Raw genomic sequence first — 144,179 nt, forward strand, 5'->3', positions numbered from 1 at the left:
TCTCACCCTCGACTTTACGCGTCCATCTTGCCCGGTCGCAACTTGCTTCTCTTCTCAACCCCTTGGTGTATTTTCCTCTTCTTTTCTTAAGACACAAGCTCGTTTATACTTGCTGATTTGCATACATGCTTTAACGGCTTCTGCTAATATTTTGCCAGCCAGTTTGCCTTCGACTGCTGCTGTTAATATGTTAACACGCGCCCATATGCGCTCTGTTAGACATTCGCCGAGCTGGCTTTTAAGATGAATTGTACACCTTCTCCAAGTAACAATACGAAGATAGATACTCAACCAGACTAGATGAATTCTTGTCTTGGGATAGAGTAAGACTAAGAGACTACAAGAAAAATATGCAATAACATATTTAAATGATTAACTGGGGAGAATAAGTTTATGTTCTTTTTTTTTACTAACCCAGTATTTGACAGGTACAGAAGACCATTCAGATATCTATGTATCTTATACAGAGATGAGGCGTTAGCCTCAGGAAAGGAGTCCACTTGATTTCTGAAAACTTCGACTGAGGTAAAATGAAACAAAAACACGAAGGAAAAAATACTCTGAAGGAATGTGATTAATTATGTTATATATCTCCTGCAGCCGATCGTGAAATATGTTTTAAAGTCTATATAATTTCTAAAAATCAACCTTTGTCATTTCTCTTGTTAGCGATAATAAAACTACACATCTGGTTATAAAAATATTTTGTTTATTCAAACTAATCTTTTTTTTGTTTTGAAATCACTATATTGGGTACAATATAATAATCTCTGACAGTTTTGACCTTAATCACGACGTGCGGGGCGGGTTGATGTGTAAAGAAAAAGGTGTCGCTTCTCTTCTTTCGGGGTCATTTCCCCTCTCTCTGTTGTTTGAAATCTCTTTTATTGGCTCAGATCACGTCAACATTCCAATATGCATTGTCTTGAAAATGTAGGTCAATCTCGCTGACCCAATCTCTACGTCCCACATTTTGACCTCTTTTGACGTCATTCCCAGAGATCTTTATTATCCAACAATTATTGTGTTTTATTCACGGAGACGTGTTGAATATTACCTTGCTTTTTTTTTTCAGAGTGCATTTTGAGACCAACTACATTGCTATCATTGCATGTTGCGTCGACAAACATTCCCGGTGGTGTTGCTTCAAGTGCTTAGAACGTGTTGGTAGTTCCATTTGGAATTCTCCTGCTATATTAGATAAAATATTGTCTTTTGGATTTTTTATGAGTGTTGCTTTCTCTTATTTGGTGTTGATTGATTTGTATATAATCAATTTCTACATCGCCAGAATCCAATCTTCACACGAGCATATAAAGCGACTGGTGTATGAGCTTTCTATAATAGACTTTGACCTCATTAGCATTAGCGAAGTTTGAATCAAACGTAGTTTTAGGCAAATAGTGTCGTCCACCCACATATTCTAGCGTGGCGATTATGGAACAACTGTCTGAATGACAGACACCAACAAAGCAAGATTCCTAGGAACTTTGGTGGCACGACTCAATATAGCAAAAGGGTTGACGATAGAGTAGAGGGTGATAAGAATTCTTAGGTTAAAAAACAGACTGTTATTAGTACTTAAAGAATGGAACAAATAATGCAAGAACTCTACTTTAAGACAATTGGAAGGATGAGGTGTTCAGAATAAACTTTGACCTCATTGGAAGCGAAATCAGAATAATAAGAGAAAGCTTCATACCCTAAACAAAATTAGACACATCTTATATTGCAAACCTAGAGACACCGGTCGCCGTAGCGTTGGTGTTGTGACAAACAAAAACATCGCAATGGTACAGCCCCAAAAGAGAGTCTGATAGCGATACCCAAATAACTATAAAAATCAGTTGCTGGCATCATATCAGCATTATACGGGCATGCCTCCAACCAACCACCTATATAGTCGAAGCCACTTTTGAGGAAATGGACGAGCTTATAATAAACAACGAATGACATTTTCCTTAGCCTATAAAAAGTGTAGTATCTGTACTAGTGCTATACTTTATTCTATCCTCGATTAGTGAATGAAAAATCCTTCCATACTGAGTCCATTTTTATTCTTGTTCCCGTCCACAGTGCCACTGTCTGGGTAGGAGAATTATCATAACATTAAAAACTGACCCTGTGCCTAACTTTTCCCCCATGGGGAAGAAAATAAATAGAAACAAAAGCTATGGTTGCTTTAATGCTAAAGTTTGGAGAGAACAATCAAGTTGATCAAGCACTGGTAATTTTGATCTCGGAAAACGCAATAACAAAGGGGATGGTCTTACTAATTTCTGTAAGAGACATCAGCGGAAGAAGATCATTAAAATCATCTTTAAGAAAAAGCTTAGCAGACTTGGGTTAAATCAAATAAAACCACAAAGAACGTATATTTTTATCTACAAAGCAAAAAAGCACCCACAAATAATATAAGTTTGTAATGAAGATGATATTATGTTATATATGGCACGCATTTAATCTTGTGACATCTCTAAATAATAATTGGACGTTCCTATTTTGAAAATAAATAAATAATATTTATAATTCTTTTTCTATCCTTTGCAAATGATTCAAATTTTAGTATGTTATTATGGATGATAACGACTACCAGTTGTCAAACTTTCAGCTTTTCACAGTTGTTATTTCTAACAAATATTAGGTTCTAAAATTTTGTCCCTTAGTTTTGAACGCAACTGTAGATGCGTATACTGGTTCTGCCATTTGTGAGCACTTAATAAATAACCGTGTCTGTGCCTTCAACATCAATATCGACTTGTTCTCCGTTTTAGGCAGGTAACACTCTTGAATTCATTTGACAATTTTAGAAACTATCTGTATCAAGTCGTTTGGAACTACTCTTTTCAAACAAAGAGAAAATCTTTTAGGACTTAATGGAGTTTCTATCTAATTCTTAACCTGCCTTTTCCCACTCATATATCAATCGCATATATTTTTTCTTAATTGTTATTAACCTCGATTTTTGCACTATTGAGTAAGGTTCGAAACTGGTCAACTAGCTTTTCACATTTATTTTTTAATTCATTATGATTAATAAATTCGATCTGTACGTAGCTATTATTAAATTTTGTACCCTTATATATATATATATATATATATATATATATATATATATATATATGTCTCAATTCTAGCTGATGTCACCCAGGTCATATTTATTTTTCAAAGTTTTGAAATCACTATATTGGGTACAATATAATAATCAATAGAGAATTGGCCCTATAATGATAAGTACGAAATCTGCATACATTAAAATAACATCTTCAAGCATATTTTACGACTGGGCAACGTCGGGCGGCGTGCTAGTTAATGAAATAAAAACTGATGCATACTGAACGAGAAAGCACATTCATTTCTATAACCATTTTTTAGAATTCAAACAGAGACGATTTTCGTATTTTGTTCTACAAGGGAAATCGTTCTAACCCTTTACAAACCAGTGGGGGCACGTGCTTAAGTGTATGTATTAAAAAAAATAGTTTATTATTCTTATTTTAGTTTTGTTTTGCTTTTTGGCGTAACGAGTAAATGACGTAGATTATGTTGACTTAAATTTGGACAGTATTTTCATAATACTATCTTCGTTGTCCCTTCTTGTTGCAGATTGAAAAGAACAGCACGTTCGAAAGGTCAGCCCTCCCCCCTTTTTTGACAAGGAAGTAGATCCACATCTTCAACGGGATAGCACTTACATTGATAGAAAGTAAAAAGCAATGGTCTATTTATTTATGTCCTTGTGTGTAGACAAATTATCATATTTGCGTGTCCCAACTTAATTTTTTCATTTTTATTTATTTTTTATCATTATTTCTTTTCAGACCAACTTTCGTCATCAGCTGCAAACCTTCGACTTTTCATCATCCAGTTTCCCAGTCGAGTGCTTTTTATTTCTTTTTCTGATTTTTGTCTTTCAAAAAAAAAATTCCTTTTGTTCTTATTAAGATTTTGAAAAAAAAAAAAAAAAAAAACTAAAACAAACTCTCGACTTTATTATGGTAAAAAGAATGAAGAAGATACGACAAAAAGAAGCCTCCGTCCGTTAAAACGTCCTGATGTCAAGACATGAACCGCAAATGTCAAACGAAATGAGAGCGAGAGAGAGAGAGAGAGAGAGAGAGAGAGAGAGAGAGAGGAGGGGTCTAAACTACATCTGCATAGAAAACAAGGGTTGAGAGCAATTTGGGTCAAGCATTGGCTTTTGTGTCGCCGTTCCAATCTCTTGTCACTCAAGCGCTGGAACGGGCTCGCCATGTTTAACGCTTAACGACAACATGTGAAAATTTGTTACACTCAGCACCTGTGAACCAACTTCAAAAATGTTTCACGCGCACGAATTTAAGCAAATGTCCGTGTTTATTTAACAAGAGTCTCTGTTTTTCCTTTAACAACTACAAAAAGAACTTTTTAACCACCGATTGCCATAAAAATTACCTCCTAAATGAGAGCTCATGCTTTGCTTCAAACTCCTTGTTTTAACATTCACAGGCCACACAGACGAGAACAAATACATTGCATACATTGCCAAAGCTGCTGTAAAGAAACTGAGCATCATACTAAAGAAATACTCACACCAGAGAGTATTCTATATCTTTACAAAACCCCAGTTCGCCTTCGGTAGCTCCAGATATATCCAAGGCTTTTGACCGGGTATGGCATAAGGGTCTCCTCAGGAAAATTAAATCATACGGTATCACTGGTAGAATACTTAACATAATTAAATCCTTCTTAGATAAGAGAAAAATCCAGGTTGTCCTCGACGGTCGTACATCTAAACAGTGTGATATAAATGCGGGAGTGCATCAGGGGTCTATCCTTGGACCTCTATTGTTCCTAATATTTATTCATGACCTCCCCGACAAAACTGCCTCTGAGATGGGTATATATGCTGATGACACCACACTCTATAACAGGCATGACAGGAAAACAAATGAACACATAACTAAAGAAATGGCAAAAACACTAGAGGATGACCTCCAATCTGTAGTCAGATGGGGAGAAAAATGGATGGTCACATTCAATGCTGCCAAGACTAAACTGGGTTCCTTCAATAATTACAAGAAACCTTCTCTGCCACCAATAGTAATGGCCAGTGACTCCCTGTCTGAGAGTACATATTTCAAACTGCTTGGCCTAACGTTCACAGGAAACATGAGTTGGAACAATTATATTGAAAACATTGTCAGGGCCGCTGAAGAAGGTAGGCTCTCTCTACCGTGCTAGAAACTACAGACACCTGAAAGTATCCTGTACCTCTATAAGGCCACCATTCGCCTATGTATGGAGTATTGTTGTCACATTTGGGCTGGTGCATCTGCTGCTAGTCTCTCGCTCCTAGACAAGGTTAAAAAAAGAGTCGCCAATCTGATAGGCCCTGATCTGGCATATAAGCTTCAGCCTCTGTCCCATCGACGAAACGTTGCACCCCTCTCCCTGTTCTACAAGTATTTTAATGGTGAATGCTCTGACGAACTGCAGACACTTTGCCCCCACGTCGTAGACACCCTCGACAAATCCGACAGTCAGCTAAATCCCACCCCCACACAGTAGAGATCCCTAGATGTAAAAGATCTTTCTACTCCAGTAGTTTCTTCCCCAGAACCGCTAGACTCTGGAATTCCATTCCAGGTCCCTGTTTCCCTAACTGTACTGACATACAGAAGTTCAAGTGTAACGTGAACCGACATCTTGCTGCACAAATCCCAACATAGTACCCCAGTAGTTGTTGCCCCTGATAGTAGCCCCCTACACCAAAGTGGCAATGTGCCTTTTTTCGGGTGAAAATGTAAAAAATGTAAAAAAAAAAAAAAATTGTTGTCACATTTGAGCTGGTACATTTACAACCAGTCTCTCATTTTTAGGCAGAGTCCAAAATAGAGTCTCAAATACACCCCACACTATCGGCTGAGCTCTAACCACTGTCCCATCGTTGCAATATTGTATAGCTGTGTCTGTTTTACAATATTTTAATGGAATGTATTCTGATGAACGCATAGAACTTGTGTCCCTTGAGATATAGACTTCCGACTAACCGGACAAGCAGCAAAATCCCACCTCTTTATTATTGATGTCACTAGATATCGGGAAATCTTCTACTCTAAAAGTTTCTTCCCTAGGATTGCTTGACTTTGAAAATTTCTTCATGTTTCCTGCTTCCTTGACTGTGCTAATTAGCAGAAGTTAAAATGTAATTTTAACAAATATCTCGCTGTTTAGGTTCCCACAGTTTCCTGTTAGACACGATCACAAATAGTGTCTCCTTACGTCCAATTGGCAATATACCTTGTTTGAAGTGAAAAAGAATTCTAAAAAGGCCATAGGCATTTCGAGGTTAAATCAGCCGTATACTCCCATCGTAAAATGCCGGGAAATGTGTGTCCCATTCCTCTGGTTTTGTGCAAAAAGCTTTAAATCTCTCATCAGTATAACATCCCGACAATCAGCTCAAGATCACAGTGTAATATCTGTTCAGATACTTCACTTCACCTTTGTTTTGTACTCAGTTAATGAAGAAGAACTCTTTCATGACCGAGACGATTTTTGTTCCTATCCAGAGTGCTCATTTTGGGGAGTTGGATTTCCCCACATTAAAAATCAACCTTGTGTCTATCTCTGCCATCGTGGGGAGGCAAGTAAATAGGAAAATCAGCTAATTGGCATAACACATCCTAATTATCCTGTTAATAATGTAAACATAGTCTTCAAAATTTGATCTGTATACAGACTATCACTGGCACTGAGCACTCTCTACTTATAATAAAAGCAACTAATACAATCAAACACACACACACACACACACACACACACACATATATATATAAAGAGAGAGATTAATTTGTTATAAATCAATATTAATTATTTTTACGAATAGACACTACTGTTTCAAAATTACGCACTCATCAGTGTAGGATGTGATATTTACTGCAGGTCAAAGGATTCCAACTCAGTCACAAAGTAGCCTCTGACTCTGTAATCCAGTATTTAATCTTCAGGCCACCAAGAATTATCACAGGGAAGGAAAGAAAATTAGGTTGTATGTATAAAATCTAGAAAGAGAGATAGATAGATAGAGAGAGAGAGGGGGAAAAGAGAGAGGGAGAGAGGAGGATAGACAGAGACACAGAGAGAGAACGTGTGTGTATATGTGTATGTGGGAGAGAGAGAGACAGAGGATAGACAGAGACACAGAGAGAGAATGTGTGTGTATATGTGTATGTGGGGGGAGAGAGAGAGAGAGAGAGAGAGAGAGAGAGAGAATAAACCCGTGATTTCATATCGAAATTGTTTGCAATCACCAGTATTCGTCGAGAAGCATTAAATTGCAAAATTAGTATATTTTGAAAAAGAAATCGGTTGAGATGAACTTAAATTTATAAAGGCATCATCCGATCGACCGTATCGTTAGTACAGATAGTAGCGGATACCGCTGGAGATCTAAAGGTTTGGGGTTCGATTAAAGCTGATGTCATCCAAGTAATCTTTTTAACTTCTGAAATCACAACTATATAATAACAGTCAATTGAGAATCGATTCTCTAATAATAAATACGAAATATGCATACATTAAAATATCGTATTTTCATGACTGGGAAGCCGGATAGCCTGCTAGTATATATATATATATATATATATATATATATATATATATATATACTAGCTGTACCCGGCCACGCGTTGCTGTGGCTCAGTTTGTTAAAATGGAACACATGTGAAAGTAGAGAAAAGTTTGATTCTTTTTTTCAAGAGAATGTACAAATTATTTTTTTTTAACAGATCTTAAGAAAATAAACAGAAAAATACTTCCATCATTAATTATGCAAAAAAATAAATAAAATGTTGATTTAGTGTTTCAATATGCTTATAAATTACGATAAAACTTGCTGAGTATGCACTGTTTTACGGTTGTTGTAAAAATGGAACGGAAACTTAAATTTCGCTTCATTTTAATCTTTCTTAATTTTTTAATTGTGCCCCCCCAAACGAATATAATCAAAACTGTAACATTCAACAATTGTACTTTATGTATATAAAACACAAAATGGGTGTTTGTATTACTGTACACATAGATTCGAAAAAGTTGTCAAAAAACAAATATATAACAAATAAATGTTATCAAAGGCAAGATAAGTTACTTTTCTGCCAAACTGGATATATTTTTTGTGTTTTTATTCAATGTAACATATTTATTCAGCTCGAAAAACATACAGTGTTTACCGATGTATTCGAAAATTCAAGATGGCGTCTCACACCCTCTTTAATACCGTAAGTATGGAAAAAGGTGTTATAAATAAAAAAAACTATACAAAATACTATTAAAAACCCGCCGAATATATGTCAACCTATGTCACGGTAACATATATTGAGCGAGTTTTGAACAGTATTTTATCCGGTTTTTTATTTATAACATCTTTTCCCACACTTACCGTGTTAAAGAGAGAATCAGACGCCATCTTGAATGTTCCAATACATCGGTAAACACTGTATGGTTTTCGAGCTGAATAAACATGTTACATTGAATAAAAACACGAAAAATATATCCAATTTGGTAGAAAAGTAACTTATCTTGCCTTTGATAACATTTATTTGTTATATATTTCTTTTTGGACAACTTTTTCGAATCTATGTGTACAGTAATACAAATCCCACAAAATATTTATTAAAAAAAAAATTTTTCTTTTTAAAAGTTAATAACGAAAGGGAAATAATTCCATTTTTAAACGAAAAAGTCAGTTTACCTAACTTACTGTATTAATGCTATTTTTTTAAAGCAAGAAAAAAAAAGGTAAATATCCAGATACGCTACTACAGAACACCGACCACTCTAATTTGTTTTTTTATAGGTAATTGAGGTCGCTGACAACGAATCTGATAGTCAAACTTGGGGCAAATTTACCGTTTGCATGGTATTTACCCCTGAACCCACGAACTTCTTTCCACCATTTTGCAGCATCCGTTTATGCTACGCGCATGCACGCTGTAGCATAAACGACGGCTTTACCAAGCAAACTATGTTGGAGGGAGGGGATTTTTTTTCCAGGACATAGAATTTTCTAATTTTCAAAAATACATTATAGCGCTTTTTGGGTCGAAAATTTAAAATTAGCTGAAAAAGAAATAAAATAAGAAAAGGAAAGCACACCAAGTTGGAGTAGGGGGGGTAATTTATCTGGGTTTTTTTTTTTACCTGGAACATCGAATTTTCAAATTTTCCGTAAGTAACGCACCGACATTTACCAATTAGAACACCATTTAACATTTTCCGAAGATTTTACTTTGTACATTGGGGGCGCGAGCGGGGGGGGGGAGGGGGGAGCGGATGTGATGTTGGCGCGCGCGCGCCCCAACATCACATCCCCCCCAACAAATTAGAGTGGTCGGTGTTCTATAGTAGCGTATCTGGATATTTACCAAAAAAAAAAATATTTAGGTTTGGCTATAAATTCCTAAACTCATTTCATCCTAAATAATTTAGGTGACTGAAATAGGAATATAATTGAATCTTTAATTTCCTGAATAGTATCCGATAATTCATTTTTCTTCGAGTTATATCGAATACATTAATACGGACTTTAGGGGCTTTTTTCGTAATGTTACTGTAAAAATTATTTTTTATTGTTACAAATTACGATGCTTTAAAAAAAGCAAAAATAAATTCTTGCGTTTTTTATTTACTACTGAAAACGATAACTTTAGTAAAGGTATTTTTTGTTAAAACAAAATAAAACATTTTAACCAAGAGTTAAGTAAAAATAATTAGTTCATTATATTCTGCGATCATTATTTGAAAAATACTGCAATTTTCATTAAAATTCGTTAATTTCCTGATTTTTGGTGAATTTTTAAGTAAAGGGAGGAATCAAAATGTGTATACACTTTGAGCGTCGGCATTCATTTTTCGACCACGTGTGGTTAATTTAAATTAAAGTTCAATCACATGGTTACATTATCAATAAACCCATTGAAAAGTTACCGATATTGTAAACACATTCTGTTTGCATTAAGCCTGTCGTGTTTTTTTAGTGATGCAATGTTGTCAACTGAGATTTAAAAAAAACCCTCGAGATCAGGAGAAAGAAATGTCCAGAAAATCGCTAGCCAGTTTGGCAGAAAAATAACTTATCTTGCCTTTGATAACATTTATTTGTTATATATTTGTTTTTTGACAACTTTTTCGAATCTATGTGTACAGTAATACAAACCCGTGTACAGTAATACAAACCCCTTCGGGGAGATTGGAATGCCCCCCCCACCGAAAATGTACTTGGAAAAATCGATTTTATAGTGAGATTTAAGGAATGGTTAGTCGAAAAAAAGGTGAAAAACAAAACAAATAATCAATAAATAATTGTTACCAAAGGCAATAACTGCTACTTTTTTTTACTTACATGAATGAGTTTATTTTATGTTTTAAAGTATTTTCAAGCAATCTAATGCGGGTGTCTGGGTGCCAAATATCTCCAGATTTTCTAGAATTTCCCGCTAGATTGTAAACGAAATCTCCAGATCTAACAGGAAAACCGCTAAATTGTAACACTGGTCACGTGACAGGAAGTGGTAATAAATAAGTGTCCCTAAATAAAAAAAATGGCCTCTTGGTACAAAGAAATCCAGCTATTTATCATAGAAAAATTAAGTATAATGTTATAATTAAAAAGAAATATATAAAAACACACATGGATATAGTAAACATATTATTCCAAAACGTGGAAGCCATCCGTCCAGTGGTTTTTTAGACAATTAACTCCGAACGAACCAACATTTACATTTTTATATATATAGATATATTATAAATAATTATTTTTTATAGCTAGAGACTCGAGAGTTTTATGCTTTCACAACCATCAGTGCAAGAATTGACGATTGCCACTGATCGAAGGGTTCGAACCCCGCCACGATACCACCTTTGACTTCATTATCAAGGAACGTTACGCCTAGGCCATCATCAACCGCCACGAGAATTAAGAGAAATTTAACACACACACACACACACACACACACACACACACACACGCGCATATATGGTTCGACAACTTACGGTCATTCGAATAAGATTATGAAATCAAACCAAACTAAGGCTTTATGCTATGTCATTAAATTTAAAACAAAAACAAATGTTAACTTTTTAAGAATAAGTTTTGTTCGATTATAAAATCGCTACATATCTTAATACACGGAAATATTGTCATTGGCTGCTGAGGAATGAATAAGTCATGCGTAAAATATTTCGATTAGACAAAATCATTATTTATGTACCATTTATCATTTTCTTTAGTCTCATTCTATTTTTGTTGCGCTGTTTAATTCAGGCTCCTTCAGTCTTTGACAGACTATCGATACCCACGAAGGATTGCCTGCGCGTGCAATTTTTGTGGCATGAGGTGCTCAATCGCCAACCAGACTTCTCCTGAGACGACATTGTTAAATACCAGTGACAAGTAAAGTACAGGACGACTGGAAACAAATGCCGAGATAAGCGGAGAGCACATACAGCACCTGGAATTCCCAAATAGTCACCCATCTGGTACTAACCAGGCTCAACGTTGCTCAACTTCAGTAATCTGACAAGAACCGGTGTATCAACGCGATTATGCCGCTGTTTAATTGCAATACTGTTAAATGCATTTAATCATTAAGTAATTAAAATTTCACCAAACTTTCTTTCTGTAATTTGATTTAAACGAACATGTTATTATCGTTTATTAGTAACGGGTAGCTTTAAACTGACAAAAAAGTTATAGCCTGTTGACTTATAATTAGTGCTTTATGCTAAATTGATGGTTGAATATGGTGAAATTTATGTTCGTTTTTCTATTAAATACTAATCATTATTAATCTCTAACTGGGCATTGAATGGATACCATAATACTTGGTTCGCTGCACCTTATCATAACAAAGGCCCATAAAAATTTGAGACGGATCGAAACATTAATTTTCGTAGAGTAAATGTGGTATTGTTTTGACTGGAACTTATGCATCAAACTATGCATCAAAGGGATACCATAATATTTAGTTCGCTTCACCTAATCATGACAAAGGTCTATACACAATTTTAGTCAGATCGGCTGAATAATTTCCGAAAAATAAATCGTCAGCATCAGACAAAGCAAATCTCTTTGCCAAGAACTTTGCAGCTAATTCTACCCTTCACGACCAAGGCCGCCAACCCCCAGTATTCCCTTGTATATCAGAAAACATGCTAAGTGACATACAAATATCTGTACGCGATGTTGCCAAGCTAATCAAAAACCTTGATTCCAGTAAAGCAACTGGCTCTGACGGCATTCCAGTCATAGTGCCCAAAAGGCTTCAACCGGAACTAGCGCACACATTTACCAAATTATTTAAGCATTGTCTTAAGGAGAAATGCTTCCCAACACCTTGGAAAATCTCATCAGTATGCTCTGTATTTAAGAACTCAGGTAATCGCTCATCTCCCTCTCAGTACAGACCAATAAGTCTACTATGCATCATGAGTAAGCTGCTGGAATCTGTGCTAAACAAGGAAGTAGTCAACCATCTCAGCAAAAATAACCTTCTTAGTGTCATGCAATATGGTTTCCGTTCTGCTAGATTTACAGCAGACGTGCTTACAGTTATATCTCATACAATTGGCGAATCCCTCGAAGGATGCTTCATCTCTAGGGCAATTGCTCTTGACATATCAAAGGCCTTTGATAAGGTATGGCATAAAGGTTTACTTCACAAGATCTCTAGCCATGGTATAACTGGAAATGTCTTCTCAACTATTAAATCATTTCTCTCTGATAGGTTCTTAAGAGTAGTGGTTGATGGGCAGAAATCAGAGGCTTTCAGTATTAATGCTGGAGTCCCTCAGGCGTCCATCCTGGGTCCAACTCTCTTCCTGATCTACATCAATGATCTTCCAGACCACATCCTTAGATCATTCGTAGACATTTATGCTGACGACACGACCATCTATGGAAGCACTTCGAAGACCGTAGACGACCAAGTTCTCTCTCTCCTCTGATCTTGAGCACGTGGTACAATGGAGAAAGAAGTGTCTGATTACTTTTAATGCATCTAAAACCAAGCTTCTATCTTTACATAATCACCGCTCTGCTGCCCAGCTGCCATCAATTGAAATGAATAGTTCTCGTCTTGGGGAGGCTTCATGTTTTGACAAGCTTCTGGTCTTGATCTTTACCCCCGATCTGAAATGGAACACGTATATCAAATCAATTGCCAAAGTCGCTGGAAACATGGTGGGATCCTTCTACCGCTCCAGTAGATATCTCACTCCTGATGCAATGTTCTATCTATATAAAAGCCAGGTTCGGCCAACGATGGAGTACTGTTGTCACATCTGGGCAGGAGCTGCTAGAAGCAGCTTATCCTGTCTTGACAGAGTTCAAAATAGACTTTGTAGCTTAGTGGGGGTGTCCTTTACTCTTCTCTGCGACCTATTTCCTACAGAAGAGACGTAGTGAGCCTGTCCCTGCTTTATCGTTATTTTTATGGCAGGTGCTCATCTGAACTTTGATCTCTGGTCCCCCTCGCCAGACTTTCACGAAAAACACTCGTCTTCCCAGAACCACTACCAACAATTACCCACACTCTTTATCCGTGCCTACACCTAAACGTAGATTCCATGAACAGGGCTTCTTTCTTAGAACTGCTCGCTTGTGGAACTCTATTCCGTTTGCCTGCTTGTCAGCTGACTACAATCTGATTGTCTTCAAGTCCAACGTGAACAAGTTCTTATTGAACCGTCCTCCTAAGTAATCCAAGTTACAAAATTCCCACTAACGTTTACTACGCTAAAATCACAATGACTAATGTATACCTATTAACCCTTATCCTCGAGTGGCCTCTGGGCCTTGATAAGCGGTGACCCCCATGTAAAAAAATAAAATAAAATAAATGGAAAGGATATTCAGACATTCGGACGAAAAGAAATATAATAGATATATGGTTGTATCCCATAAAATAACGAGCCCATGATTTACTGTCTTGATTCGTCAAAGTTCCGATTTTGTTATGTTTATTTTATCTATCTATCGAGCGATCTATCTATCTATCTATCTATCTATCTATCTATCTATCTATCTAAGTATATATGTATACATATGTATATAATTCATAAATTAAAGTTTACAAAATGAATAATTTTGAAAATTTGAATTGGGTATATGAATATTGATATTAATATCACAAAACACTCCTAATCATATGAAAATAATCAATATTCGATTTAATAGAAGATGAGAAAATAAATAAAAATTTTGTAAAGTACAATTTACATTTATTGTTCGACACAATGAATACAAGTTGAAAGTTGTGTCGAATAATGCATATATATATATATATATATGCAACCAGTGAAAGAAAAATGAGATAAAATAAATTCCAGAATAAAAGCAAAATCTATAGCTACTTATGATTTTAGTACGCTATATACAAAAATTCCGCACGAAAAACTTATAAAAGAATTAAATGATACTGTAGATTTAGCTTTTGAAGGTGAAAAAGGTAAATATATAGACTTTTCAAACTCTAAAGCTTTCTGGTGTAAAAATAAAAATATCAAAACGAGTGTTTCTAAAGGTATTTTAAAAATACTTGTAAGTCATCTTATTAAAGAATGTTATTTTCAAATAGGAAATAAAATATTACTCCAAACGATAGGTATCCCAATGGGATTGGATCCTGTACCATTTTGGGCAAATTTGTATTTACATAGACTCGAATATATATATATATGTCATCACTATTAAAAACTGATATATCTAAAACATATTACTTTCATGGGCGTAGGAGATTTATAGATGACCTTATATGTATAAACGATAATGATGAATTCGAAAAAAATAAACATCTTATATATCAAAACGAATTAAAATTGAATTGTGAACATAGAGGACAACAGGCTACATTTCTGGATTTAGATATAAAAATTGAGGACGGAATTTTTCTTTATAAAATATTTGATAAAAGAAACGCTTTCCCCTTTAAAATAGTACGTATGCCGCATAAAGATAGCACCTGCCCTGTTTTTATGTTTTATGGAACCATTATATCAGAGTTTTTGAGAATAGCTCGCGTTACTTCAAAATTAACAGATTTTATACCACCAGTTTCTAGTTTAGTAATAAGGATGATAAAACAAGGTGGGGATAAAACTAAAATATTTAAACAGTTAAATAAAGCATTTCTTCGTTATCCTGATGCTTTTGAATCGTATAAAATTAGCCAGAATATATTAATAAAGTAAATCCAAAACTATATTAGCAATGTATATAATGTATTTATAATTACATATAATAAATTTAAAAAAAAATGCATATATCTATAAATATTTTTAACTTTTATATATTTAATTTTAAATAAATAAGAATGTAAATATACAAAATACTAATCATAGTGGGGGTGATAAGTAGTTAAATGAATTAATCCTAATCTTATAAATACAAGACTGATAAATTAAAAAATATATCCATTTTTAATTTGGAAATGGATGAATCACACAGGTAAGAAATTTATTTTTATAGCATGAAAAGGTTAGTAATTGCAATTAAGAATAGGAAATTGGATCATGTCTTCTTCCTAAGATTAAGGGTGGTGGTGTTTGATCAACACTGCTGGGGAGCCATGATGTAATATACTGTTTTGTTTTTAAATCCCCGAAACAGTGTTTCATGGTAAACAACTGATGCTCCCTTAAAAAATAAATTATTAGTACTATAGTAAATTCGAGAGCGAGTTGATGCAGTGATTGCAGGTGATTAAATGACTTACTGACTAGATCGTTTTCTAACGAATGATAAAAAATATTTTTTGTACAGTTAAAACTGTACAAAAAATATTTTTTATCATTCGTTAGAAAACCATCTAGTTAAAAACTTCAAAGACCACACACACACACACATACACGCACACACACACATACACACACACACACATATATATATATATATATATATATAACTACTTCATTTACTCACATAAATTAATATACGAAAGTATAAATTAATGCGTAAACTTTAAGTATTTACTTCAACAGTGCTCAATACGTAGGTAGAGCAAGTTAGTAAGTTATAAAATATATATGGCGATTAAGCTACACTGAATTTATGTATTAAAATTCATGGACATCCCCTGTTTATAAGCTATGTGAAAAAGAAATTCAAAACATGACGGTTAAAAGTTCAGGCTTATGCATTATTTTTATTTTTTAAATGTTTATTTAAAATTTCTAATTTTCGACTTATTAAAAGCCTTCATTAAAAAGATTTGTACAAGGCTATTTTCGACAACTAGTGACTGTGTCAAAACTCTATCATGGCTAGTAATAAAGAAGTATCGTCTAAACCTTCCTGATGAAGGCTTTGGTATGATGAAGGCTTTAAGTCAAAAATTAGAAATTTTAAATAGATATTTATTTAAAAAATAAAAATACTGTAGGAATCTGGTCTTTTAACCGTCACATTTTGAACACGAACACACACACGCACACGCACACACGCACACACACACATATATATATACATATATATATACATATACACACATATGTGTGTGTGTGTGCGCGCACGCGTGTGTGTGTAATGGTTGAATAGATTGGTTTCCTAGATGTAAATCCAATGAAACCCGCGTGATTATTAAAGAGTGATGAATGGAGGACAGAGCAGCTATATAGTATGTTTATTATACAAACATTATTGGTTACATATTTGCATACATGTTTCAGTGAAATCTCAGACCACGTCATCAGACCAAAAAAAGGTACGATATGTACCTATTTACTATGCCTCCCCACGGGACAGAGTTAGACACAAGGGTCGTTTGTTAACGTGGAGAAAAGGTACAAAAATAAAAAAATTGTCTCAGTCATGAAGGACTGCTCCTCCACTGAAAGAGAACAAGAAATGGAAGTGCAGCATCTGAAGAACAGATACTACACTTTGATCTTGCGCCCCTTTTTTTTTGTTTTTGGTCGGATAATGGGAGCTCTTTGAATTGAGATTCTACTGAAACATGTACGCATATGTGTAACACATAATGTTTATATGATAAATAAATAAATAATGATGTTTGTATAATAATAAATATATATATATATATATAATTGCGCTTTTAAAAGTATTTTTAATTAGTTTATTTTAGTATCTTTTATAAAATACTCACAGCTTATATATATATATATATATATATATATATATATATATATATATATATATATATATATTAGTATTGGAACCATTAATCGAAATCGGAATCGGGAATCGGAAAAATCGGAACATTTGGAGATCTCGGAATCGGAAAAATCGGAACATTTGGAGATCTCGGAATCGGAAAAATCGGAACATTTGGAGATCTCGGAATCGGAAAAAGCGGTGTCTATTTTCCGATGGCAAAACAATTCGTTTGATTGTCTTTTTTATTTGATTTTATTTAAAGCAAAATCTTACATTCCTGGTAATAATGATAAAATAATAAATATTTATTAATTTTAAAGCTAAAATATATAAATCATCCTCCATAAGTGTAATTTTACGTTAATGAAAATATCTACTCATTAGAAATGTGTTTGTTACGGAAATCGAGGGAAATAATAACACTATAGTAAAATATTTAACGATTTATAAAGAATCGGAATCGGTAATTGTATCGGAAACAGGAATTTAGTACGCAATCGGTAATTACATCAGAACCGGGAAAAATATTGGTATCATCCCATTACACACACACATATATATATATATATATATATATATATATATATATATATATATATATATAGTCATCCACATACAATACTGTTCCGCTGTTTCACAGCTCATCAGTGCGGCTAGACAGGAAACTACCTTAATCCAGGATTGAACCCCAACTGTGTGTGCGACAGTCAAGTCTCCTAACCACTACTCTCTCGGCGGCTGCTGTGTGAGTCATGAGTTTAACGATGTTTTGACATGGTCCGAAATACCTAAGCTCGATTTGTTTACACAAAGAGCATCGCTTTATAGGCTAATGATAATTCGTGTATCACTTCTCAATATGCTCAACTCAAGATGAGGAGCATTATAGTCATCCACATACAGTACTGATTCGCTGTTTCACAGCCCATCAGCGCGGCTAGACAGTTTACTACCTCAATAGCTGTGAGTTTTTTTTTATAGAATAAAATAATTAAAAATACTTTTAAAAGCACAATTTAAATTTCTAGGAATACTAACCAAATTCAACATATCACAGACTTAGCACTATTTCCTGATAAAAAATCCGCAGTTACAAAAGAGGATTCCGCAAAGTACTGGTAGAAAAATAGAAACCTTTAATTATTAAAGAGAAAACAGGGACCATCAGCTGTTTACCATTTAAATTGTTTTGGAGATTTGTAGAACTAGACTCTTATTTTATACATGGGTCTGCAGTGGAAACTCCCACCTCACAATCAGAAATGTAGAGAGAATTTGCCAATATAATAAATATTGTTGTTGTTGATTTTTTTTTTTAGCGATAATGAAATATTCGGTATTAGCATCTCCAACCTAAGAAATATCGCCCTTATTTTCAGGGCGTAAACAAATATATATATATATATATATATATATATATATATATATATATATATATATATATATATATATATATATATATATACACACACATATACATACGTGTATATATTATTTATTTTGATATTACTTTTAAAAACAGTAGAGTACTGTTTTAAAAAGTATATATATATATATATATATATATATATATATATATATATATATATATATATATATATATATATCCCACAGGCTCAACAATGAACTTCTGTCATATATTGAAATAGTAATTCAATAAGTAGGTCGTATATACTGGTTTCATGCCTTTGAATAAAAAGCAGACTTGGTGAAGAGCGGCGGAGTGTCAGGTTATACGATGAAACGTCCGAAATTCTTTTGTGTTCGTTCTTTGTTTTCCCTGCCTACAATAAAGGCACGTGTCGCAGATAAAGCGTTTGCTTTTATGGCGCGCAGGGTCTCACAGTCCGATAACACCAAACAAGCTGAACCCCGCCCCCTTTTAAGCCTCACATTTTACTGGGGGTCCCATTATTCAAATTGGTCCATGCCCAGTAATTATAATGATCAACGCCAAAAAAAAGCCTCTTCTACTGGCGTTTGGCACACCTCTGCATAACAAGGCAGAGGTCTTCGAAGCATTTGGGTCTTATGTTCTACCTTGGTGCCATCTATTGCACACGTGCCGACAATTTTACCGAGGAATAAGGGGGAAGAAAAGCCTTTGAAGTCTTACTTTTCAAAGCTAAGTCAATCCGATCAAATCGGTCATACAATAAGGTCACAAAAAATCAAGCTGGTGGTTATTGGTTACCTCCCCTGGTAGTTGAGCTCGTTTGCATAGAAGAGAATAAAGTTACGGAAGGGTTAAGTTGATTGGTCTGATTAGTTTACGGCAAATAAGCACTTTTGGGGATATTTAATGCTGAAACCCAATACCTATTGTAAATCATTAATTGTATGCACTTAATTGAACACAAGTTTTTGGTTTACATTATCTAGAGAGAAATGGCGGCTTTATTGCTGTTCGCGCAGAGATCAAAGTGTAATATCTGTTCTGTTTTCGGTTTAAGCACTTTATATTTTTGTTCGATCCGAAGTGCCTCTTTTTAAGGAGTTTGGTATCTCCTGTCTCACATAAAAACCGAACTTGTATCCAAGTTCGCTCTCAAAGGAAAGCAAGTAAAGTGGGGCCACAAGAGACCAGATATAATTAAAGCATTAAATTGGCTAAATAGTTTGCTAGAGACCGCAAAGATCAAATCTTTTGAAATTTTACCCGTTGGAAGCCAATGAGACGCCATTATTTATTGATTAGCCTAGTTTTTCTATTCTACCGCATATCAGCCGTTTTTTTTTACTGCTAAAAAAATGCTTATTTTCAACGATTCATTATTTCGCTATTTTCCCCCGCATATCAACCCTCTTCATGCTCTTTAATGTTAAAATCCAACATTTCCTATGTGAATAATTCAAACATTAACTTGGTTTATTTTTACGTTTTATCAACCTGTCGTGGGTTAATTAACGCTGAAAGATTATACATATCTATCTATCTATCTATCTATCTATCTATCTATCTATAAAAGTGAAATTGTCTGCCTGTGTATGTGTAAGTGCGTGTGTACATTTCCGTACCAAACTACTCTATCAATTTTCAGTCTACGGACTTGAGATTTGGCGTAAGGGGTATTGAGATTTGGGAAAATATTTTAATCGCTTTTCAGCTAGAAATTTGGCTGTCAAGGAGTCAAAGTTCGACGATTTGACCTTTAAAACTCTACCAAACTCTTCCGCCAATTTTGGGTCTAAACACTTGAAATTTTAGATGTAGGTTACTTGGACATGGATCAAACTTTTTAATTTGATGTGAGCCCAAAACAATAAATGTTAAGGGGTCAAAATTGGGATCAAAGTTAAAAAAAATTGATCTCTGCGGTCCTACCAAATTACTCAACCAATTTTTAGTCTAAACATTTGAAATTTTACATAAAGTCTATTCCAACATAGGGCAAGCGTTTTAATCAGTTTTTGGCAGAAAATATGGCTTCAAAGGTGGCAAAGTTCAAAAGATTTGAACTTTGCGGTCTCTAGCAAACTATTCAGCCAATTTTGGGTCTAAAAATTTGAAATTTTACATAAAGGGTATTCAGATACGCAGCAAGCTTTTTAATCAGTTTTTGAGCGAAAATTTGGCTGCCAAGAGGTCAAAGTTGATAGAGTTGATCTTTTCAGACTCTACCAAACTCCTTCGCCAATTTTGGGTCTAAACACTTGAAATTTGAGATGTAGGTTACCTGGACATGAGTCAAACTTCTTAATATATATATATATATATATATATATATATATATATATATGCACATAAAGTTATGAACAGTACGTAGCGCCCGAGCAAAACCAGGCGGAACTGCTAATTATAAACACTTTTAGGTCGACTTCATTTGTCTGTTTTGCGGCGGCTTTACTGTCTATGAAATGGCAGTTTTACTGTCTATAAAATGGTGGCTTTACTGTCTATGAAATGGCGGCTTTACTGTCTATAAAATGGCGGCTTTACTGTCTATAAAATGGCGGCTTTACTGTCTATAAAATGGCGGCTTTACTGTCTATAAAATGGTGGCTTTACTGTCTATAAAATGGCGGCTTTACTGTCTATAAAATGGCGGCTTTACTGTCTATAAAATGGCGGCTTTACTGTCTATAAAATGGCGGCTTTACTGTCTATAATATGGCGGCTTTACTGTCTGAACTTAACGCTGGGATGAAAGTGTAATATTTGAGCAATTTTTATTTTTGTCCCATTTGAGGTTCTCTTTTTGGGAGTTTGATATACAACGCCCAACTGACATTGTATTTTCATGGCAGGTAATCAACTGAGTTTTTATCCAGGTTTCTATGCATTCACAGCAGAAACTCGTCTCCTACAGCAACTGCTAACAATTTATTTTATCTATCCATGCCTAAAACACAACGTAAATTCCATGAGTAAAGTGTCTTTGCTAGAACCATTCGCCCATGGAACACAATACCACAGAACTGCTTCCCAGCTGACATGACCGTTTCAAGATTAATGTGAACCAAATTCTGTTGAGCCGTCCTATTTAATAAGTAAATGATGTCCAAGTTCTACCATTACTTATAATCACGGTGTTATCTGACCAATCACCTGACCAATCACCTGACCAATCATTAACCTTTGGCCTGAAGTGACCTCCCCCTTAGTGAAAACGTCTGCCCTCATATGAAGGCAAGTATGTAAGGACCCAAAGAGCCAGATATGATTCAAGCAAAAATAAACGATCCGCATGGTGCCTTTATGGTTACTTAATGATTAGTTTTTCTATTTTACGGCATATCCACCATTGTTGTTTATTGCATGTCAAAACGCAATGCTTTTCGTAAATGATTTATTTTTATGTTTTCCGGCGTATCAACCCTTTTTCTGTTTATTTAATACTCAAACGAAGTGTAAACGATTAATTATTGTGCATCAATACTTTTATGACTCGACTGAGCTCCAAACAATGAAGTGCATACTTTTTATTATTACTCTGCAGAATCTTTCATGTTTTATATATTTGGCTTATAATGAGGCTCCAGCAAGTGTAAAAAATAACAAACACAAAAGAAAAGTTTCTATTAACTGATACAGGACTATATCGCGTACTTAAAAAGAATCGGACTAATTAAAACAAAGCATCGTGTGACCAGTCGACTCATACAGACCCGATGTGATTCCTGCCCAATGCCTTAAGTGTCAAAGTGGAGAAATTGAACCGAGTGTAGGTAACTATGACTCCCTCTATCTCTCTGTTTTCCTTCTGGTCTTATATGGTCGTTGAACGGCTGTGTATGTCGCCCGCAAATTGTATAGTTCTCGAAAGTGTGTATATATATCAGAGAACGTTAGTATCTCCATTGTATCTGCACATTGGTCTGAGAGTTATAACATTCGATAGTTGACAGGCAGGCTGATACTCGTGTCTCGTAGTAAGAAATATTACGATTTTGAAGTGGACGAAAAACTGCCGGCATACCCGTTCTTCACACTTTCTGTCCCTGATCAGAGTGATGCCAATGTTTATCTCTTTCCCACGGCGGGAGGATATAACACAAGGCCGGTGAAGCCCATAAAAGAACGGCCCGTAAAAAAAAATCCAACCCTTTGAGGTCCCCTAGCGCAGCTTTGCGACTTTTAGTTTCGGGGGAGATAGAGTTTGAAAATATGGAGACAGACAGGCAGACATATAGGCTTTTATATATTAAAAGAAAAATACTTTTTCAAATAGTAAAGGTCATGTTTTAATGACGTCTCTTCGTCAACGCTTCGAAAAAGAAGAAAATATATTCCAGGACAACCATTCGTGAGAATATATGTGTGAAGCCACTGCTCAACCTATATACTCAACAAATATTTGATCTACAGACTTGGAATTTGATATATAGGGTATATAGACGTGGAAATTTTTTTAATCGGTTTTCATCCGGAAAAAAGGCTGCAAAAGGTCAAAATTGAGAAATTGTTGCTTGAGGGGAAATCATTGGATTTTTATCTGTTTGTCAACTGCTTTACGAGGTTTGAAAACACGGCAAGCTAGTCTAATGGTTATCGTACTTGATTCAGAGCCTGTAGGTTTTGGGTTCGATCTCAGCTCGAGAATTTTTTTTTCTTTGCTTACAAGAAGTGAACTATTTAGAAAAAAAAATATAATACTCGCATGCATCTCAGTTTCTTTTTATTTCTTAGTTCAATTTTCTAAAAAGGTTTTTAATATTCCATTTAATACCGGATAACACCTGGTACATCTTCTAGTCTATATATCTATAAAAGTGAGAATGTGTGTGTGATAGAGGGCACTTCTCAACCTATATACTCAAGTAATTTTTATCTATAGGCTTGAAATTTGGTATGTAGAGGATTGAGACATGTGAAAAACCGTTTTAAACGATTTTTATTCTGAAAAAAGGGGTTGGTAAGGGGTCAAAATTGAAAAATTGTTACGTGGGAGGGGGTCGTCGGATTTTTATCTGTTTGTCAACTGCTTCACGAATACGCATGCGCGGCGGGAAAATATAGCAGCTTTTTATGTTAAGAATAAGTAGGTTTAGAAAACACAATTTGCACATTGTATCAAGCTGGACTAATGGTTATCGTACTTGATATATGGTCTTTAGGTTTTGGTTTCGATCTCGGCTCGAGCATGTTTGTTTTTTTTTACAAAACGTGAACTGTTTAGAAAAAAAAATAATACTTGCATGCGCATGTATCAGTTTCTTTCCGTTTTTTTACTTCTATATTATTTTAAAGAATTTAACGTTACGTTTAATACCTACGGTATTTCTATTTTTTATAAATAAGAATTTTGCATTAATAAAATAAAATATTTATGCGTATTTTACGACTGGGCAACGCCGGGCGACCTGCTAGTGTAGCTATAAAAGTGAGAATGTGTGTGTATGTGTTGGACACTTCTCAGTCTATATATTCAACGAATTTTTGATCTACAAACTTGAAACTGTGTATATAGGATATTCAGACATGTGGAAATTTTTTTTATCGGTTTTCATCCGGAAAAAAGGGCTTCTAAGGGGTTAAAATGGAAAATTTAGTACGTAAGAGTCATCGAATTTTTATCTGTTTGCTAACTGTTTCACGAATGTGCATGCGTGAATGGTTCACATTACAAATTACTAATGTTGCGAATAAGTAGGTTTGAAAACACTTCGTAAAGATCGTGTTAAGCTGGCTTAATTTGTTATCATACTTGACTCACTGTCTTTAGGTTTGGGTTTCGATCTCAGCTCGAGTATTTTTTTTTTTACAAGAAGTGAACTGTTTAGAAAAAAAAACATAATACTTGCATGCACATGTTTCATATTCTGTATTAATTAATTAATATATATATATATATATATATATATATATATAGTAGAAATGGTAATTAATAAAAACCTGAAGAAAGTGCTCAATAGTGTTGCAGAGCAATTATGCGTTTTATTTTTTATTATCGTTTTTTTCCTGTTCAGTTACATTTTTGTTTCAGCTACACGACCGGTTTTTGGCCGTTATGTAGCCTCCTCAGACTTTACAGAAAAGTTCGTTTATGGTGGAATTTTCAAAACGTGACAGTTAAAAGATCAGATGCCTGCAGTATTTTATGAGAGGCTGTATTTAGCCTCTCTGTAGTAGATGGTGATCTATACATGACAAAAAGTCACAACTTTCACCTGATAATATGAATGGATATTGAGTGATTGGTGAGGGTGCTTCTTCAGAAAACGTTTTACTTATTGTTTTAGCATAAAATGTTTTATGTAAAAAGAAAACAAACATTTAAAATATATATAATCTATACATCTATCTACTACTATTATATAAAAAACTTTTGTGTGTATATGTGTGTGTGAGTTCGTTACCTATGGACTCCTAAACGGCTTGGCCGATTAAAAAAATCACTCAAATGTACTTTATGTGCCTGACAGTGTTCTTAGATAGGTTTTGTATCGGTATATATCTTCGATAAGTATTGATAATCGATAATCGAAAAAATCCGATGAAAGAAGGAACAGGCAATTTTGACTAACGTTAACTCCTTGTACAGCCTAACATCACAAGTGCATTTGAGAAGTTTTATAACTGCACAAGCATAAAGGTCCGGCATATAAAATCAACGGTAGGTCCTTTGATATAACAACGACGTGTTAGAAATAAATATTTCTCTTTAGAGAAAATTCATGATACTTAACTGTTGCATTTTAAACTTTAATTCAAGCCATTATATAAGAAATAATTTTATAAAATGAACAGTAGGTTCTCTACAGTGCAATGTTAACTGCAATGTATTGTGGACTAAGTCACTGCGGGGAATCATGTAAAGCTTCCTTCCAGTGCACCGTAATTAATCGATGTGATTGTAAAATGATCGATTTCACCGATTTCGATGACAATAAAATATGGAACGGTGAAACATTCGTTGATCCTCATTTAATCCCGGGCAACGTCGGATCTCCAAGTACTCTAACTACTGGGTCACGGGTCCTTTCTGCCCCTAAGGACCCATGGAGCAGTGGTTAGATTACTTGGAAAAATCAATTGAAAAATGATATTCTCCTGAAGTTGAAGGTTCAATTCTCAGTATAGGCAATCGAAAAATATAATTGCGAATTACTTAGGAGCTCAATCCAGTTTTTTTTTTTTTTAAATTAGCGAAGTTGTTCTTGTTGTAAAATCTAGCAGTTACTATGTCATATAGTCATAAATGCGACAAAATCTCTATCCTTCACGGGTATTGTCGTTTTTGTTGTTGTTGTTGTTGTTGTTGTTGTTGTTGTTGTTGTTGTTCAGGATCATCTACAAACATATGCTTCGACAGGGAGAACGTGGCAATATCGTGGGAGAACATCAACAGGAAGTTGCACTGTTTCAATTAACGGATAACTGCAGTATATATATATATATATATAACAGTGACGTACATAGATGTCATCAGCCACAGAGTTCTTGGCATTAGTAGTGCCATATTGGATGAGGATATGTATTGCAAGGAACAACATGTTTTGTTAGTATTGCTGTGTACATATGTTAGTTTACCTTGTTTTTGTTAGTATTGCGATTTGGACGTATGTTAGTTTACCTTGTTTTTGTTAGTTTTGCTATTTGTACGTATGTTAGTTTACCTTGTTTTTGTTAGTATTGCTGTGTACATATGTTAGTTTACCTTGTTTTTGTTAGTATTGCTATGTGTACGTATGTTAGTTTACCTTGTTTTTGTTAGTATTGCTGTGTACATATGTTAGTTTACCTTGTTCTTGTTAGTATTGCGATTTGTACGTATGTTAGTTTACCTTGTTCTTGTTAGTATTGCTATTTGTACGTATGTTAGTTTATCTTGTTTTTGTTAGTATTGCTATGTGTACGTATGTTAGTTTATCTTGTTTTTGTTAGTATTGCAATTTGTATGTATATTAGTTTATCTTGTTTTTGTTAGTATTGCTATGTGCACGTATGTTAGTTTATCTTGTTTTTGTTAGTATTGCTATGTGTACGTATGTTAGTTTATCTTGTTTTTGTTAGTATTGCTATGTGCACGTATGTTAGTTTATCTTGTTTTTGTTAGTATTGCTATGTGTACGTATGTTAGTTTACCTTGTTTTTGTTAGTATTGCAATTTGTATGTATATTAGTTTATCTTGTTTTTGTTAGTATTGCTATGTGTACGTATGTTAGTTTACCTTGTTTTTGTTAGTATTGCTATGTGTACGTATGTTAGTTTATCTTGTTTTTGTTAGTATTGCTATGTGCAGGTATGTTAGTTTATCTTGTTTTTGTTAGTATTGCTATGTGTACGTATGTTAGTTTATCTTGTTTTTGTTAGTATTGCTATGTGCACGTATGTTAGTTTATCTTGTTTTTGTTAGTATTGCTATGTGTACGTATGTTAGTTTATCTTGTTTTTGTTAGTAGTGCTATGTGCACGTATGTTAGTTTATCTTGTTTTTGTTAGTATTGCTATGTGTACGTATGTTAGTTTACCTTGTTTTTGTTAGTATTGCAATTTGTATGTATATTAGTTTATCTTGTTTTTGTTAGTATTGCTATGTGTACGTATGTTAGTTTACCTTGTTTTTGTTAGTATTGCTATGTGTACGTATGTTAGTTTACCTTGTTTTTGTTAGTATTGCTATGTGCACGTATGTTAGTTTACCTTGTTTTTGTTAGTATTGCTATGTGTACGTATGTTAGTTTACCTTGTTTTTGTTAGTATTGCTATTTGTACGTATGTTAGTTTACCTTGTTTTTGTTAGTATTGCTATGTGTACGTATGTTACTTTACCTTGTTTTTGTTAGTATTGCTATGTGTACGTATGTTAGTTTACCTTGTTTTTGTTAGTATTGCTATGTGTACGTATGTTAGTTTACCTTGTTTTTGTTAGTATTGCTATGTGTACGTATGTTAGTTTTCCTTGTTTTTGTTAGTATTGCTATGTGTACGTATGTTAGTTTATCTTGTTTTTGTTAGTATTGCTATGTGTACGTATGTTAGTTTACCTTGTTTTTGTTAGTATTGCTATGTGTACGTATGTTAGTTTATCTTGTTTTTGTTAGTATTGAAATTTGTACATATATTAGTTCATCTTGTTTTTGCTAGTATTGCTATGTGTACGTATGTTAGTTTATCTTGTTTTTGTTAGTATTGCTATGTGTACGTATGTTAGTTTACCTTGTTTTTGTTAGTATTGCTATGTGTACGTATGTTAGTTTATCTTGTTTTTGTTAGTATTGATATGTGTACGTATATTAGTTAACCTTGTTTTTGTTAGTATTGAAATTTGTATGTATGTTAGTTCATCTTGTTTTTGTTAGTATTGCTATGTGTTCGTATGTTAGTTTACCTTGTTTTTGTTAGTATTGCTATGTGTACGTATGTTAGTTTACCTTGTTTTTGTTAGTATTACTATGTTTGCGTATGTTAGTTTACCTTGCTTTTGTTAGTGCGTGTATAGAAGGGCGTCGCAATTCGCGTTACTGTCGCTAGTGTGTAAGAATGCATGCGGCAGATGAAGAAAGCTGGTATGCGAGTCATTGAAGGTTCCTTTCTTGCTTTCTTCTCTTGACCCAATACACTGGGTGGAAGGATTTTTTTTTCTTCGGTACAGTCGGTTGGATAAATCTCTCCAACTTTTGGTTCTTTGTTTCCTCGTTTTATAGAAGAAGATACTTATAGCTAACACGTTTCTGTGAAAACGTACTTACATTAGGAAGTGATGTGGTGAGCGAATGTAAACGAAACCAAGTAAAAACGCTATTCGAACTGTTTGCTTTTTAACGTTCATTCGATTCGGTTACTTCAGAAGAATACAAGAAAAATTCTCGAACCGGCTTATACGATTCCATAGTCTGATTCATATCCATTGCGTCACTAATTTGAGAAAATAATTTGATGACTGAACAACGATGTTATCATTTATAGGATTAAAATTGATATGATTACAATGATAGCCATAAAAATCATTTAAGAAATAAAAATGATGACACCATCCTATGCAATTAAATGATCATATAAGGTCACGGAAGAACAACAAAATATTTTGCAAACAATCTTAAAGCAATAAATTTACATGGGCGTGTAGCATATAAGGTTATAAAAGGTCGTATAAGCCACATTGATGACGCGATAATGGCGCCATCCATTTATATAAATGGATATTTTGGTAGAAAATCTATGAAATTATTCTATTAGACTAATAATATTTTTCCTGGCTTTAAAAAAATTGTTTCCGATTTATTTCCATAATATTTGACACCATCCCACCCTACCTCACCTCTCTATTCTCTGTCAACACAATGAACACGCTCAGTTATGGTGGTGGTGGGAGGTGTTTACTTTCGCTTTCCTTTAATCATCTTTAAAATAAATCTTCCATTTTTTTTATTTGTCGATGTGGATATTTTAATAACTTTTGTTATTTTTTTATTTTTATGAATTCTGCTATTTTTCTTGCAATATTTCTAGTAGAATTTTGTTTTCAATTATTGTTTTGCTTTACTATTCCTTGTCAGTTTATCATTTGTCATTTTTATACTTGTCATTTTTATATATGTAATTTTAATATTTGTCATTTTTATATATGTCATTTTAATATTTTTCATTTTTTATATTTGTCATTTTTATATATGTAATTTTAATATTTGTCATTTTTTATATTTGTCATTTTTATATATGTAAGTTTTATATTTGTCATTTTTATATATGTCATTTTAATATTTGTCATTTTTTATATTCGTCATTTTTATATATGTCATTTTAATATTTGTCATTTTTTATATTTGTCATTTTTATATATGTAATTTTAATATTTGTCATTTTTTATATTTGTCATTTTTATATATGTAATTTTTATATTTGTCATTTTTATATATGTCATTTTAATATTTGTCATTTTTTATATTTGTCATTTTTATATATGTTATTTTAATATTTGTCATTTTTTATATTTGTCATTTTTATATATGTAATTTTAATATTTGTCATTTTTTAAATTTGTGCAAATATTTTTGTTTTTATGTAAATTTAAGGTATGTTTATATTTTTATAAGTTTTTTCCGTTTTGCGTGTCTTTTTTGTTTATATTTTGTTAATTTTTCTCTTTATTTTTTATAATTTTTATTTTATTTTTCAATATTTTATTTTATTCTCGTTTATATATATATATTTGTGATTTTTTTCTTTAATAATTTTTGTATTTAAAATTTTTGTTTATTTTCAAATTTGTATTTTTAATTTTGTTTTATATTTTGTGAATTCTTTTTTTTTATTTTTTTATTTTTTTTATTTCGAATTTATTTTCAATTTAGTATTTTTGTTTTCTTTCGTAACATTTTTTGTCAAATTGTTTTTTATCAATTTTTCTGTTTTTTTTTCTAAATTTAGTTTTTACTTTAAGTTTTTATTTATGTTATTGGTAAGAGGAGCACAGATAGACTAAATTCATTTTTTTTTCTCTCTTTCTATTTTGTTTATGTTGTAATGTTTTGTTCCTCAACCGGTCCGCTTTAATGGTGATCACGTGTGTGGCATCGGTTTCTTTCTAAACATTAAAATAAGTAAATAAATATAATAAAAGACCCGAGAGAAAATGAAAAGGTGGAAAAAAATAAGGAAAAGAAAGAGAAAAAGAACATAAAGGATGAGACAAAAAAAAAAGAAGCGAAAAAAAAGAGGAAAATAAAAAGAGAATAAACGAAGCGTTTAAACGGCGTTTCGAACGAGTGTAACTGTATCCCTCAGCGTTGATTATGATGGGCCCCCGTCAGTCGCCCTGTGAGTGGCGCTAATCACAGGTCTATAGAGGGGCACGTGCCAGGGAGATGGGACGAAAACTGATCCCCGCTCCTTCACTCTCTCTTCCCCTTTTTTTCTCTCTCTCTACTTTCATATTTCAAAGTTCTTTCTATCTTTGTTTTTCTATTTACTTAATTTTTGTCAATGGAAATTTCTCCGCCGAAGTGGCGTTGATGGCCGTGTTTGTCGTGGTAGTATTTTAACGTCACAGGGCGTGGACTTTTTTGTCGTCGTGAATTTAGTTGAAATGTGGATGTGGGAAGTAAAAGAGAAAACGAGAGTTCACATATATAAAGAAAGAAAGAAAGAAAGAAAAAAAGAAAGAAAAAGAAAGAAAAACGAAAGAAAGAAAGAAAAAAGAAAAAGAAAGAGAAAAAGAAAGAAAGAAAAAATAAAGTAGAAAGGAGAAAGAAAATGAAAAGAAAGACGGGAAGTAAAAGAAGGAAAGAAAAAAAGGAAAAGAAAAGAAAAAAAGGTGAGAAAATGGGCGGAAGGAAAAAAGGGAAATGAAAAGAAAGAAGCGATCAAATGTAAAAAAGGAAAAATTAAAAGAAATAAAAGCAATAAATGAAAAAAAAAACGAAGTTAATAATATGAAAGAAAGGCAAAAGATAAAGAAGAATGATTGGGGGAAATAAATTTTAATAGCAGAATAGAAGAATAGAAGAATAGATGAATAGAAGAATGAGATGGATATTGAAACTGAAAGAAAAAAAGGAAATTTATAATAGACATTTTAAAAATATCGGCCAGAAACAAAATTAATCAAAATAATAGGGTAAAATCCAAAGGAGAATGAAAAATAAATTGAGAAGTGAAAAATGCAAAAAAAAAAAAAGAACTGAAAACAATGGGGAACGACAGAAATGGGAGTTGAATGAAAAGGAAGACATTTAAAAACGAAAAATATAAAGGATAACGAGGAAAGAAAAATTAGAATAAAAGCAGAAGAGATAATGAAAGAAAAGGAAAGAAAAAATACGAACAAAAGAAAATGAGAAATAAAATAAAATTTGGAAACAAAGCAAAAAAAAAAAAACCCCCAAAAAACAGAAGAAGATAACCTGCAAGGAAAATAAAAATAAAAAGTAAAATCGGAAAGAAAAAAAGAGGGATGAAAGAGGGAATTTAGAACTAAATTAAAGTGAAATAAACAAAACAAAAAAAAACAGAAAAAAAAAAATAAACTGGGAGAATAAGAAAAGGCAGAAAAAAAAAATAAAAGCAAAAATTGGAAAAAACAAATAAAAATATAAAAAATGGAAAAACATAAAAATAACAGGAAAAGAAAGAAAAAAAATGAGAGAGAAAAAAAGAAAAATGTGAAGGAAAGATCACAAGAAAGGAAATGAGAAAGGAAACAAAGCAAAAATAGGTGCTAAAAAGGAAAATAATCGGAAAGAAAAACTAATAGAAAAATGACAGTCGTGGTAGAAAGTGGAAATAAAACAATGAAATGGAACAAATGAAGACATTTTTTTTAAAATAGAAAAAAGTGAAAATCATAAAAGGAATTAATGAAGAAAAATGAAAGAAGAAAAAATATTATTGAAATGTATTGCGAAAGTCAAAAATGAAAAAAATAAAAGAATGATTAAATTTAATGACAGAAACCGAAACAATAATTCAAATAAAAACTAACAAAGATGAAAAATATGAACATAAAAAAGAAAAAGAAAACAGAATAAATTGAAATGAAAAATGAATGAAATAAAAATATAAAAGTGAAATTTAAATATAAATATATGAAAAAGAAAATAAAAATAAAAAAGACTGAAAAAGAGAAAAATTAGAAATAAAATAAAAAGTAAATAAACAAAATAAACGCCAGATAAACTGAAGGAAAAATGGAAATATATGTAAAGAAACGAAAAATGAAAAAAAAAGGAAAAATAAAATAAAAGAGAAGGAAAGAAAAAATATAACAGATAATATTAAAATAGCGGAGAGAAATATTATGCAAAATTAAAAGCAATGCAAGAAAAAATTAAAATACGAGACTGAAAAATAAAGCTTTAAAAAAATAAGAATAAAAATCGAAAATAATGAAACAATAAACATTCAATAAAAAAGTTGAAACGATGTAAAAAAGATGAAAAATAAAACTTCAAAGATAAGAATAAAATAAAAAAATGAAACAATAAATATTAAAAGAAGTACAAAAATAAGAATGAAAATAAAAAAACGAAAAATAAATAGTACAAAAAAGTTGAAACGATGTAAAAAAGATGAAAAATACAAATTCAAATATGAGAATAAAGAAATGAAAAAATAAATATTTAAAAAAAGTTGAAACGACGTAACAAAGATGAAAAATAAAACTTCAAAAATAATCTAGTGCAGAGAGTGATCATCTGCGCTATTTTTTAAATCGTATTTCCAAGTTTAATTAAAGTTTTATATATTTTTTTTATTCAATTGTAAGGTTGAAGTATAGAATCGGTACAAAACACCCTCCCCAATGTTAAGAATGGCTTTTTAAATAATAACGTTATTATTTACGTCCGGATCACTCTCTGCACTAGTACCCGATGTTGTACGCAGTTCGACTGTCCCCCCCCAAATCTTATTGGGGATTTTTTTTTTTTTAATTACCATATTTTTCATGCACATGCTCAAAAAATATTTCTAAATTATCTAATATTTTTTCCACTTTCATGTTATAAGCCTCATTGACAGGAGACCATTTCATTTCTCCTACTGATCTCGATATGTATTTCAAAAAATCATATAATAAATAATTCGCAAAGTTCAAGCCAAAATAAAAAATATCTATCCCCCCCCTCAAAAAAAAAAAGCCAAAATAAAAAGGCCATAATAAATAAGAAACTACTTTAAAATTCGAAAATAATGAAACAATAAATATTTAAAAAAAGTTGATACGATGCAAAAAAGATGAAAAATAAAGCTTGAAAGATGAGAATAAGAATAAAATAATGAAACAATAAATATTAAATAAATTGTTGAAACGATATAAAAAAGACGAAAACTAAAACTTCAAAGATAAGAATAAAAATAAAAAATGAAACAATAACGTTGAAAAGACGTACAATAGATACAAAATAATACTTCAAAGATGAGAATAATACCCAAAAAATGAAACAATAACGATTAAAAAAAAGTTTAAGTCATGTAAAAAAGATGAAAAATAAAACTTCAAAGATGAGACCAAAAATAAAAAAAAACGAAAAAAAATATTACAAAATAGTTGAAACGATATCAAAAAGATGAAAAATAAATCTTCAAAGATAAGAATAAAAATAAAAAATAATGAAAAAGTAAATATTCATTAAAGGCTTTAGAAACAGAATAAAAATAAAAAATGAATCAATAAATATTTTTAAAAAGTGTAAAAAATCGAAGAAAGAACGAAAGAAATAAAAATGTAAAAAGAATAAAAATTATGAATAAAAAATTGAAGAAAGACTGAAAAAATATAAAACTGTAAAAAGCATAAAAATTATAAATGTAAAACATTGAAGAAATGAGGGCATCGTGTGAAATTGTGAGGCTTGAGTTGCGCAATCCTCAACCACACCTTTCTTGAATCAGCACTGCTTGAATCCAGTGGCAAGGAGAAATGTTAGCCGACTTGAAACAATATCGAGATAAGGCGAAGAAACAGCACCTGAAATTCCTAAATGGTTACCCATTTTCGTACTGACCAGGTTCAACGTTGCTTAGCTTCGGTGATCAAACATGAGCTGCGTGTCAAGCTGGCCTAATGGTTATCTTACTTGACCCTTTTTCTTTACGTTTTGGTTTCGCTCTGAGCTCAATGATTTTTTTAATTACAAGAAGTGAACTAAAAAGAAAACATAATAATAGCAATGTCTCAGTTTTTGTATGAACTAAAATATAATATTTATGCCTATTTTACGACCGGGCAACGCTGGACGGCCTGCTAGTATACTCAATTTTTTATGTCAACGTTTTTGCTACTGTTATTCTTATCCCAAACAAGTCACGGTGTCACTTGGACGCAAGGAGCTACTATTTGGAACAATATTCACAGAGACAGTAATTAGGGAGTTGAGCAGCTAGACGTCTGTTCACATTCCGTTTAAATTTGTGCATGCTAGCACAGTCAGAGAAGCAGGAGACTAGAAGCGAATTAAAGTCTAGCAGTTGAAGGTAAAAGTATAAGTCTTCCGCCATCTAAGAACCTCTATAGTGAAAGACTACGACTTTTTTTGCCTGTATGGTATGTCGTGGGTATTTAGGTCGATGGGACACAAGTACTACAAGTTAATCGTAACTTAGATATTAGATGTCATGGAAATAATTCAAGCACCTGACAAAGAATAATTGGTCGTGGCAAGTTGGGGGTTATGTAGGGTTTATACGTTGGATTAAACCGAACGTTAATGACGAAGGTTCATCTGCAGGTGTGAAGATATGGAACATGCAAAACGGCAATTTGATTGGAATTAACGACATCTCTAAAGTTGGTGATTTTCAAGAATAGCCAACAAAAAGGGGATACAAATAAATACACAACAAATAAATGTTACCATGAGCCAGCTAAATTATTTTTCTACCTCCATGCACAAGCTCTTTTGCGTTTTAACTTATTTTAAAGTGTTTTTTACTTAAAAATGAAGGAAATGTAAAGTCTGTCAATTTATAACAAAAACAAAATGGTAGTCTCATAGAGCCATACTTGAGAAACAATAATCGCTCATAAATCAAGAATTAATCAAAATACTGATAGAAATCTATCCGAAAATGTCACCAATCGCGTGATATTGTGATGTTCTAAAATACCAGTATTTTGTTTAATTTTCGATTTTTGAGCGATTATTGAGGCTCAACTGTGTTTTTGTTGCTCTTTTTGTGAATGTTATTATTGTTATAATCATTATTATCATTGTTATAATCATTATGATTGTTGTTGCTTTTCCGTATTATTGTTATTGTTTTTGCTGTCGTTGCTCTATTTCTTGCAATCATTATTATTATTGTTATTATTATTATCTATATATTATTACACGTGTCGCCTCGGCCATTATTATGCTGACCATCCCTTATAAGGAAAGTGGAATATTCCAAATGGCTAATAAACATTTCAGTTTAATGAAACAAATATATATCGGTGTCGCTGATAGGAAAAACCTAACCACATTCTGATTGGATGATGAAACCTCTAGCTATATTCTGATTGGATAAAATAAATATTTCTTACAATGGAAACTAAAAAAAAATCATGGCGGTTTAAAATTTCTGTTCAAATGTATCTCCTGGTTTAAATACTTAAATAATGTACTTATTTACGTTTATTCATAAGTTCAGAAATAACACTCAGATTGTTTATATGAGGGTTCTATTGTGTAAATTTAAAATGAACGTAATAGATTCTTTGTAAGAATACGAAGTGTGCTATTTTTGATTGAATTTTCGGCCCTCTTGCAGTTTAGATAGGCAAATACCTAGTTGAACATAGTTGAGGTTACACCACCTGTTATTTAATTGGCTGTTGAAAATGAAGTAATTATTGCAAAACAATTGTTTTTTAAATTAAATTACTGTTAAAGAATTTAATTATTAATTAAATATTAATTATTTTTTTGAAAAATATAATTATTGTAAAAGAATTTAATTGTTTTTTAATTATTAATTACTTAATTATTATTATTATTATGAAAAATATAATTATTGTAAAAGTATCCCTTCTCGGTCAAAGAACTTATGCAGACTTTTTGTTTACAAGTTTAGTTCAATTCAAAAAAAGTTTTGGGGAAAAATTCAATGTTGCTTTGATCCAGAAAATGTTTAATTTAAATTATTAATTTGTTCGAACAAAAAAAAAAAACAATTTTACTTTGGAAAAATACAATATTGTTTTCCTTATAAAATTATTAAAATTATATTTTCTTATGCAGACTTTTAAATAAATGTTTTTACAATTATATTTTGATATATTTTTATACAATAAATGTTTTGGTTTTCAAATATTTTTCTGTTCGGAAGAAAATCGAGTCAGGTATTTCCTCGCATATTAATATGTATCCGAGACCAATATTTATATTTATTTGTTTGTTTCTGTATTCTATAAAACTCATGTAATAAAAAATTTAATGTTTAAGAAAAATCATTTCATAAAAAATGTTTGGTTTTCAATGTTGTTTCAATTTAATTTTGTTATGTCAATTTCAATATTGTTTCATTTTAATTTGAAATTATTCTACAATAATTACCTCAATTTCCATAGCCAATCAAATGACATTCTTACAAGCGATGTACCACGAAATATGTCCCACCATATTCCTTATATTTTTTGGTTTATCTAAAATGCTAGGGGGACGGATTTTCAAGTTAAATTCAATTTTTACGGCAACTTTTGTTTCTTAAATTGTTAGGTGAAAGTACAGAATTATTATTTCCGAGTTATATTGAATTCATTAAAACGAACTTTAAAGGCTTTTTTTCGTAATGTGCCTGAAATAGTAAAATATTAAAAAAGATAGAATTTCTGGTACTTGTACATATATGTTAGAGCGCTATTTTTAAAATAGTATTTTCGAGTTAAATTCAATTTTTACGATATATTTGTTTCTTAAATTGTAAAGTGAAAGTACAAAAAAGTTATAAAACACACCCCTTCCCATGTTAAGAATAGCTTTCCAAATAATAACGTTATTATTTCAGCGCAGTAACATAAGTGCATAAAATTTGTTATTGTTAACATCTACTATGCTTTATTTCAATAATAAAAAAGTAAAAATAAATTCATGCGTTTTTCTTAGTACTTTTGTCAAGGTATTTTTTGTTTACATAAACAATAATTCTAACTAAGATTGAAAAATTATATTCCGTGATCATTAATTAATAAATACCGAAAATTTCATTAAAATTAGTGGATTTCCTGAATTTTGGTGAATTTTTAAGTTAAGGGGAAGGGTCAAAATGTTTATAAATTTTGGGGATCGGCCATTCATTTTGCATGAATCTAAGGTTCCCTATGTTAAGAATGGGCTTCTAATTAATAACGTAATTATTTCAGCACGGTCCGTATTCTGAATTTTTTTAAATTTTTTAATATTATTGAAAATAAAAATATGTGATACCATTAAAACGAACTTTAAAAAATATCCTATTAAAAAACATCCAAAATTTATTTTCATAAGAATACATTCAGTTTCTTCATAAACAAGTCAGATGGTCTTTTGGCTGGGAGCAAAATGTAGTATCTGTTTTGATATTGCACTTCATTATCTATCCTCGCTTAGTGGAGGAGAAATCCTTCTAGACTGAGACAATTTAAGTTTTTCTATTCCCATATAGAGTGTCCCGTTTTGGGGAGTTGGCTTTTCCCCACATTAATAACCGAGCTTGTTTCGAGGGGAGACTAGTAAATAGGTATAAGTCAGCCATTTTAATAGTTTTTAACAGTTAAAAATTTTTTACTTTTATTAAGTATATTGAGAAACATCATTACATTCATGAGATTTAGTTTTATAAAAATTTATTTCAATTAATAATTTAATGATCGGTTAATGACACCGCAATAAGTTAACTGTATTGGAAATAAGGCTGATTTTTTACATCGACACCTTGATTTGATTTTTCTCCCCCTATTTATTTGATCAGATTTCATGATGGCCGACGAAAACACTATGACTCGCTTAATCGTAAAATTTAATTTTTTTATATAAAAAAATAATTATTTTAATCGTAAAATTTGATTTTTTTATATATAAAGAATTTTAAAAATACTTGATCGATTTACGTGCTTTTTGGAATATGATATATTTGTTCTGTAACGATTACATCATGCAAAATTTTATGTATTTTCTATACTTTTGATTGTTGCGATAAGAGTCAATTCGAATAAGCACCCAAAATTCATTTTATTTCAATGTCTTGGTAAACAAGTCAGCCATTTTAATATTTTGTTAATAGTTGAAAAACTATTTTTTACGAAACAACATTACATTCACAGTACTCAGTTTTATAACAAGTTAGTTCAGATATCGTAATTAATAAGTTAATTTGGCGGACGGTTAGAAAATTGCTCCCAACATCTAAATTCCAAAATTTACATTTTTTTCTTTTTCACGTTAATCTCATCGATTACGAACTTAATTTTCAGATTAAAATAGAAAAAATTGACATTTTTAAAAATAATTTTTATCGTCCCAGATCAGTTTTCGATTATAACTTTCTACTAGATTAAAAGCCTACTTTGTGACTACCTCTCTTACGTGACCGGTGAATATTCCCGTCTAAAAAGATTTCAGAAGGGAACTTTCTTAACTCCCACCTGTATACCTCCTCTCTCTTTTATCTATTTGAAAAAAACCCTAACTATAAGAAATTGTGATGAAAAATCTTTTTTTTTAAAGAATTTGGTAACAGATTGAAATAACCATTCCAAGAATGGATTTTTTTCTTGCAAAATTTTGCAGAAAATAATGTGTTACAAGATGCACATGCTTTGTCTATACTAACATATTCAGCTTTCAAAAATGACATATTAGTAATGTTCTATTTTAGCATCGGAAAAATGTATGATTAAATATTATTTATATCAAATGCGATGTTAAACCCGTTGAACTGTGGAATGATTTTACTCATAACCAAAAACAAAAAGAAAAAAAAATGTGTTTTTATTTTTTTTATACAATTATACAAATTAAACTTTGTATTTAATTTTTTGTTTGAATTGAATATTTTTTAAACTTTTTCCGACGCTAAAATAGGACATTACTGTGATATTCATTTTTTAGCATATTCGAACACTTGTAATAGTCTTCATCGAGTTGGAAAGAAAGCAAAAAAAAACCCTAACCCTCTTTTTTTAAACGGCAATATTTACTGGTCACGTGGGAGAGATGGCCATAAAGTAGATGTTCAGTTTAGTAGAACGTTATAATTGAAAACTGATTACGGACGATAAAAGTTATATAAAAAGAAGTTTCCAAGTTTTTGTTTTAATCTGAAAAAAAAATAAATAAAAAGTAAAAATAGACAACAACAACAACAACAACAACAACAATATGTTGTTGCTGAATTTTCATTAAAAAATCTGAATTTTTGCTAACAATATTGTTTTAAATTCTTTATTTGTTTTATTTTATTTTTTGTTCATTTTATTTATAATTTCTTAAAAAGAATTTTCAATTTCTTAAAAAGAATTTTCAATTTCTTAAAAAGAATTTTCAATATCTTAAAAAGAATTTTCAACTACCGTGGAATTTCCACGAGTTCTGCTAGTCGTTATCATTATCATCATTATTATTGTTGTTGCTGCTGTTGTGATTATCATATTATTGTTGTTGTTTCTGTTATTAATTTTATTATTATTATTATTATTATTATTATTATTATTATTATTATTATTATTATTATTATTATTATTATTATTTATTTATTTATTTATTTATTTAAAAATTTTTTATTCATTTTGTTCATTTTATTTATAATTTCTTAAAAAGAATTTTCAACTACCGTGGAATTTCCACGAGTTCTGCTAGTCGTTATTATTATCATCATTATTATTGTTGTTGCTGCTGTTGTGATTATCATATTATTGTTGTTGTTTCTGTTATTAATTTTATTATTATTATTATTATTATTATTATTATTATTATTATTATTATTATTATTATTATTATTTATTTATTTATTTATTTAAAAAAAATTTTATTCATAGGCGAGGAGATAACTGGAATAGAGAATAAAAAATAGTGGATGAAGACAATGACAGTTAGAAAACAAGTTAGAGCAGTCGACAACATTCGGTAAGCGCTCACGAAAATTATAGGCTTGGGCGGTAAATAATATCGTCGGTCCACCCGGAAAGGCCGCAAGGTGTCCAGGGCAATAGCGATCGGGTGAGCCGCTAGTTACTCAGGAATTTTTATCAGAAAGACACGCGTTCATCTATTAATTAAATTACCCAATCTGCGCGATTAAAAAGGAAAAAATGCTATTCCAAATTGTAACGTGACAGACCGACCGATGGGCAGAACATTTTATACAAGTACTTGGGCGCATCTTAAATAACTTGCGTCTATTCAGTCTTGAGCGATGCAAATGGTATTTTAACATGAAGAGTGATAGATCAACGAAAATAATATAGATAAACAAAAGTGCTGGTATTATTTGGATTCTTCGGGCTACTGTTCGCGTCTTGAGGGTTTGAACGTTTCGGTCGATGTAACATCCGACCTTCTTCAGGTGTATCTTGTCAAACTTTTAAATCTTTCTGTCGAACTTGGAGATTAGCACAAAATTTCCAACGAAACCCTCTATTTAATCCACATGCTTTCTTTCCGTCAACCATGACTGGGTTGAAGCCCTATGTAATTCGCAATTGTATTTTGAATGTCCCCCACATTGAAAATTGAACATTCACTCTCCAGAAGAGTGCAACTTACAACTGAATTTTTACCAAGTATCTTATCCACAACGACACGGGTCGTTTCGAATTTTTGTAGATTCAAGCTTAAACAGGACTGACAAACAGACGGAATCTATTTTTAGAAATGAGTGGTCGCACAAAAATAATGTGGCCTGAAGAGTTTCCCGCCTCTTTTGTGTTGATTGCCTTTCATATCATAAACTTAAAAGCAGGTTGTAATTAAAGCGATGACTTTGTCTAACATTTCCAAACGATTTTTACTCCGACTGCATATTTTTCTTTATGTTAAACAACCCCCAAGATAATCTCATCTTCATCTTTTCAATGACATTATGGCATCACAGTTTAAACTCTCCCACTAAATAAAAAAGAAAGACAATGTTATATGACCGGCCTTGATAGTTCGTGTTGCTGGGGCAAACAAAGAGAGTACCCTGAGTTAGCGTTTGATCTAATGCCCACATAGAAAATTTTCGCCTTCTGAACAACGTAAAGTTGTCGGTATATATATATATATATATATATATATATATATATATATATATATATATATATATATATGTGTGTGTGTGTGTGTGTGTGTGTGCACGCACGCGCCCATGTGTGTGCATATATGTGTGTATATATGTGTGTATATATATGTGTGTGTGTGTGCATGTATATATATATATATATATATATATATATATAGCAATAGAAAAATGCGAGTATTAAAAGTAAAATGGTTAAGCTTAAACATGGAAAAGTAAAGAACTATTTGTTAAAACTGGAAAAGAAAAGGACAAGATATTCTAGTAAAAAATATAATAACTTTATAACTTAAAATATTGCAGCATTAAGAATTGATTATATAATGTTATAAATTGAATTAAAAAAAAATTCTTAATGTTGCAATATTCTAAGTTATAAATTTATTATATTTTTACTAGAATACCTTGTCCTTTTCTTTTCCAGTTTTAACTAGTCCTTTACTTTTCCATGTTTAAGCTTAACCATATTACTTTTCCTGCTCGCTTTTTTTATTGTAATCCATGATTTTTCCAGGCTTCTAGTAAATTTACTCGTTCTTTGTTTAATTTCAGTCTTATTTTTGCCCCCCCCCCCTAAACATAACATACACATATATAATAACAATGTACGACACTCGTCTGCTTTCAATAAAATCCTCCCAATTCATTCTTTCATTCTTTCTGTTTCACTTGTTACTTATCTTTTTGCGAGAGCAGTGAATTGGTAGCAACAATAGTCGCTGAAACGACGTTGTTGCTATGGAACCCAGTGATAAAAAACGTCGCTCACCTTTTTACGCTTTTTGACGATTTTGAATACCAGTAAATTCATCATAACTTTTGTTTTACTGAACAAAAAGTGAAAAAGAATTTTATTCAATATAAGAAGATGAGCAGGTGATCTATAAACTGTAATAATTGTTTGAAATTTGATCGAAAAATGAGTGAGCAGTGAGGCTTTAAAGCAATTCTAAATGACTAAAACTGCCACTTAACCATATATTGAAACACAGTAATGTTTGAATATATATATATATATATATATATATATATATATATATATATATATATATAAAGCTGAATGTGTGTGTGTGTGTGTGTGTGTGTGTGTGTGGTCACGAATAGGCTCCTATATAGTTGACTCTTTTAAAAAACTGATTACATATAATGATAGAAGATATATCGAGACACATGAATGGGTATGTTTAGATCTGGCGGAACGGTGGTTCATTAAAATTGTGGTGTCTGCGTTCGCGCCTGGTCCACAAAGTATGGAAATAAAAAATTAAAAAAACAACGTTTACAAGTGTTTTGATATAGATGCACATAAGAATATTTGATTAGTATGTTTTAACTTAAATAGGGATGGTATAATAAAATTGTGGGGTCTGCGTACGCGCCTGGCCTCTATAGAATGGAAATAGGCACAAACTTTAATAAAGACTTTTCATATCTATCTGCGTAAGTATACTTTGATAATTATGTTTCAGTTTGAAGAAATATGGTATAATAAAATTATGGGGTGTTCGTTCGCGCCTGACCTCCATAGAATGTAAATATGTCACAAAGTTTAACAAGGTTTTTTAATATAGATCCACAGACTATTGTGATAAGTGTTTCAGTGTGACTAGGTATGGTATAATAAATTATGGGGTTTATCTATTTTATTTTTACTTTCATCATATTTTGCTTTGGTTTTGATACCCCCGAATTCGAAGTTATCTCTTTACAACCCTTCCTTTTCATAACCTATCACACTTTCATAAATCAGAGTCCATTTTCTGTAGGCTGTTTTTGAACCCAGTCAACAACAGGTACTTTAGCTAGTATATATATATATATATATATATATATATATATATATATATATATATATATATATATATATATATATATAAAGGTGTAATAAAATGAAAAAGATGGCGAAATAAAATAGAAAAAAGGTAATTGCAACTTCTCTCGCAATTTTCGGATTATGTAATCATGCCCAGATGTCTTTAGTTTTGTTTTTTGTTCTTTAATTGATAAGTGCCTTTTCTCCTGATTAGTTAAGGGTGAAATAAATTCATTGACTGATATAATAAATGAATGAATGATTTTGTGCTACGAAACAGGTGCTGTCGAGAATTGTGCATGTCAACTTACCTAAAGAAACAAACGTAAAGATGGTCAACATCTTCAAATTTGGAATATAGTCTTTTGTCCTTTATTTGTTATTTGTTCTGTAGTTACAATGAGCTCCATAAATTAAAAGATTGGTATAAATAAAAGGTGAAATATAATGGAAGAAACATATTTGCATATATTATCTATCATTTCAATTATAAATAATAAATAATATATACAAGTAATAAATAAAAAATAATAATATAGGCGTTGTCCGGTCGTAAAATACGCTTAAATATGTTATTTTAATTAATGCAGATTCCCTATTCATTATTATATTATATTGGAGCTAATATATAGTAATGCTTTTAAAAAAAAAAAAAAAAAAAATGATTCGTGTGCCACCATCGAGAATCGAAACCAATACGTTTAGCTTACGGCTTACTTTTTTACTTTGGGGTTAATGCCTGAGCTATGAAGCCATACTTGTTGTAAGGCTAAAACATCAACAAATAACTATTACGTTACGGATGCATATTCGTAATGCTTCGTTCGACCTTTACCTGACAAACTCCTTTTTTTTTAATTGTTACACTTTTACACCGATAAAGTTTCGCATGGGTTTGACTACCCTATATATTAAGTTTATTGTCTGTAGACCAAAAGCTGACAAAGGAATTTTGTAGTTAATTTTTTCAAACAAATACATATACGCATACATAAATTTATATAAAAAGAAATTTGGGTTTACTATAACCTTTTTACGCAAATATTACGCAAATATAAATCATGTAGAATATCCGCATGAATATAATTACACGTAAGAGTTAAACAAAGGTGATCATCCCATAAGAAAATCTAAAAAAACTAAGAGGGAATTAATTAAAATGAATGTTTAAAATAATATGCAAATTAGCTAGATGTTTTGCAGATGAATGCAATTCAACGACCCATATATAACATAAGTTGTATTTTTTTTAATAGATAGAAATGAGGGTTTTTAATACGAATATCAATACACAAAAAATCACAAATTTATAGGAGTATAGATAGATAGATAGATAGAAGATAGATATACAGTAATAAAAATTAGAAATAAATAATAATATTTACAACTAGAAATGAAAATAGGTTCAAAGCTGTCAAAATCTGTATTACTCGAAGAATTGTCCGTGGTTAAAGTACTTAGAAAATTTGCGCGAACAGTTGGCAGAGTTGGTGGAAATTTTCTGTTTCTATGTCTATCCTTGTAGCCATGTCACTAGTAAGGGTGCTGGAGGTAAACGTTTTGTCTGGGCTGACGTTATCCGCCTGATAGTCAGGGACCCGAACCTTGGATTAACCACTAAGGAGGCTGTCCTATCAGCAGGTGCAAAGTACTGGGGCTGCTGTATTGCCATTTGGTGAATGGAATCTGGACCATGCAGTAGCTTCTGGTGGGGCCTCTCGATGCCATACTAGTGGGTAATTGTTACGGCTTTACCTTATCATGTGCCACAAAAAAAAAATTCTTCGTTTCTTTTTCTCTCTTAGTTTCCCCTCTCTGTCCTGCTCTAAGTAAATCTGTCGACCTAGTCCACAAATTCCAAAATTTCATCATGACAAGTTTCAAGAAAAAATACACGATTAAACCCGGTTCTCCAACTTCCAACGTAGACCCCTACTACCATGTCTCCTTCTCCAACATCAGGGGTCTACGTTCTAACCTTCCAGAGGTTGAAACCCAATTACAGGAGACTAAACCAGACCTTTTATTTTTAAGTGAAACTGGCATTGGACAGGCTATTTCCCTAGATGAGTTTGCAATTACAGGATACTCTAACTTAACTTCTAAATCTGACCCCCAAGATCGCCATGGGCATGGAATATGTGCCTATATTAAAGATAGCTTTCCATGTGGGAGGGACATCTCCAGGGAAGATCCTAACTTACCCTATATGTGCTTCCGGGTTGCTTTAGCTCACACTACTGCATTTATATTTACTCTCTATCGCCCCCACAACAGCGGAGTTACTATCTTTCAAAGCATATCTGAGAAAATTGACCAAGTCCTTTCTACTTATCCTTCAGCTAACATCCACGTATGTGGAGACTTCAATGTTCACAACGTCGAATGGTTGACCCACTCAAACAAGACCGATGATGAGGGGAGGTTCTGTTATGATTTCTCCATTGCCTATGACCTCACTCAGATTGTTCAGGAACCTACCCGTGTGCCAGATAATGACGGCCAGTATGCGAGCCTACTAGACCTTTTTCTCACAACTTGCCCTGAACTATGTTCAGTTTCTGTTCTGTCGCCTCTTGGATCTTCCGACCACTCTGTTGTATCAATTAAGATAAAAATGAAATGTAATAAGTCCCCAGACGTACCACTTCATCGTACAGTATATCGATACACTAAGGCTGACTGGGATAGCTTCCGTACATTTATATCTGATCTACCTCTGCATTCCATGTTTAAAAAGGATGTGTCCTCTATAGTATTAGACCTAACTGAATGGTTAATTGTAGGTATTGACCATTTCATACCCTCTAAAAAGTTTCAGCAAAAACCTAACAGCCAGCCATGGTTCTCTCCAGAATGTGCTGCTGCCATTGCGCACAGAAATCACTTTTTCCACTGCTTCAAACGTAATAGATGTACGGAAACTGAAGCCGTTTTCAGGACTGCCAGCAACCATTGTAAGAAAGTAATAAGGAACGCAAGAGAGTTGTATGCTCAATCTGTTAAGTCCAAAGTAGCTGAGCAGCGGCTTGGTTCCCACCAGTTTTGGCAAATAGCAAACAGAATCCTGAACAGAAGCGTGTGCTCCATCCCAACTATTATCAATGGACCTGAGGTAATCTCGTCAGCATCAGACAAAGCCAAACTCTTTGTCAAGAACTTTGCAGCTAATTCTACCCTTTGCGACCAAGACCGCCAACCCCCAATATTTCCTCCTGTATCAGAAAACACGCTATGTGATATACGTATATCTGTACGTGATGTTGCCAAGCTAATCAAAAACCTTGATTCCAGTAAAGCAACTGGCCCTGATGGTATTCCAATTATAGTACTCAAAAAACTTCAACCTGAACTAACGCCCATACTTACAAAACTGTTTAAACGTTGTCTTAAGGAGAATAGTTTCCCATCTCCCTGGAAAATCTCATCAGTATGCCCTGTATTTAAGAATTCAGGTGATCGCTCATCCCCCTCTCAGTACAGGCCAATAAGTCTCCTGTGCGTCATGAGTAAGTTGCTAGAATCTGTGTTAAATACAGAAGTAATCAAACATCTCAACAAAAATAACCTTCTTAGTGACACTCAATATGGTTTCCGTTCTGCTAGATCTACAGCAGATGTCCTTACAGTTATATCGCATAGGATTAGCAAATCTCTCGACGGTGGCAATCTTTCTAGGGCAATTGCTCTTGACATATCTAAAGCCTTTGATAGGGTATGGCATAAAGGTTTACTTCATAAGATCGCTAGCTATGGTATAGCTGGAAAAGTCTTCTCAATTATTAAATCATTTCTTTCTGATAGGTTCATAAGAGTAGTAGTTGAGGGGCAAAAATCAGAAGCTCACAGTATTAATGCCGGTGTCCCTCAGGGATCCATCCTGGGCCCAACTCTTTTCCTGATCTACATTAATGATCTTCCAAATCATATCCTTACATCATTTGTAGACATTTATGCTGACGACACTACCATTTATGGTACCACATCTAAGACAGTAAACGAGCAAGTACTCTCCAATTCTCTCTCCTCTGATCTTGAGCATGTAGTACAATGGGGAAAGGAGTGGCTGGTTACTTTTAATGCATCTAAAACCAAGCTTCTCTCTTTACATCATCAACATTTTAATCCACATTTGTCATCAATTGAAATGAATGGCTCTCGTCTTCAGGAGGCCTCAAGTTTTGACAAGCTTCTGGGCTTGACCATTACTCCTGATCTTAAATGGAACACGTATATCAAATCTGTTGCCAAGGCCGCTGGAAAAATGGTGGGATCTTTCTATCGATCCAGTAGATATCTCACTGCTGATGCTATTCTCTATCTATATAAGAGCCAGGTACGTCCAAGGATGGAATACTGTTGCCACATCTGGGCAGGAGCTGCTAGAAAGGACTTGTCCTGCCTTGATAGAGTTCAAAATAGACTTCGTAGCCTCGTAGGAGATGTCCTTTTCTCCTCCTTACAACCTCTATCTCACAGAAGAGATGTTGCGAGTTTGTCTCTGATGTATCGTTATTTTCATGGAAAGTGTTCAACTGAGCTTCAATCTATGGTCCCCCCTCGCCAAACTTTCACAAGAAACACTCGTCTAGCTGTAAACACTATCAATAATTTCCCCCACTCTTTATCTGTGCCTAAACCTAAACATAGATTCCATGAACAAAGCTTCTTTCTTAGAACTGCACGCCTGTGGAATTGTCTTCCGTTTTCCTGCTTTCCGGCTGACTACAATATGGTTGTGTTCAAGTCTAAGGTAAATAAGTTCTTGATGAGCCGTTCCATATAAGTTATTAAATTTACCAAATTTTCATTACTAATGATTACTATATTGACCAACTTCTACTGTACACTCTTTAACCCTTATCCTTGAGTGGCCTCTGGGCCTTGATAACGTGGTGATGCCTTTGTAAAAAAAAAAAAAAAAGTGTCTGTCTGTCTGTGTATCTGTGTGTGTACATTTCCCTACGCAATAACTCTGTCCATTTTTAGTCTACAGACTCGAAATTTGATGTACTGGGTACTGAGATTTGGGCAAATCTATGTGATCGGTTTTCAGCCAGAATTTTGGCTGTTAAGGGGTCAAAGTTCAACAATTTGACCTTTGAGAACTCTACCAAACTCCTCCGACAATTTTGGGTCTAAACACTTGAAATTTTAGATAAAGGTTCCTTGGACATGGATCTTACTTAATAACTTGATTTGAGCCAAAAACAAAAAAAATTTAAAGAGTCATAATAGTGGTCAAAGTTTAAAAAAATTGACCGTTTTTTTTTTTTTTTTGCTCAGCATACACCCCCAAATACCCGGGCAACGCTGGGCAACGCCGGGCACCCATGCTAGTCAATTATAAAAGTGATATTCACCAGAAGCTTGAAGGTTCATTCTCAGTGTGGGGAATCGAAAAATACAATTGCGAATTACTTAGGACCGCTATCCAGCCATGGTTGACGGAACAAGAGCAAATAATTAAATAAAGGGTTCCGTTCGAAATTCCGTGCAAATTCTCGAGTTCAACAGAAAAATTTCCAAGTTCCTAAGATACACCTGAAGAAGGTCGGAAATTACATCGACAGATACGTTGTGAAAATCACACTCAATATCAGAATAATAGTCCGATGAATCGAAATAACACGAATAACAAATCTTCAAAACTTCAGAAACGTGATATTTCCACATTTCAACATAATTTTGATAACACAATATGCTTGAGGATGATCGAACTATTCCTATCGAAAGCGCTCGCTAAAGAAACTTATGGATCCAACCTAAACAATTTTGAGAAAACGCAAAAAAAAATTATTCGGAGATTGGAGAAGATAAAAAAGAAAATAGTGAAACAGAAAAATTCCGTGATTTTCAATAACACTCGTCTCAATGTGAATATGCTGCATAATACTTGGAATTTAAGAGTCGACTAAATCAAGTAGCAAACTGCCATTGCCCATGAAACTATCAACAACTATAAATCTGAAGTCCTCGATTTAGAAAATCAACTAAAATATATGATTACCGCTGAGCAATTTACTTGTATCCAACGCAATCTCTCGGAAATCCTTAATCAATTTGAACTCTCACACAGAACAACTTCACAAAATAAACTTAACGCCCTGTACAAAGGCAATCTATTACTCCCTCAAATAGAACTCTTGTATGAAAATCTTGTTAACTTAGAAAACGAACAGAAAATATCTACACATCCAGGAATTAAAGACATACTTAAGGCTGAGGCCATGAAAAATACATTTAAAAAAATCTCATACTATTTTAACCGATAACTTAAAAATGCTGCCAATGAACTAAGAAACCACCAAACTTGATTGTTAGAAAAGTAGATAAAACCAACAAGTAATGTATTACTTGATAAAACTGAATATTTTTGCAAACTTTAATCCATTTTAGACGATGCTAGAAAAATTTAAGAAAGTTAAAAACACTCTGTCAATGATCTAAAAACTCAAGTAAATGAACTTATCACAGCGAATAATGCTGTAATAGAGAATTTAAAACATCCTCTAATAATTGGAGATTATAAACCCGGATATTTATATGGCAACGTAAAAACCCATAAACCTAATTTCCCATTTCGTCTCATAATCTCAAAGGTGACAAACCCAAGAGGACAAAAAGTACTACCGGAACAGTAGTAGAGACTCGCTATGAAGCAAACGAACAACAGAAGATGTTGTATTTGAGAGAAACAGCTTACCTTATAGGCTTGTATATACTGATGTGTGTTAGCTGTTTTCTTTTTTGATAAAGTCAATGTCAAGGGAGAGATGAAGCGCCTTCCTAGGGCTTTCCTCGAGGAGTTTTATAGGGTGGTGTTTTGGGGGGTATTTCATAGCATGTCTTTTAAAACTTTATGTAGTCATGTTCGGGGGTATTTCGTCTTATAGATAATATTGGGTCATCAGGAGAGAATACGCACCGTTTCGGGGCCTTCCTCTCTACGGCTTGTTCGCGTATCGGCCCCCCTCACTGATGTGAGTCCCAATTATCTGCTCAATACAGTTAAAAGAAAAGCCGTTTGATAATTAAACGGCTCTTGTTACGAGCAACGGATTTGCGCATGTCGTCCAATGTTCAAAGTCTACGTCTTACATATTGTTGGGACGTGCACATATCGAAGAAAATAATGATAATATTAACAATAATAAACAATAATAATAACAACAATAATAATAATAAAAGTACTATATATATGTATATATATGTATATATATATGTATATAACTAAAGGTATATATATACATAACATTAATAAAATATATATGTATGCATGAACACATAAAAAAATAACTACACAGTAGACCTTTGCGAACATATCATGCGGTGTTCCTTTTCGCCTAGATTGTAACGTCAGCACTCTCTCTCTCTCTCTCTCTCTCTCTCTCTCTTTTTCGTATTAATGTTGTTTCTACTCGGCTGTTATAAGTTATTGTAAATCCAGTCTAGGTGAGTATTTTCCTTGTTACGGCTTTTTCGCATCAGCCACATTCGTTGATGTGAGGCTTAGATATCTGAATTGCATTTGAATGAACTGTTCAATACAGTAAAAATTGGCGTTTCATATAATGACGGCTTTGCGCGCCTGACGTTTAAATTTAAAGGCTTCGTCTATATCAAGTCCGTTAAGTTAAGACGCACTATCGAAAGAATAGAAAAAAAAAGAACGAAAGAAAATAAAAAAGGAGAAAAGAAAATAAATAAATAAATAAATAAATAATTAAAAAAAATGTTAAACAAAATAAAAAAAAATTAAAATCATTAACTAAATAAATCAGCACTGTGGATACATATTACCACTCGGTATTTCTTTTAACCCAGAGCCAGGTTGCACATTGTTCAGTAATTTCTGTTAGATTTTTACATACTGCGCTTCTTTTTCGGCCTTTAATTCCAAGCTGTCCTAAAAGTTGATATAAAGAGCCTGAAATGAAACCTCTTGCTCCAATTTCAACAGCTCGAAGAATTGTAACGTAACCTTAACGGGTCAACTCTCTTTTTAGGTCTTCATATTTCTCCATCTTGTATTGGTGTCGCTTCTCTACCCGGCTCTCATAAGGTACTGTCAATTCAATCAAAACGAATTTTTTCCTTGTTATTGACGAGAGAACAATGTCTGGCCGTTGACCCTTTGCTTTTATAATTTTTGGATAATTACTTTGCTAGCCAGGGAGATCTGCGGCGACTATCCAATCATCATTGATTCCGAGAATATTTTGGTTCTGTACTAGCAATGGGCTAGTTATACGTTTTGATCCGATCCACATTTTTCCTCCCTCAGCAAAAAACTTGTGATTTATGTTAGCTGCTTCTGGCTTCATATGGTTGCTTATTGTTGTGGTCAGTTCTTCCAATACCCTGTTGTGCCGCCACGTATATCGCCCATTAGCAAGGGCCACTCTGCAGGAACTAAGAACATGTTCCATAGTCTGAGGCTTTTCTTTGCATAAAGGACAGGTTGGATCATCCCCTTTCTTCCATTTGGCAAGGTTAGTCATTGATGGAAGCATGTCGTAAGTTGAGCGTATTATGAAACTCAACCTTAGCAGCGACATTTGCCAGATGTCATTCCACGTAATGGATCTTTGCATAACTTCTTCCCAGTTTGTCCATTGTCCCTGCTGTGACTGTTGAATGGCTTTTACGAGCCTTTTGCTTTCCTCCTTGCTCCTTATTTCTTGAATGACCAGATCTCGGCGCTCTTTGGTTGTAGCCGTAGACCATCTTTGAATGCTGGTCATTCTCAGTCCAGATTTCCCTGTCTGAGTGAGCCCAATGACTTCTTTGAAGGTTAGGTTTCTTTCGCTTCATTTATAGCATCTCGGACTTTCCATTTCCTTCCTGTTTTAAGAAAGGGTTGTATTGTCTTTACAACAGTGTCGTTGAAATTGTCCAACATCATCTGGAATCTGACTTTCCCTGCTTTGAACTCCTCTGCAATAGACTTGAGCGGTAATTTTAGTTTGGAATGTTTGCTATATAGGGCAACATTTGATAATCCTGGAGGCAAACCTAGCCATTTCCTCGTATATCTGTTGATTTTCGCTTCGATTGCCTCAATCGTACTCATAGTAACTTCATATATGAGAAGAGGCCGTAAAAGAATTGGGATGAGCATGTGTTGAAGACACCATACCTGGTATTTACTTTGAAGTGGACAGCGCCCGATCGTCTTTAGACTCTCATCGACGGTTTTTATTGTCACTTTTATTGAGTCTTTCAAGGTTTTATCGTACCATCTTCCCAGGCTTTTTATTGGTTCTTCTGAGACTGTAGGAATTTTCTGACCACCCACTGAAAAACAGATATCTTCATGCACTTTTCCTTTTCTAAGAGAGAGGCTTCTGGACTTCTTAGGCTTGAAAGTCATTCTGGACCAAACCATCATTTCATCCATAATGCTGAGTAACTTGCGGGTGTCAGCTTCTTTTGATGTAAGGATCGTGGTATCGTCCATGTAAGCTTTTAATGGTGACATTTCGCATTCTTCACCTAATTTAGTAGGGGTTACATTGTTTCCTGCTGCTTTGAGAATTACTTGCATCGCTAAAACAAAAAGTATAGGCGATACTGTACATCCCATTGCAATTCCCACCTCAAGTCTCATCCAGTTTGTCGTGTAGTCATTTGTGGTAAACCGCATGTGAAACCCATCAAAATACATTGCAATCATTTTGCGTATTCCCTCTGGGATGTGGTGCATTTGAATGAATAGTTGAATCATTTGATGGGGCACTGATCCATATGCATTAACAAAATCGAGCCAAATGACGTCCAAGTCAGTTTTTTATTATTTTCGCTCTTTGGATAGCCTCCCATATCATACTCCCATGTTCCAGACAATCAGCTATTCCAGGGATTCCACCTTTTTGCACAGAAATATCGATATATTTGTTTGATAGTAGGAATTTTGTTATTCTTGAAGCCATTACTGCAAAAAATATTTTTCCCTCTACGTTAAGAAGTGAGATTGGCCGAAATTGATTTATAGCTTCTGCGTTTTGCTCCTTAGGTATGTACACACCGTCTGCTTTCATCCACTGGTTACTGACATGACGGTTTTTCCATGCCAACTTCAAGTTAATACAAAGCCATTTAAGTACTTTTGGGCATCTTTTGTAAAGTAAGAAGGGGATACCATTCGGGCCGGGTGCAGATTTATTTCTAGCTTTGAAGACAACGCGTTTAACCTCTTCATTATGTTCATATTGAACTTTTTATGAGGAATTTCTGGCCATATCAATTTGCTATTTTTTTCCAGTGGGATCTGCCGGTTGTGGTCTGAGTATGTGTGTCTTAGAGGGGTTTCTAAGGCATGTTGTTCAGTTTTTAATACTCCTGATTTTGGTTGTTCAAATAGATTTCGGGCATATTTATATGGTCCTTGAATGAACCGATCGCGCTCTTTTCTCCGCTTCAGTCGTTTTTTTCCTGGCGCATTCCGCCTTGCTAAGAGCGCTATGTCTGTCTTTGAGATCTTTTTAGATATTCAATAAACCCACTTTTTCAAAAGGATTTGAAACGCGGAGTTGTCGTTTCAGATGTTTTTTCTTATTCCTAAGATCTGCCATCTCCCGCTATCGTCTGTTTTTCTTTACGGGCGGTTTAGTTGATTTCACTTTCTCACCATATAATGCAATGCAAATGCGGTATATGACATTACCACACTCTTCTAATCGTTGATCATACTTCTTTCTATCCAGTTCTTTATGTAATGCATTGCTTATTGTATGATCAAGCATACACTATTCTTCCGAATTGTCCGCCGGTGGAAATTTGATTCTGGGGTGTTTCAACTCACCCACTGGCCCAATTGCTTGGATATCCTCGGCACTGTGGGTTGCGTCCTGGCCTTGGTGTTCCGACGTCTTATCTGAGGTATCAGAGCGCTGCATATGAATCACTGGATGACTGGCACATCCCTTTTTGCTTTGGTGAATCTTCCTTCCTTTTAGGGAATTGAATTTTCGTCCACAGACGCATGGGAATTCCGTATGTTCTTTAATCATAATCCGTTGGTATGCCTGGGCCATATTCCGTTCGTTTCTTTTGGATCCATCATCCTCCCTCCCTTTCGGTGGATCTTGAGAGCATTTTTCTTTGTCTTTGTCTGTAGCTTGTGTTATAAGAACTCTGGGTTGCTGGCCCGGTGAGTTCATTTGGTCTTTCCCAACGTCCCCTGTCTTTCCAGGTGTCATAATATATATAACTTAACTAAAAGAAATCAATGAACTCATCACGCCGTATTTACTTTGCTGATACAGCGAAAAAATCTACAGAAGAACTTACGCAGATTCTTCAAGCCACTAAAATCAAAAATAAAATCACCTCTTCTCTAGATGTCGAAAATCTTTTTACAAATATACCAGTAAATGAAACAATTGACATTATCCTTGACAATACGAGGGGCGTGCAATAAGTAATGCCCCTGACCCACTTCCAGTTGTCTTATCTAGCTGAAATTTGCATGTGCAATGATTTATATATCTACGGGTTATGTGGCAAATTACAGCTCTGAACTAATTGTGGTTTCTGTTTTACAGGTGTTTGAACTGAGTCATATGTGAAATGGAGCCTGTTGAATGTCGAGCAGTGATCCGGTTTTTGTATTTGAAAGGACGCACACCACAGGAGACTTTTGATGGAATGAAAGAAATTTATGGTGCTAATGCCCCATCATATGACCTTGTAAAACGCTGGCATCGTGAATTCAAACATGGCCGGAAGTCTGTGGAAACACCCCCCCCCTTTCTGCCATTGATGAAGCATCTGTCCGTCAAGTTAAGGCTGCTATTTTGGAAGATCGGCGCATTACTATTCACCAAATAGCCCAAAATGTCAAGATTAGTACAGGGTCTGTGGAAACTATCATTCATGACCATTTGCATATGCATAAAGTGTCTGCTAGATGGATTCCCATGTTGCTCACACCATTCCAGAAGCGAGAATGCGTCGAGTGCTCGAGGGTGAATTTGGAGATGTGCCAAGAAGATGAGTCAAAGTTTTTCAAAAGACTGATTACACAGGATGAAACCAGGGTCCATCACTATGATCCAGAGACCAAAACCCAGTCAATGTAGTGGAAACATTTGGACTCACCACCTCCCCAAAAAGGCAAGGGTGCAGCCCTCCGCTGGCAAGGTTATGCTCACAGTCTTCTGGGACCAGATCGGAGTAGTGATGATAGATTTCCTGGCAAAGCGTACCACAATTACAGGAGCCTATTATGCTTCACTTTTGAGGAAATTAAGGGAAGCTATCAAGATCAAGAGGCGGGGCAAGATCAGCAAAGACACCCTCCTCCTGCAGGACAACGCTCCGGTCCACAACTCATATGTCGCCAGATCAGAAGCACGGGCGTGTGGTTATGAAATCTTTTCCCATCCTTCCTACTTTCCTGACCTTGCACCCTCTGACTTTCACCTCTTCCCAGCCATGTTATTTTTGAAAGGAAAGCGTTTCCCAGATGATGCAGCCTTGATTTATGAAGTCACGTCTTGGTTTCAGGATCAACCTGGGGTGTTCTACAAAAATTGTCTCCAGAGCTGCATCAAACGATGGGAGAAATGCATAACTCTGGGTGGTTCCTATGTAGAGAAAGACTAATAACTGTGCCAAGTTTCGTTGCTCTACTGCTATGGGAAGTGGATCAGGGGCATTACTTATTGCACATCCCTCGTATATATATATGTATTGGTCAATTTAAGTGAATAATTTAATATATTTTCGTCCCGTGATAGGCACGTACATCATAAAGATTTTTTTTTTTACGTATTTTTACTTTATAATTAGGTTGTAATTTGGACATGCATCATACTTTTGGACGGCGGCAATCTTCATTTTTGTTCCAATCGAATGAGCGTCTTTTTGAGGAATTGGATTTTCCACGCATTAAAAACGACATTGTCTCATAAATTCGTTAAATTTTATTTAAATGATATTAAAAAAATAATAATATATTGCTTTATTATTCAGTAAAAAACATAATAGTAAAATTTCTTGAGTAAAAAAAACCATGTTCGCTTCAAGATTCAAAAACATAAAAATATGTTTTTCCAGTGCAGTAAAACCCTGGAATACGGTGGCTCCAGAATAGTTTTTTTTTTCAGGTTACGATGTGGAATACGATGTTATTCCCGACCCTGGTTCCGGTATTTTCTCCGCTTTACGGTGTTATTTATAATGTTATTTGATTATATACATGTGTATTATATACTGTTCTGTATTTTGTTACAAATTTTAATACCGTATCCCGGGGTTCTACTGTTATTCACACGATTAAGTATATTTTCAAATAATTTCCCTGATTTTCACCGCAGAAAGGTTAGAAGATATGAAGTAATTTTAACGTTGACAGCATCTCTTCGTGGGAGCACTTTGAGAGGGTTAAAAATAACCGAAAGCGAACCTTTTTCTACTGGAGGAGGGGATCACTGCTTATCAAGGCCCAAAGGCCACTCGAAAAAAAGGTTAATATGTGCTAAGTGGCTAGTTAGACAACGCTGTTATCTGCGGGATTTGGGTAGGTCTTAATTATTTAAGGTGCCAGCTCAACAAAAACTTACCTTCATTAGACTGGAAAACGTTCATGTTATAGTCAGTTGGAAAGCAGCCTCACTGTAATGTCTTCCACAGCTGGGTAGTTCTAGGAAAGAAAATTTGTTATAGAAGTTTCGTTTAGTTTTGGGCACAGGTAGAAAATGAGGAGAAATATTCACAGTTGTTATTAGCTAGACGAGTGTCTTCTACAGATGGTATACAAGAGGAGAGTATAGATTGAAGCTCAGTCGAGCACATGCCATGAAAATAACGATAGATCAGAGATAGACTCACAACGTCTCTTTTGTAAGAAAGTGAAAGTAGGGAGGAAAAACGGTGTCACACTAGATTTCGAAGCCGGTTTTGTTCTATGTTAAAGCAACAAAGCGCTTCAGTCGACAGGCAGTGAACCAACCAATCTTCCTAGAGGAGGAGGTAATGCTTGATCGTGTACAACAATGAACCAGATCATAACTTATTCCAGCAAAGACAGGTCTGACGGGTTAGGACAGCATCAAATCAACCACTATCTTCGTGAGAGCAACAGGAGCGGCGTTGCAGAACTATTGTGGGGATTCTGTCTACAACTATACATCGTGTGCCTTGTCGTCAACTGTGGGTAAAAAAACGTCATATTGGTTGCCATTCCCAGGACGTGCCTCAGCAAATACTTTCCGAGCACGCTCGAGACGTTATATTGAGGTCTACGACAGAGATTCGGCCCACAGGAAAGCATCCATACAAGACGAACTTAAAAATAAAAGACTTCCCTGTAACTGATTAGCTCGATTATATCAGCTTCAACTTATTGCTTGTCTGGCCAAACTAAAGCTCGATCAGAGAGCGAAGCAATCTGTCTGTTTAGGTGGCTAAATATATGAGGTGCTTCAGTAAGTTTCCAGACTTTTTTTCGTATGGCCACTTTTATTGATAGTACACACATGAAACTTTAGTTCACTCGGAAATAATCTTATTCGGCTGAAATATGGAAGTTGTCTCGTGTGAGCCTTTCACTGACTCTCGTCACAGCCTCTTTCATCTCCTCAATTGTCTCTAAGGTTTTCCTTGAGCTTAGCAAACAAACCAAAAGTCACAGGGAGCAAGTTTTTAACTATAGGGAGGGTGACGAACTGTCTTGATTTCCATCTTGGCCAAATAGACTGTGACAAAAATGGATTTGTGAACTGCATCCTTGTAGCAAAATTCATGCTAATCTTCCGCATCTTCAGTTCTTCGCAAATGATTGTGTATAGAGTACCCACACTGGCATCAAACTGTGAACTTATTTTCTCCATAGACACACGACCGTCCTTATCTATGAAATTCTTTAATTTAGCCAACCAATTCTGGTGTTCTGACTTGCTTACCACTCCCACGCCGCTCATCATCCCTTAAACGCTTTTACTTTCCTTGGATCTCTTATGCCGCTCAAACACTGATGCTCGATTCATGCAAGATGGTCCCAAAACAGTCTGGAGAATTCTATACGTTTCCGTGACATTTTTTCCGAGTTTAAAAAAGAATTTCATTGCATATCGTTCTTCTAAAGTCTCCTCACGTCCAGATTGAATTTTTGAAATTCACCAGTTGTGACAATCAGGCCTTAGTAGGATGTATTCCAACCAGTTATACAGTCCTTTTGAAATTTTCATCTCTAGTTTTCTCGTTATGTACTGAATATTTGTTAATAAACCCTTTATGAAATATGTTCCTTATTAAAATTTAAAGATTTTCTATTCTGAAAGAAGTTAACAAAATTTAATCTAAAAAAGTTATCTTAAAGTTTTTGTAAAACAATTCAGATTTTCTCATTATTCAGACCAGTATTACAAAGAGGGGGCTGCAAAAATGAGTTGCGGTGTGAGGATAAATACAAACTAAAACAGAGAAAATATTCAGACCTGTAATAATACAAAAAGTGGGTTGCAAAAATGAGTTGTGGCGTGAGGCATGAAAATTGTTAAACAAAATGTTTTTACTATAGGCTTTAAAAATAACGGTACAAGATTCAATTTGAATTTATTTATCTTCAAAGTGCACTTTTATAAATTTTACAAAGTAAGGTATAAAAATTTAATTTAAATTGAATCAAAAAATTACCTTGGATTTATTTTATGTAATGTACATTTCGTTGCAATTTAAAAACATTATCTTTCATCTAGCAATTAATGATATAGCTATAAAATTTCCAATGATTTTTTTTTTAAAGTTCACAAGCTAACAGAATTGAATTATGTATGATTTTCAATTCTAATCAATTGTTTAGTTAGAGAACCGACTGTCATGATCGATCGGTTCTTTTTTTTTTTTTTAGCTTAGTTTAGTTTTGTATATACAAACATGTATAATAGTTTATAATCTGTTGATGTTATTTTCATAAGTATGTATACACAAATTAGAATTAATAAATTTGCTAATTATTAAATATAACATTTTCAGAGAAGATTCATAAATTAATTAAAACCGTTGGTACGAACAGTTGGGTTTAATGACTTTGTTTGATAAAAATTCAATATGGCGTAATGGAAAAATGAAAAGGTATTTGCAGCTTATCTCCCAATTTTCGGATTTTAATCATATCAAATCACATTTCAGTTCCTTTTGACGGATTGATTGTTGCTATTTATTCTGATGAGTTAAGGGCATAATAGATTCACTGATTGATATAAGAATTAAGTGATTGATTTTGCGCTACGAAACAGATACTGTCAAGAATTGTATAAGTCAACTGAATTAAAGGAATAAAGTATAAGATGGTCAACATCATGAATTTTGGAATATAACTTTTTGTCATTTATTCTCTATATTACTCTGTAATTACATTGAGCTTCTTAAATAAGGATTGATATATACTATATGAAAATATATTTCTACAGAAATATATATACAAATATATATATATATATATATATATATATGTATAGTATTTAAAACTAATATAATTGATACGTTTGTCTATTAACCCATTAAATACCTCAAAATATTCTCTATATAAAAATTAACGAAGCAATCTTCTTTGTAATTTTTTTAATGAGAAAAATGATTTAATTTTCGAACAAATCAGTTTAAGAACAAGGTGGGCTCTCTCTACGTGCTAAAAAACTACTTACGTCTGAAAGTATTCTGTACGTCTATATGGCCAGCATTCGCCCATATATGGAGTACTGTTGTCACATTTGGGCTGATGCATCGGCTACTTGTCTCTCACTTCTTGACAGGGTTCAAAAGAGAGTCGCCAACCTGATAGGTCCTGAACTGTCATCTAGCCTTCAGCCTCTGTCCCATCGACGAAATGTTGCATCCCTTCGCGTGTTCTACAAATACTTTAATGGCTAATGCTCTGACGAGCTACAAGCACTTGTACCCCCTCGACGTGAACACCCTCGACAAACCTGACAAGCAGCTAAGTCTCACCCCTTCACAGTAGAGATCCCTAGGTGTAAGAAAGCCTTCTACTCCAATAGTTTCTTCCCCAGAACTGCTAAACTTTGGAACTCGCTTCCGGGATTCTGCTTTCCCAACTGTACTGACATGCAGAAGTTCAGGTGTAATGTGAACAAACATCTTGCCATTCATCTCCCTTCATAATACCCCTGCAACTTATGTCCCGGATAGTAGCCCCCCCACCCCTACTTCCAAGTGCCACTGTGCTTTGTTTGGGGTGAAAATTGAATAAAAAAAAGAATTATGTTTGAAAACTGAGTTTCTACTGTACAGAATTATGTAAATGGATTCGATTCTCTTGAGTAAGTAAAGCACCTTTTTTTTCTTATAACCCACGTGTTATGAGATTCTTTTTAAATTTTCTTATTCACCACAAACAATGCATTTTGCCTTTTGGATATAAGCGGTTGCTGTTTGGGATCATCTTTACAAAGGACTATATATAGAGTTGATCAGTAAATTTTTGCATGTTAGTGCAGTGGAGGAAGCATAAAACATTGGGGGGGGGGATTCCAAAGTCTACCAATTCGAAGGAAGAAGCTACCACAGTAGAACGTTTTCCAGTAGACGGACCTCAACAATAAAGGGTGAGTTTATCCTGTTCGTCAGGAATATATGTTAAGGGGCCACAAGTGCTACGAGTTCTTGAAAGTACTTGTGAAACAGGCGCAGGGATATAATATTCCGGTGAGAGGGCAGAGGTCAGAGCTTGGTTTATTGTGTGAGACTTATAAGGTTGGGACTCTTTTTGACACCCTGTCTAAGAGGAAGAGTGGCTCGTGCGGTGAAATGTTTTTTTTGTAGGGTTTTTATATAATAGATCCTTCGATATACCAACACATGCACATTTATTATTATAGAAATGCTTGGATGCAAATGCCTCTCCCCTTGAAAGAGTCTCTTGTTTTATAATCTCTTAAGATTGATTTTCACTTCAGTCTGCTGATACGTCACTGGAAGAATGATAGGATGGTCCTTCCAATATAGAAAGTATCTGACCCCAGAAACAATCCTCTTATTATATAAGAGTCAGATACGTTCTAAAATAGAAGTTTTATTCTTCAATTTTTTTTTATATCTTTAAATATTTATTCATGGATTTTGGTTTGCTTGTTTTGTTTTGCGGCATATCAACCATTTACGGCTTATTTAGTGCCGAATCCAGTTATTCTAGTCACAGTTTTTTATGCTTCAATTTCTTTATATCTTCAAACATTTATTCATGGCGTTTGGTTTGGTTTGGTTTAGTTGTTTTTTTGTTTTCGGCTTTGCATTACATGGTTGAGTTTTGCAAAGGGAAAGGAAGAAGTCAATAACATCAATGTTTGGTGCGTTTTAAACCCAGATAGCTGGTATTTTCAGACACGTAATCTAGTAGCGCCAAATTCTTACTATTGATTAACGTTAATCTGCCCATATAGTTCCTTATTTTTTAGCTGACAATCATTCTCTTTCATTAACCTTTATACTCGCGTGAATATTGGCCTTAATAATTACTGAACTAATAAAACAAAGAATATGCATACAACTTGTGCGTTTTGCGATGGGAATGCTGCTTGAAAGTGTACGATGACAGAAAGACGGACAACCCCACAGAAAGACAGACTGACAGACAGTCTATTAGACGGACAAAGCCTCTCGGAGAGTTGCTAAGGCGCACACAAAACAAACACCCAAACAAAATAAACAAAATAAATAAAACGTAAAGGCTGTTTTAAAAGTGTGAACAATGAATTATGGGTTATAACCTATCGAACTGACGACACAGCACGAATCTCTCAGCGGGGAATGAATTAAACTTATGGAAAAAAGCGCCGATTTCTCAGTGAACGTAGTCGTTTTGTAGAACCACATACAAAAAAGAAATAATAATAATAAAACCGTCTAAGAGATTAACAATATTGCGTAAAATTATTAGGATACCTCACTTTGCAAACGTGCAATTATCAGTCCAGGTTCATAATGAACCTTTACAAATATTTACATGCATTAAAACAATCACGTCCTGTCCATCTTACGGCAAGCTTTATTCGCAGTCGGCTGCTCCCACTGTTTGATGTGCGCCGTCCGTTCCTTTTTATTGTTTATGTGAGCACAATCAAAATGTCTGCCTGATGTTAATTTTAAGGCTGCGCCTTTTTGCTTGTCACTTTTTTCTTGCCGTCGGCTTGTTTTTTCGCGTTATGACCGTTAAATAAATAACATTTCTTCTCCGTCGACTTCGGTTCATTGATGAGAGAATATGGTGCAGCGACTGGTAAATAGGTAACGTGACAGGAAGTCAGCCCTCTTCCGATTGGTCAATTAACGGGATGAAGACATGTAAGCTTATTTCCCAATGGATGGATTCTCAGTTTACGTTTTAAATGATGGCTTCTATTTCATTTTAGAATTATGATTTTAAATATTTAATTGGTTTAAATGAAGACACACGCGTTCGCTTAGAAAGGGCCATATAAACAGAGAAACTATTTTCGGATAAATGCAATATTAAAATTAAGTTTCTTTTAATAAAATACAATTTCTTTTATTACTTTCAACGTCATTATTTCTTATCATTACAGTCATTAAGAATTTTTTATTTAATTTTTTTTTATTAATTTTATTTCGTTTTATTTCACTGATATTTGACATTCAATAATTACAAACTTTTCACGCGTCTAATAACACTTTGTTACTTTTTTGAATTAGATATTGCATAACTATGTCTTCTGTATTTAAGTTTTTAATAAGTTTATCAACAAAAGAACTTTGATACAATTCGACAAATGACAGTATAAGGAATAAAATAATTCATAAAAGCGTGCGAATTACGCCAAGCTGTTAATTTCAGATTCAAAATTTGAACGGCCAGTCGTAAAAAAATAAGTTTGAAATAGCTTTTAGTGCTTGTGCACTGAGTTAAAAAAAATAAAAAATTAAAAAAATAAATAAAATAAATTTCAAGTAAAACTATGAACTTATACGTCATGTCGAAATTAGAATAAATTCTAAAAATTACCAAAAAATGATTCAATAGGAGATTTGTTACATGTATTTTTTCGGAAAAAAATTGAAGGAAAGCAAGGGAGATAAGTCAGTTTGTCATAAATAACGAGATTTTAAAAACTCTCCAATTTTAATATTTTAAAACATACGATCAACAACGATAATTCGATGAATTCTATTTTTAGTTGTAATCGTTTTTTCTACTGGATCAGTTTTCGGAATTTTCTTGAATGTATACTAATTTTGACATGACACATAAGTACATAATAAAGTTTTCACCTGAAATCCTGGTATGTTTCACAGGCACTTAGTATTTTCGTAGATCTATCTCACGTAAATTTGGAAAAACATTTTGACATTCGCCGACGAATATCTACGAGAAGCCGGCAACAATCTGTTATGCTTAAATTTGAAATAGTATTTCGGTTTCTGTCATTCTGAAACTTTAAATAGTATTTTCGTCGCTCTGCAATAATTAAGTTTGAAATGGCATTTTCCTTAGACGGTCAAGCTTTATTTTTTTAATAGCCTGTCTCTACTTTATTTTCATGGCAGGTGCTCGTCTGGGCTCCAATCTGCGATTCCTTCCTCTGGTCTGACTTTCGCGAAAGACACTCGTCTGGCTGAGACCACTGTCGGTGATTTCCCCCACTCTTTATCTGTGCCTAAACTTAAACGTAGATTCCATAAATAGGGCTTCTTTCTTGGAACTGCGCGCATGTGGAATTCTCTTCCTTTTTCATGCTTGCCAACTAATTACAATATCGTCGTCATCAGGTCCAGCGTGAACAAGTTCTTGGTGGGCCATCCCCTTGAGTAATCCGATTTACCAAATTTCCCTTGCTGACCCTTGCTGCGACATTTCCCATTGGCTACTGTACACGCATTTTCGTTGATGTGTCAAGTTTGGAATCGCATTTAGATCACTTTTTGAGATGAGGATTGCTTATTCGTATTATCTGTTCTCCTCTTAAGTATTGTCTGCACAACATTTCAGTCGATGTAACCTCCACCCTCCTTCATGTATATCTATATATTATTATAGGGATGGTTGGAGTTGATGTTTAGATACTGTCCAGTGAAAGTTGGTTTTCAATGTACAGATAACATAAACCCTTGAACAGGTTATATCATAGGTTATATCACAGGTTATATCATAGGTTATATCATAGGTTATATCATAGGTTAATAAGAAGGTGGACTAAATCAATTCGCTATTTTAGCATTAATGGACAGGTCTTAAGAATGGACAAGTTCTTGCTTAGATTTCGCTCATTTGAAATATCTCCTTTCACTTTTCGACCTAAATTGCATTATTTGCATTTTCTTCAGAAGATAACTAAAGTTAGTCGAAAGCTCGAAGTGCAGAGTTACAGCAAAGAAAGTAGCAATTTACCCTACAGTTTAAATTAGTTACATTCTTTTGGACCAAATAATCAACAGATGAAACAGAAAAAATTATTCTATCTTACTGAAAATCATTAGATTATACAGAAGAATTAAAGCACATGTAATAACTATCACAATTCGTACAAATTGAATTATAAACGAAGATAATGAAGCTTGCTGTGTGTAATACACACACACACACACACACACACACACATATATATATATATATATATATAATCAAAAAGTAAATATTAAATTTACAAGCTAAAAACTTCTGTAAACTTAAAGTGAATATAAATATGAATAATACAACTTTGTTATATATGAGTCATTAAATTGCATTCATCTGCAAAAGATCATGCTAATTTGCATATTCTTTTAAACATTCATTTTAATTAATTCCCTGTTAGTTTTTTTCGGTTTTCTTATGAGATGATAAGCTTTAGTTAACTCTTACGTGTAAGTACATTAGCGTCCAAAACTAAGGGACGAAGTTGTAAAACCTAATATTTATTAACGATTATCAGTTGTCAAATTTTCAGCAGTTCACAGTTGTTACTTCTAACAAATATTAGGTTTTAAAATTTTGTCCCTTAGTTTTGGACGCTACTGTATATTCATGCAGATATTTTACATGCTTTTTATTTGTTTAATATTTGCGTAAAATTGCGAAATTGCGTAAGAATTTTTTGTATGTAATGATATTCATATTAAAACCCCGTTTTTTATTTTATTAAAAAGAAAATATAATTATGTTATATATGGGTTGTTGAATTGTATTCATCTACAAAAGAACTTGTAGATATTCTCCATGGGTTATACTTGCGTAATATTTACGTAAAAAGTTTATAGTAAACACAAACCTCTTTCTATGTATATTTATGTATGTGTACATATATTTGTTTTATACAATGCCTACAAAACTCCTCTATCGGTTTTTGGTTTACAGAATTAAACTTAATATATAGGGTATTCGAACTCATGCGAACCTTTATATTTGTGTTTTAGTGGGGGAAAATCGGTGCAAAAGTGTGAAAATTAAAACAATGAAATTTGCCAGGAGAAGGTCGAACGATGGCATTACAAATATGCATGCGTAACGTAATAGCTATTGGTTGATGTTTTAATTTTTAGCCTTTCAATAAACATGTCTTCATAACTCAAGCATTAACGTCAAGGGAAAAGTAAATCGTAAGCTAACCATTTTGGTTTCAATTCTCGGTGGTGGAGCACGAGTCATTTTTTTTTTACTTTTAAAATGATTACTATATATTGGGTCCAATATAAAATAATAATAAATACGAAATCTTCATTAATCAAAATATCATATTAAAGCATATTTTATGACTGGGCAATGCTGGGCGGCCTGCTAGTATATATATATATATATATATATATATATATATATATATATATATATATATATATATACTTGTTGATTGTTATATAAACATGCTCACATCCCGCTGCTACAAATAGCCACTTGTTTCAATCAAACAACAGATATCATCAGGCAGCGACTTGACTATTCAAAAGTTCAATGAATAATGGGTTATTCATTGAACTTTTGAATAGTAAAGTCGCTGCCTGATGATATCTGTTGTTTGATTGAAACAAGTGGCTATTTGTAGCAGCGGGATGTGAGCATGTTTATATAACAATAAACAAGTATTATCAGCTCTTTTTATTGAGCACTATCTAACAACCTCGTTGAATTCATTAGTCCATTACTTTTGAATATAAAAAACCCGAGTATATATATATATATATATATATATATATATATATATATATATATTCTTCCTAAGATTAAGGGTGGTGGTGTTTGATCAACATTGCTGGGGAGCTATGATGTAATATACTGTTTTGTTTTTAAATCCCCGAAACAATGTTTCATGGTAAACAACTGATGATCCTTGAAAAATAAATTATTGGTATTATAGTAAATTTGAGAGCGAGTTGATGCAGTGATTGCAGGTGATTAAATAACTTACTGACTAGATGGTTTTCTAACGAATGATAAAAAATATTTTTTTGTATAGTTTTAAAGGTTAAAAACTTCAAAGTTATATATATATATATATATATATATATATATATATATATATATATATATATATATATAATCTATTCTATTTGTGCTTTCTTTCCGAAAAAGAAATAAGTTTTAACTCTTGCTGAAGTGTTTTTCAACATATTTTATTAAATTCGTGTAATTTTAATGATAACTTCATTCCATAACCGGCACGTACACCATAGAGAGTTTTCTTTATTTTCGTTTTATAATATATTTGCTAAACTGCACAAGCACCTATAAAAGTTCTGTTCAATATAATTTAGTTTCACCAAATGAGCATGGTGCATCGACCGAAATACTTTTGTTCAGCTTTCATGCTGTGTTTGTGTTCTTTATTTTCAATAGTTACTTGTCTTGCTCATCTACATAAGCTAATATTCATTTTTTTTTGTATTTTTTTTCATTTGTTAACGTCGTAATTCATTTGAAATCCACAAGTTTTACTTATTTTTTTTTATCGTCCGAAGCAAAACCATAACAAAGCGCTTTTCTACTCGTTTTTCTTTTCGTCATTGCTTTAAGGCAACATTTCGGCTTTTTGTAATCCCCCATTTATTTTAGCCGACTTTTCTCTTGCAACTCTCAATTAACGCATTAAGCGCTTCTCTTTCCATAACTTTGTTTACGCAGTCGGATCTAATAAAAATGAGTATAAAAAAAATCGAAATAATGCTTGAAGGTTTTAACCGCTTCTGTTTTATCATTGTATTTGGTAGAACAATTGTTTCTTTGCTTCTGGCCATTTCGTCTGATTCCGAGTTTTTTTTTTACTCAATCATTCATATTTCGAGGCAAAATAGCAGATTTTTTCAAAATGAATAACAGATTGTAGAAAGCGTGTATGTATTTGTATTTGTTTTCGTTTTCCGTTAAAAATTTATTTTTTAAACATTTTTTTTTTACATGCCCTTGAATCTCGAAAATAAACTTTTGTCTGTCGGTAAATCGGTAGGTCGGTCGATCAAGCAACCCGTCATGTTAAAAAAAAGTATTAATATAAAAAAAAAAATAAAATAAAATGATTATACGTTTTCTAATAAGTATTAGTTTTCCATCCCTTCGCATAGATTTGCTATACTGGGAGCATGGTGTTAACATAACGAATGAATAGATATTGTACTGACACTCTCAAAGGCAGCGGTAATCCATAGGAGAATGTTATTATGCTGTCACTCAGACTATAGGGAACACCACAAGTTGTTCTCATTCCTGTATGGAAACTCTTAGTGAGTGAATAATAATAATAATAAACTATAGTGTCGTAATTAAGTGACACCATACCAAACAGCCCTCAAAATGCAAATCCGGACGGTTCAACACTTGAGGAAACAGCTCAACAAAGTTACTGGTCACGCTTATGGTCTTTAGTGTGGTTTCAAGTGAGGGCCACATCATGCCACCTCATATCTTCGAAGTCGGCTTAAAAGTCAACACCAAAGTGTACCTGGATGTGTTGAAAAGTGTGGTGATCCCTTTGTGCAATCATGTGGCCGCTGGCAGACCCTGGGTGTAGCAGCAGGACACGGTGCCGGCCCACGAGTCCAAAGACACCTAGGTTTGACTTCAGAAGGAGTCCTATGACTTTGTACCCTTCTCTCACTGTCCCCCCCCCCGGACCTGAATTCCCTGGATTACTTCGTTTGATCCTACGTCGATCACCAACATGACCTCTCACAACACCAAAGCTAGACTGATCGCTGTCATCCGCCAGGTATTCGCCGAGCTCCAGCCGGCACTTGTGGAAAAGGCATGACCCCAGTTGCGGACCTGTATCTAGGCGATGATTGAGGCTGAAGGCGGCTACATTGAATAGATGTCAGTTTTATAATAAAGCTATAGTGTTTTTTCTTTAGGGCGACAACTTTTATCATTCCATCCTGTGGTCTGTTATAATACATTCCCCTTCTTCTTCTTCTTCTTCTTCTTCTTCTTCTTCTTCTTCTTCTTCTTCTTCTTCTTCTTCTTCTTCTTCTTCTTCAAAGAACTAACTCTCCATCAATGGAACAGTCTCCTCTCGTCGTTTGAAGCCTCTTTATGTACATTATTACATATATTATCCCTTCAATATTACATCTCGATATGTCCAAGTCATCGTTTCAGTCCAGCTCAATCAAAACACTGTTCATCGTAAAAGTTTTATACATCCTGTCTGTCCGTTTATATGCATCAACATTTATTCATCACTTATTTGATACCCCGCTAACAAAAGGTGACAGACGCACAGAAATGTTTTTGAACTTAAGAAAAAATGTTATTTTAAACGTTAAGGTGACAGAGTGACGAAAATTCTATTTCAATCGCAATAGTGAGAAACTGAAAAAAGTATTATTTTACGTTTACACGTTACAGACTGAGGCACCAATTGATGAAGAGACTGACGCTCTTATCGAAATGTCTAGACGTATGTGTGGACGTATCTCAAGAATGTGCTTGCAAATTTCAGCGTGGCAAACTGTCCGGCAGACAGAGCTTCTTATATATGTGGTTAGTCGCATTCATAAGAAAGCAATATAAAAAAACTATAGGCCAAACTTTCTAAATGTTATCTAGATATCTAAAAAAAAATACGCAAGAACGTATCGGCCGAAACACTGGGACTTAAAAAAATACGTTGATATTCAGCTTGCGAAAATGGCTCTTTTTATGACATAACAAAAGGCTTGTCGCCATTTACAACTAGGGAAGCAATAAATGTCAAGGTGTTAACATAATGTTATTTCATTTTAAGGAAAACGGATTTAAGAAAGGGCGCGCAACTCTTGACAGAATCGAGTCTTGACAGGTGCAAAATTAAGCCAATGGCGAATTAAGGGTGGCGAAGTAAAGGCGCTGAGGTAAGGATAGAAGCGAGGGGGTGACCGACGAAAAAGTAAAACGTCATATCCAATCTGCTGTGAACTGAAAGGTGCTGGGTATCTTCGTCACTAGTTTTGTCAGGGTTTTTTTTTAAGCGACACAAACGAGTGCAGTTCGTTATGACGATCTGTCTATTTTGGCGATGAAATGTTTTATGACTCTTTGATTTAAGAGGCAATCTGTTATATGCGCATGCACAAGGAAGGGGATGAAAGATGGCGTAAAAGAAGGAAGTTATCAGTGCGATTAATTTTGAAAAAAATATCTAACAATATCATTTAACTTCTCGAAAGTTAGATACAAGGTCAAGTGTAGTTCTGAAAATTCAACACATTAGGATTAGTGCACTATGGCCTAAAAAACAAATGCATAGGCAGCCCCGTCGGCATTCCTTGCTAGGGACATTTCGGACGATTAATAATAAATCTCTTTAGAGAGGAGAGTTCAAGCTTGGGGATCTTCTAAGATTAGGCACGGTCAAAAAGCAAGAGAAAAACCAAGTTGCTGTTGTTTTTTTTTAAACAAATTAAAATCTATTAATCTTGAGCAACTTTTTCCCCCATAAAAATAAAGCTTGAATATATGAAAAACAGAATAATATAAAACTTTTTCTGCTATTTTTAATAGAATTTAAAATTAAAAATCTTCCAAATCCACACCATTAACCGACATTTTTGTCTTGATCGATAAAAAATTTAAATATTTAAAAAAGATTTTGAACCAATTAATTTCTTTTGTCTAAATAAGATTTAGGATGATTTTCTATAAGAATATGCAAAACTATTATGATATAAGTACCTGAATTTCAAATAATTACAACTTTTTATATAACTCTATAGATTTGCGTAGCGAAATTAGTAATAAACAAAATTTAATGATGGTTTAAAATTAAGCCTGGAGGCCGTGAGGGGACTAAATAAACTATATTTAGCCATGTATTTTTACCGCTTGACTTGATGATTAAATGAAGGGGTTAATTCTTTTTTATAAGCGATATATATATATATATATATATATATATATATATATATATATATATATATATATATATATATATATATACAGTGATGATCATATTTATTGGCACGGTAAAATAAAAGTTAAATTTTGTCTAATAAATTCTAAAAAAGGGATTAAATTAAAGAAAATAACAAAGTATATTATGTATTTTTAACTGGCCTTTCCGATGCAGCAATCGGATTTTAGAAAAAATAAATAACAAAGGAACAACAAACATAATTGCAAAAAACCCTTGTTAAAAATTATTGGATAAATTCCTAACCTCTTCGCAGATATAAATAAGTATATTAAATTAAAATAAACATAAAATAAAGGAATTTAAGACACACTGACCTTTGAAAGTCTCAGACGGGCAGCGGGCAACAGACAAATGAACCTCATGCTTGTTGAAGATAACATCTACATAGCTCTAGCTTTAGAACCGAATCCCCTCAACGCACTAACCTTACAAACTCTATTCTCTGACACTAACAGAAAAATGAATGAATAAAGACACCGATAAATAAGTTAATAAACATAAACTAAAATAAATAAACTAACAAATTCGCACCCAATTCAACCCTAATCTCCGCGCAGCTGAATCCTCACCCTCATGACCCGTTTACAAAAAAAAAAAAAAAGAGAAGAAGCCTTCTTTTGGTGAAAGTTAATTTTCGCTCTTCATTTAGAATTCCGCTTTCGAAAATAAGGGTTGTTTCCTGAAGAGGTCTCTATTTAATAAATACTAGTAGACCGAAACATGCTCATGACTGTGCAGCAACAAACTACTGCTTATGTAAAGAAAAATTTAAATATATATATATATATATATATATATATATATATATATATATATATATATATATATATATATATTAGACATTAAGAGGAGATTATAGATAGATATATAAATACCCGTTCACGTGCACTTTTCACAATAACGCTAGAACCCAGAATTAGATAAAATCGAGCAATTGCATCGACAACGGACAACGCCAGACCCAAAGTGGGTTTCGATGTACTGCATTTCATCAGTATATATCTATCTATACGCTCCTCTTAATGTCTAATATGTGTAGAAAAAGCGGTTCATCCTTCGTAGGGACGTGATGTCCCTCAACAAATAGGTTGTTCCGAAATCGTGTCTGGGGAGTCGGCTAATTTCAGTTAATGTTTGTAGATGTGATATCTACCGCCTGCATACCAACAGTAACTATGTTAGTTGTATAGGACGCGTTGCTTGTCACATCATAGAATGTAGAACTGGATACAAAATATAAGAATTTACAAAATCGAGGCATAGCCAATAGATTGCGTCGTGTCCCATATGGTTAGGTCGTCAGTATTGCACACTTCATGAGTGCGACGACCTGGGTTCGCGCCTATGTGGGAGCACGTCATTGATGAGATGCAGTACATTGAAACCCACTTTTGGTCTGGCGTTGTCCGTTATCAATGCAATTGCTCGATTCTATCTAATTCTGGGTTCTAGCTTTATTGTGGAAAGTGTATGTGAACGGGTATATATATATATATATATATATATATATATATATATATATATATATATATATTAAAATGGAAAATACGAGCATGAAACGTAATATGGTAAGCTTACACATGGAAAAGTAAAGGACAAGATAATCTGGTAAAAATATAACTTTATAACTTAAAATATTACAGCATTATGAATTGATTATATAACGATATAAATTGAATTTTTACAAAGAAATCTTAATGCAGCAATATTTTGTTATAAATTTATTATATTATATGGAAAAATGCGCGCATGAAAAGTAATATTCTTAAGATTTTATTAAACCTGGAAAAGTAAAGGATAAGAAATTCAACCTGGAAAAGTAAAGAACAAGATATTCTAATACAGGGACCCGAACCTTGGATTAACCACTAAGGAGGCTGTCCTATCAGCAGGTGCAAAGTACTGGGGCTGCTTTATTGCCATTTGGTGAATGTAATCTGGACCATGCAGTAGCTTCTTGTGGGGCCTCTCGATGCCATACTAGTGGGTAATTGTTACGGCTTTACCTTATCATGTGCCACAAAAATAAAAAATTCTTCGTTTCTTTTTCTCTCTTAGTTTCCCCTCTCTGTCCTGCTCTAAGTAAATCTGTCGACCTAGTCCACAAATTCCAAAATTTCATCATGACAAGTTTCAAGAAAAAATACACGATTAAACCCGGTTCTCCAACTTCCAACGTAGACCCCTACTACCATGTCTCCTTCTCCAACATCAGGGGTCTTCGTTCTAACCTTCCAGAGGTCGAAACCTAATTACAGGAGACTAAACCAGACCTTTTATTTTTAAGTGAAACTGGCATTGGACAGGCTATTTCCCTAGATGAGTTTGCAATTACAGGATACTCTAACTTAACTTCTAAATCTGACCCCCAAGATCGCCATGGGCATGGAATATGTGCCTATATTAAAGATAGCTTTCCATGTGGGAGGGACATCTCCAGGGAAGATCCTAACTTACCCTATATGTGCTTCCGGGTTGCTTTAGCTCACACTACTGCATTTATATTTACTCTCTATCGTCCCCACAAAAGCGGAGTTACTATCTTTCAAAGCATATCTGAGAAAATTGACCAAGTCCTTTCTACTTATCCTTCAGCTTACATTCAAGTATGTGGAGATTTCAATGTTCACAACGTCGAATGGTTTACCCACTCAAACAAGACTGATGATGAGGGGAGGTTCTGTCATGATTTCTCCATTGCCTATGACCTCACTCAGATTGTTCAGGAACCTACCCGTGTGCCCGATAATGACGGCCAGTATGCGAGCCTACTAGACCTTTTTCTCACAACTTGCCCTGAACTATGTTCAGTTTCTGTTCTGTCGCCTCTTGGATCTTCCGACCACTCTGTTGTATCAATTAAGATAAAAATGAAATGTAATAAGTCCCCAGACGTACCTCTTCATCGTACAGTATATCGATACACTAAGGCTGACTGGGATAGCTTCCGTACATTTATATCTGATCTACCTCTGCATTCTATGTTTAAAAAGGATGTGTCCTCTATAGTATTAGACCTAACTGAATGGTTAATTGTAGGTATTGACCATTTCATACCCTCTAAAAAGTTTCAGCAAAAACCTAACAGCCAGCCATGGTTCTCTCCAGAATGTGCTGCTGCCATTGCGCACAGAAATCACTTTTTCCACTGCTTCAAACGTAATAGATGTATGGAAACTAAAGCCGTTTTCAGGACTGTCAGCAACCATTGTAAGAAAGTAATAAGGAACGCAAGAGAGTTGTATGCTCAATCTGTTAAGTCCAAAGTAGCTGAGCAGCGGCTTGGTTCCCACCAGTTTTGGCAAATAGCAAACAGAATCCTGAACAGAAGCGTGTGCTCCATCCCAACTATTATCAATGGACCTGAGGTAATCTCGTCAGCATCAGACAAAGCCAAACTCTTTGTCAAGAACTTTGCAGCTAATTCTACCCTTTGCGACCAAGACCGCCAACCCCCAATATTTCCTCCTGTATCAGAAAACACGCTATGTGATATACGTATATCTGTACGTGATGTTGCCAAGCTAATCAAAAACCTTGATTCGAGTAAAGCAACTGGCCCTGATGGTATTCCAATTATAGTACTCAAAAAACTTCAACCTGAACTAGCGCCCATACTTACAAAACTGTTTAAACGTTGTCTTAAGGAGAATAGTTTCCCATCTCCCTGGAAAATCTCATCAGTATGCCCTGTATTTAAGAATTCAGGTGATCGCTCATCCCCCTCTCAGTACAGGCCAATAAGTCTCCTGTGCGTCATGAGTAAGTTGCTAGAATCTGTGTTAAATACAGAAGTAATCAAACATCTAAACAAAAATAACCTTCTTAGTGACACTCAATATGGTTTCCGTTCTGCTAGATCTACAGCAGATGTCCTTACAGTTATATCGCATAGGATTAGCAAATCTCTCGACGGTGGCAATCTTTCTAGGGCAATTGCTCTTGACATATCTAAGGCCTTTGATAGGGTATGGCATAAAGGTTTACTTCATAAGATCGCTAGCTATGGTATAGCTGGAAAAGTCTTCTCAATTATTAAATCATTTCTTTCTGATAGGTTCATAAGAGTAGTAGTTGAGGGGCAAAAATCAGAAGCTCACAGTATTAATGCCGGTGTCCCTCAGGGATCCATCCTGGGCCCAACTCTTTTCCTGATCTACATTAATGATCTTCCAAATCATATCCTTACATCATTTGTAGACATTTATGCTGACGACACTACCATTTATGGTACTACATCTAAGACAGTAAACGACCAAGTTCTCTCCAATTCTCTCTCTTCTGATCTTGAGCACGTAGTACAATGGGGAAAGGAGTGGCTGGTTACTTTTAATGCATCTAAAACCAAGCTTCTCTCTTTACATCATCAACATTCTGATCCACATCTGGCATCAATTGAAATGAATGGCTCTCGTTTTCAGGAGGCCTCAAGTTTTGACAAGCTTCTGGGCTTGACCATTACTCCTGATCTTAAATGGAACACATATATCAAATCTGTTGCCAAGGCCGCTGGAAAAATGGTGGGATCTTTCTATCGATCCAGTAGATATCTCACTGCTGATGCTATTCTCTATCTATATAAGAGCCAGGTACGTCCAAGGATGGAATACTGTTGCCACATCTGGGCAGGAGCTGCTAGAAAGGACTTGTCCTGCCTTGATAGAGTTCAAAATAGACTTTGTAGCCTCGTAGGAGATGTCCTTTTCTCCTCCTTGCAACCTCTATCTCACAGAAGAGATGTTGCGAGTTTGTCTCTGATGTATCGTTATTTTCATGGAAAGTGTTCAACTGAACTTCAATCTATGGTCCCCCCTCGCCAAACTTTCACAAGAAACACTCGTCTAGCTGTAAACACTATCAATAATTTCCCCCACTCTTTATCTGTGCCTAAACCTAAACATAGATTCCATGAACAAAGCTTCTTTCTTAGAACTGCACGCCTGTGGAATTGTCTTCCGTTTTCCTGCTTTCCGACTGACTACAATATGGTTGTGTTCAAGTCTAAAGTAAATAAGTTCTTGATGAGCCGTTCCATATAAGTTATTAAATTTACCAAATTTTCATTACTAATGATTACTATATTGTCCAATTTCTACTGTACACTCTTTAACCCTTATCCTTGAGTGGCCTCTGGGCCTTGATAATGTGGTGATACCTTTGTAAAAAAAAAAAAAAAAGTAAAAAATAAGAATTTTTTAGACTTAAAATATTGCAGCTAAAAATAAAATTTTAATATTGATAAATATTTTATTTATTATTTGCATATGTTGTTGTTTATTGTTGAGTTAGAAAGGGTGTCAGTCGCTGGATTGAACTTATTTCCCCCCTATTATTTGCATATATTTATATAGTGAAAATTGTTTGAATAAAATTAATTCATTAGTTAGTTAGTTAGTAGATGGAATTAATAATTTTATAATTTACATAAAAATGAATTAAATGATCCTAATTATGATATAATAAAATTATTAATTTTTTTGTAAATTATAAAACAACAACATATGCAAATAATAAATAAAATATTTATCAATATTCAAATTTTATTTTTAGCTGCAATATTTTAAGTCTAAAAAATTCTTATTTTTTACTTTACTAGAATATCTTGTTCTTTACTTTTCCAGGTTGAATTTCTTATCCTTTACTTTTCCAGGTTTAATAAAATCTTAAGAATATTACTTTTCATGCGCGCATTTTTTCCATATAATCCATGATTTTTCCAGGCATTGCTATTGTATTTATTATTTACCTTTAAAAAAATCTCCTTCAGACGATTTTTTTTCTTTTTTTTTTGTAAATAAATATATATTTATTATCATTATTATTCCAAGTTCGTTCTTGATATAATATATATATAAATACACGCAAAGAAAAATACAGGAATAATCGACAATGTTGTCCGTTTTTCTAAAAAAAATATTTCTCTTTCATTCCCTGAACGAATGAGATAAATGAATAATAAAATAAAAATTCAACAATCTTTAAACTATTTTCAATATTTCCAAGTCAGTTTAAATAAAGTTGTGTTGTTTTTTCTTTCATTTCTTCTAATAAAATAAAATAAAAACTAAACCTTTTATTTTATCCAAGTTTCATTGTCATCGACATTTAAAGTGACGTCTGCTTTTATCATTTTTTTTTAATTTACCTTTAAAAATCTTTAAACTATTTTCAGTATTTCCGAGTCAGTTTAAATAAAGTTGTGTTGTTTTTTCTTTCATTTCTTCTAATAAAATAAAATAAAAACTAAACCTTTTATTTTATCCAAGTTTCATTGTCATCGACATTTAAAGTGACGTCTGCTTTTATCATTTTTTTTTAATTTACCTTTAAAAATCTTTAAAACTATTTTCAGTATTTCCGAGTCAGTTTAAATAAAGTTGTGTTGTTTTTTCTTTCATTTCTTCTGCTAAAATAAAATAAAAACTAAACCTTTTATTTTATCCATTTTTTTTCTGGCTTCTTCTGATCGTCTCTGCCACTCTCACTAGTATTTTCTTCTTTTTAGTCTTTTAAGTTCACATGTATTATTCGACTTATTTATTTCCGAAACTAGGCAAGCAGGTTCACTGCTGCTGATGATAATATGGACGAGACACGATCTCACAGCAGCAGCAGCAGCTCTAAGAGTAGTAGTTATAATAATAACTTGGAACCGGCGAATTATTAGCATATTAATAGTTCGATTTTCATCGGTTTTTAATTAAAAAAAAAAACATTACACGGGATTGAACCTAAAATCTTTCCACTAATCCCGGCTCTATACCCGTTACGGTAACATATAACATTTTCAATTTAATTTCGAATCACAATAGTTGTTATGAAATGACTACATTTTTCATCAAATGTGATAACGAAAAATTTGAGTTCATTCAAAGAATATGTATATCATAGAATTCACTAATATTTTTAATCGATAAATTCACCATTTTTTGCTATAAAATCATAAGGAGAGTTAAAAAAATTAGTTATTAAAAAAAAGTTCGGTTTTTTAATTATAAAAAAAAAACCGATACACGGGATTGAACCTAAAATCTTTCCACCAACCCCCGGTACTCTAACCGTTACGCTAACATGTCATATTGGTAAAAAAAAATATTTATATACAAAAAAAAGTTATGCGAAATAAAAAAAAAAAGCGTTAGTCACTTATGTATGTACTTACTCTCCTGTTTGTGAACCCACATATTTTGTTGTAACTTTTTTTCTACTGAACCAATTTTCGAATTTTTTTAAAAAAATGTAGCTAATGAGGTGTTCTATCCAACTATATAACCTGTTTGAAATTTGGTTGCGAACGGAATTAGTGGTGGGGGTTTGAATGTGTCTCGATTCATTCAATTTCGGACTTAAGTATATATTCAACCACTACCGTGGTTGAATGATTTTTAAATAGAATGACTAATCCTTTTCTTTTCCAGTTTTAACAACAGTCCTTTACTTTTCCATGTTAACGCTTAACCCTATTAATTTTAATGCTCACATTTTTCTATTGTAATCCATGATTTTTCCAGGCTTCCAGTAAATTAACTTGTTCTTTGTTTAACTTCAGTCTTATTTTTTGCCTCTATAAACCTAACATACACATATGTAATAATAATGTACGGCACTCGTTTGCTTTCAATAAAATCCCCGACTATCTCCCTTCCATTCTTTGATTCTCTCTATTTCACTTGTTACTTCTCTTTTTTGCGAGAGCGGTGAATTTGTAGCAAGAATAGTTGCTGAAGCATCGTAGTAGCTATGGAAACCAGTCATAAAAAGCGTCCCTCACCTCCTTACGTTTTTTATGATTTTGAACACCAGTAAATTCGTCGTAACTTTTGTTTTACTGAACGAAAATTGACATTTTTTTTTCACAATATAGCTGAAAAAGTGATCTATAAACTGTAATAATTGTTTGAAATTTGGCCGAAAAAATGAGTGAACGGTGAAGCTTTAAAGCAGTTCTAAATGACTAAAACTGCCACTTAACCATATATTCAAACACGGTAGTGTTTCAATTATATATATATATATATATATATATATATATATATATATATATATATATATATATAAATTTGTTTAGGTATTAAAATTAATTTCTGTAGATAAAAAATAAAAAATATGCATAAAATATATATTCAAGTTAAGAATGTATTGTTTGAAACAAGGAATATATGGAAAACAATTATATTTATTTACTTAATCCATGGATTTTCAATAATGGCTCATATCATCAGAGGAAATGAAATGCAATTAGCAAAATTATCAGTTATGAATAAACAAATATTTTGTTCATCAACACATATATTGAAAATGTTATTTAAAAGTTATTTAAAACTCATAGATAAAATATATCATGCAGACTAGGCAATCCAACGTTAAGATGAGTTCAATTATTTCCGGAATATTTCTGCCAGGTCGGACTAATAATAACCCAAGGGAAAAATTAGAAGCAATAGGGTGATCCGTTACATTTGAAACAAGCTCCAAATTTGAGGTGAAAAGGTCCCGTAGTATGATTTTCAGGTGTAGAAGAGATGATAACTACTTCCGCCGAGGTAAAAATCTGCTAATGTTGAGATTTAGAAAAACTCCATAATCTTTGGGGATGTGGAGACATTGTATCATATTGAAGATCCATATTGAAGATCAATATTGGAGATCAATATGATACAATGTCTCTGCACAAAGAGCACAAGTGAAGTATGATACTTGACTTTTGTATTTTAAACTTTAATTCAAGACATTATATATTAAAAATAATTTTATAAACTCAACAGTACGTTCCTTACAGTGCAATATAGACTGCAATGCATTGTGGTCTACTTCACTGCGGGAATGAATTTTCGTTGAAATTAAAAAATATGGGAGTGTGAAGCATTCTTTGATCATCATTCAATCCCGGGCAACATCTGGTCACTCTGCTAGTATATATATATATATATATATATATATATATATATATATATATATATATATATATATATATATAAAGTATGCGCGTATATGCTAATATATTTCGGATCTTATCCGTCAATTTGTTCGAATTAGTGTGGCTTTTTCGCACACGTGTTTTTCTCGGCAACAATTTTTATTGCCATGAAAGGATTAGCAGCAACATAGATGGATATGTAGTGACTGGCGTAGCAGAGGGTGTTTTGTGCGCGTATACGTGTCACGGCGATGCGGCTGGCAGTAAAGACAAATGACAGATTAAGAAGGAAGATTACAAGTGTTTGATTAAAGATTACGGATTTACAATGACACGCCATCGGAGCAACAAGCTGTTTCTTTTTGCGGGTTGAATTCACAATTAATACACTTCTCTCTTCCCAACCCTTCTCTCTCTCTCTCTCTCTCTCTCTCTCTCTCTCTCTATCTATCTATCTATCAATTTATCTCTCTATCTATCCATCTATCTATCTATACATACAGATATATACATATATATATACATACATATATAACTACTTCATTTACTCACAAAATTAATATACGAAAGTATAAATTTATGCGTAAACTTGAAGTATTTACTTCAAAAATGCTCAATACGTAGGTAGAGCTAGGTAGTAAGTTATAAAATATGGCGATTAAGCTATACTGAATATTCCGCGTTTCATCAACTAACTAACTATATATATATATATATGTATATATATTTCTCTCTAGCACTGTCTCTGTCCGCCTGCTCTTCTCTCTCTCTCTCTCTCTCTCTCTCTCTCTCTCACACACACACACACACACACACACACACACACACACACACACACACACACACACTTTGTCTGTGTCCATCACTTTTCCTCTCTATCTGCGTGTCTTTTTTCTCTATTTGTTTCGCTCTTCCTTTTATCTAAGTCTGTTGCCAAGGTCGCTGGAAAGATGGTGGGATCCTTCTACCGCTCCAGAAGATATCTCACTACTGATGCAATTCTCTATCTATATAAAAGCCAAGTACGTCCAAGGATGGAATACTGTTGCCATATCTGGGTAGGAGCTGCTAAAAACAGCCTATCCTGCCTTGACAGAGTACAAAATAGACTTCGTGGCTTAGTGGGGGATGCCCTTTTCTCTACCCTGCAACCTCTCTCCCACAGAAGAGACGTTGCGAGCCTGTCCTTGTTTTATCGTTATTTCCATGGCACATGCTCGTCTGAACTCCAATCTCTGGTCCCCCCTCGCCAATCTTTCACGAAAAACACCCGTCTAGCTGAATCCACTGTGAAAAATTTCCCCCACTCTATATCTGTTCCTAAATCAAAACGCGGATTCCATGAACAAAGCTTCTTTCTTAGAACTGCACGCCTGTGGAACTCTGTTCCGTCTGCCTGCTTCCCTCCGGACTACAACTTGGATGTGTTCAAGTCCAATGTTAACAAATTCCTAATGAACCGCCCCCTTAAGTAAACACTTCAGCAAATCTCCTCACTAACTTAATGTACTTGCAATAACCCTTATCCCTGAGTGGCTTCCGGGCCTTGATAAGTGGTGATCACTGTGTAAAAAAAAAAAAAAAAAAAAAAACATTTTATTATTTACTATCTTTCTTCACTCGGCGTTGCCAGGCAATTTTAACTGTTTTTTGTTTTTTTCATATGAAAATATGTAATTTTTTAAAATCATTTTATTCAACGCTAATATGTGTAAGATTAAAAAATAATTTTATTTTACACTTTTTTATTAATGAGTTTAATAAATATTCGATTAATAGTTAAATATGAGAAATATCGAGTGCCAAATTGTGGCATTAAACCAGGATATTTAGTTTGCAGCGATCGCTACATATGGCCGGAACAAATTCAAGGCAGGAACATTTCATAGCAATCACCGTTTTCAACACCCACGCCCATGAGTCTCAGAATTGAATTTTATTAAAGACACAATGTCATGATGTGACCAACCGCACACATAGAACAAAGGATCTATGTTACGTTTTCTCGCGTATAGATACAGCAAACAGGCTGGAATTTCGAGAACATCTCTATATAAAGATTTGCCGCGAAAAATCAAATCAGTTTCTGTTCAGATTTCTCCAGTCCGACACATGTCGATGAAACTCCGTCCCTGAGACGTTAAATTACCCAACATGACTTTGCGCGCGTCATGCACATGAACCTTAATTCTCATCATGGAAAGTTACTACATCGAATGTGAGTTTAATTCTCCTTTTTAAACAATAATTATTTCAAATTACTGTGCTTATGTGGTGAACACAACGCACAATTTCGCTCCCACGATTATGGACTGTTCATTTCTCTCAGAAAATAATCACATTAATTCCAAGCCACGTGTGACACTCTGGACACAATAATCAGTAATTTCAAACCTCGTGCGATTCACACGAAATCCTTATTTTGCCGTTCCTACATCACGAACACTCCACATAAGAAAATACTTACGTTGGAACAATTTAAACTAATATTTTTGATACGCAAATAAATGTTTATTTCATGCTAATACTGTGATTTCGAGTTCTTTGTCAGGTGTCGTTATTTTTCGGATTTTATTTTTTTCTTCATATAAGGATGGGGATTGGTAAAACATTTCTATTAATCGACGATCTGGTTAAATTAATCTTTAACGGTCCCGCGGATACCCTACCGCTTGCAACTTCAAAAAATTTCTGCACCTGCAACCTCAGTCTTAAAAATTGATAGATCCCTATCATGAATTGGTGAACGCCAACTCACACCCTTACAAGTTAGTTGACTTTACGGTCAGTACCTACAAATTGGTAACTTTTACCGTGAGTTACGCTAGAATTTCTTCAGTCTACGCTCAACTACAACAGCTATTACCACTTATTAAGGCCCAAATGACACTCGAGAATAAGCGTTACTGACTTAGTAAGGTAGACGGTGAGTCAACACCGTAAGGAATGGTAACGATGGTTGATGTTGTTAAAAAATTGATTTTTAAGAAGGACAGTTAAAGAAGAATTTATTTATATTGTACGTGAAGACAACCCTGCTGCAGTTAGCGGTAAAACATCACTGTCGTATTGTCTTCTACAGAAGGGCAACTCTTGGAAATAAACTTTGCACATGGAAGTTCCGTTTAGTTTTTGGTGTAAAAATAAACAATAGGATTTGATGAATTTGATTAATACAAGACATTTATCGTTCTTCACGCATCTCTCTCTCTATCTCTCTCTATCTCTCTCTCTCTCTATCTCTCTCTCTATCTATCTGTCTATTCATCTCTCTCTCTCTATTTCTCTATCTATCTCTCCCCCTTTTTCTTTATCTCTATCTATCTATTCATCTCTCTATCTCTGTCTGTCTGTCTGTCTGTCTGTCTCTCTCTATCTCTCTCTCTCTATCTATCTATCTATCTATCTATCTATCTATATCTTCGTCTCTTTCTCTATCTCTTTATTCATCTCTCTATCTATCTCTCTTTCTCTAGCTATCTATCTACTTTTCTATCTATCTATCTTTTTGTAGTATCACACGCAGAACTATATATTAATAAATTTTTATAATTTATTCATTTCCCTATCCCCCTCCACTCTGCCCTTCCTCCCTCACTGTTTAGAATTGTTTTGAGATTCGTTCATTTCGTACGAATTAGATGATTCTATTATTGGCATTGGTTTCAACGATACACTTCCTGTGAAAACTGTTTCTAGAAATATATCGGATACTTAGAGAAAAGAATCACATGAAGTTTGCCAACATCATAAGCGAATGTATAAGTAACTGGATTACGAACTTGGAACACCCAGGTTGCCGATCTGTGTCATTAACCACTGAACCATCGTCTCTATTTGGAAATATAAATATGAAAGTCGTAACAGAAAAATTCAGTCGCGACTGATGTACATTTTATTCCAAGACTTATGAGGAAGAGTTGTATGTTCACCATATTGCATCCAAGTTTACTTTATTTGGTGCGCATTTCTTCTAAACTATGCGAATGTTTTGTTTCCAAATAGATTAAAATGTAACAATTTGTGTTATGAAAGTTCAAACATTAGTACGTGTTAAATATTAATAACTTGGAAGAATTTTATTATTTAATTATTGAATAAGACTTGCATATGAGGCATATTTTTTAGGGAGCGGTTGTGATGTCACTTGATGTCATAGCGAAATTATAGTTATTTGTAATCAGTTCCAACCCCAAAAAACTTAAAAGCAAAACATCTTTGGATGTTTTTCAGATAAAAATTATGATAATATTCAAAAATTAACTAAGCTGCAAACGAAAGAATAACTTTGAATTTAGTTATTGCAGTATGCTATTCTTCTCCTTCTTACAATTCCCGATTTCAAAAGTCAATATACATCTGAAAAAAAAATGACTTCTGCCAAAAATAATACTTCTTTTTATTGAAACCGTCTGCCTTTCATATGCATATTAAATGCCCTAAAGTCTCGTTACCTGAACTGATGCATTCATGGCATGAAAGTCTCATCTCTCTGTTGAAGATAATGACTGTATGAGACTCTCAGAAAACAACGCCAGTCATGAATGTGCGTCAGAAGTAGAGATGTGTTATTGAATTCCTCCATGCAGAAAATATTGAAACGATTAATATTCATCGCTGCCTGGTGAATGTTTACGAAGCCGATGCAATTGTATATCAGCACAGTTAGGAGATGGGTTCGCTGATTTCAAAGTGGCGACAGAGATGTGAGTGAAGCACATTCCGGACTTTTCTGACTGAGACATCAAAACAGGCTGGCAAAAGAGCATTGAGAATCCTGGTGACTACGAAGAACAACATGTGTATGTATGTATGTATGTATGTATGTATGTATGTATGTATGTATGTATGTGTGTGCATGTGTGTACATATAAACATTTATTCAATCCCATACGTTTTAATATATTTTTTTATTTATGTCTAACATTAAAACATTCGTATCATTTTCTTTTCTTATTCTTTATTTTGTATTTTTCTTTGTTTAAGCAATATTTTACATGCGTTTCGTCCAAGCAATTCATTATTTGTTTCAATAACTTTTCATTCCAATTTCTATTTCCTATTGCATTTTGCAATCAATTCGTCTCTCTAACACAACAGAAATCGTAAGCGGCCAACACAACAGAAATCGTAAGCGACCAACACAAAACCACGGGATGCATAAAATTTATCAATTGACAATGAAAATAAGAGGACCTTTTCTTTAAAAGTACCCCCCCCAAAAAAAAACAAAACAAAAAAACAAAAGGATATGACGATTAGAGAACGCGGGCAAAGGTTGTCGACACAAAAGCGAATTAATAAACTGAGAAATAACCTCTTTCAAGGAAAACGAAGCATAAAAAAATCATAAAATCCATGTCGTCTTTTTCCCCTTTCTTGCAGTAAAATCTTACGATAAGAACTCATGGAAAGTTCTTCATTTTACTTTCCAGCATCAGATGTTCATTTATATTCAAAGAATGAAACACAAATCATTTATTTTACACTTCAAATTGACTTTTAACTCATCCATGTTCTTTTATTTCCTTTCTTTATCTTTTGTTTAAAAAATGACACGAATAAAAATTCGTTGGCTTGAAAGCAATAAATGACAGATTCGTTACGTTTTGAAAACAAAATCCTGCACCGCACGTAAAGAATATCGATGCCCCATTCACTCTCGAAAGACAATGCATACCCCCTGCAAGGGTAGATGAGCACGAAATTGTAAGGCAAGGGTTGCGCAATCCCTCAACTTCACCTCTCCTAAATCAGCACTGCTTGAGTTCAGTGGTAAGTAAAAGACGACTGGAAACAATGATAATAAGCGGATAGCACATTCAGTGGGATTCTCAAATGGTTACTCATTTGAGTACTGACCAGACTCAACGTTACTTAACTTCGGTAATCAAACAGGAGCAGGTGTGTTAATGTGATTATGCCGTACATCTATAATATAAATCTCACCCGTTTGTTTAAATGTATGTATGTATGTATGTATTTATGTATGTATGTACGGGGAGGTAAAAAATGGCAAGCGCCCTCAACACAAGTCTATGAAGAGGTTCAGGGACTCTACAAAGAATAATTTGAATGTCTTACAAATCGACATCGACACATCGACTTACTCTGCAAAGGCCGAAGTGGCGAAAGCTTGTACGTGAAAGTTGTGATGCTCTAGAGAAAAGGCCCACATCAATCTAAAGCGAGAGCTTCGCAAAGGTTTTATGGATAGTCTTAACCATGATACACAGAACTGGAAATGCGACACTTGTGAACAAGTGCTTTTGTCAAAAGCTGGCTACTTCAACCACCTTAAGTCGCACAAAACTCTAGTTCAGGCCAACTTTGCACCTATTAGTCCGAACCAAACGATCTGTTTAATATGCAGAAAAGTTTACAAATCTACTGCTGGTTTGAGGAGACATGTGATTGTTCATAGGAATACCCTTCAACCTCCAGAGGAAGTCAATTCAGTGGAAATTGCTCAATTTGTATGTCACATCTACTTCAAGATGTGCAAATCTGCGCGGAAATGCAGAGTCATCTGAGATGGTATGGACGACGAGATTGGGAGAACTCAATGTGATGGTGATCATCTGGAAAGATGCAGTAATCATCGTATATGTGTGTATGCATGTTTTTATGTCTCGCAAAAACTTTCGACAGAGGCGATGGATTTTCATGAAATCGGTATCATTTTGAAATTTGTCCCTTCGGACGACAAATATCGAAAAGTTGGCAAAAAAAAAAAAAAAAAAAATTTCTTCGCCCTCAATTGGCCACTTTTGTACAGGGAGGGTCAGTTTTTTCGCTGACATTTTTTGCAAGGCATACAACCATCGACGTCGGATAAAATGCTTTATTTCAACCGCCCATGACGTCACAACCACGGTAGGCACATCGGTAAGACCGGGTTTTTTTCATCTCTTTTTCCCCTGGCGCATTACGGTTCAAGCCTGCTTATTACTCCTGTTTGTGTTTTTGTTTTTTTTTTCACTCGCAAATTTCTTCTTCTTTTTTTTTTTTTTTTGCTAAACCAACACCCTTGCACACACCTCCACTTTCGTTTCATCTTTACAACAAAATAAAAAATGCGTCAAAATTTAAAAAAATCGTAATTCATTTTGTGCATTCATCTTAGTTTATTTTTTATTTTTAATTTTTTATATTTATGTCACGTTGGTGCAGGGGTCATGTCACCAGATTTGAATGCTACAGTTTTGGTTTCGATTCTAGCTGATGATACCCAAATGCTTTTTTTTACTTTAGAAATCACGACTTTATTATAATATATGCAAAATCTGGACAAATTAAAACATTATATTTAAGCGTATTTTACGCCCGGGCAAAGTCGTCCATCCCCGCTATATATATATATATATATATATATATATATATATATATATATATATATATATATATATATGTGTGTGTGGGGGGGATCATGTCATATGTTACTGGTACCATGTAACCCAGTATTACCTGCCTCATGGTCGGATCACCGGCGACTAAACTGGTTCCCCCACCGGACTTGTTTGGTAAGGAGGGTGGCTAGTCTCCCTGAAGGATTAAAAACAAGACCTTCCAAAGGGCGAATGAACCCCTTTTCGGGGTCAACGGCCAACTAGCACCATGTGTATTTGTCTGTATGTATGTGTATGTTGGGGGTGGAGAGGGCTCCTGTAAGCCGTGGTCAAGGCAACCTTTCTAGGAGAAGCAAATCTTTGATTTAAAAAACCATAAAGCGGGAGACCAGTACTCGCATTAAGCTGGTCTGTAGTTTAACTTGTTGTTGGGTATCTTGCTATTGCTTGTTGCTGGATCTCAACATTTTGAACCGAGAGAGAGAGAGACTTAGCTGTCGTATAAAGCTAAGAATCTGTAACATCATCTGTGTATAGATACTCCCTCAGGCATTTGTCTATAAAAATGGTCCTGTGGCGATGGAAAAGTTGTGACGTGTGGAGGCTTGAAATACTGGAAGCATGTTATAATTGATCTCAATGACCGTCTTCAGTATCATGCCTGCTTGAGCGTGTGAATTCACCAGTAGGACTTAAAAAAAAAAGAAGTCATTTTTGGGCTTATGGACTTTAAGTGTCTGAGGGAATGGCACTCGTCTGACAAGACGTTGCAATCATGATCATCATCATCATCATATCTATATACAAATACTTTCCTTAATTTTGTGATAACTGTGTTTCTTTTTTATAATTATGCAAAAAAAATAGCTAGTTTTGTTGGTTTATAAGTGTAGTGGACTTTAAATTTATGCTGAAAATGAGACGTTTTTTTTTTTAATAATAAATCTTGATATCAGAAATGATCGTAGAAATAAGCTGTTGTAATTGACATAATGAGAAAAGAGCACACGAAATATGCAACCTGTTGTGAACGATCCGTCGATTTTTAACACGTGATAACCGATTTCGTACACTATTAAATAGTCTAGTAGTGCAATACCCACCCGTTGCATGTGAGTTGGGGGGGGGGCAATATTTTAACCAGAGCTGAGTCGAACTTGGAGGTTCATACCTTCCCCAACAGTGCTAGTTCATAGGTGAATTTAAAAGTGTAACATTCTGACGTGATGTTACCTTTCGATCCATACGGGTATATGGACGGTAGATCATTTGAGAGACAGTTTCATGGGAAACGGTACGCGGCAACAATTCATTTCATATTCTTCCGTTGGTGTAGGAATTTTCATCTTTGAAATAACATATTTCAAACCTTATTTAAAAAAAATAAATAAATAAAACACAGTACAAATACACTTGCCTTCGAGAAATCTGATTTGATCTTTTCTTGACAACACACACCACACACACACATACTGACACGTGTTTCGTCGTCTACGACTCATCAGAGTGGCTGAATATAGCGAGATTCGAAATCTCGCTATATTCAGCCACTCTGATGAGTCATAGACGACGAAACACGTGTCAGTGGATAATTACATTTTATAAATAATATATACACCGCTCCTCATGTGGGGGTACCAAATTGGTTAAAGGGAAAATTATTCCCAACTCGCATTTAGGTATAAAAGCACGATCGTAGATAATTGAATTCATTTAAACATATCGCTAAAACCAAAACGAACAACATATATTCTCCACCATGGGTAATAAGAGTTATCCAAAAACCCAAGCACTCGTGGAAAGAGATAGATTCGAACTGCGTATTATTCACATCAAACAAGCGACTTACTGTCTGTTACATGACAATCAGAACAAATAATTTTCGATTTCGAATGAAAAATTCCACGTAACGTAATTCTACCCATCTAAGTATTATTACATAAAGTTCTCTTGTCTTTAGACCTAGTTTGTCTATTCTGTAAAATCAAAATAAGTCAAACAAGACCACACAACCACATACACCATAATTTTATGAACTATCAGGACCCTTGGAAATTCCACAGAATAGGAATTATACGGAACTAACAAATATGTTTTGATAAAACATATTTTTTGAATAAGGTAAAAATTAGTTGTTTTCTTTTCTTTTGACAGGAAAACTAATAACACGCATCAAATATGAGTTCATAAACATTTCTACAATAGTGTATATTATATTTTAAATGTAAAACTGATCCAAATGAGATAAATTAATAATTACTAATAAATACTTAAAAAGTAATATTGTGCTACATAGTTCAATACAAATAATAAAATCACATTGTAAGAGACAATCTTTAATTTATTTCTCCAGTCCAAAACCAACACCAAACGGCAGACAATATTACTTTTTTTGCTGTTTCTTTCGAATGCTCCCTTTTTATGTACCGTTTCGTCAACTTCTTTCTTTGGTGAAGAACCGCTGCGTGTCCAAATTACTACGAGTTTCTTTCTCACACAATTACAACTAAAGGGAGGTTACTCTCATTTTCTTCACCAAGCTTGCCAGATTAGCCATTTTTAAGCCAAATTTCGGCATTTTTTAAAAACAGTTTGGCTTTCAAAAATTGTGTTTGACCTCCTTCAAAGCATGCTAAGAAAGGAACAAACATAATATTATATAGAATATGTATTTAAACACATTCACAGAATCAGATTGCATAAGAGAATAATACATTTCGTCTGTTGTATAACCCAAGTCTAACTATTAGGCCACCTGCAACCTTCCTTTCAAATCATAAATATTTCTTTCGTTAGAATGAGAGAAAATGTGTTTCATGCAGAAACCACTTCTTATTTCTTTGTAAAATTTTACAGGGAAGATTTAAAAAAATGAAGTCAGCTTTTGGTGGTCCAACTTGACTCTTGACAAATGCAAGACGTCGAAATTTATTCACCCACTTCCGGTCGCTTTCTGCGGGCTTGCTTCCGGTAGCCATTGAACCACAAGCAGGTCGGATTCCTCCTGCCACCTTTCGCATCTCAAATTACACGAAGCCCTATACAAAACCTGTTGTCACTGCTAGCTTCGCAAATTTGTCGATTACGTCATTATTTGTGTTTGTCTTTCGACCGGAAGTTACGCAATTTAAAATAATGCGCTGATCATTGGACGAAGTATCGGTTACATGATTTGTTGAACACCCAAGACGATATTTCCGGTGAAACATTAATATACAATGCGGGAAAATATATTACAGAGGCGTTACAATCCATACACAGACACATGCGCATTCATACATGTTTCCCTTCTGACGTGCGTCTGTTATTTTATTAAGCGTCTCCGTTTTTTAAATTGTGTTTGCTGTCTAGGTTTGTTTTTTTATTTCCGCCATCTTAAATTGGAGAAATATAAAAGAATGAAATCGTTCCCAATGCTTCTGTTTTGGGCCGTCGTGTGATGACATCGAACGGGGCTGAATTTAAAATAGACATTTCTTTTTTTATGGGTGAGGTCAGACGACAAAATTAAATTAAATTTTGAAGGAGCTTAATTTAAAAAAAAGGAAAGCAAAATAAAAGATAAACGCTCTCGGAAATGAAGAACGTCAGAGTATTGTAAACCGACCTTTGAGTGAAGGAAATATAATTTACTCTGTGTTATCAAAATATTTTTTCTATAGAGATAATCAATGATTTTTTGTTGTTGTTATTTAGTTTTATTAAATAAGAAAATGCTATTTGAAACCTTAGCGTGACAGACTTAAGAGAATTCTATTTTAATCTAAACGTGACAGAATTAACCGACGTTTGTCACATCTGAGGGTAGAAAATGGACCTTACCTTGCATATATTTTTGGCAGCCTGGTAATTCTCGGTTCCCTTATTTTGTCCTTTTAGTAATCACATTGTACTGGAAATATTTCTGACAAAGGAGGAATAATTGATGCTTTCTAGGTAAGAATCTATCCATCTAAAACACTTATCGTCAGCTTATTTTTGACTATAAAAACGTATTTAGATCAATACATCTACTGGTATCATGCCATCTAAAGGACAATTTTCATAAAAAAAGATTATATCACAAATTATTTACTGGATAATTTTGGGCCAACTTTTTTTCTTTTTTTCTGTTATTTTCCTGTTAGTTTTATTTATTTATTTATTTATTTTGTATGTTTTATTTATTTATTTATTTGTTTTTAAATTATTGTTTATTTTATGTATTTACCATATATCTATAAAAATGAAAATGTTTGTATGTGAAGACACTTTTCAACCTATATACTCAACGAATTTTTAAACTACTGACTTGAAATTTGGTATGCAGGATATTCAGACATATGGAAAACTATTTAATCCGTTTTCACCAGGAAAAAGTGCTGCTAAGGGTTCAAAATTGAAAAATGAATACAGAGAGTTCATCAGATTTTTATCTGTTTGCTAACTGTTTCACGAATGTGCATGTATGAATACTCAACATTATATATTACTTATGTTAAGAATAATTAGTTTGAAACCCTATTTTAAACAACGTGTCACACTGGTCTAATGGTTACCGTACTTGACTCACTGCCTTTAGGTTTTGGTTTCGATCTCAACTCGAGTATATTACTTTTTTTATTTACTTACAAGAAGTGAATGGTTTAGAAAAAACAATACTCACATGCATATGTCTCTGTTTCTGTATTAATTAAAATATAATATTTATGCCTATTTTACGACCGGGCAACGCCGGGCGTTCTGCTAGTTTACTATAATCGTCCATTCGATCCAACTAAATTTAATACTTTACTTTTGTTGATACAAATATGAAATCTGATTCTGAATCTGATCAAAGTGAAGTATTTGTTTAGCTGCATTTCATCTTTTCTGTCATTAAAAGATACATCCTTCAACACCGAGGTAATCTTAATTTTTTGTTTTTCAATCCAGAGTACTACTTTTAGGAGAGTTGGATTTTCTTCATATAAAAACGAACTTCTGTCTTGGTCGGAAATCAAGTAAATAAATTTGTTTAATTGTTGAAAATTAACACAGAATATACTAGCAGGGCTACCATGGATTGCCCGAGAATTTGAATAAGAAAATAGAAAGGTTTTAAACAAATGTATGTGCCATTTTTCTTTAAAAATGTTCTCAATGACGTTATTGCTTCAATAAAATATAAAGTAAGAAAAAAAATAATTGCAACTAGCTGTTTTACCTAGTTTCAGTGTTATTTCTCAAGCAGATACCAGTAAAAATGATACCATTTTTGTTTAGCCTCCTTTAATGAATTAATTTAATCTCTGGTGACTCGAATCGATCGAACATTGCAGTATCAACAACTCGGGGTCATACTGAATTGAAATATCTAAAGTTTATAAGTGTATCTTTGGAAGTTTCTGAGTTTTAGCCGGACTGACATTACTTTCTTTTATAAAATAGTTCAATCGTCAATTCAATCCTGGTTTCTTCTTACCATTGATATCAAGTAGTACCGATTAAAGTGAAGCGTAGTTATTGCTTGCACAACATTTGCCCCACGATTACACACGCAGCCACCTTACAGGGGGTATCCATTAACTTTCAAGACTGTACAGAGACCATTCATATATGTCAATGTTTGATCTCTGAGAAAAATCAATCGTATTCTCGAAACCTGCAGATGCATATTAATGTTTTTCACCTTCTTTGTTTTGTTTTCCAATTAAAAGTTTTTTTTTTTTTTTTTTTTGTAATTATAACCCACGGGGAATTAGCTTTTAATATACAAAAGTAAAACTCTTATTTTGAAACGCCTGGTTTATTGGATTTTTAATTAATTCATGCATGCGAAGCGACAACTTTGACACTAAAACCATCGAATAAAATTTGATACCGTAACAGTAGGAGAAACTCGCTATAAAACAAACAGACAACAGAAGATATCTCACTACTGATGCAATTCTCTATCTGTATAAAAGCCAAGTACGTCAAGGATGGAGTACTGCTGCCACATCTGGGCAGGAGCTGCTAAAAACAGCCTATCCTGCCTTGACAGAGTATAAAATAGACTTCGTGGTTTAGTGGGGGATGCCCTTTTCTCTTCCCTGAAACCTCTCTCCCACAGAAGAGACATTGTGAGCCTGTCTTAGTTTTATCGTTATTTCCATGGCAGGTGCTCGTCTGAGCTCCAATCTCTCGTTCCTCTTCGCCAATCTTTCACAAGAAACACTCGTCTGGCTGAAACTACTGTCAATAATTTCCCCCACTTTTTATCTGTGCCTAAATCCAAACATAGATTCCATGAGCAGAACTTCTTTCTCAGAAGTGCACACCTGTGGAACTCTCTTCCATTTACCTGTTTCCCACCTAACTAAACTTGGATGTCTTCAAGTCCAACATAAACAAACTCCTGACAAACCGCCTCTTTAAGTAAGACACTCTATCAAATCTCTAATATTAATGATTACTACAATACTATCTCATTGATTACCGTACACGCAATAACCCTTATCACTCAGTGGCCCCCGGGCCTTGATAAGTGGTGAATTCCATGTAAAAAAAAAGAAGATATTGTTTGAAAAAAAAAACAGCAAACTTTGTAAGCGTGTATATAATTATGTTTATTAGCTGTTTTCATTTGTAGAGTATTTCATTTCGGCTTCCAGTTAATGTCGGGCAATCAGAAGAGAATTCAGGCCGTTTTAGGGCCGTAGTCTTCTTAGTCGTAGACTTCTATATAATCGTGTGTATCGGCTGTTTTACTTTTTCATTTCAGCTGCCAGATAATGTCGGGTCATCAGGAGAGAATATTCATCGTTTCGTGGCTTTCCTCTCATAAGGCCCTGAAACGGTGCGTATCATCTGAACCACCGTAATATATACGGTTCGTGATTGTAAAATAATTTTTTCAACATTGCATATGGTACGATGATATGACGTATGTACAGTCTTTCCTATCTGGAATAATTGCATTCTTGTTTACAAGTACCGATGATTAACTATCTAAGTAAAATATAGATAAATTCGAACCTTGTATATATCTTGGTGGAATGCTGAAACAATTGCATGTTAATAAAAACTACCTTCTTCGAGAATTTTTTTAGCTATTATAAAAAATTATATTATAAACATTTATATTCTAAACGTAAAAAAAATTAAATATAGACGTATATATACACACACACACACACACACACACACACACACACACACACACACACACACACACATATATATATATATATATATATATATATATATATATATAATTGTTAATACAATCAAACACACAAACCATGAAAGCCACAGACCGGCAATAATAGATTATATATATATATATATATATATATATATATATATATATATATATATATATATATATATATATATTATTGTTATTATTATTATAATTAATATGTATTAGCAGGGAGACCCGACGTTGCTCGAGAATAAATGAGGATCAACGATTGTTCACCTTTCCATATTTTATTGTCATCGAAATCGGTGAAATCGTCCATTTTTTAATCCTGTCCGCAATGACTTAGTTCACCATGCATTGTAGTCTACATTGCTCTGTAGAGAACCTACTGTTGATTTTGTAAAATTATTTTTATATAATTGCTTGAATTAAAGTTTAAAATGCAAAACTCAAGTATGATGGTTCAATTGTGCTCTAAGCAGCAACATTAATTTCGAATGTAACCGTGTCATATCAAAAGATTTTATATAGTGGGCCTTTCTGCTTGTGCTGCAATAAAACTTCTCAAATGCACTTGTGATGTTAGCCTGTATAATGCGTTAAGTTTAGTCCAAATCGCCTGTTTCTTCTTTCATCGGATTGTTTTTTTATCGATTATCGATTAACAATACTTATCTAAGACATTCCGATACAAACCCTATCTAAAAACACTGCCAGGCACATAAAGCGCATTTGCGTGAAATTAAAAAAAAAATCGGCCCAGCCTTTTGAGAGTTCATAGAGAACGAGCTCAAAGACACACACGCAGACAAATTATATATATATATATATATATATATATATATATATATATATATATAGTAACATTTTCAATTTGTCTTTACATAAGCAGTAATCTTGCTACACAGTCAAAATATAAGCGTTGTTCCCTGATGAAGTCTCTAGTTACTAAATACTAGAAGACCGAAGCATGCTCATGACTGTGTAGCAACACATCACTGTAAAGACAAATTGAAAATGTAACTTGCTCTACTTCCGTATTAAGCACTCTTGTATTAACCTTCTTATATTTCACTGGTTACCTTACCTTTGAAAAATAGCAACCTCAAATTATATATAGTAATGCTATAGTAAGCATAACTTCGGTTTTCACTTTCTTTCTTTCTTTTCTTTCTCCCTTCCCTTTTAATTAAACACTCGCTCAAAATATAAATAAGATTTTAACAATTTTTTACTTCATTTTTTTTCTCTTCATTTAATTAGAGACTTGGAAAAAATGTGCCTAAGTGTTTTTTTTTTTTTTTTACCTTTTATCTTAAAAATCTCCGTTTGTTTTATCTTTATTTTAAATCCCACCTTAAAATACGATTTAACTTGTTTTAAATTCCAATTTTCTAGATTTTATCATAATATTTTAGCTAATTGGAATATTCATTTTGAACAGTCGGATTTTACCTCATAAAAAAGAATATCTTTCTACGGATCTTACACTACCAAAAAATAAGACAGAGTAAATCTAAAATTCTCCATTCACAAAGGATTATTACCTGTTACTCTGGATGCTCCATCGAACAGAATTGAATTTATTTTCAATATGGAAATTTTCAACCAATCTGGAACCTAATAACATCGTCCCATTCTATTCAACAATTACTATTCTATTTAGATACTAAAATATCATATCCATTTTTTGTTGTTTCAACCCATATCTTCTTTCTCTATGCCCCTTAAAAACATTTTATATTTAATATATTTTCTATGTATGTGCTGAATAGCAAAATTATATCAAACCAGATTTAATATTTTGTTAATGACTCTTCCTCTGAGGAGATGAGTCTACATCGAAAATCCATGGCTTAAGCAAATTACTTTGAATATTGCATTCTTTGTTCAAATAATAAATTTTTGTTTTAAAAAATGATATTTTAAATATAAAAAAAATGTAAATTATATATTAGGTACCTCCAAAATGTTGTGTACTACGTCATCAAACTAAACAAAAAACACGACGTCATCAGTTCGTGTGTTTATTGTAATTTCTATGAAAGAGCATTAGAACTATAAAATTTATTTGCAAATAACGTTATTTTACTATCGTTATTATTTTAGAACGGTAAAATAAGTGCATAAGTTCACAAAAAAGTAATTTCTCATATATTACGAAAAACAACTAGTCCGTGTTAATGATTTGAAGATATAAGAAAAAAGCTCGCAAAGAAATCAAAATTTATACATTAAACGATAAATTTATCAGAAATTTCTGAATAAATAAAATATACAATAAAAAAATGAATAATAAAAATGTATAAAAAATAATATAAGACTTACCTTTTGTAAAGCAAATAGATTTTTAATAATGAACAAGACAGACGATAAAATTAATTTTAACCTGTTCTGTTGATACATGTATCTACAAATGCTTGTCCTTACAGGCTTCTATACATTTTTGAAAAAAAAGCGCAAATTTTGATTTCAACCTCTGTCATTTTAAATAATCAAATCGAAACGAATTTTTTTTGGTCGATTTTTCTTTTGCGATTTTTATTATCTCAAGAGTCATATATTATATTATATAAATATATTTTTTAATATTGGAAACCTGTTATATAAAAAATCGGTTTAAACCTCATATTGCGTAATATTTGAATTTAATATCATTGAAAGCTTTTTAAAAATAATTATTTTTAGAATTCGGTTTTTGTTGTAATTCAAATAATTATGTTACTGAGAAAAAAAAACATGAAAAATTGTTCATTTTATTTTTTTAAACATAATATTAGTGATTTTATGTCGAATTTTATTTACAACTTTGAGCTAAGTGAAAAAAATGATGGGATTATATATATATATATATATATATATATATATATATATATATATATATATATATATATATATATATAACTATTTTTTATTTATTTGATCTTTCCAGCTTTAAAAAATGTTGAAATTTTTATCGGCCTACATTTATATTTTTCAGTTTTCGTAACATGAAATATGAGGGGGGGGTAGAACGCCAAAAAAAAATCCTCTAATATATTTAACGAAACCTACATTTAATATGTAAGTTTATTTAATAATGAATAAATATCGAAAAGTTCAGGTAAATATGACTATTATTTGATTTTTGCTAGATTTTTAAAACATAGGTGTGTCAACGGCTTAAAAATGTTACTACATAGGAACGTTGTTTTAATGCGTCGATAATGCAAACACGATTTTTGTCTCGCGTTTTCATTATTTTTATAAGCTGTAAAAAATTAAAAAAAAATATTAGCAGTTTATTTGAGGCTTCTTCTTTTAAACAGTAAAAAACGTTAAGATGCAAATAATAAATTAATTACAGTTACATTGTGTTACATACAGGGGTGGGGAACTGTAGCGCGCGTTGGAGGTACCTATTATATATCTATGATGAGAATAATGGAAAAAGCATTCCGAGAGAAAGAAAGAAAGAGAGAGAGAGAGAGAGAGAGAGAGAGAGAGAGAGCAAACCATTTCACACTTCCATCAACGTTTCGTATTTATTGTAAGTCTTACTCTCTCTGTTTCTGTCTCTGTCTGTCTGTCTCTCTCTCTTTCTCTCTCTCTCTCTATCTATCTATCTATATATATATATATATATATATATATATATATTTTGTGTACAGAAAGTTGTTAGTTGAGACAGATCATTGGTACCGTCGGTTTCAAACCCGATAATAAGACCCGTTTAAGGTATCCTTATTAAGCTCTCTTCAGCCAATATTCGTCTCTGAAGAGAGCTTGATAAGGATACCTTAAACGGGCCTTATTATCGGGCTTGAAACCGACGGTACCAATGATCTGTCTCAACTAACAACTTTCTGTACACAAAATATAAATACGCTCTTAAAATTTGGATTTTCCTTTTAATTGAGCACTCTGCTGGAATTCTTTTTCCAAAAAAAAAAAACTAATCATATATATATATATATATATATATATATATATATATATATATGGTTCAGGTCCTTGCTAACGAAGCCAGACATGACTTCTGTTGCCAGGGTTTGATTCTCTCGACTGGCGGTAATCGTGATCCCCTGCACTGATGATTCCTGAAAGGATGAAATATTAGTATCTGTAGGTATTTAATTATTTTAGTATATGTGTATATATATATATATATATATATATATATATATATATATATATATATATATATATACAGGGTGTCCGTAAAGTTACTATACAGTCTTACAAGTTACTATACAGACACCCTGTAATATATTAACAGTACAGTAAGATATTGTATTAAAATATTTATTTGTAACAAAAGAAATAAAAAGAAATAACACCTTTATGTTTATAAAAATCTCAGAAAATACACGTGTTACATCCGAAAAGACTGTAACAATCAAGGCAAACAATTTCTATGACAAATATTCAAATTGGAGGCCTTCAGCTCCAATACATTCTCGACAACATGACACCACACTCTGTTAGCTTACGTGACATGCTTGATTAAATAAACCTGTAAAAAAATAAATATTAACTATTAATACAAATATAATACAATAAAACAATAGGACTGTATAGTAACTTTACGGACACCCTGTATATTAGACATTAAGAGGAGATTATAGAAAGATATAGAAATACCCGTTTACATACACCTTTCACGATAAACCTAGAACCCAGAATTAGATAGAATCGAGCAATAGCATCGACAACGGACAACGCCAGACCCAAAATGTCGGAGCACGTCACTGATGAGATGCAGTACATCGAAACCCACTTTGGGTCTGGCGTTGTCCGTTGTCGATGGGCTTGCTCGATTCTATCTAATTCTGGGTTGTAGCTTTATTGTGAAAGGTGTATGTGAACGGGTATGTATATATATATAATATAAAGCTGAATGTGTGTGTGTGTGTGTGTGTGTGTGTGTGTGTGTGTGTGTGTCTGGTCACGAATAGGCTCCTATATGGTTGACTATTATAAAAAACTGATCACATATAATGATAGAAGATATATCGAGACACATGAATGGGTATGTTTGATCTGGCAGAACGGTGGTTCATTAAAATTGTGGCGTCTGCGTTCGCGCCTGGTCCACACAGTATGGAAATAAAAAATTTAAAAATTAAAAAAAAACGTTTACAAGTGTTTTTGATATAGATGTACATAAGAATACTTTGATAAGTATGTTTTACCTATTTACTATGCCTCCCCACGGGACAGAGTTAGACACCAGGGTCGTTTTTTAACGTGGAGAAAAGGTACAAAAATAAAAATTGTCTCAGTCGTGAAGGATTTCTCCTCCACTGAAAGAAGGAATGGTACAATAAAATTGTGGGGTCTGCGTTCACGCCTGGCCTCCATACAATGGAAATAGGCACAAACTTTAATAAAGACTTTTCATATCTATCTGCGTAAGTATACGTTGATAATTATGTTTCAGTTTAAAGAAATATGGTATGATAAAATTATGAGTTGTTGGTTCGCTCCTGACCTCCATAGAATGGAAATATGTCACAAAGTTTAACAAGGTCTTTTGATATATATCTACAAAATATTGTGCTAAGTGTTTCAGTGTGAACAGGTACGGTATAATAAATTATGGGGTTTATCTATTTTATTTTTACTTTCATCATATTTTGCTTTGGTTTTGATACCCCCAAATTCGAAGCTATCTCTTTACAAGCCTTCCTTTTCATAATCTATCATACTTTCATACATCAGAGTCCATTTTCTGTAGGCTGTTTTTGAACCCAGTCAACGACGGGTACTTTTGCTAGTATATATATATATATATATATATATATATATATATATATATATATATATATATATATATATATATATAATACTTAACTTTGTAAAGAGACAGTATTTTAATCGGATAAAAATAATGAAAAACTCGCGAAGCCAAAGAAAATGAAATTTATCTTTTGACTCAAATTCAATAAAAAAAACTTTTGAATTTTTTTTTCAAAGTTTCACGCTTCTGAGAAACGCCACATGTTGTTGATGCTTGGCTTTGACTTGCGATGGCTTTTTTTATCGTAATAAATTCACTAATTATTTCGTTTTTGATGAAGAGTTTCTATTCATATCTCATCTATGACCCCCCTCCCTCGTCGTCTCTTTCTGTCCTGATTGTTTTATAGAAACTAGTGGGACATATGGAAATTCATATGTAATATATTGATGTTAGCATTCTGTGTATGTCCAGCGTAAATGGAAACGCCCTGATATTATTGTAGCTCTTTTGTTAAAACTACAAAGTATTTATCTAAGCTAGCAGGGACGCCCAATGTAGGCCGGTTGCAAAATAAGCTTAAATATTATATTTTAATTCATGCACATTTCGTATATATTATTATAGAGTTAATTTTCTTTCGATTCTCATATATTATAAAGTTGTGATTTAAAATATAAAAAATATATCCATATAAATTGGGTGCATCAGCTTTAATCGAAACCGAGACCAAAACTTATGAAGAAACACACACACACACACACACATACACACACACACACACACACATATATATATATATATATATATATATATATATATATATATATATATTTAAATAAGGGAGTAGTTACCAACAATGTGTATTTTTTAACATTATTTTATTATTCTGTGTCTTGGTTTTTCATTGAGAATTATGTTTGGATCATTGTGATAATGTTTTTAAGTTATTGAAATCGTTTACGTACGTTTCAGACGGTCTGATGCGTCCTCGTCATATATATATAGCTCGTATATATATAGCTCGTATATATATATAGCTTGAGTTCTTTCAGCAACAATTGAAACCGAAACCAAAACTTAAGAAGAATTCTTTCAGCAACAATCGAAACCGAAACCAAAACTTAAGAAGAATTCTTGGTAAAATTATTTATTACAAGAAATGGAGGGTCATCTTCTGTAATACTAGCCTGGGTGTCCGGCATTATCCGGGTTTTTGGAGATGTGTATTGAGCAAAAAAAATAGTTGTAGCAGGCAGGCTCGAACCCGTCACGCGAAGGCGGAAAAGAAAGGGGAGGTGTGTGTAAGTATGTTACTTGAGCAAAAAAAAAAAAAAAAAAAAAAAAAAATTGCGAGCGAAGGAGGAAATGAAAGTGGAAAAAAAAAAAAAACGTTATGCGTTGTTGCGCCCATCGCCAAACCGAAAGTGATGAAGGTTTAAATTGAGGCTAAACAAAAAAAAAAGGCGATGACTTTTATTTCTTTTTCTGCATTGCACACCTCTTTCTCTATTTTTATTTCTCTTCTTGTTAGTTTTTCGCTTTTTATCACTTTTTCTTTTCCTCTTCTTTATTTTCTCCTTTATTTTCGTCTCCATTTTCTTTTCTTTTTTTATTCATTTTCTCCTTACCCTTGTTTTTCTTCTTTATTTTTTCTACTTTATCTTCTCCTTCTTTCTTCTCTTCTTATGTACTGCATCTATAATTCTTCTTCTTCTCTTTCTTCTTCTTCTTCTTCTTCTTCTTCTTCTTATTCTTATTCTTCTTCTTTCTAAGTTCACTCACTTTTTTTTTCTATCTACAGAATAATCTCTTCACTATTTCCTCCATGTTCTTTTCATTTTTTTTCACACTTCTTAATCCTCAATACGTTGTGTTTTTACCCGTAATGCAACCCTGCAGCAAAAAAAAAAAACAAAAAACAAAAACAAAAAAAAACAACACATTTCCTTCTTACCTACAATTCACATTCAAGCACGAAACTCATTTTCTCACGATCCCCTCTCTTTTTCTTCTATTCGTTCCATTCTCTTTCTCTCTTTCTTCCTCTCTCCCCGTTGGTGCTATAATAATCCTTAATGTGTGGCTGTCGGTCAGATCCTTTCCTTCGATGCACACCACGAATTGTTTCACGCATTTTGCATCACCTAGGCTTCCTTCTCTCACCAACAATTCCCGACCCTAAACCCTTCCCTATACCCACCGGCTTGTCACTCGGACATACTTGTCCATTTCCCACCACGAAACACGAACCAAGTCACATCAATCGGCCGAAACAGATTGCATCTGTCCATTTCCGGCTGTTATTTCAACTAATTGAAAGAAACCAGTCTTCATCCATTCAAACTGCAATGACCAGCCGCAAGGGGGTTCAAACCCGACGGATTCCATACCTTCATTCATCTTGTTAAGGATCAGGCTACGCCATGAAAAGCCCGTACGGTTCAGTGCGTCAGCGGTTTCAGAACGAGATCTTTTGACTCGCGCTCAATATCGCCAGCCGTTTATTCTCTCTCTCTCTCTCTCTCTCTCTCTCTCTCTCTCTCTCTCTCCAGTCTCCTGCGCAGGTATCCCTCTGGACAAACTTTGAACTCTTCTCTAGTTAAGTCTCGTCTCAAGTAGGGACGGACCTTTGCGTGATCTTGTGCTGTTAGGCTCTCATCCCTTTGAGACGAGCTAATTGGACAGAGACGAACAAACACTTCACGCGAGGGCAGATTGTGATTGTTAAACTGTCCACAAAGTTCAGTATCACAACGGGCACAGGCTACACCAAACGCCATTTTTGTCCTTTTGATTTTTTGTTGTTTTGCTTTTTATATTTTGTTCGATTCTCATTCTGTTTTGAGGATCTGCTTGTGTAAACACGTTAAAGCTAAATATATACATCTTCACGGCACATTCAGGCGCGTTGGATAACACTTAAAACAAGGCGAAGGGGAAACACTTGAGAGTTTAAAGGAAACACTCGGGGGTATTATAATAGGTGGAGATCAGAACCTGACGAGTTTTAGATGAGCGCTTGAAGCTTTCTAACTTGTTTAATTCTTCTTCTTCTTCTTCTTCTTCTTCTTCTTCTTCTTCTTCTTCTTCACAGTGCGACTATTTTTTCCTCGTCTTTAAGTTGTTCTGTTTTTAATTTATTTTCTTTTTTGGTTTTCCTGCTTTATCCGTCAAATATTAAACTTCTTATTCTCCTCCTCTTCCTTCTCCTCCTACTGTTCCTTCTTCGTCTTTTATTCTTTCTTCTCCTCACCGTCATCATCCTCGTCATCGTCGTCGTCGTTGTTGTTGTTGTTGTTATAATAATAATAATAATAATAATAATAATAATAATAATAATAACATCCGAAAATTATCTTAAACTGAGATGGGAATCTGGCATCTTTCACAAAAGGCGGACGGCTTATTCGTTACACTATTAACACAAGTTAAGCAAAGTGCATGAAATTTGTATATATATATACACACACACACACACACACACACACACACACACACACACACACACACACACATAAACATACACACATACATTTCTTTTTCTTTTTTTTAATTTTCTTCCTTTGCAGATTGTAACACTTGGTATGGGGCAGCCAAACTAGCTGCCAACATTCCCCTGCTTTTTATTGAAACCAACCGAGAGCTCTTTTTAGTATTCTCGTTGTTCCCTTAATTGCAATTGTCTGGATCTCTTTTGCACTTGGTTCACCAGGAATATTAGTTAGGTAAGACTTCAGGTTCTTCTTCATAAGCCCTGTAGCGCCTATGATAACTGGTATGATTAATATCTTCTTAAGACTCCAATTTCTTTCCATATTATACATATCATACATATGTATGTGTCCATGTATGTATGTAGCTTGAAAAATTGATGCAGTTAAAATAATATTTACTCATGAAAATATTATCATAGAACATTTTTTAAATTAAAATTGTGCCTCCTCATCAAGAGACCTATAATAAGATGTCAACTTTAGCGTAATATAATGTTCCGGCATCTGCTGTTGAACACTATCTAAATAGATTTCTGTATTTTGTCCGATGGCCTGAACATTATATATAGAACTTAATTTTCTTTCCTTTCACGGAATTATTTTTGGTAGCCCAGGGAATGAATACGGGATGGAGTCAAACATGACTTTGTGATTGTGTTCGAATCCGTCGACCTGCAATAATTTTCACTTCCTATACTGATGATTGCGTAAGCATGAAATGCTACTTCTGTAGCTAAAATAATTAATATTTATATCACAATATATATATATAATTTATCATTTCATGTATAAGCACATATTTTATAATATATTAATGGTAGCATGCGTAGCTTACTTGCCATGAATATATTTTCATACTATCATATATATAGTAATATATACCCAATATATAGTAATGATTTAAAAAGTTTTAAAAAAATGACCCGTTCACCACCACCGAGAATCAGAACCAAAACGTTTAGCTTACGATTTATTTTTCCTTTGACGCTAAAAATTTGACTTTAGTCAATGTAGAAGAAACCCTTCATACTGAGACAATCACCATTTTTGGATACTGCCAGGGTGCCCCCCTTTTTTCCCTTGTTTTAGGAGAGCTGCCCCCATATTAAAAACGACCTTGTGCCACATTTGCTTTCGTGGGGAGTAAATAAATGCTTAAATAAATAGAAAAAAGGGTTTTACTATGAATATCAATATCAAAACACAGAACCCCCAAATTTATAGGAATATATATATATATATATATATATATATATATATATATATATATGAAGGAACAAACCGTATTATGTGTTCATCAACGTTTCGTCTTTATTTCGGGACTTCCTCTGGATGAATGAGATTAAGAAACAAAAAGCATCAGTACAGTTTCTTAATCTCATTCATCCAGAGGAAGTCTCGAAATAAAGAGGAAACGTTGATGAACACATAATACGGTTTGTTCCTTTTTATTTCTCTATTTTGTCGGAATACTATTTCCATTATTTTCATCATATATATATATATATATATATATATATATATATATATATATATATATATATATATATATATATACGTTTTATTTTTTACTACCGTTTTTTGTCTGTTCAGTTACATTTTTGTTTCAGCTACGCGACCGTTTTTTGGCCGTTATGTAGCCTCCTCAGACTTTACAGAAAAGTTCGTTTATGTATGTGTGTGTGTGTGTGTGTGCGTGTGTGTGTGTGTGTGTGTGTGTGTGTGTGTGTGTGTGACTTGCCATAACCTTCGTTGTAAATTAATTTCTTTGATATCCTTCTCGAAATATATGAATCTATATCTCCGCCTTGTTATGAATAAAACAATAGAGTAAACTGGACACTAAAATAGTTGTAGAGAAACTAGTCTAATTAACGAAAAGTATTAAAATAGCACACTTCCTTTCTCGCATATTTCAACGTAATTCCTCGTTATCGTTGATGTATTTTGCCATTAGAATAGTTCATATTCAGAATCATTCAATCATTTATTCAACAAAAAATCATCGGACAAGCACTCCTTTCAGAGACCGTCCATTGTCTTTCGAGACACAAAACGTCAAATCATATACTACATCTATATATTAAATTATGATTAAGTTATAATTTCATTCATAAGTGGTCATAGAAATAAGACATTTTTTCATTAGTTTTCACATACACCGTTCACGATAAAGCTAGAAATAAATAAAATTGTCTTATTAAAAAACAACATTCATAATTTAACCTTTGCAAATAAAATTATTGACAAAAAATATTCTAATTTACTGTTGTATATTACATCTTAAAATAAGTATATTTTCTTAGAAAAAAATATATAAAAAATACATTTGGTTTATTTTATCATATTATAAACTTAATGTTATATTTCGTTTGTACATTTAAAAATTTATTTATTTTAAAATTAATTATTTTGAAATCTAGAATGTTACATTTTCTTTGTAAATATAAAATATTTTAAAATAATATGGTAAATTAAAACAAAAATGCTAAATTAATTCAATAGATGTTTCCCCGTTATTTTTTTTTATTATTTTTTATTTTTTATTTTTTTGTTGTGTTATTTCGTTGTAAGCTGAACTTGTTTTGAATTACGGTAAAAGTTTGGACTGTCTTCTTTTTCCTTTGTACAACTCGTCCGAAAATTACAATAAAAACTACTTCCGGTAAAATGCATTTGTGCTAGTTCTTTGTTTCCGGTTCGAAGTGATGAACACAGATTTCATCTTAAGCTATTTATATACAAGATATTTAAGATTTCATCTTAAGCTATTTATATGTAAAAGGAAATGTTAGGGTTAGGTTGAAAGTTAGTCAGAAATGTCTAGGAAAAGTCAATCGCCTAGCTTGTTTTCTGACATCAATATTCTTGCGGTCTATCTTACGAACCGCTTGTTCATTTCCAATTCGAATAAGGACATTTAAATATATGTGGTATTAAACCTGGACGAATCGAGAAGAGGAAGTTTCTAAGGATTGTTGGATACATAAGCAGCCCTCACTCGGACTTATATCATAGTCTTAGGAAATGATTTCAACAATGTGAGTATTTCCATGCTTTTTTTTTTTTTTTTTTGCAGGAAAGTGTAGCCGTCCTCCCATATGCAACCTCTTGTATTTCTAAATCATTACCCATTTTATACCGATTAAGTTCAGCGTTGTTTAACTTCAGTGATATCAAATAGAACTAGTAGGTCGACGTAATCATGCCGTAACTCTACAGTAAGTAACATACACTTGTTAATATGTTTCAGTTATTGTTTTGGAGTAAAGGTGCAAAATGAATGCCGATGCTTAAAATGAATAAACATTTTGATCCTTTCCTTTACTTAAAAATTCAACAAAAATCAGAAAATTAACCAATTTTAATGACATTTTCAGTATTTATCAAATAATTATCACGGAATTCATTATTTTTATTTGAATCTTATTTAGTATTATTAAGTATTATTTTTTTGAAAAAAACAAAAAAACACCTTTGCTAATGTTCTGGTTTTTAGTAGTAAAAAGTGAATGAATTTATAACAATTAAAAAAAAAAATTTATCAGGAACATTACGAAAAAAACAAAACAAAACCATAAGCCTGTATTAATTAATTTGATATAACTATTCATATATGATGAAGAAAAATTCATTTCGCGAACTACCGATATTATCATTGAATTAAGCATCATTGGTGTTAGTGCACTTACTGATCCGCACTATGTTTTAAATCCTATTACCAAGTTTAATTAAAGTTTCATTATATGTTTTTTTATTCAATTATAAGGTTAAAGTATAGAATAGGTGCAAAACACCCTCCCCTCCCCATGTTAAGAATGTTTTTTTTTTTTTAAATAATAGCGTTATCATTTCAACACGGATCAATAAGTGCACTAGTACCGCATTATTTTTTTATATTTTCACACGCAAATTTATAATTGCGAAAAATGTCTACTTTTAGATTACAGGTTTTGCACGATTTTTATATATAAGATTCCAATTCCTTTTATTTGAATGAATGTGAAACTTTTGGTGTAACAAAATTTTATATAATCTTGAAAAACTTTGTTTTTAACTTAAAAGCAGGAATATAGAAAAAGAATTACATTAAAGAGTTGTAAAAATTATACAAACGTTCACGATAGGAATGCACAGATGCACGACTAGGAGAAAAAACTAGCACTCCCTACATCCCTTTTACTTTGGAGAGTAGATAATACATGTGGATGTGTTATCGGCAGCTCCAGTAACTCTCGGTTCTCCTTTTTTGTCCTTCAGTCCTCATTTCCAATGAGTGATTTTTCTGACAAAGGGTGAAGAAAAAGTTGCTTTTCAGGTCGGTAGTACTTTGTGAACAGTAGTCTGAGATGTCGGAAAATTTCTGTTTCTATGTCTATCCTTGTGGTCATGTCACTAGTTAGGGTGCTGGAGGTAAACGTCTCATCTGGGCTGATGTTATCCGTCTGATAGTCAGGGATCCGAACCTTGGATTAATCACTAAGGAGGCTGTCCTATCAGCAGATGCAAAGTACCGGGGCTGCTGTATTGCCATTTGGTGAATGGATTCTGGACCATACAGTAGTTTCTGGTACGGCCTCTTGATGCCATACTTTACAGCTTTACCTTATGTGCTACAAAAAAAAAAAAAATTCTTGTCTTTTTCTCTCTTTCCCTCTCTGTCCTGCTCCACCAAAGTCTATCGACCTGTTCCACAAATCCCAAAACCTCAACATGCCAAATCTTCAAAAACAAAACACGAATAAACCTAGAACCCCATCCTCCAACGTAGACCCCTACTACCAGGTCTCCTTCTCCAATATCAGGAGTGTACATTCCAACCTTCCAGAAGTTGAAACACAATTACAGGAGACGAAACCGGACATATTCTTTCTAAGTGAAACTAGCATAGGGCCAACCACTTCTCTAGATGAATGCATAATTAAAGGATACTCTAACTTAACATCTAAATCTGGCCCCCCAAGATCGCCAAGGGCATGGAATATGGGCCTACATTAAAGATGGCTTTCCATGTGGAAGAGATATCTCCAGAGAAGAACCTAATTTACCTTATATGTGCTTCCAGGTTGCACTAGCTTATACCACTGCATTTATATTTGCCCTCTATCGCCCCCACAACAGTGGGGTTACTATCTTTAAGAGCATATCTGCGAAAATTTACCACATACTGTCTGCTCATCCTTCGACTAACATTCACATTTGTGGTGACTTCAATGTCCATAATGGGGAATGGCTGACCCACTCAAATAAGACCGATGACAAGGGGAGGATTTTTCATGATTTTGCCACTACCTATGACCTCACTCAGATTGTTCACGAACCCACCCGTGTGCCCAATACTACTGGTCAGTATGCAAGCCTTCTAGACCTTTTCCTCACAACTTACCCTGAGCTATATTCATGTTCCGTTCTATCCTCTGACCACTCCATTGTATCAGTTAAGATAAAAATGAAATGTAATAAGTCTTCAGACGTACCTCTCCATCATACTGTATATCGATACTCTATGGCTGACTGGGATATCTTCTGTACATTCATATCCAATCTCCCTCTGAATTCCATGTTTAAAAAGGATGTATCCTCTATAGTATCAGACCTGACCGAATGGTTAATTGTAGGCATAGACCGATTCATACCATCCAAAAAGTTCCAACAAAAACCTAACAGCCAGCCATAGTTCTCCCCAGAATGTGCTGCTGCCATTGAGCACAGAAATCACTTTTTCTATAGCTACCAACGTAATAGATGTAGTGAGACTAAAGCCGTTTCAGGACTGCCAGCAACCGCTGCAAAAGAGTAATAAAAATGTAAGAGAGCTCAGTCCGTTAAATCCAAAGTAGCTGAGCAGCCGCTTGGTTCCCACCAGTTTTGGCAAACAGCAAACAGGATCTTGAACAGAAGCGTCAACCATCATCAATGGACCTGAGGTCATCTCGTCAGCATCAGACAAGGCCAAACTATTTGCCAAGAACTTTGCAGCTAATTCTACCCTATGCGACGAAGGCAATCAACTCCCCGTAGTTCCTCCTATAACAGACAACACGCTATGCAACACACAAATATTTGTGCATGAGGTCGCCAAGCTAATCAAGAACCTTGATTCCAGTAAAGCAACTAGCCCTGTTATAGTGCTGAAAAAGCTCCAACCAGAACTCATACTTACAAAACTGTTTAAGTGTTGCCTTAAGGAGAAGTGCTTTCCAACACCCTGGAAAACCTCATCAGTATGCCCTGTATTTAAGAATTCTAGTGAAAAGTCATCTCCCTCTCAGTACAGACCAAAAAGTCTCCTGTGTGTCATGAGTAAGTTGTTAGAATCTATATTAAATAAAGACGTAGTCAACCACCTCAACAGAAACAACCTTCTTAGTGACATGCAATATGGTTTCTGCTCCACAAGATCTACAGCAGATGTGCTAATGGTTATATCTCATAGGATTAGTGAATCTCTTGACAAAGGCTTCCTTACCAGGGCAATTGCTCTTGACATATCGAAAGCCTCTGATAAGGTATGGCATAAGGGCCTACTTCACAAGATTTCCAGCTACAGTATAACTGGAAATGTTTTCTTAATCATTAAATCATTTCTCTCCGATAGGTTCATAAGAGTAGTAGTTGATGGACAGAAATCAGAGACCCACAGTATTAATGGTGGAGTCCCTCAGGGGTCCATCCTAGGCCCAACTCTCTTCCTGATCTACATCAATGATCTCCCAAAGCACATACTTAAATCATTCGTTGACATCTATGCTGATGACACGACCATCTATGGCAACACATCAAAGGCCGTAAATGACAGTTCTCTCTAATTCTCTCTCTCCTGATCTTGAGCACGTGGTACAATGGGGGGGGGAGAGGTGGCTGGTCACTTTTAATGCATCTAAAACCAAGCTTCTATCTTTACATCATCAACGCTCTGATCCCCATCTGGCATCAATTGAAATGGATGGCTCTCGTCTTGGGGAGGCTCCATGTTTTAACAAGCTTTTGGGTTTGACCTTTACTCCTGATCTTAAATGGAACACGTACATCAGGTATGTTTCCAAGGACGCAGTGAAAATGGTGGGATCCTTCTACCCTTCCAGAAGATATCTCACTACTGATGCAATTCTCTATCTGTATAAAAGCCAAGTACGTCCAAGGATGGAGTACTGCTGCCACATCTGGCAGGAGCTGCCTAAATCCAAACGTAGATTCCAATTAAATTCTAATTAAGCCAGTTTTGTGCGAACAAGGTGTTTTTTTTTTTTAATTCAGTATCTTAGGATTTTACTAATAATCTTAAAACAGATTTTATTAATAATCTTTGAAACAGACTCAGAAAACTAATTTATCTTTCAAATTACTTTTTACAATAATTTTATTTAACTACAAAATTTAGCTGATTTTGTTAGCTCACTGGGTCGATGTGGAAACATTATAGCTTTATTCTCCACGTGTACAAATATTCTTTGGTTCCTCAACAAAAGGAGGGTGGACCTGTAAATTCACCCTTGTCTATTCGCCCATTCGTCCGTCTACACTTTTCTCAATAACTACGCCTTGGAATTTTTGAAATTTTCCACAAACATTAAATATGACATGAGTAAAAAGTAACTGAACAGAATTTTCCGGGAAAACTCCGGTTGCCCCCCTAGGGGTGTCTTTTGGTTTAAAATGGCTAAAATTGACACTTTTGTACTTATTAAAAAAAAAAAAAATGATGCCTTGGATTTTTCTAAAACTTTCTGAAAAGTTGTAACTAACTGATTTCTATATAATTTTGTTTGTCTATATTTCGCAATAACTATTAGGTATGCCCCTGATGCTCTTTTAAGGCTAATAAAAACACTCAATTTTTGGAATTATTTTACCATATTTGTCTAAAATTTTCTGTGTATGTCTATTTAGCAATTTTGCATAGAGTTGGACTTAAATTTAAATATGTTAAGGCCTTGGGGACTTGTGGGGGGGGCAAATGATGGACTTAGTCATTTCTTTTTTCTGCATAGTGTAGAACTCATATTTACATATGTTAAGCCCTAAAACTGCACCGTTTGGTCATTTTCACCAGGATTTGACGTCCCCTGGGGATTTTGGGGGCTAAATGGGGGGGGACAATGCTGAATTTAGTCATTTTTTTTATGCCTCGTTCACTATGCACTCACGGAGGACCATGCATATTTTGCCTGTTTCTTTTGGAAATTAACTTTAGTTTTTATTCTTTCAAACACAATCGAAGAGTAGTCAGAAACCTACAAAGAAATTATAATAAACCGGCTTTCACTATTATTTTTCTGCCGTTTTTGCCCGTACCTAGTAATCTTATGTACTGTCCCTGTCGTGTTTGAATTGTGTAATCCACATCATAACAGTTGAACGGTAAAAGTAAATACGTGTCATGTCCACATGACATTCGTTTGGTGTCATACCTTTATTCTGCAGATAGCTTTACTAATTATGTAAGATGTAGTGTTGCAACAATAAAAATATTATTTTTTGAGCGAAGCTTTAAATTCTTTGAATAACTCTCATATATTTTCTATGTATAAAAAAAAATCAATGTGTTTTTGTGTGTGATGTTTGTGTATCGTTATAGATGGAAAGATTAAACAATTTACATAAAACTGTATTCTTACGTAAAAGAAAATTACCACAAAAGAAAATGGAAATGTCTCTGCATCTCTAAAGAGTCTATGAAGGGATGAACTCCTTAAAATTTTGAATATTAAATGCTGCATTTCACTGACAGTACAGGAATTCTAACACTTTTACGGTTCTTAGAACAGCTGGTCTATCATCACTTATAAAATATTGGTATGGTTGAAGTGCCATGTCCTGCAAGGAAAGGAACTCTGCACCCATATCTGGTGAGCTTTCTCGAGGCCACAATCTTGATGATGAAGAGTCGACTGATGCTCTACTTGTGTATGCATGTTTGGTATCATGCACATCCAATTTGTCTAACACCTTTCACCCTAAAAACTGAAACTATCAAATAAAATGACTGTTCAAACAAAAATAACGGCCAAACCTTAAACAAAACTTAAGCCTCGGATTCACAAATATATGTGGACTCAGAACTAAATTAGACTATGTGGAATCATTTCTTCTAGCAAACTCCCCGGATATCTTAACCTACACTCATCCATCACCTCTAACCATTTTAAAAATGTCTGGTTATTTCCCATTTTGCCGTAAGGACTCCGAGAGATACATGCACGGATTTGGAGTCTATATTCTGAATAGGGAATCCAAACAAGAATCAGACGACGAGGTCTTCGTGTGCTTTAGACTAAACTTGCAACATAGTTATATTTTCTCTGCTGAACACAGAACTGTACCCTAATTAACCAGTTCTCTAACAACATAGATCCAGCACCCCTAGATACTAGCGCTGAAGTAGATGTATTTAGTGACTTTAATATCCACCACAGTATTTGGTTTGGTTTCTCTAGTTACACAAAAGCAGTTGGTAGCATTACACATAGCTTTTCCATATTCCTTTCACTACCACAGAGTGAAACGACTCATTTCTCAAATCGTCAAGATCAGCAACCTACACTTCTAAACCTATTTCTGATCACTGTTCCAGAGGATTGTGTGAAATTTCCATAGCTTATATTGGAATGATGGTGACGTTATCATATTGATAGACATAACCCTAAATCTTGACTCCAAGATGAAGAAATATTGCTAAAAAGACATGGTATTTCAAGAAGGCTGACTTGGAAGACATCAGGAATCACATCAGAGATGCCTCATAGAGTAGTATATTTCTTATTTTCTATTCCCGTAGGAATGTGTGTAAATGATTCAATTAATGGTTCAAAGCAGCAATCGAAGCACATGTTCATACACGGAAGTTCTAGAGCAAACCTCGCGTTCACTAATAGTTCACTTCTATTTATGCAGCTACCACTGATCAAAGGCAGCATGCATTCCGAAGATTTCTCCGACATACGTCCAGTACAAATAGGCAAAAGTATGTAGAAGCTAAAAATAATGTTAAGAGTGAAATAGCCGCAGCCAATAGAATGCATAACGAACACAAGAAACCGCATTGAGTCGCCATAGAAATTCGGCGCCTCTATCCACTGCGATTTCAGGGCTTGTGGCACAGTGGATAGAGGCGTTGAATCTCTATGTTTCCAGGTGAGCATTGTTTGAAGATATCGATTTCAATCCTACCTAAAGCCGGCCAGAGGATTAGATAGCCGAAACGTGGTCAAACAATAACTACGAAGATGAGGATAAAAATCCGAAAATAAATAAAATGACAGACCAGTTTTAATGAAGCATAACTTGACACGGTGGCTTCGATATTCATCTAAATCAAATATAAAATTTAATATTAAAAAACATTTGATTAAATTCAAGAAATCAACAATATCTCATGAAATTTTAAGTATGTATTCATTAACGATCATGAAATCTAATGAACCGATTATTTTTAAAAACGTTTTATGGAAAACATGACAGCTACTTACGACATGACTAAGTCTAAATGATCTCCCAATTATTAATAATGCAAAACACATTATTTATATTGTAAATTATGTTTAGATGTACAGTATATGCAGTTTTTTTTACACGGTGGTCACCACTTACCAAGGCCCGGAAGCCACTCGGGGATAAGGGTTATTGCAAGTACAGTACGTTAGTGTGGAGATTTAATGAAGTGTTCACTTAAGGGGGCGGTTCATCAGGAATTTGTTTATGGTGGACTTGAAGACATCCAGCTTGTAGTCAGATGGGAAGCAGGCAGACGGAACAGAGTTCCACAGGCGTGCAGTTCTAAGAAAGAAGCATTGTTCATGGAATCTAAGTTTTGATTTAGGTACAGATAAAGAGTGAGGGAAAAAGGTGTAGGTTGCATTCTTGCATCAACCTATATTCACAGTACGGATCTGTACATTTTTTTATCATTATCTTACTCTGATGACTTGCATTAGATGGAATCAGTCAGGGATGCATAATTCGGACAGTAGCTATAATTTGTTAAAGTCACCTGATCCTTTGTTTTTAAAGTTCGCAAAAGAAGATAATAATGGCCAAATTTCTCTTGTTGTTAAACGTAAAAAACGCTCTGACAACATTAGAACACACGAGTTTATTCACCAAGTTCAGAATATCATTGATGAGAGCCCCCAGAAGTCAATGAGGTCAATTACAAAAAAAAAAAAAAATCTAGGTGTCTCCGAAGCCACAATTCGAAGGATTGTCTATAAGAATCTTCTATGCAAGTCCTATGCGATGAAGAGAAGCCAGTTTCTGTCCGATACCACCAAAGAAAATCATCTAGTGAGATCCAAGAGACTTAGCACCATCACATAATGCTTAAACCACCCAAGAATGGTTAGCGGAACATTTTCATGATTAAATTACTATCAACTTGTGATTCCAAGCTCTCCAGACCTTAATCTATTGGATTACTACGTGTGGGACTTTGATGAAAGAGATGTTAACAGACATCCTCACAACACTACACTGAAGATTCTCTGAAAGCATCCATAGTCATAGTACGAAGACCATGTTGTACACGCATGCCAAAGGGGTTACGTCTCGAATAGAAGCTGTCATTGAAACGGAGGGAGATTTCATTGCATGAAATTATTAAACAAGAGTGTTGCTTATGTGCCAATGTCATTTTATTTAATTATAGATGTGTTGCTGTTTTTGTATTTTTATTAATCTTAAAAATGTAATAAATATTTTAAAACACTGGACTCACCCTAAACTTGTCCGTAGCCGAGGATTGAATCTACAACCATCGGGTTGATAGTCGACAGTTCTACCTATCGGCCTATGGGATCGGTGCTCACAAATGACCTCAATAAATGTCAATTTAAATAATCACTCACTCTAACCGCTTTTACAATGTTCGAACTACTTGTTTATTTACAAACTAATAGCGACCCCTGCTTTATATACATAATAGACAACCCGTGACCCGTTGGATCAGTATGTTATATTAGCTATGGAATTAATATATGAGCGTGACACTTGTGACTTAAAGAAAATAGTTTTTTTTTAAATAACAGAAACATTTCTATGAAAGTATATTAAAATGAAAAAAGAATATAAATAGATTTCAATGAGTCGTTCTGTTTATTATAATTGATTATTTTTGAAAAACAAAAACTTTCAGCCATTGCGTTATAAGTGGTTTGCTATACTTATAGGTAAATGTGCACTGAACAGATACCATAATACTTAAAGTTAAATTCAAATTTGGATATATCTTTTAATTTAAACGCAAAAAAAACCCCATTGGGACGACGAAAACGCACACAGTAAAACAATACGTTTTATTGTCGTGTTGATTATTTATTTGTAACGCAAATAAAAAACCCATATTTTTTGGGTTATTTATTGATGTTGGTAGTGTAGAAGAAAATGTGTGAATGTTTTTAAAGAAAGGTGTATTAAAAAAAATGGAGAATAAATTTAAAAAAAAATGAAGGCGGTGGGTAAATCGCCGTTGTAAGATGCTCTAATGGTTGTCAAGGGTTAAAGTAGATTTATTTGTAAGAAAATTGCGTTAAAATAACTTAAACGTAATACGGAAATGAACAATGTAAAAAAAAAAATGCAGAAAGTATTAACAATTGTTTATTAGGATTTTTTTTTTACAAGGTAGTCACCACTTATCAAGGCCCGGAAGCCACTCGAGGATAAGGGTTATTGTGTGTACAGTACGTTAGTTTTGGAGATCTGATAAAGTGTCTTACTTAAGGATGCGGTTTATCAGGAATTTGTTCACATTGGACTTGAAGACATCCAGGTTGTAGTCAGGTGGGAAACAGGCAAACGGAACAGAGTTCCACAGGCGTGCGCTTCTGAGAAAGAAGCTTTGTTCATGGAATCTACGTTTGGATTTTGGCAAAGATTAGGAATGCGGAAAATTTTTGCCAGTGGTTTCAGCTAGACGGGTGTTGTTCGTGAAAGATTGGTGAGAGGGGACCAGAGATTGGAGTTCAGACGAGCACCTGCCATGGTAGTAACGATAAAACAAAGACAGGCTCGCAACGGCTCTCCTGTGGGAGAGGGGTTGCAGGGAAGAGAAAAGGGCATCACCCACTAGGCCACGAAGCCTATTTTGTACTTTGTCAAGGCAGGATAGGCTGTTTTTAGCAGATGTGGCAGCAGTACTCCATTCTTGTACGTATTTGGCTTTTATACAGATAGAGAATTGCATCAGTAGTGAGATATCTTCTGGAGGGGTAGAAGGATCCCACCATTTTCCCAGCGTCCTTGGAAACATACCTGATGTACGTGTTCCATTTAAGATCAGGAGTAAAGGTCAACCCCAAAAGCTTGTTAAAACATGGAGCCTCCCCAAGACGAGAGCCATCCATTTCAATTGATGCCAGATGGGGATCAGAGCGTTGATGATGTAAAGATAGAAGCTTGGTTTTAGATGCATTAAAAGTGACCAGCCACCTCTCCCCCCCATTGTACCACGTGCTCAAGATCAGGAGAGAGAGAATTAGAGAGAACTTTGTCATTTACGGCCTTTGATGTGTTGCCATAGATGTTCGTGTCATCAGCATAGATGTCAATGAATGATTTAAGTATGTGCTTTGGGAGATCATTGATGTAGATCAGGAAGAGAGTTGGGCCTAGGATGGACCCCTGAGGGACTCCATCATTAATACTGTGGGCCTCTGATTTCTGTCCATCAACTACTACTCTTATGAACCTATCGGAGAGAAATGATTTAATGATTAAGAAAACATTTCCAGTTATACTGTAGCTGTAAATCTTGTGAAGTAGGCCCTTATGCCATACCTTATCAGAGGCTTTCGATATGTCAAGAGCAATTGCCCTGGAAAGGAAGCCTTTGTCAAGAGATTCACTAATCCTATGAGATATAACTATTAGCACATCTGCTGTTGATCCTGCGGAGTGGAAACCATATTGCATGTCACTAAGAAGGTTGTTTCTGTTGAGGTGGTTGACTACTTCTCTATTTAATATGGATTCCAGCAGCTTACTCATGACACACAGGAGACTTATTGATCTGTACTGAGAGGGCGAGGACTTATCACCTGAGTTCTTAAATACAGGGCATACTGATGGGGTTTTCCAGGGTGTTGGGAAGCACTTCTCTTTAAGGCAACGCTTAAAAAGTTTTGTAAGTATGAGGGCAAGTTCTAGTTGAAATTTTTTCAACACTATAATTGGAATGCCGTCAGGGCCAGTTGCTTTACTGGAATCAAGGTTCTTGATTAGCTTGGCGACATCACGCACAGATATGTGTATGTTGCAGAACGTATTGTCTGTTATAGAAGGAAATACGGGGAGTTGATGGCCTTCGTCGCATAGGGTAGAATTAGATGCAAAGTTCTTGGCAAATAGTTTGGCCTTGTCTGATGCTGACGAGATGACCTCAGGTCCATTGATGATGGTTGGGATAGAACGCACACTTCTGTTCAGGATCCTGTTTGCTATTTGCCAAAACTGGTGGGAACCAAGCGGCTGCTCAGCTACTTTGGATTTAACGGACTGAGCTCTCTTGCATTTTTCATTACTCTTTTGCAGTGGTTGCTGGTAGTCCTGAAAGCAGCTTTAGTCTCAGTGCATCTATTATGTTGGTAGCTATGGAAAAAGTGATTTCTGTGCACGATAGCAGCAGCACATTCTGGGGAGAACCATGACTGGCTGTTAGGTTTTTGTTGGAATGTTTTGGATGATATGTATCGGTCTATGCCTAAAATTAGCCATTCGGTCAGATCTGATACTATGGAGCACACATCTTTTTTAAACATGGAATTCAGTGGTAGATCGGATATAACTGTACGGAAGCTATCCCAGTCAGCAGTAGAGTATTGATATACAGTACGGTGGAGAGGTACATCTCCAGACTTATTGCATTTCGTTTTTATCATAACTGATACAACCGCATGATCAGAAGATCCCAGAGGAGATAGAACGGGACTTGAACATAGCTCAGGGGAAGTTATGAGAAAAAAGTCTAGAAGGCTAGCATACTGACCGGAGGTATCGAGCACTCGAGTGGGTGAGGTCATAGGCAATGGCAAAATCATGACAGAACCTCCCCTCACCATCTGTCTTGTTAGAGTGGGTCAGCCATTCCGCATTGTGGACATTGAAGTCACCACAAATGTGGATGTTAACTGAAGGGTGAGCAGACAGGATGTGGTCAATTTTTTCAGATATGCTCTTAAGGATAGTAACTCTACTGCTGTGGGGGCGATAGAGAGCGAATATAAATGCAGTGGTGTAAGCAAATGCAACCCAGAAGCACATATAAGGTAAATTAGGGTCTTCTCCGGAGATATCCCTACCACACGGAAAGCCATCTTTAATGTAAACACATATTCCATGTCTATGGCGATCTTGGGGGGCAGATTTAGATGTTAAGTTAGAGTATCCTTTAATTATGAATTCGTCAAGGGAAGCGGTCGGCCTAATGCCAGTTTCACTTAGGAAGAATATGTCTGGTTTCGTTTCTTGTAATAGGGTTATTTTTCTGAAGGTACTTCATGCGGAGGATTGGGATTTGTGGAACAGGTCGACAGACTTGGTTAGAGCAGGACAGAGAGGGAAGGTGTAAGAGAAAAGGAGAGGAGGATTTTCTTTTTTTTGTGTGTGTGTAGTCATGATAAGGTAAAGCCGTAACAATTACCCACTAGTATGGCATCGAGAGGCCCCACTAGAAACTACTCATGGTCCAGAGTCCATTCACCAAATGGCAATACAGCAGCCCCAGTATTTTTCACCTGCTGATAGGACGGCCTCCTTAGTGGTTAATCCAAGGTTCGGGTCCCTGACTATCAGGCGGATAACGTCAGCCCAGATGAAACGTTTACCTCCAGCACTCTTACTAGTCACATGACCACAAGGATAGACATAGGAACAGAAAATGTCCGACATCTCAGGCTACTGTTCACGAAGTACTGCCGTCCTGTAGAGCAGCTTTTTCTTCACCCTTTGTCAGAAACATCATTCATTGGAAATGAGGGACAAATAAGAGGAAGCGAGAGTAACGAGAACTGCCGATAATGCATCCACAATGCGTTGTCTACTCTCCATTAAAAAAAACAAAAAAAACGGGGGGGGGTGTAAGGACTTATTAATATTTACTTAGTATAAGTCCGTCGCTTTAATTTGAAATCTCAGATATTTGAAGATAAATTCCCCTCCCATAATTACGAATGAAAAGATGGAATAGATATAGGTTACTGTAATTTCCATTTAAGAGTATTCATTTTTTTCTTCTTCCCAAGACACGCTTCAAACAAAGAAATTATGACAATTTATCACTGAAATAAATTTAAAGATACCGGTCCCGAGTTTCCACGTGTTCAGAGATTCATTAAACTGGTTTCTTCTTTGCCAAAAGGCATCTATAACATTGGAAAGTTTTTCACTCACTGACACTTGTCATTCGAGTTTTGCTGCTATAGCGGAAGTGGAAGAATTGGCTATAGTGGGAGGGATCTTTTTCGTTTATATTTATAGAGAAAGTAAAGCATTAATCCGAATGTTTTCCCCCTCGGGGGGGGGGGGATATTCTAGACATTTTGCATTTAACTTCAGACTGAGATAAAATGTATTAGACAAAATTAATTCAAATTAACAGTATAATAACGACAATTTAGCATTGAAATATATTTAAAGATACCGGTCTCTAGTTTCCAATGCTCAATTTAGGGAGAGAAAGAGGGTTTGTTATCAGGATACAATCTCCCCAGGCATTACCTCTTCCTTTTTGTATATGTTGTAAGTTGGGGGGTGTATATGCTCGTCCAATGCACTCTTTCTCTGTATTGCTGAAAGGATTCTTCCAGGATGCAGCTCAGCTCCATCATAATGGCCCGTTGAGGATCCCCATGAGATTGAGAAATTTGCTGAATATATAGGTTGAGAAGTGTCCTTTCACACACACACACACACACACACACACACACACACACACACACACACACACACACACACACACACACACACGCACACACATTCTCACTTTTATAGATATATAGATTAATGTGAACAATTAGCAAATATATTTTTTCCTGTCATTTTTGACAGAAAGTGTACACTACTATAATGTAGAAACTCATTAGATCTGATGATATTTAAATTATGTTACATAAAAATTATTGTCTATATATAAAAGTGAGAATGTGTATGTGTGTGTGAGGAAAATTCTCAACCTAAATACTCAACAAATGTTTGATCTACAGACTTGAAATTTGGTATATAGGGTATCCAAACACGTGGAAAATGTTTTAATCGGTTTTCATTGAAACCCAAACAAACTCGACAAGCAGCAAACTCCCACCCCTGCCCAGTAGAGATCCCTAGATTTAAGAAGGTCTTGGTTAAGATAATTTAAAGAAGGTCTAGGTTAAGATAATTTAAAGAAGTTCTAGGTTAAGATAATTTAAATGAAGGTCTAGGTTAAGATAATTTAAAGAAGGTCTAGGTTAAGATAATTTAAATGAAGGTCTAGGTTAAGATAATTTAAAGAAGGTCTAGGTTAAGATAATTTAAAGAAGGTCTAGGTTAAGATAATAATTTAAATGCGAGAAGAAAAAAACCCAATTGGGACGCTGAATACGTTTTATTGTCACGTTGGTTATTTGTTTATGTACGCATTCGCAACCGAAAGTCGTAAACCGGATGTTGGGTTACAATACCTGTTACAAGGTCACTTGAGTTTTATAATTATATAGATATATGGTTTAAAGTCATTTCAATTGACACTAAAGTTGATTTACTAGCAACTTGTTCTAAAATGAGTGGTCAGTATAAAACAGAACAACCAAATTACTATTATAATTTATGGAAGAATTACAACTATTACAACTGAAACTATTACCACTGCTATTACGGATATTACTTTAGTTACCTTTGCATTCTTCCCTTTTCCGTCATTTTTTCCTTTTACCTCTTACTCCATCCCGTCCATTTTTATAGCTTCAAACGAATACTTTGCTTTCACCATTTCTCCTCTTTTCACACGACTCCTTACTCCACCTATATCCGCTGACGACTCTCCCTCGTCACCCAGCACTACATCCGATTTGACGGTGACAACCCCCTTGATCCGCACCTTTGCACCTTTTACGCTGCCCTTTCTGATCTATCCCCCACTCTTCTCTAATTTCTTACTTCCTCTCTTATTAAACCTAATCTTTCTATTCCCCACCTCCACTTTTTCCCTTCCCCGTCCCATGTTTTATATCCTTAACGCCTACACCCCTTTCCATTTAGGCAAGTCCGTGTATGTGTTCGTATATATGTATGTGTGAATATGTGTGTATGCCTGTTTGTATGTGTTCTTTTTAAGTATTTTCCGACCCTAGTTGGCTTATACCACCCTTGAATTAGGATGTATTACCCCAAAGAGAGGTACCACATCGTCAACGAGTTCTTTCTTATTCTCCTCCTTCTCCCCTCTCCCACTTCTCTCTTCCTTCTTTCTTCTTCTTCTTCTTCTTCTTCTTCTTCTTCTTCTTCTTCTTCTCCCACCTCTCTCTCGTTTTCTTCTCCTCCACCTCTCTCCCACCTCCCTCTTCTTCTTTTCCTCCTATCTCTTCCTCCTCCTCTCTCCCACCTCATTCTTCTTCTTCTTCTTCTTCTTCTTCTTCTTCTCTCTCATCTCTTCTTCTGTCTCCCGTTTTCTTCATCGCCTCCTCCTCTCTTCCACCCCGTTCTCCCCCTCTATCTCTCTCTCTCTCAACTTAAAAAGCATCCTCACCATCAAATTTAGATGTATGTCCCTCTCTCCAACGTGTTCTCTCTCTCTTTCCCCCCTTTCTCCTCCCCCCCTTTTCTCCTGACTTACAAAACATACATTATGATAACAGAAAAGGGCCCTACCTCCTCCCTACCGTCGGGGCGGATGGGAGTGTAAGTGAGACTAACACGCCTGTGCGCGCGTGCGTACAATCGTCATTTGGCGGCACGGACGGACTTTCCCCACCCACCAACAACGTGCAGCAGGCAGAAGATCAGGTAAAATAAGAAAATAAAAATAAAAATCAGAAAAGCATCCCCACCCACCTTCCAATCCAACAATATTGTTTATCATTGATGTCCGAAACGCGGCTTTTACCTTCGATTATCAGCTTACACACACATACACACGCGCACTGGTACACACGTACGCACACGCTCGTTCGCACACACTGCACGTATACACGCGTACACACATGTTATGCACACCCATATACATAGGCAAATTGACACGCACGCGCGCACGGACGGACACGGATTAACAGTAACATAGATTATTTGTTACAACTATTAGAATTTTCGCTAATACGCTGGATGACTTTGGTTCAATCCTCGGTCGAATCATGCCAAAGGCTGAAAAAGTGGTAGTTGATGCCATCTTGCGCAACACATTATAAAGTGAAACTCAAGAGTAAGTGGAGTATTTCATGGCAAGGAGTGGCGTTCTCCATAATATCTCTACAAATGTATTCAGGTCACCGTCGACTAAGTTCGATCTATATATATATATATATATATATATATATATATATATATATATATATATATATATATATATATATATATATAACTACTTCATTTACTCACATAAAATTAATATACGAAAGAATAAATTTATGGGTAAACTTTAAGTATTTACTTCCAAAGTGCTCAATACGTAGGTAGAGCTAGTTAGTAAGTTATAAAATATATATATTTTATAACTTACTAATATATATATATATATATATATATATATATATATATATATATATATGACACAGAAAGAACAGTACGAAAAAGACAAATGAGATTCATGGGCCATGCCTTAAAAAAACTCGTAATAGAACAGATTAGTTTGACAGGGAAGATCATAGGTAAAAGAAGCAGAGGACGACAGTGAGGAACATACGTTGACAATCTGAATACCTGGGCAACATGATAAATGAGCAACAATGAATTCATGAATGCAGAGAGAGAGAGAGAGAGAGGGAGAGAGAGAGAGACATAGCCGTCAATGCTTGTACCCGGCAGGACACCATTTGATGATTTTTTAAAATTACATTTTCACCCCAAAGAAGGCAAATTGACACTTTGTTGTAGGGGGATACTATCAGAGACATAAGCATCAGGGGTACTGTGTAGGGAGTTGGGCAGCAAGATGTCGGTTCACGTTACACTTGAACTTCTGCATGCCAGTACAGTTGGGGAAGCAGGGACTCGGAATGGAATTCCAAAGTCTAGCTATTCTAGGGAAGAAACTACTGGAGTAGAAGACTCTCTTACTTCTAGGGATCTCTACTGTGAAGGAATGGGATTTAGCTGCTTGTCGTGTTTGTCGGGGCATTTACGTCGAGGGGGTACAAGTGTTTGCAGTTCGTCAGAGCATTCGTTATTAAAGTACTTGTAGAACAGGCAGAGGGATGCAACATTTCGTTGATGGGACAGAGGCTGAAGGTTAGATGACAGTTCAGGACCTATCAGATTAGCGACTCTCTTTCGAACCTTGTCTAGGAGCGAGAGACTAGCAACAGATGCACCAGCCCAAATATGACAACAATACTCCATACATGGGCGAATGGTGGCCTTATAGAGGTAAAGGATACTTTCGGGCGTTAGTAGCTTTCAAGCACGGTAGAGAGAACCTACTTTTTTCGCAACGGTCCTGGCAAACTCTCAATGTAGTTGTTCCAACTCATGCTTCCCGTAAGCGTTTGGCCGGGGAGTTTAAAATAACGATGATATATATATATATATATATATATATATATATATATATATATATATATATATATATATATATATATATATATATAACCGGCGTATGTGATATAATGGTAAAAGTGTAAGCTAATGATTCAGGAGGCCGGGGTTCAATCCTCGGTCGAGTCATACTAAATACTTTAAAAAAATGGTACTTGATCCACCTTGCTAAACACTCAGCATTATAAGGAGGGGATCAAGGGCATTTGGAGTAATCCTGGTAATAGAGTGGTGCCATTCTCTACACACGTATCTATATATAATATATATATATATATATATATATATATATATATATATATATAATAGTGTTAGATCACAACAATCAATTCCGTGATAAGCACAGAAATACTGTTGATATTTCGGAGTTTTCCTTCTCTTAGATTTGTTACATAAACAAGACTTGAAATTTCGAGTCTACTAATAAAGGCATAGAGGGATACTATATGGATTCATATGTTCCTATTCCCTTGGCTCCCCACGAGAGCAGAGTTAGACATAAGGTCGGTTTTTAATGTGGGGAAAATCCAGCTCCCCCAAAAGGGGCACTCTGGATAGGAACAAAAGTAAAAATTTTCTCAGTCATTAAGGATTTCTCCTTTACTGATCGAGGACAGAAAAGATGACGTGTAGCACCAGAACAGATACTACACTGTGATCTTGTTGTATTTATTTGCTTCCCCACTGAGCAAATTAGGCACAAGGCCGTTTTATAATGTGGAGAGAGGGGGGAAGGGGACCAGCTCCCAAGAGGTGGGAAATGGGAGCTGGATAGTAACTGTGGGTCTGTAGGGTGATCCCTACATTGACCAAGGTCTGATATGTGGGGTTACCCCCACATATGGTCTTTGCTTGCAGTATCTGTCGGAACAGATGGTATTTATTTGCTCCCCCACCGAGCAAATTAGGCACAAGGCCGATTTTTAATGTGAGGAGTGAAGGGAGGGGGAAGGGAAAAAGGGGACCAGCTCCCGAGAGGTGGGAAATGGGAGCTGGTTAAAGGTCAGGCATGTGGGGTTGCCCCCACATCTGGTCTTTGCTTGCAGTATCTGTCGGAACAGATGGTATTTATTTGCTCCCCCACCGAGCAAATTAGGCACAAGGCCAATTTTTAATGTGAGGAGTGAAGGGAGGGGGAAGGGAAAGGGGGACCAGCTACCGAGAGGTGGGAAATGGGAGCTGGTTTAAGGTCAGGCATGTGGGGTTGCCCCCACATCTGGTCTTTGCTTGCAGTATCTGTCGGAACAGATGGTATTTATTTGCTCCCCCACCGAGCAAATTAGGCACAAGGCCAATTTTTAATGTGAGGAGTGAAGGGAGGGGGAAGGGAAAGGGGGACCAGCTCCCGAGAGGTGGGAAATGGGAGCTGGTTAAAGGTCAGGCATGTGGGGTTGCCCCCACATCTGGTCTTTGCTAGTCATAGCTAGTCATAGCTTGCAGTATCTGTCGGAACAGATACTACACTGTGATCTTGTCCCGAGGGCCAAGTTTCCCGATGTTTAGTAACCATTTTCTTTTCTGACTAACGATTGAGAAACGGCTACATTGCATTGTACAATTTAGCATAACAAGATCGATTTTTAATGTTTCTTTTTCTGATCGAATTAATGTATGGTGTTATTTGGAACGTCTGTATCGTATATTCTTGTTATTTCCTTAGTTATTCCTTTCATTTCGCTTTGAAAAAGGCCAAATACAATTTTTTAAGACCAAATTCGTGAAATTTGACTTTGAAAATGCCAATCTTTCAATTCTGGACAAGAATATGAGAGTAACCTCCCCCCCCTTGATATGGCTTCGTTTTTATTATAATATATCATTATAATATTTCATTATAATATTTCATTATATTTCATTATAATATATCATTATAATATTTCATTATAATATTTCATAATATATCATTATAATATATCATTATAATATTTCATTATATTTCATTATAATATATCATTATAATATTTCATTATATTTCATTATAATATATCATTATAATATTTCATTATAATATATCATTATAATATTTCATTATAATATATCATTATAATATTTCATTATAATATATCATAATATTTCATTATAATATATTATTATAATATATCATTATATTTCATTATAATATATCATTATAATATATCATTATATTTCATTATAATATATCATTATAATATTTCATTATATTTCATTATAATATATCATTATAATATTTCATTATAATATATCATTATAATATTTCATTATAATATATCATAATATTTCATTATAATATATCATTATAATATATCATTATAATATATCATTATAATAATTATATGTGATCATCGCTGTAATTATGTGAGAAAGAAACTCGTAGTAATTTCGACATGCAGTGGTTCTTCACCAAAGAAAGGAGTCAACGAAACGTTACGTCAAAAATGGACCATTCGAAAGAAACAGGGACAAAAAGAACATTGTTTCTAAAGGGGTGCTGGACTGAAAAGTAAATTAAATATAGTGAGTTTATTATTTGTATTGAACTATGTAGCACAATATTATTTTCTTAGTATTTATTAATACTAATCAATTTGTCTCATTTGGTTTAGTTTTATATTTTAAAGACAATAGACGCTATTTTCATTAGAAATATTAATAAACTCATATTTGGTGCGTGTTATTGTTTTTTTTTTTTCTGGCCAAAAACTAAGTTCTTGCGCTATCCAGAAATATCAGATTTATCAAAACATATTTGTTGAGTATATATATTTCTTATTCCCTGGAGTTTCCACGGGTCCTGCTAGTTATTATTATTATTATTGTTATCGTCGTCGTCGTCGTCGTCGTCGTCGTTGTCGTCGTCATCATCATCATCATCAACCTTTAGACGTTTTAGTTAAATTTTCTTCCTTGAACATCAGGTAAATTCCTTTGACTTTAGACCTCCAAGCTGTATCTTTACATTTTCACCGTTCCCAACAGCCAAGCCTTTTGCGAAATTGTAAAAGAAATTGTCACGTCATTTGCAGTGGCTTTTCATTATAGTTCCAAGCGGTCCGATTACAATGAGACTCACCTTAACTGTTTTTACATTTTCATAGTCTAATTCACATTTTATATCTTGATTTTTTTTCTTCCTGTTTCTCCTGTACTGTCGGGCTATGTCGATGATTGAGCAAGTTCTCTTGATTTTGTTTAGAAAAATTGTGGCGGGTTTAAAAATGTTCATAAATCTTATCAGTTTGTACGCGCATGTCTCAAAGAAGTTTGCCATTATCGTTTTCTTGTACATTTTCTGATTTATGCTTCTACCATTTCTCATTGTAATTCATAGAGTTTCCATATATTCCAGTGTATGACCTGAGTGATCTTGCCGTGTTTCTATCTTTTATATTGACGTTGAGCTAGCATAGGGCATTCTGATATAATATGTGCTGATGTTTCTTCCCTTTCATTATACATTCTGTACATCGGTGATTCTGCAGTTGTGTACATGTAGTGTTTGATTTACCTGATGCAAGTGGTATGTTTCTGGGCTGCCATTAAAGTACTCTCAGCAAATCTTTAAAGATCACTCCTGCACAACAATTTCCAGTCCTCATTATCTCTAGATTTAGTATTATTAAAGAATATACTGTGTAGTTTCTTTCCAAATAACTTTTCCCCTCTCTCTTGTAACCTTTGACTCTTTTTTTTATCCGAGTTCTTAGTATCTTTTCATTTTCACTTCATGAAGAAGTTTTTCATTATTTTTAGAAATATATTAAGTTAAACAACCTTCAACACTAAATACACCTCGACAACTTTTTCTAAGTATATACAATCCACCTACATCTGCTTTCGTAGCAAAAGCCGCATAACTTGTAAGCATATTACGTGTTTTTGTATCCAAATGTTTTAATTCATTTATCAAGTATACCAGCGGTATATTGAAAAATAGCTTCTGCTCTTGCATTGATAGCATATATTGTATTCCAACCAATCATACTAGCTTTCAGTATTCCCAAGTATTTGGAGGCTCTCTTACTGTTAACATTATTCATCAATTCTGTTGTTAGCACCCCTCAATAATCGTGATCTACTTCTCGAAGCACAGAAATGATGGAAAAAGGCAAAAAAAAAAAAGAAACAAATGATCTGCTATACATAGACCAGAAAATCCTGAAGGAGTTAAAAAGTAGAAAAAAAAAGAAAATAACCATGTCATGGATCGACTACAAAAAGAAAAAGCGTACAATTAATCAGAAGTAATTTTTCTAGTACATTTTTGTAATTAATCAAAAGTGACTTTTCCGGAGCATTTTTTTTTTATGTTAAAACTTTGTTATATTAAATAAAGTAGTTGAAAAACAAAACATTTTTTATTACAATTAATCAGAAGTGACTTTCGCAAGGCATTTTTGTAATATTACAACTTTATGACATTAAATAAAGTAGTTAAAAAAAATTATTACAATTAGTCAGAAATGACTTCCAGGACATTTTGATAATTAATCATTGTAAGAGACAATCTTTAATTTATTCTTTTAATCTAGCACTTTTTAGCAGACAATATTCTGTTTTCCCTTTTTTCAGGATGAGTTGGTTATCGCCAGCCAGTCTTTGGTCGGTGCAGATCACAATACTAACAAGTTATTTATTGCCAGCCAGTGTCTGATGAGTGCAGATCACTATACAAATAAGTTACTTATCGCCAACTAGTGTTTCAAAATTTTTTAAATGTTGATATTTCTAAAACTCAGTTTTGATTGAAATTGTACAAAGAACACATTTTTCCTGATTTCCAAAGACTCATTAGATTTGAATTTGAACAAAAACTTTTCTTCATTTTTATCTTTATATGCATATGGTTTTATATCTTATTTCTAGTAAATACAAATCCTTTTTTGTTGGGGAGGGGGGTAATACTTAAAAAAAGGTTTTGTCAGTTTTTTATATTCATTTGATTGTTTATTGCTCATAATTAAATAAAATTTTGTTTTATGTAAAAAATTTTATTAATTAAATATTTAGGAAATTTTTCATTTGAAAATCTTCATTATTAAATTCTGTTTCACTAAAATATTAAGAAATAATTATTTTTCATAGATATCAAAATCTTTTTTCCAGAAACTGCATGGTGGAACGAAACGTCGCTCTAAAAAAAACCCAACAACACTACAGCTTTATTTTAATACTTTTATTGAAAAAAATCAATTCAGGTGACTTGATTATGTAGTAGACCTGACATCTATCCAATGTAGCCGCCTTCAGCCTCATCGATACATGCTTGGAAACATGCCTTTTCAACAAGTACCAGCGGAAGTTCAGCGAATAACCAGTGGATGGCGGTGATCAGGCTGGCTTTGGTGTTGTGGAAGGTCATGGTGATGTTCTTGATGTATGACCAATCAGGGTAGTCCAGCGAGTTCATATCAGGGAAGGAGGAGAATGAGAGAAGGTACAACGTCGTAGCACTCCTTCTGAAGTCAACCCTGGGTCTCTTTGGACTTGTGGGCCGGCACTGAGACCTGCTGCCACACCCAGAGTCTGCCAGCGGCCAACTCTTCAGCTCATCCAGATACACTTTGGTGTTGACTTTCAAGTCGACTTCGAAAATGTGAGGTGGCATGATGTGGCCCTAATTGAAACCACAGCAAAGACCATAACCGAGACCGAAACTTTGTTTTCATCACCCTGGTCACGTCCCTGTTATTCGTGCCAGTCCAACGATGCATTTTGAAGGTGCTGGCAATGGTACCGTTGTCATAACTTGGATCGGCAAAGAGCATGAGTTGTACAACGGCGCATCTCCGATCTCACTTGTTGAACATTGTATCACTTTCAGACATGATAGAAGGCTCATATCGCTCTTGTGGTTTGTACACAACTGGCTAACTAATAGATGGCCTGCACCCCCCAAACCCCGGTTTTCATCAAACGGATATGGAATCATGTCATCTTTTTAGGGCGACAATTTTATCACTCTACCCTGTAAAAAACACTATTAGATATGTTATGATTTTAATTTATGAAAAAATAAAATAATTCAGCTATATTCTTTTGTAGAATTTATAAAATAAAAAATGAATTTATTTTATTTCCCACTCATAATTGGTTGTGTTGAGGCAATGCATCAGTGTATCAGATCTTTGCAAAGAGATTCTTTACAGTATTCAGAGTTGATATCCCTCTTTGCAAGGGTCATGTCAATGCTGAATATTGCCCCATATTCTATGGAATACAGATTCTGCAAATTAGATCAGCAATATCTATTTTTAAGATAACAATAAAAATGTGATTAACGACAGAATAATTCAAATAATAATAACACTCAAAAATCATCTAATAATTCTCTAAATTACAATAAAAATATGATTAAAAGTTCGAATTAATTTAATAATGATAATAATGAAAACTCGTCTAAAAAATTCAAACATTCAATTTCATAATGAATTAAAAATATTTATGGCGAAACAGTACTGTATGTGGATGACTATAATGCTCCTCATCCTGAGTTGAGCATATTGGGCAGTGATACACGATATACCATTAGCGTATTAAGCGATGCTCTTTGTGTAAACAAATCGGGCTTAGGTATTCGGATGATATCAAAACATCGTTAATTCACTGCCCACACAGCAGCTGCCGATTTAGCGTAATGGTTGTCACACGGGCGTCGGGTTTCGATCCTGGCTTGAGGTAGTTGCCTGTCTAGCCGCACTGATGAGCTGTGATACAGCGAAACAGTACTATATGTCGATGACTATATGTGGATGACCATGTTATGGAATATATATTTTTGCAAGTGTTTCCAATATCCTACACTTTTATTTTTTTCTTTAACGAAATCCATTTCAATCAATCGCACTACTTACTGTTTTAATCCATTTTCTTACTACTATGAAACACGCCGCGACGTTAATACAATGTGTTTCAATCTTATTCTCATCAACAACTACTTTTATAAACCTATCCGAGAGCAGGGATTTGATACTGAAGAGGGCATTTTCACATATTCCATAGGTAGCAAATTTATGAAGTAAATCTTTGTGCTCAACCCTATCAAACGCATGTGAAGTTAGTTCTCTAGAAATAAATCTCCATCAATAGATTCATTGATGATGTGTACTATTACAGTCAGCACGTCAGCTGTTGATCTTGCAGAATAAAATTCATATTGCTTATCACTGAGTAGATGGTTTTGGGTGAGATGGTTGATAACTTCATTTATCCAAAATTTAAACAACTTACGCATAATGCACAAGATATCGATTGATATGTACTGAAACACCGAAGATCTATCTCCACTATTTAAAAAAAATATTAGGCAGACTGATGAAGTTATTTTCAAGGTAATGAGAAGTATTTTGCTTTTGAAAAACAATTGAATATTTTTGTAACGATAAGAGCTAGTTCCAGTTTGCAACACTAAGACTGGAATACTGTTAGAACCAGCTTCATTATTGGCATCAAGATTCTTGATAAATATGGCAACAACCTGAATAGATATATGGATTTCATTTTACAGTCATGGAAAATTCAGGAGGATTTCACTTTTGTGGTCACCTTTGACCTCTAAGCTGTTACTCAAACTTTCAATTCAAACAACCCTTTCGTTGAAGCATCTATCAAACGAGTGCACGATCACTAAGGTGCTTTACAAAAGAATTTATGGCCACTGGAACACCCACTCAATATGTGTATGGACACACAAATAGTATATGGCTACTGGATTAACTACTTGAGTGCATGGTCAGGAATTGACCATTAAAAAAAGTGTATTCCTGCTCATGTATAGCCAATAAAGTACTAATTCATAGTGTGCATGACAAATAACGTGGCAATGTGTATTACAACGGGAATACCAATTAAAACAATATATGGCTAATAAACAATTCACTTATTGATTTTCGCTGTAAAGAAATTAACATAAAATGCGGTAGTCAACCGGGAAAACTAAATAAATATATCCGTCTCAGAATACAGTCTATTTATTTTTCAATATTTTTTCTTCTGTATATATCAGTTGTTACTAATTGCATAGAATCGAGAGACATATCCAATCCTATATATATATATATATAGATCCGAGTTTAATTTTTACATTGGATGATGAGAAAAGAAGAGTTGGAAAGATGGTGGGATCCTTCTACCGCTCCAGAAGATATCTCACTACTGATGCAATTCTCTATCTATATAAAAGCCAAGTACGTCCAAGGATGGAATACTGCTGCCATATCTGGGCATGAACTGCTAAAAACAGCCTATCCTGCCTTGACAGAGTACAAAATAGACTTCGTGGCTTAGTGGGGGGGTTCCCTTTTTTCTTCCTGCAACCTCTCTCCCACAGAAGAGACGTTGCAAGCCTATCTTTTATCGTTATTTCCATGGCAGGTGCTCGTCTGAACTCCAATCTCTGGTCCCCCCTTGCCAATCTTTTACAAAAAACACCCGTCTAGCTGAATCCACTGTCAAAAACTTTCCCCACTCTTTATCTATGCTTAAATCAAAACGTAGATTCCATGAACAAAGCTTCTTTCTTAGAACTGCACGCCTGTGGAACTCTGTTCCATCTGCTTGCTTCCCTCCTGACTACAACTTGGATGTCTTCAAGTCCAACGTAAACAAATTCCTGATAAACCGCTCCCTTAAGTAGACACTCTAAATATCCACACTAACGTACTGTACTTACAATAACCCTTATCCCTGAGTGGCTTCCGGGCCTTGATAAGTGCTGACCACCTTGTAAAACCAAAAAAGTTGCAGCACTTTTGATGCACTTGCGGCAAGGATGAGTGGATTTAAGTCTTTGGGAGGGTGTGATTTGTAAAGTCAAATTTATGGGTAAAATGTTTCTGTACATGATTGTTTTACTCGAAGTCCGTTTAATAAAAGACGAATTATATATTTTTGGCCGTTTTCCGATCTAAAGTATCGGATAAAAGTGACGTTTTGTTTTGTAAATACCGGCTACGGAATAAATGTTCTTTAGAATGTCAATGGGATAAATCGTTAATTGCGCTAAAATTGATGCTATTTTCATACCATATCTGAATTGTTTTTTATAAGGAAACAAATATAGGATTATTGGGGAAAACTATATAAGAATTATTTTATCAAATATGTTTGTGTTATTTGTGCTAGTTGTATTATTTCGAGAGAAAACATTTGTCGTGTTAGTCTGTTTTTGTTGTGGATATTAAGATATTTGCATTTATCTTTAAAAACCGAAGATATTATAAAGCTTTGTGAGTGTTCTCGATGTAGGTACAATAACCACCCGTTGTGTTACTCATAGGTTTATTATGTTCTGTAAAAACCAAAAACCAAAACAACACATCGTTTCCCTCTTTTCCTCCTCCCCATTTCCCCTTTCCTTTTCTATCTCACCCACCTCCTGCCTGGTTTCCTAACTTAAAATGTACCAAACATTAATAGTGTAACCCTTTTCCCTCTGTCATTGTAAAACTCATTCATGTTCTGCAGGACAGGGAACAAAAACGCTAAAATCCACTATAAAACAACCAAACCAAACACTACAAACTAGCGATTGAGGATACAAAGAGCTTGAAGAATAAAAACCTTCTATAAAATAACTGGATGCAACATGAATATTGTTTTTTTTACGTAGGAGTCATCACTTATCAAGGCCTGGGGGCCACTCGAGGATAAGGGATTCGGCATTAAATAACCCGAAAAGGGTTGATATACCGTAAAACAAAACAGCCCACCAACCTTACTAGTAAACTATAATTTTGACATTTCATTAAGTTTCAAACTAAATGCCAAGACAAATGGACTATGATAGAATAAGGGAAGCGAGGTATATTCGTATGATTCCGGTCAGTTCTAGGAGATCCACTCTCACAGGCTTTACCATCTCTCTTTGAGATAGTTTCTTGCTAATTACCTGAGGTGTCACTATCGGAGAATGTCGATGGGGCTAGTCAGGCATTTTTGTGCACCTTCTCTTCTTCGCTCGCTTTCCTATCGCTAACTTCCGTTTTTGTGTCACATCTTTCTATAACGGATAGGAGATTAACATGCTACTTACCAGTCAGGATTAAGTCATTGACAATTAATCTGACACCTGGTAGTGACTATGTTCTGTTCATTCTTGGCAGGTTCTTTCTCCCAGGCTTTATCTTTGCTCTCAGAAAAAAATTACTTTACTGCTTTACGAAACCTCAGCTGACCTTCTGTTTAAACGTTTGCCGGTTAGTAGATACACAAACAAACAAACAAACAAATAAACAAACACACACACATTTATTATATACAGAAATACCGTAAGTATTAAACGTAACGTGAAATTGAAAAAAATGAAACAAAAACAGAAAGAAATTAAGACATGTGCATGCAAGTATTATTTTTTTAAAACAGTTCACTTCTTGTAAGTAAAAGAATAATAAAACTAAAAAAACTAAAGAAAGTGAGTCAAATACGATAACCATTACACTAGCTTGACAGGATCTTTAAAAAGTGTTTTCAAACCCCGTGAAACAGTTAAAAATAGATAAAAATCCGATGATCCCTAAGTACCAATTTTTCATTTTTGACCCTCAAGCAGCCTTTTTTTCCAAATGACAATCTATTTAAACGTTTTCCACATGTTAGAATACCCTCTATAACAAATTTCAATTCTGTAGATTAAATTTTCGTTGAGTATATAGGTTGAAAAGTGTCCTCACACACATTCTCTCTAATATATTTATGTGTGGGTATGTATGTATGTAGGGGGAAAGGTACACAACAGTTATCAACAAGGTAAATCTATGTATGAACTATATTCATATTAACCTTTTCGTTCCTATTAATTAATTTTTCTTACAGTCTAGAAACGTAGTTAGGTAATCACACAAATACACACACCATGACGAGAGATGAGAGTGGCTAAGTGGTTAAAGATAAGCATTGACAACTGAGGTATGCCAAGTTCGAATCCAGCTCGTTCCACAAAAAAGATTTCCCTTAGGCATGTTGGAAACATTTACACGGTCCATATCGTAAGTACACGATGTATTGCTAGAACGAATTCTAACTAGAAAGATATGAGGGAACCGAATGCCAGCAATAATTCTCTGATTCATTTCAAAATGAATGATGCTTAACAACAGTAAAACACACACCGACAGACAAGCACGACTCTCGTATTAGTATAGATTTACTAACATAATTTGGTGTGGATTCGAGAGTATATATTTGACGCGACACCTCAAATGCGTGAATAGGAAACAGATGGACTGAGACATCCATCTTATGATGAATTATCCGTAAATGAATATAACAAAAAATGTCAGCACAAACAAACATATTTGCATTTTTATCGAGTCAGACACATTTAAAAAAAAAAATAAAACACATTTTGGGGTCGGGTTTCATGTGCTCAAACATGTATTCAGCCTTAAAAAGGTTTTTGACTTGCTTTCTTATTCCATTTGGGACTAAACAACAACGATATCATTAATCACCGGTTGCTTCAGGGAGAGGATAACTTGTATTCATTACGTTTTTATGCGTACGCGACAGGACTTACTTCGTTGCTAAGACAGACGACGGGTGGCCAAGACGGGTAAAATAAGATGATTACATCGTATCAATATTCCGAGTCGAGTAATTAATCTATCTGATTCGAAAATCGGAATCTGAAATCTCGTTTCCGTAAAGAATATTCATGACTTGCAGAAAATTGGGGAAAATAAAATATGACAGGAGAGGAGAATGGATGATTGATCCCATGAATCTCATTGCGAACTGTGTTTGGTTTAATATTTGTTTACTAATGAGACACAATATACACGCACAAATTCCATTCGAGAAATAATGACTTACAAGATTGTCAATTGAATGTAGAAATATAACAAAGTCGTTTACTATAGAATATGACTTGGTTTGTGACTATGCTATGAAGACGTCTCTAGTACAGCACACCAGTCGTGTTAAACACAATATAAAACGATAGGCACACCTCCTTTAGATCAAGAGCTTGATATCGTATCGATTGAGTCTTATCTGATATGTGTTCTCTTCGAGTTCTCGGTGCCATAAAATGTCATTAATTCTCTCCTGCGAATTAATTATGTGAGCAGGACATTTGGTACTGGAATTGAACCTGTGCAAAATAAGCGAACAACACATGCTTTTATAAAAAAAGCAACACATTTATTTATTTCAATTTGAAGCAGCATTTTTACCGGAAACCCGTTCTCGACAACCTCTACAGTTAAGCTTTTTGTAACTGTCCACGACGGTCTCTCGATACCAACTTAATTATCAATTTCTCTGTGACGAAAAACGATAGAGAGATAGAAAGAGAGAGCGAGAAAGACAAAAATAAATAGATAGAAATGAATACATATATTATTGTTATATCATATTGTGTCAACAGATTGTTCTGAATTTTAACATTTTGAGAAGCTATGTCATTCAACATTGATCTTACTCTTTTCAACCTCGCTGCCTTCGCCTTTTTTCTACAAAGTGTCAGTCTGAGTCAGGCGAAAGATCGTTGTATTCGCAGTGTGTTCCATAACATTTTTGTAAACTTTACTCGTCTCCACAAAAGGACACACAGGTCGGGTCTAAGGCCTTTAAATATAGGGAACTCCAGCTCCTCCAAAACGGATTCTTTATCATTTTGGCATAGATATGCATTTCGAAAGAACAGGAAACAATGCGTGGACAGTGCAACATTTGATTTCTTAACAAACATACCAGTCAATAGAGAACAAAAGCATACTCTGTAATTTTACTGATGTTGATTTTTTTTTTGTGTGTAACTTTCTTTTTTTTTTCTTTCGTACATGGAACTTCATTTCATCGTAAACTAAAATACGTAAACCTAGGAAATGAAACTAATGAATGGAACAAAATACAAAACCAGTGTCTTTGACATATTCCTATTAGATAGCTGTCTTTACTTTAAGCATGTTACATTAAATCATATAAACAATTCCTGTCTACATATTTTGGTTTGTATTTGGTCTAATGTTCCGTGCTAGTCCAGTTATTGATCCGCGCTATTTTTATAACTAGTATTTTCAAGTTCAATTAAAGTTTTATGATATCTGTTTTTATTAAATCGTAATGTTAAAGTACAGAATAGGTACAAAACATCCTCCCCTCCCCATGTTAAGAATGGCTTTCTAAATAATAACGTTATTATTTCAGCACGGATCAATAAGTGCACTAGGACCTAATTTTCTATTAATATTCTTGCTTCAGATAAGAAGTGAGTGATGGAGCTGCTATGGTCACTTTTGGTTCGATGCTTTCAGATCCGCCTGAATAATTAATAGAATTTGCTTAAGGATATTTATATCAGTTTTGTTTTGCTTAGTAAATTAGTAAATCAATGTTTTTGAAAATATTCATTATCCTATGACACTTTTAAAAAGCATTTAAGAATGTTATCGCTGTTATTGAAATCTATTTTATTAATTTTTCGTTTCGCAGCTGAAGATTAATGTTTCTAGTACGAGTTGCCTTCAATAAGTCCCTAACTCTTAAAAGTTCAGTATGTTATTGCTGTGAGATAACCAATTTTTATTATTTCAGGTTAAAATGAACAGCTAAGGCATGGGTTGGAATACACCCCACTAAAGCCTGACAGTCATAACTCGTGAATTACAAAAATGCAATCTGGACGTGAGGACACTTTTGAAGAAAGATATGCAATAAAATTCTGTTTTAAATTTGGAAAAAAAAATGCCACAGAAACGTATAGAATGCTAGAGGCTGCTTTTGAACCATCTTGCATTATCGAGCATCAGATTTTGAGTGGCATAAGAGATTCAAAGAAGGCAGGGTGTCTGTGAGGGATGATGAGAGATGTGGGAGGAGTAAAGAAGTCAGAATATCAGAGTTGATTGGACAAATAAAGAATTTCATGGATAAGAACCGTCGTGCGTCTATAGATGCACAGTTTGATATCAGTGGGAGAACAGCACAATTATTCGCAAGGAACTGAAGATGCGAAAGATTTGCACAAAGTTTGTCCCAAGGATGCTCAGAGAAGATCAGAAAGATGTTGTCATCGGCATCAAGACACTTCCTCGCCATCTCTGGAGTTCAGACCTTCCTCCCTGTGACTTTTAGTTTTCCTTATGCTCAATGGAAACCTTAGAGAGTGTACTTATAAGATAATTAGGCGATGAAAGAGGCTGTGACGAGAGACATTGACACACTCACACAAAAGGACTTTCATGGGGCCTTCTGGAAGTTGTTGGAACGGTTCAACAAGTGCATTGCAACCGGAGGAGATTACTTCGAAGGGGGCTAGATAGTCACACGTGTACTATCAATAAAAGCGACCATATAAAAAAAATCTGGAAAATATATCAAGGCACCTCGTATCTTCCTTTCTATATTCTTTGATACATAGAACATCATTTCATCTTAAATTAAAATACGTAAACCTAGGAAATAAAATTAATGAATAGAACAAAATACAAAATAAAAACAAGTATAAAATACACAAGGAGGAATAATACACACTAAACATTTACATATTCCTATCATGCAGCTTTCTTTGCTTTAATCATGATTTAATATATGATTTAATTAAAAATCAAATAAACAATTCCTGTCTACATATTTTGGTTTTTATTTTCTGTTAATATTTTTGCGTCATAGAAGAACTGGCTGCTATACAGGGCGGAACGATAAAATTGTCGCCCTAAAAACGACACAATTCCATTTTCATTTGATGAAAACCTGGTTTCTTTCTTTTTTTTTTGCAGAGCATCTACTAGTGTGCCAGTTGTCGCATGAGCGATATAGGAGCCTTCTATCATGTCTGAAAGTGACATAAAGTTCAACGAGCGAGATCGGAAATGGCCGATGTACAACTCATGCTCTCAATGAATCAATGAATCTCACGTGCTCAAGCGACGTTGCTCAAAACATTTTGCGAGCAGAATATGATGTTGTTTTATAAGAAAATAGTTTATAAAAGATAGACAACTACTTTAACTCTCATAAAACTATTTGTTGACATTGATCTTGAAAACAACAATGCTGTAGTTAGTAAGGAAGAACTCGTGTAGTATTGAGTTCCAGATATGAGAAGTTTTTGGAAAGAAACTCTGTTCATGGAATTTGTGTTTAGTGCTAGGAACATAGGGGTAGAAAAGTAAGCTACTTGCATTGGCGGTAGCTAGACGAGTCCTTTCTGTGAAGGATTTTCGATTGGAAGAGGATGGAACCATAGATTCTAGCTCAGTAGAACATCTACCGTGAATATAATGCTGGAGTTGACAAAGACTAGTAATGTCTCCCCTATGAGAACAAAGCTATAGAGAAGGGTAAACAAACATCCCCAGTGATTGCGAAGTTGCTTTTGTCAAGGGAGAGTAATCTAAGCGGCATAACTGCTTCATCTAAAATTGTGCTGAGTATTCTTTCTTGACTTGGGAGAGAACGCTGAGCGATGCTATTTTAGATGTGATAGCAGTACTCCATCTAAGGATATATCTGACTCTTACAGATGTATCTTAGAACGGAAGAATGAATGTTGGGTTTAACGGTATGTCAACACTCGTTGGATGATTTTATGCCGAACACGTTCGTATGTTTTGTGGACAATTGGTCACTAGATATACAAGGTGACCCACTTAAAAGTAGCCCAGAAAAATGTAGTAACATTCTTTTATTGTTTAAATTACCTGTAGCATTGTTTAAATTACCTGTAGCATTGTTTAAATTACCTGTAGCATTGTTTAAATTACCTGTAGCATTGTTTAAATTACCTGTAGCATTGTTTAAATTAGCTGTAGCATTGTTTAAATTACCTGTAGCATTGTTTAAATTACCTGTAGTGCTATAAAAGATGCTGGAAGTGCTTCTCATTGACATCTATGCATTTTTGGACACGTTTAATAACGTTTGCAGATACTGCCTGTAGATCTTCCCTGGTGATTCTCATAATAGCGTTGGTAATGTTCTCCTTTAGTTTGTCTAGATTGTAAGGATTATTTGTATAAACTTTTTGTTTTAAAGTTCTCCAAAGGTAAAAATCACATGATGGCCATAACCCTTTGCTTATTGTTCTCTCTTCCGTAAACATGTCATGAACTCGCGTCAGTGATATGTGAGACGTGTGGCATGTAGCGCTATCTTGTTGGAAAAAGAATTGCATTTTGTCTTGTGGTGTCAGTTGGTCGATAAGAGAAAGATTAGATACATTGCTACTTTTAAGTGGTCCACTCTGTATTTTATAAAGAAATAGTTTGTAAATGATAGTTTTTGCCCAATATATAGATAGGGGCATATACTTTTAACTTATTTACCCCAAACAATAAATATAGTAACTTGTACGTAAGGGGCTACTATTTTGCACCATATCTACAGGGGCATTATGCAAGGAGTTGGGCATCGTGATGCTTGTTCAAATTGCATTTAAATTTCTGCATGTCAATACAATCAGGGAGTGAATTTCAAAATCGAGCTGTTTGTGACAAAAAACAATTAGAGTGGAAATCTTTCCGGTATTTACGTACCTCTGTAGTGAAGGGGTGGGGGTTTCGATGCTTGTTAACTTAGTGGGGAATATTTACGTCGAGGGGGGGGACAAATGCTACGAGTTCGTCAGAGCACATTCCACTGATTTGTTAAGAAGATTTCTTATAATTGTTAAAGGGAAAAAGTTTGGTCTAAGGGGCATTAACTGACTGATACTATCGTTCCGGGTTTTGCTAGCAATGGTAGTTAGGAAGAATTTCCAACTCTATCCTTTTTCATTTCACGCAGGTAAATTGGATTTTACGATTAACATTATAAAAATATCGAATTCATGGCTAATCTCTTTATATTTCACACGCTATATTGCAATATTGTCAATGTGACCGACAAAGGTAACAGACAACACACGCGATTAGTACTATTTAGTTATTTGTATCTACGTAAGAGAAAAGTTAGAGACAACATTGTGTTGTTTTATGTGGGCCATCCCGCTCCGAACATTTTGGACGAGAAAAAATGAAAAGTGTCTTTAATCAAAAAGAGTTTTTCCGCCTTCAACAAGGAACAAGAGATATGCTACATTTTGAAGTATTTATTTGCAAACATATGAAATTGCATTTTAACAAATTAGACACACGGCTATCAAAAGTGTGAAGAGTGGGATGATATTTAACCTTAGTCGAAAGGTGTGAAAGTATTAATAAGTTCAAAGTAATTTTCATACACGGATAATTCTTTTATGAATTGTAAACTGATAGGAAACTTTTGTTACAAGGGAATTACCACTTACAAAGGCCCAGAGGCCACTCGAGAATAAGGGTTAAAGTGTACAGTGTCAAAATGACAATATCATAGTAATCGTTAGAAGTGTAAATTTGGTAAATTGGATCACTTAAGGGGAACGACTTATCAAGAACTTGTTCACATTGGACTTGAAGACGGCCATATTTTAGTCAACTGGAAAGCAGGCAAACGGAAGAGAGTTCAACAGGTGTGTAGTTCTAAATTATTGAGAGTGTTTTCAGCCAAACGAGTGTTTCTCGTGAATGTTTGGCGAGGGGGGACCATAGATTAGAGCTCAGGCGAGCACTTGCCATGAAAATAACGATGAAACAGAGACAGGCTCGCAACGTCTCTTCTGTGAAAGTGGTGCAAGGAAGAGAAAAGGCCATCCCTTACAAGGCTACGAAGTATACTTGAAACTGATTTTGTGCTAGATATATTTGTACTTGTAAAATCGTGGAGAGAAATAATATTAAGACATATATATAGGATCCACGGTTGTATTTTTAAACATAGGTTAATGAACCACATATGCTCTAAAGATTAGCATGAATTCTAATGAAACCCCAGTATCACTAGATATTTTACTTACATTTTATTTACATTTCGCAGCATCTAGTAAGAAACTAAAGCATGTTGCTTACTTCTGCTTGTTATATAAATATTTTTATCGAATATATTTCGAAGATAATGCTGAACTGGTGAATACCTCGACTTACTTGACAAGCAGAAAAATCCAACCCCTTCATTGTAGAAATCCCAAAAGACTTTTAACGCTAATAGTTTTCTTCCTTTGTAATTCTCGCCCTGTTTATTGTTTCCCAGACTGTACCAACATGTAGAAATTTAAATGTAACGTTAATAAACACCTCTCCACTTAGGATACCCCTGTAGGTATGGTCCCTAATTCACCGCAACCCCTTATTTATCGTTGGCAATGGATCATTGTTTGGGATGTACAAAAGTAAAAAAAAAAAAAAAAACCAAAAATACAAGAATAAACAGTCATTAAAACAAATACGAGATGAAAAGGAACGGAAAAATTTATGGTGCCTATTTTGTTGGGTACTTTCATCTTTTCGGGGCAAGGTTGGATGACGATCGAACCCATAAGGGGATTAGACACAATAAGCGGAATAGAGCAGAAGAAGAATTGATTATCATCAAACAGAATGGCTAATCAAATATTTGTTTACATGAGACTTGACGATGAATATCATGTAGTCGGCTGGGAAGTGGACATGTGGTATTTTATTGCACAGATGAGATGTTGTAGGAAATAAGATTTTTATGCATGCCTCGATTCGTTTTTATGGAAATCGCTCTAGACAGGACAGGAAGCCACTTGATATAAGAAACAATAAAATACGACTTCAAGCTCAAAAACTTTCCCAGATTTGATTCTGACTCATAAAACAGCAATTCTCCCCTCTTTTTCAGAAACATCGCTCATGTAATGTGAGGACTAAAGCATAAAATAAGAGAAGCAAAAGTTACAAGGCTGCCGAAAGTGAACCAATAGCCACTTTTTACTCTCCTTAAATTATAACGTGGGATTAAGTTTGTAAAAAAAAACTCTTGAGACGTGAACTAGAAATAAATGTCCGATCATATTTTCTCCGTTCCTTAAATTGCACAGAGACAGAAAGTAATGTTGTTGTAGTAGTAGTAGTAGTAGTAGTAGTAGTAGTAAGGTGATTTTTTGCTGTAAATGTTTTACAGGAGGCGAATTTCAAACTCAGTCGAGCGCCTATCATGAACATAGCGATACAATATCATGAACATAACAATACAATATCATGAGCATAACAATACAATATCATGAACATAACAATACAATATCATGAGCATAACAATACAATATCATGAACATAACAATACAATATCATGAACATAAAAATACAATATCATGAACATAAAAATACAATATCATGAACATAACGAAACAATATCATGAACATAACGAAACAATATCATGAACATAACGATACAATATCATGAACATAACGATACAATATCATGAACATAACGATACAATATCATGAACATAACGAAACAATATCATGAACATAACAATACAATATCATGAACATAACGATACAATATCATGAACATAACAATACAATATCATGAACATAACGATACAATATCATGAACATAACAATACAATATCATGAACATAACGATACAATATCATGAGCATAACAATACAATATCATGAACATAACGAAACAATATCATGAGCATAACAATACAATATCATGAACATAACAATACAATATCATGAACATAACGATACAATATCATGAACATAACGATACAATATCATGAACATAACGAAACAATATCATGAACATAACAATACAATATCATGAACATAACAATACAATATCATGAACATAACAATACAATATCATGAACATAACGAAACAATATCATGAACATAACGATACAATATCATGAACATAACAATACAATATCATGAACATAACAATACAATATCATGAACATAACAAAACAATATCATGAGCATAACAAAACAATATCATGAGCATAACAATACAATATCATGAGCATAACAATACAATATCATGAACATAACAATACAATATCATGAACATAACAATACAATATCATGAACATAACAATACAATATCATGAACATAACGATACAATATCATGAACATAACAATACAATATCATGAACATAACGAAACAATATCATGAACATAACAATACAATATCATGAACATAACGATACAATATCGTGAACATAACAATACAATATCGTGAACATAACAATACAATATCGTGAACATAACAATACAATATCATGAACATAACGATACAATATCATGAACATAACAATACAATATCATGAACATAACAATACAATATCATTAACATAACGATACAATATTGTTTGCATCTAAAAATACGTCACAATTATTCAGATATAAAGTGGGGGGGGCTACCTCTCGATTTCCAAGGTGGGGGTGCTAGAAAAGACAATTTAATTATTGTTGAAAGTGACAGAAATCCACATAACTTTAAAGAAATAAAAATAGCACGTAATTTCGGCCGGGCTTGATAGCGTAACTGCGTGCGCACCCGTTCATAGTCTCTATGGTTAGGGGTTCGAACCCTGGTATAGGTAGCCGGGCTGAGGGACTGTAGATACGGCGAAACACGTGTCTGTTGA

The sequence above is a fragment of the Euprymna scolopes genome, chromosome 9 (genome assembly GCF_053919585.1).
Source record: "Euprymna scolopes isolate OS-2025 chromosome 9, ASM5391958v1, whole genome shotgun sequence".
NCBI lineage: Eukaryota > Metazoa > Mollusca > Cephalopoda > Sepiida > Sepiolidae > Euprymna > Euprymna scolopes.